Source organism: Carya illinoinensis, chromosome 12, assembly GCF_018687715.1.
Source record: "Carya illinoinensis cultivar Pawnee chromosome 12, C.illinoinensisPawnee_v1, whole genome shotgun sequence".
Classification (NCBI taxonomy): Eukaryota; Viridiplantae; Streptophyta; class Magnoliopsida; order Fagales; family Juglandaceae; genus Carya; species Carya illinoinensis.
This window is the reverse complement of record NC_056763.1, coordinates 25,222,419-25,364,715: the sequence shown is the minus strand read 5'-3', so window position 1 is coordinate 25,364,715 and position 142,297 is coordinate 25,222,419. Positions and strand designations below refer to the sequence as shown.

Genomic DNA, 142,297 nt, shown 5'->3' with positions numbered 1-142,297 from the left:
ATAGTATATTATATAGTAATTTTATATATCCAATACTGTATTATATAGTTATTTATATATCCAATACTATAGTGCTAAGTATTACACTATATTTGTAGTATATATACTATATTATATACAAGTAGTATATATAACATAGTACTAGTACTATATTATATCTATAATATATTTACTATATAATATATTATACGATATTATATAGTTATTATATATAGATAACATACTATATAATACTTATACTATATTATAGACTATAATATAGATAATATAGTATATAATACTTATACTATATTATAGACTATAATATAGATAATATATTATATAATATTTATACTACATTAGTATATAACTATATTACTTTAATATAGTTATTAGATATACTATATTAAAGTATACTATACTAGGATAATATACAATTTTTCCAATATAATATATTAAAACTATACTTGTTATAACTATAATATATAATATACTTATTATATATTATAGTTATAATATAATATATATTTTATATATATTATATTTATATAAAGTTATAATATATATATACGTTCTTATATAATATTAGACTTATATATTATATAATTGGTACAAATTATATATTAATTAATATTGTATAATTTATAATTTAATATATAAGTATATTATGAGGAATATACTAAATATATAATATGTAAATAATAATATTAACGTTCGAACTTAAATTCGGACGTTCGGACGTTATAATAAATTCGGAGGGAAATTTCCCGCTTAAACCAAATTTGCACAGTACGTTCTAACGTACTATATAAACGTTCGAACGTTGATGACGAATACGTTGGATGGACGTACATACGTGCGAACGTACTGTATAATTATGGGGCGGGATAAGTTTACGTTCGAACGTTAATGCTTAAACGTTCGCACGTAAAATTAAACGTCCGAACGTTTATTAATGAACGTCCGAACGTTAATCGCATAACAAGCAGAAAATAAAACTTTCACGCACGGGAAAGCAGATTCATTTCTGCTTTCCTCCGTGCGTGTTAGAGTGAGAGACAGAGAGAGTTTTAGAGAGACGGAGAGGGGAAGTGGAAAGCAGTGGGGAGAGAGAGAGAGTTTTAGAGAGAGGAAGAGAAGAAGTGGAGGGTATATAGTGAGTATATGTTTGCAAAGGTATTTTTTTAAGCATTAAGGTAAATGGTTTTTCTCATTTTTTATTTGTAATATACATGATAATTATCAATGTTTTATTTCATATATATTTAACTAACTAGTATTGTGTATTTTTTGAAGGATCATTTGTTGTGAATTGTTGAGAAGTTGTGATTTTTGAAGAAGAATTTATTTAAAGCACAAGGTATATATACTAAACTCTATTGTTATATTTTATTGTGGATATAGTTTGTGATTAAGTTTGTGTTGTTTGGATGAATTAAAAAGAAAAATTATTGTTATTGAATATGTTTATTCTTAATGTGATAATGTTTTAGTATAGTGTATGTTTTTGAATAATAATTATTTGTTAGTTTATGTGTCTATTTTAATAATTTGTTGTTATAAAAGAATATATATAACAATTTATTTAATAAATAAATAGTGTGATTATTTGTGTAAGAATAACAATTTTGGTATATAATTTATTGGATGATCATAATTATAAATTATAATATTACAATTATAACTATTATATATATATATAATTAGTTAAATAACTAATATAATAAATTATCACATGACCCTAAGTGTCAATTATAAGGCATAACCATATAGTATATATAAAAAATCGTATTACTAAAATGATAATATAAATAAGTATTATCAAATAATAATACTTATTTATCTAATAGCTCAATAATTTTTAAATATTTTATCTAATAATATATAGTATAGAGTATATATTAATATTAATCCATAATAATAATTATCATGTAATGTATAGTATTAAAAAATGATTAATAAGAAATAGATAAGTAATTATAATATGGATTACTTATTTAATAATAAAAATTATTATAATAATTATAATAATTTTGACAATAATAGTAATAATTATATAATAACTGATAACAATTAAGTGTTATCAATATATAGTGGCACTAGTAATTATAATCTAATTTACTTGCTATTATATTAAATACGAGATAAATAAGTAAAAATTGCCATTTTATGCTATATAATAACAAATAAAATATAAGTGTTATTAGTAACTTATAATAGTAATATATATTTTATTGTTATACTAGTGTTATATATTATATAGCTGATAAATGACATATAATATAATAAATTAGGAATTATATAAGTCTACAAATAATTCCTAAGTGTTATCAATCATTAATAATATAAATATTATTAGTACATCGGTATAATTCAAACAATGTGCGCTAATTTATTTGTAGACTTTTTTGTTAGATATTGTATAACATTGCATAAATAACCTTAGACCCGTTTGGGAATTAGTGTACATTTAGGTGTACATTAATTCCTGAATTGTCCAGTGTGGATAGTTTGAGATTATATTATCTGTATTGCACATAAACGTTATTCCTACTTTGAATGTTTAGTATGAAGTTTCGGTGTCTTCCTCATTTGTTCTTCGGGTATACTGTTCTTAGGGTCATAATCCCTATATGTGAACATGTATACTTGGAGAACTATGGGGAAGTGCTGCCGAAATTTTTACTAACGTTCAAAGTAGTAGAGTGACGAGACTTGTGCAATATGGAGAATATAATCTCGAATGGGATAGGACCAACTACCTTGAGAAAGAGTACTTTGAACATGATGTATCTTGACATGTATGTGTATTTAACTTTACCTTAATTACTAAAAAATATTATGTTTTTAGAAATGGATAAAAGTTGGATGCGTCTACGCGATAGACTTGGAAAAGATTACATACCCTATGCGCGTGGAGTAAGGGCCTTCATTGATTTTGCAAAGGCGTCTGCTGATAGTCGTGGTTACATTAAGTGTACATGTCGAGGTTGTAAAAATTTGTGTGCGATAGGATTGGATGATGCTGAAAGTCATATATTTGTGAATGGTATGGATTTGGGCTATACTCGATGGGTACTGCATGGTGAGCCGTATGCTGAATCAGCGGATGACTTATTCAGTCAGCGGGAAAATTTACACAACGTGGATGATGATTATGAGCGAGATGAGATGGAGGAGATGTTGAGTGACATTGGAGCTGGGATGTTTATGGATGAGGTTGACGACAATGGCTCAAGTGGGCGACGGAATGATTCAGATAATTTTCCAGAAATGTGGAAAAATGCAAAGCGTGAGATTTATCCAGGTTGTACAAAACATTCTAAAATGTCGTTTATTGTGCGGTTGCTTCACATAAAATCATTGTGTGGAATGTCAACCAAAGCAATTAACATGGTATTAGACTTATTTAACGAAGTGCTTCCCGAAGGATCTGCATTGCCGAAGAACTTTTATGAAGCGAAACAGTTGAGAAAGGGATTAGGATTTGAGTATAAGTCCATACATGCGTGCAAAAATGATTGTGTTTTATTTTGAAATGAGAACGAGGAGAAACAAGCATGTCCTGTATGCGGAGAGTCGAGGTGGAAGGATAAGAAAAGCGTTCCGGTTAAAGTATTGCGATATTTCCCATTGAAACCCCGGTTGCAAAGATTATACATGTGTAAGAAAATAGCTCACGATATGAAGTGGCACAAAGAGAAAAGAGTTTATATGTTACATGATGAAAGTTTTAACTCTAGAGCATATATAATAAATGACATTATTTATTTTGTTAGATATTGGAACAACGTGCTCGTGATCCCGAATCAGTCTCTTTTGAATTGTATGCATTGGCCCGTGGTCCATCAAACAGAGCACTTCGATACACTGCATGCACAGTTCAAGGTTATAGATTCCATACTCTGGACCGTGAACGTAATAGAAAAACTCAAAACTGTGGTGTCTTGGTTGAGGGGAGTTATGGAACAGATGATATTGATTATTATGGTGTCATTCGTGATATTATCGGATTGAAATATCTGGGTGGGTCTATAACATATGTCTTCAAATGTGATTGGTGGGATCTAGGCGGTGGTCGGGATTCGATATATAGGGATAATCATTTTACGAGTGTCAATATTGCATCTAAATGGTACGAAGATGATCCATTCGTACTGACTTGTCAAGCTACTCAAATCTATTACTTGATTGATCCAATGAAAAGTGCTGATGAAGATAGTGGAGAGATAACTTGGCGAGTTGTACAAAAATTTGTCCCTCGAAATATATATGAAGTAGGAATGAGTGCAGATTACGATAATAGTGGAAATGAAGATGACTTTTTCAATGTAGAGGCCTACCAGGAAGATGGAGGAGGGGGTATTAACTTATTTGTTGACCTCGGTGCACTCGAGTTGCTCCCCTTATGTAGAGATGACGTCCCACTCATCCATCTCGACCCGTCTTCATTAAATTATCACTCAATTGAAGAAAGTGAGAAAAGTACAGAAGAAGAGTCAGAAGAAGAAGACGAACAAGAATCCGGGGGGGAAGTGGATAAGGATGACGAACAAGAGCTTGATGATGATGACGAAGATGTTATACAGAGAGATTCTGAAACAAACATGGAAAATACATCCGAAGATGAAGACTAAAAGTACTAAAAGTTTATTCATATACAGCCATTATAGAATTTTATAATAAATATAAATTTATTCTAATAATATTTTTTTGTTATATATAATCATTTCCAAGTATGCCGCCAAAAAGACAAAGGAGAAATGTGCCTCCTCCACCGAGTCCAAGTCCTGAACCCATGAGGACTCCCCACCTGAGGAGTCTGTTCCCGAAGATGAAGTTAACATTACAGAGAACGATGCACAGTCGACACCTACCGGTAAGGAATGTTTACGTTAATACTATATATACTTGAAGATGTTTGTTTCAATAAATAATATATATAACCTTCAAAATTATATTATCATCTATTAGTTGATGAACAATTGGCTCGTCGCGGTCGTGGCTATACACGCGGCATCTCACTTGAGAAAAATCGAAGGCATGGTAAATTGAAAATCACAATTCCTGATAATTCCACTGGAGGAGTGAATGATAGTGCAGCAGCGCTTTCCTCCTATATTGGCACAGTAATTCGAGCTTACGCTCCATTTTATGTGCGCTCCTGGAGAGATGTGCCGAATGAGATTAAGGAACACATTCGGAGTCGTGTGCTGGTGAGTTAACTTATTATATCATTTTTTTCACCTACATTAGTTTATTATATTTTTAACGTAATTAATTTATAATTAGGATGAATTTGACCTCGACTTTGGTCGTAGCGAGGATTTGAGAACTGTGAATGAGTTAATGGCTACACTATTCTGACATCACAAGGGACGATGTCACGACCATTTCAAGAAATTTGAGTCGTTTGAAGAGGCTGCACAGTCCCCTTTCCAGCAGATGAAATTAGACGACTGGATAAAGTGTTGTGATCTTTTTGCCTCTCCAGAATATCAGGTATTCTAGATTTATTTTCTATAATTATTTACATTTATATTTGTTGTTTATATTATATGTATGTACATATATTACAATTAACGGTGAGAATTATTTTTGTAGCACTTAAGTTCTACAAATGCAAATAATAGATCTGCTCTGACTATTCACCATCGTGCTGGTTCAAGATCATTTCATCGTCTTGCTGAAAAAATGGTAATTAATAAACGCAATAATTCATATTTTTTCTTATTATTCTTTTATATAAGTACTAATATTGTCTTTTTCAAATTGCTAATGTCGTTTTCTTAGAAACGTGATGATCCTGAAAACTTTTCCCTCATTCATGTCTATGCTGCTGCTCACACTAATGAGCATAGTGAGTGGATGGATCCTGCAGCTGCAATTAATTATGTAAGCGGTGTTCCTTTTGTTGAATAAATTATGTAACACGTGATTAAATTATTTTTTATTTGTATTTCTTTTAATATGTTACTTATTGTGTGTTTTGATCTTTCAAACTGCAGGGAAAAATGATGGAGATGCAGTCAGCTTCTGGGGATTCCTCTCCTAGTGACTTGGACATTTTTTCACAGGTGCTTGGGCCCAACTCTAGTATGGCAAGAGGTTTGGGACGATCTTTCAAGCATTCCGGTTCATCTTCCTCAACCTCATCGACATCACAAATTAATAATCTTACCAAAGATTTAGAAGCTGCACGACGCGAGAATGAGTATATGAGGTTTAGACAGCAAGAGTTGGAGTCCCTCTTAGAGCGACAGTCTCATTTAGAGACGCGTTTGCAGGACCAACAAAGAGAACATGAGGAAAGAATCCGTAGTGAGGTCCAAGAGCAAGTGCAACGGGAGATGATGCTGCAAATGGAGCGTGTTATGTTATTGCAACAGAATCGTGCTGGGCGAGGAAAGAAAAAGAAATGAATCTTATTTCTGTATTACGTTTTTAACATCTAATTTGAAAACAGTTTCAAACAATATTGGTTGTGAAATATGTACTGTAATGTGAAACAATTGGTTTGTTTATTAAGTGGATGAGTTTAGCATTTCTGATATGTACGTTCGAATGTAAAAAAAATACGTTTCAACAATATTAAACGTTCGAAAATACGTTCGAACGTAACCATGCAAAATAGTAACAAAACGTTCGAACGTTTAAACCCAATTTAAAAAAACGTTCGAATGTCAAAAAAGTTTAACGTTACAAACATCCGAACGTACACTTTACGTTCGAACTCTACTCTCTTAACATTCGAATTAACGTCCGAACGTCATGATACAAACGTTCGGACATTATTTCATTTTCGTTGGATTCGAGATTCGAACGTAACGTTCGCACGTATAAACGTTCGAACGTTTACATTATACGTCCGAACTATAATCAACAAACGTTACCTTTTCTCGTTCGGATGTCAGCTTGTCTTTTTTACGTTCGAACGTATAATTTTAGGTTCGAACGTTATATTCTGTGACAGATTCTAACCGTCACAGAAAATAATACGTTCGAACGTTATTTCAAACGGCACATCTCCAACCGTCACTAAAAATATTTTTAGTGACGCTTGTACAGTAAACTGTCACCAAATGTAATCCGTGACGCACATTACGTGACAGTTGTGGTGACGGTCAGAAACCGTCACCAAATATATTTCGTGACGTTTTTTGCATTTCTTGTGACATGTTTCATCTGTCACTAAAACCTATTTTTGTTGTAGTGCGTCTTCACCTCGCGATTTTCCATCTTTAGATGATCATTAATTAAGATCAATCATCAATGCCGTGCGCGCGAGCATTGATGTGAAGCCGGCAACAGAAATTCTAGTTTTTTTATTTTTTTATTTTTTCAGCAAATATGAAATTTTATAGATAAACTATCAGATACAAAATATAAGTTCAGTGGGGTGGAAATTTTCTACAGTTTTTCCAAAGCCAACACACATTATAATACAAAATAAAAAGAAAAAAGAGGGTGATCAGAGCCAAACAATTGACTCCCACCCAAATCCCACAAAGGGAGACTGCTTGGTGACAGTTTTGAAATAGTCTGATGAACAGACTATAAGACTGCAGCTAAAAATCGCAGTAAGGGGTGTGTTGCAACGTGTTGGTTTAGACTGGCCAAAAGGAACTGCCACTACCACTTTCACTCGATCTTTGGTTAGGAAAAGCGGTAACATAGGAAAGCAAGGAACCCATACGAATCACGAGCGAGGGACCTCCATTGTCGGTGACAGCGAGTGGAGCACACGCGTTGTAACTGGAGAGAATGGGAATGTCAGACCATAAAGAAGCAATGCCACTGATCCCAACCGTGCCATGCGTGGCTGCAGAAAACGTCCCCAAGCGCAGCGGCGAGTGAAACTCGTGCATGGCATAAGGCGTTCGTGAGACGAACGCGCCGCTTGAAATGACAAACTCTTGCTATCGACTTGAAGATCGGCGCCCGCGTAGGCTAATGGTGGGGTGCGTGACGGACGAAGAACATCGGAAGTCAATAGATCACCCAGTTTCGAAGCTAATGGAAATAAACTAACAGAAAATTCAAAAAAAGAGGAAGAAAAGTGTCCTAAGTGGCGGTTGAGGCTAGCGGAAGAGGGAGGTTGATGGAGTTGAAGCTCTAGCCCCCTTCCCCCCGGCGAAGAGAGCGAGGCACTGGCGATGGGTTTCACATGGAGTTTTGCGTAGAGAGAGAATGGAGCAAGGCTTGTGTTGACTTCTTTTTTTCAACATAAATTCTAGTTGTTGTTGGGGGTTTTGATAATTAGCAATACTTAATTTTTTAATCTTTTTGATGTATTTTTTCGACAGAGTAAGAGTTCAACAATACACGGTTGAATGATCCACGATGATGACTTGGGCATTACTACAGTGCTTAATTGCTCATCCATTAAATAATAAATTATGTAAGCCGTAAATATATAGACACAGAAATTTATGTGTGATTTGGTACTATAGAAATATACGTCCACGGGTTGTTTGGGTGCGAAACCCACTATATTGAGTAATTATATAGTCTCTCATGACGAGGAAATAGGGTTCTCAAGAGGTTAAAGAAGATATTTCCCATCTAGAAAGAGTCTCTCGAGATGGTAGATAAGCTTTTCTTTGTAAAGTTGTATGATTTCCGCATTCGTAGTGTTTTATTCTTTTTATAGAGGTCTCTTTTGTTATTTAGAGTAGCTGATAGGCCTGTGCAAAATACCCGTTGGGTCGCACAACCTGCACAACCCGATTGGGTCGAATCCACTAAAGTTGGGTTGAGTAAATGTCAGTTTCGATAGCCATCCAATCTGACCAATATCGGACGACATTTGAACCTGACTCAAAATCCATTGCAGTGAAAAAGCGAAGCCCCTCTCTCGTTTCTCGCTTCCGTTACTCTCTCAGAAATCAAATCCCCTTGCTCCACTAGGTTTCCATTACTGTTTGGTCTAAATGCATCCTTCACCAAATCTAGATTTGAATGTGCCACGTCTTAGGCTAGAGTAGTTCTTCCCATAATGTAGATTCAATCACTGCTGGGTCTCGAGGTTCCCTTCGCCAAAGCTAGATCTATCTGGATTTTTCTTGTTTGATCGATCTAGAGGCCAGGTACATAGTAACAAAGACTCACATTGATGGTGCACCAAAAGAGACACTTCAAGCTGAAGACTGCATCTCTTGCTCTAACAATAGAGCCTAGGTCCAACGATGTCGTAGTGAAGAATCTCTATGTAGCTTAACCGCATGAAGAGTTACATCTCCTCTCAAAGTGTCATAAGTTTTTCTATTTACATAACCCTTGACGAGATTTTGGTTGTTTTTTTGTAAGTACTACAACTACTATAATTTTTGAGTTGTTTTGTGAATATATGGATTGATACATGGTGTTGCTAGAGTTGTGGCTTCTGGGAATTCCAAGTTCAAATGTGGAATCAATTACCAACCACCCATAGTAGTTTTTGGGTATAGAGGAAGGAGAGTTTTTAGAGGCGAGGGAGGATTTGGCTACGCTGGAGAAGGACTATGAGGAAGTTGGGATAGAGTATGTAGAAGGCGGTGCGGATTATGGTCCGACCGCACTATGACTTGACACAAATGGATCGGTTCGGATTGGGTCGGTGTGCCGCCCTTTAAATAAACGATCCGAGTCGGGTCGAGGCCAAACCCAACTTGTATATATTGGGTTGCAAGCCTAATAGCCGAGTCCTACTTATCTTATATCACTTTTGTCAAACAACTTTTTTGTATGATACTAGTAATTACTTTTTCATTCACGAGAAGATTACCAAATCCTAAATGCTTATCCGATTAGCTAGCGATATATATAGATCTCGCTTAACATAAATCAAAGAGTAAAACAATTATCACACGGGTAAATTAATGAAGTATATATATTAGAAATCAGCATGCATGATCCCCATGCACATCAAATGACCATATATAAAGAAGTTTAAGGTAATTTGAAAGATCATTATATAAATATTAATTAAATGATTTAAAAAATTAGAAAAAAAACCATAATTAAAAAAATTAATTTCCTTATACTAAAAAAGAATAAAAAATGAACAAGTGAATCACAAATATTATTTTGTTAATTAGCAATTAAAACACACACACACACACACACACATATCTTCTATATATAAAAAGTGTGTATGAAACGGAAAATCTTGTTTTAACGGTTTTTCTTGTTTTTCCGTTAAAGTTAACACCGTTTGTTTTAACGGTTTGACACATAAAATGAAGACATAAATGTTGAGAGAGATAGCATTCAATGTTGTTATATAATTTATTAATCTCAATAATTATAATACTTAATAGTTTATATAATAATAAATAATTAAAGATTAGTTATTATATTTTTCTCTTTCTCCTTAACATATACACGTGAATTAGGTGCATAAGACGTGAATCCCTAAGTATAATATACGTGTATTATACGTTTCATTAACTCAGATTATTGAGTATTCCAAATTTAAAAATCTCATATAATATATAATACAAGTATGTTTAATCAAAGTGTTTTTTTTTTCCCATGGTAGTAGGACGTAGCTTCCGCTAAGTCATATTTCATAAATGGGCTTGCTATGATAGGCTCGTGACAAAGGCCGTGATCCTTGAGCTAATCAAGAAAGAGTAAATTCGGTCAACAATTTCAAAATATATTTTATGATTTATATATATGCTATATATAGAAAATATTATACCACAAATTTTATAAAAAGATAATGTTTTAACTTTATGTTGTCCCTGATCGACTCAAACAACAGCAAAATAAGAATTTTAATGTTATCTCTATTGATTGTCTACAGGATGACATAAATTGATGAATTATAATACAAACATCAAACGACACATATTTTGAACTACCGTTTGTGTTAGACTTTTATTAAATTTTTCGTATACATCTTTGCTAAAATTATAGATGTTATAAACATGCATTGGATTATATGATACTTTGAACTAATTTTTTTATTTTCTCTAATATGCCTTAAATTATTAAGTGACATCAATAATTTTTATAAAATATATATTATTTTTTACAAATAATCATTTCATAAAATTAGACAAACGTGCTTTGCACGTTACTTCCACCTAGTATATATATATATATATATACTTATATAATTGCTCAACAGATCTTTCATTAATATTATGAAACATAAGAGAATAAGGTGTCATTTAGATATTGAGTTGAGATAAAAATTAAAAATTAAATAATATATTGTTAGATTATTATTTTTTAATATTATTATTATTTTAAGATTTAAAAAATTGAATTATTTACTATATTTTTTTTTATAAAATTTTAAAAAAATTATAATAATAAAATAAAATAGAGTCCAATATTTCCAGTCCCACAATGGATTTTTCAATTTAATTTCTCTTTGTCCAAAAGCTTGAGTACTGTTGGTAGCAAGCCCACCATATTAGCTATTCAGGATCCACAGCAATCTTCCGGCCCAAGACGCATGCGTTTTGGTAGCAAGCTCACCATACTAGTTATTCCTTCTCGGAGCACCACCAAGAAGTACGAAGCTCCTAAATATTGATCCCTACCAAAGAAAAATGGCCGGTTTTATTTTCGAATTAGTGTGGTGTAAAGCTGATGAGTAGAATTTTAAAAAAATATTTATATTTGTACAAAGTCTATTATTAGAAATAAAAGAAAAAGATAAGCGAATAAACGAAGAGATAAAATCAAAAGTGATTGACTTATAGTTACATACAAAAATGTAAAAGTGAGACAAAGCAAATAGGACTCTACTAAATGGATGACTCCAAAGTATAACAAAGACCTCTATAAAAGAAGGTATATTTACATGAAATGTAGATCATCTTCGATCTATACACTCTCTTTGGATCTGACCCTCTCTTTCTCCAAATTTATATAACGGCAATACTACATACAGTCGTAAAATTGTAAACGTCGCATAATTATTTTGAAAAAGAGTGAAGTCCACGATTAAAAAGTTAGTTTTTTTTTTTTTCATGTGGGTCTCATATTAATTCATTTTTTTCAAAATGACTGTACGCCGCTTGCACAACCATGACTGTAAATATCATTTCTCTTTATACAAGGACCACATATTCTTCAATCATTCGTTAAGCTTATTTTTTAATTTTATTAAGAGTTACACGAAGTCATGAAAAATTATAGAATCATCAAATATAATACTACTAGAGATCCTTTAAAAGGCCCATAAAAATAGGCATTTAGTAAATCGCTATATATCTCTTATTTATTTATATTTTGCATATTTTATTTATTAATTAATTTATAAATGAGCATCTAAATATCCTATCATCGTGGGCCATTCGACTATATTGAGTAATGCTACTCAACTTTTCCAACCTCCGCGGATCACTTTTTTTTTTATTGTTGAGCAGCCTAGATCATTCATTTATTGGGGTTGCCAATCCTTGAAATCATGTGAGAACTGGAAGAACGTCGACGCAGCTATTATAGACATTATTATCACTGAGTCAGCTGCTAGCTGAGATGAGTGAGCTGCAGATCATGGTTTCCTGCATGTAGGCTTTTATTTCCATTTACTGCATATACGCGTTGTTGGTCAAAGGATGATCAATTTGAATAGAATTTGAGCCATTTTAAGACCCATACAGATCAGAGGAAAATCATATATAATTCAGTAGCTAGCTTGGCCTTTTATTTATTTGCCTTTACTGTAGTATACGCGTTTTTGGTCAGAGAAACACTTCTTTGTACCGTTTCAGCGTATCGCTCATTATTTTAATTTTTTTTTTATTTTTTTAGTTAATAATTAAAAAAGTGACTTTAAATATATTTATGCATTTTTTTAATTTTTAGAAAATATTTAAATACATTAAAAAATGTAAAAAAAAAATTTTAAAAAAAATTTAAAATATACTAACGATAATAATGAACGGTGCTCCTTAGATTAATACTTTACCGAGTTTTCTCCCAGCTGGTTCATAATTTTGTCAGAAAAGGTACTACTCGATTCTCCTTCACTTTAATTTTTTTTATTTTTTATTTTGTTTTCCACTCCTTAACTTTAATTTGTCACAAAAAACTTTGAACCTAGTAGAGGGAAATTAGGAAAATGAGCCAAAATCCCAAGTGTTTTAACGTTGTTCTGCTTAATTTTTCTTTGATTTAGTTGTCATGGTCGTAAGCTTAACGATTAATGTTATATATAATCGTAAAATATGTAAGTGTCATATAGTTATTTTTAAAAAAAAAGTAGAGTTTATTATTAAATTTATATATATATATATAAATGTCATATTTTTTTTTCAAAATAATAATAAATCACTTATACGATTTCGAATACATTCAACCATCATTTGTCTTATAAATATTAATATTGCTGTGCACCTTCGTGTGAGGCTAATAAATTGATGTTGCAGTGCACTGTACATGACCAGAATTTATAGAGCAATTGGTACTTGTACGTAAGATGATGCTAGACTGGCCGGGTCCATTTAAATGGTCACTATCCGGGCGATTATGTTTAGCAAAATGGAGTAATTAGAAGCGACGTATCTCTTTCAAAAATTTTATATAAAGGTAGTCATTTTTACATATTTTTTTATATATTTTATTAATATAATTAATGATATTAATTTTTTTAATATAAAATAATTATTTTAACTAATCACATCAATAAAATATATAAAAAATACATAAAAATAACTGTAATAGACCTCTTATCTTTCCTGGTGGCATAGTGGATGCATGGGGAGACATTTATTATTCCCCAAATAACTTCTAAATGTGGAGTACACCTTTGACAAATGAGAATTAATAGGAGCAAGCTCATGTGTTGGTCAATTTGCTCTAGAATAATGTAACTTGCATTAGAAATACAACTTAATTCCTTAACACGCATTAGCATGAAGCTCATGTTTTTAGATCAGGTTGAGAAGATCATGATGGATAGCGATGGAGAAGTAATGGAAGATCATAGGCATGCACGTGAACTCTTCTATCACTAAATTAAGCTATAATCTAAATTAATAATAAACCACCGTTTAACAGTACAATATCTTTCTATTACAGTCAAATCAATTATGAGCTAGGAAATTAAGCACCAAGTTCGACAAGTGATGACATTTTTTTAATTAGTACAAATCAAATCAACAAGGAATCGACAAAGGAGTCCAAAGAATTTTCTGCCTTGAGAAGCTGCTGATATTCTTCGTATATCTTGTCCAGCATGTCATCTTTGGTGGGTTCAGAAATTTGGTATAGTGGATCACAGACGCCATAGTTACTAACAAAGTCCGCACTATCTCTGTCGCAAGCAGGCTGATCATCATGATTGGCCTCTCCACCTTCAAATATATCATCTCTGAGATCAGGCAAACACTTCAAAACCTCTTCATGATCATCAAGAACTCCTTTATTTCCATCTCCAAGACTAGTTGATGATCCACTTGCCATACCATCAGTACTGTTATTCCTTGTAATTGGAAGTGGTGAAACCCTCATGGCCTTTGGCAGATGAACTTTGGTTGTCATTATTTTTTCACCATAAGCTGTACTATCTTGGTTCTTGTAATTCTTTTGAGTACTGATCTTTGGACCTCTAACACATGCTGATCCTCCTTTTTGGTTGTTCTGATCGTTTCTCGTGTTAATCTTGAACCTTTTGCCTAGATGAGAGTTCCAGTAGTTCTTGATCTCATTGTCAGTTCGGCCAGGAAGTCTTCCAGCAATTAGAGACCAACGGTTACCAAGAAGGGAGTGAAGCCGGATAATGAGGTCCTCCTCATCAGGGGTGATGTTTCCTCGCTTGATATCGGGACGGAGATAATTCATCCATCTTAGCCGGCAGCTCTTCCCACACCTAAGTAGCCCTTCAAATCACAAGACAAGTATAGAATTACAATGTTGAAAGTTCAACTTCTATATTGAGAAAATGTGCTTTAGATGGCTAAGTTTTATTATGAATGTAACAAAAAACACATACAAAGTAAGAAACAGAAGCCCTTTGCTGTAGAATATTCAGGTCGTGAAAGAGAGGAACGAATATATACCTGCTTTTTTGGGCAAAGATCTCCAATGGCCTTCACCATGAGCCCGGATATAGTTAATGAGCAATGTGTCTTCTTTGGCAGTCCATGGTCCTTTTTGTAAACCAACGTTTGAACAACATGGAGCTCTTCCCATTTCTCCCCTTTCGCGCTTGGGATATCACAAAACCATATGCTTTGTTATTTGAGAGAAATGGGGGAAGAGAGAGAGATCAGAGAGAGAATAAGAAGAGGTCAAAACAGGCCTTTTCTGCCTACTATACCGTGAGGATATGAAGGTTCAAATATATATATTCTTGGAGATCAGCATGCAGTTTTTATTGTAGCCCCACGTTTTCCCTTTTATTTTTCTTGTTACTTGGGATATGGGGATATGGGCATGCTTTTAAAGAAAAATTTTAAAACGTAATAAGTGGATAATATATGGCGTGGGGTAATACCATGTTTGGCCAAAAATAAAAAATAAACTGGCCGGTTTGCCCCTCTAGCTAGTATATATGTCATAGTGCAGATTTTCTCGACTGTAGTACTGATCTTATGCTGATATATGTGCATGCAATTTTCACATCAATGACCAAAAGATAAAGAATCACATGATCTGGCAATCGAAGTATTCTTGATCGAGCTATTAATCCTTTTTCCAAAAGTGCTACGTACACACTATGGCGGACTGTAAAACATCCATTTGATTTAAGTATATATCAGATCAGACGTCTTTCCAAAATTGGATGCAATAATCGGTGAGAACCTCTCTCCAAAATGACACAGCCTAGAATTCACCCAACTCTGCCAGGCTTGTACTGTTTTTCCTTGCATTTGATAAGAACTATTCTTTGTTAATTACCATAATGAGAATCGAATCATTTTCACTAGTTATTAGCTGTTATGAATATGGGTCGATATTTCAAAATCAAACAATCAGAGCGGGCCGATATGTTTGGTTTGCCCTCAATTACAAGTAATAAAAGTCTTCATCTTCTTCTTCTTCTTCTTTTTCTTTTATTTAATTTTCTTCCCTCTTACCCATCTATTAAATAATACTGGAGGTTTGGTACGATAATTGAGCCTAACTTTATCATTTTTCTTTCACATTTCCTTTTTGGCATGACCCTCAAATTTCTATATTGAACCATTGCCATGCATTCACCAAGTTGGCATGCAAAACCTATTCCCTGCTGGTTCTGCAATCTGATAAAGAGAGTGGTTAAAGAAATCTAGTAATGGTCATGAAGAAAGAAAAAAGTAGTGCATCTAGATCTGGATTCAGTACTGCTTTTATGGGGACAACGTCACAATAGTCCAACGCAAGCTAGCTAGCTAGCTATTGATGATCTTCTACGTTCGTTGGTAAAAATTCAAAGCCTATATTGCTGGTTTTTCATGAGTGCTCTAATGTTCATCACCGGCCCATAAAGGCAGCTGCTATACTGGGGAGCTGCATGCATGAAAGCCATTATAATAGTCCAACAAAACACTGATCGTTAATGAAAAGCAGCATCATAATTCATGAACACAGGTCCATGGTACGTCTCGCATGGTAACTTGCACGATGAATAATTAAAGCATTTTCCTTATTGAGTATAGATCTTATATATACGTTTATAGTATATAAAGGCAGGCTTAGCCATAGGTGCTGAACTGCACCCTTTCTCTCCGGCCTTATATCTGACTTGGACGACTTACTAGACCTTATTTAATTCTTCGAAAATGCTTTATACAGTGAAAATGGAGGAAAAAACACAAACGAAGTACATACAGGTCGTGCAGTACTGTCACGGCTCTTAATTCTTTTCGGTCGCACATTATGAAAATTATTGTACTATTAGTTCAGATACTTCCATCAACAAATACTAGTTCGGCTTCCATTGCAGATACATGTATTTACCACAGGATCTCTACACTATGAAGATTCTAAACAGTGAGAGGAGTAATTTTAAACTTGTTAATTAAAATTAATGGAGATAGTAGCCGTGGTTTTGGATCCAATGGAGTTTATGGTACTTAATTGAAAGTAGTTTCCGATCTCCATGATAGAGTTGGTGGAAACTCAAAAGCGCAGACCCCTAGCTAGCCCCTTCACATCCTGTTTGCAGAAGAATCTCTCAAATATGTCATTCCTTTTACAACCATTATTGTCTCACTACAAGAAAAACTGTCTTTTGCAATCAATTTATTACAACAAAAAAACTATTAGCAACCAAAATTAGCAACCAAAATTGGTTGTTAATAGTCTTTTCGTTGCAATAAATTGGTCGCAAAAGGCAATTCTATTATTGAGCAAAAGAAAACTTCTAAAAAATAAAATAAAAATAGAAAGTAAATGCATTTGTATTTAGGGAGAGAAAGTGACATGCAGTTTGCCAGATTATTTAGCCACTCATATTATGGTTCCGGGGCCCTACCGCATTAAACACCCACAGAAAAATCACGTTAACTGATCTCCTAATCAAGGAAGGAGGGCTATGGATCTCACCAGCATCGTGAATACCTTCCACAGATATTCAGAATATTTGTTACAACAAATAAAACTGAAATAGCTTAAGAGTATATACATAGTTGCTCTCATCTCACACAAAAATCACTTTTTTCCTAAGCAAAATGGGGAAATTTAACAATGGTATGTGAGATTTAAGTCGAAATTGGACTAGCTAGAGACGACTCAGACGAGGTCGTGACAAGCAAAACAAAGCATGGTGTCCTTACATGGAAGGATCCAATTCCAGAATACTTTGCAAATTTCAGCCATTTTAAAATTTTCAGCAGCGTTAATCTAGAAATAGGAAACCCAAAGAAACTGGTGAGAACAGTAGTAGTCTAAAAGCACATCAAAGCGAACCATATACGCACATGGAACTCCATAATTTTGAGCTCACTCCTTGAACAAATCAAAGAATCATATAATTTTATGATCTGTATATTAGAATCCAATACAAAAGCAGTCCATAGCCTCCTTTTGACACGTAGCTGGACTGCAGTCAGATCGGAAAATCTTTGCCACATGGCATGCTCCGACTGGAGTATAATACATTTGTAATATGTGAAGGGTCCATAATAGATACCCCTTTACAAAAAAAATTAGTAGAAAAATAAAACTATAGTCTTCTATACTACACTGCACATGCAAGAATCAATTAGAGAATCCAAAACCCCTTGCAGCTCTGCAACAAGGAGAACCACTGTCTAGTGCCCAACAACTGAAAGTAAGATCTGATGGTCTTCCGAAACCAAAGAGGAACCCATTTAATTACATTACATCCTAATCTGTCCACTCGGGCCTGCAGTCACGACCAAAATGCCCCACATCTTGGGAAAGAAAACATACCCTGGCAAGAACTCTTCGAAGTCTTGTCCTAGGATCTGCAACAACAAAGTTGCGAATCTTGGATGTAAGGCATGACAATTTTGTCAAACCCGTTCTTCAAAGACGAACAGGTAACCCATAGTTGTGGTATGTTCGAATCCGCCCATCCCAGCTTGCAGTCACAACCACAAACCCCCACATGTGGGGAGAACTAAACATGCCCTGGCAAGCACTCTTCAAGATTTTGTACTCGGATTTGCACATTGCAGGTGAAATAGTTATTGGACTGGAATTGGAAAGTTTCTCCTCAGGCCAAGTGGCAGATCCCTTCGGCAAAGACTCCAATAAAAACCCACGGCTACGAGAGAGAGTCAAGTTTGGGCCTGCATTCTCATCCAAGTTGCGGTGTTTCCACCCATTTTTTGTACCACTTCCCCAAATATCTAAGCTCAATGTTGGGGATGGAAGTGCTCCTGACGTTGTTTGAAGGCCATTCCAAGGTATAGCAATGGATGCATCGTGGGATTGGAAACTCTCAGTAGACCAAATAGTCTTTACTCGAGAAGAAGTCCTGTCGTGGCTTGTAACGTTCCAGAGGTAGACATTTGAATCATCGCTTGCTGACACAATGTGTTTCCCATCTAAGGTAAAAGAGGCAGACATCTGGCTTCCAGCATTTCGAAGACCTAATATTAGAGGACAAGAAAAGTTAAGAATGAAAGATCGGAATCATTAAACAGTCACATTATTTGACAAATGGAGATTACATGTGCAAAATTATTGAAATTAAGAATTTTCCAAGCAACTAAAAGAACCTTTTTCAGACTTCAAGATAAATGAAAAACGCAAGTTATGATAAAGACCGAAAGCCAACCCTTGAATTTGCAAATGATATCAACTCCCGAAAGAATACGGACCACTGAATCAGCAGAAGTGACCATTACTTTGCTCGGTTCATTTGGGGAAAACTAAAAAGTCAAGCCATAATAGTTTAGTTATAATCAGTAAAAGAAAGGAGTAAGGATTGTAGAAATTATACAACAAAAATGTCAATCCAACAACCTGAAAGCCAGTTATCCTCTTTCCTGGAATCTTCTTCTTGCCCTGTAAGCATATTTGATCATTCAGTTGCAGATGAGCATCTGAAACCAAACAAATACATGACCAATTAGCACCAGATGATATCTTTTCCGAGATAATATATTCTCAAATGTAAGCTTTTGATAATGTCTCCATGCTCTGCAGTTCTAAATACAGCATCAGGCATTTTCAGCCGTTCTAATCTGATGCAGCCATGGAAGAAAAAGATTAGCGGGCATTGATAGCCACTCGTAACTTCAAACTGACTTGACTACATGTGAGGCTAAAATAAGGTATCTTCACCCATTCCATAAATGATTAGGACTACTGTAATCTGTTGACTGTTACGCTTGTCATGAATTGACTCAGTTTGCTCATCTACCAATATTTTTGAGTTTGGTCAATGAGCTCGATACCTTTTTCCCAAAGAGCATGGCTAACGAGAATAAATAGTCAAATTTGCACATCCAGGTTCTAATAATTTTGAGTTTTCTTTCCAGGGCAATAGCTCCAGATTTTAATGGGCTTAATGTTTATGATTTCCTTGAATCTATTTCTTCTTCCTAGCTAGGAGTTTTCTCTTCTATACACCCAGTCTACTTGACTACACCTATTAATATTAATAAAATTTGTACTCATCAGACAGAATAACCATACTTTTGGGCTTTAAAACTCATGGAAAGTTTTGTTATAAGGGAGAGATCTATAGTATTTTTGTGAGTGGAGCTAAAACTTTTAACTGTGTGTGAAGATAAACAAAACTTCAATAAGCTATTACCAGATGTGTAATATTTGCCCGTCCAAGACTTAAAAACAATAAGCAGAGCTTAACCCATATCGTTATACACTATCAAGATATAAGTTAGCTTTGCACAGAAAACAAGGGGAAAAATGGACCTGGCCTGAACTCATGCATACCTGTGATATCATAAAATAGACAGTTCCCGGTCAAGGTGCCCACAATTCCTCCCTGTAAAAGTTGATTATCTGAGTCTTTCATGTTGAATATTGAAAGTGAAAAGCTAAAAAACAAGAAATTTACCAGACCTTTCCATCAGGCCGATAACACACAGCAGTGACTATCTCCCTGGTATCAATATAATCAACAACCTTACAGCCAACAGTTTCCCAGATGCGAACTTTTCCATCAATTGAACCGCTGAAGAAGTACTTATCATCCACGGGATTAAAATCAACACACGTCACTGCATCAATCATAGCAATATAACAATCATATTGAAATGACTCAAACCAATATGGGAGAACAGACTGAGATCATACCAACTTACATTAACTAACACAAACCAGTTATATGGCAGCCCCAAATTGCACCAACGTGGAAAATGGTCCCTATTTGGCAAGTGTGTGGTATTTGGAGGGAAATGAATTCTAGACAGTTTAAGACTCGGGAGCGACGCTGAAGACTTTACTCCTTTGTGTAACTGCTATAGATTGTAATGGGCTGAGTTTTCATGATTTTCTCATCTCTTTTCCTGTTTCTAATCATAAGTTCCTGTTGTATGCTACTGATGTGCTTGGGCAATGCCTTTCGGGATTTTAATAGAATATCTGTTTGGTTATTTTTTTTTCATTTAAAGAAAAAAATTAACACAAAACAAAATATTGAACGAGTACACGTAAAAGATAAAAGCAAACAATCAGCAAGAGGCTCACCATAATTATTATGAGAAAAGATCCTTAGGCACCTGTCACATCCCACTTGCCATAGACGAACAGTCTTGTCAACAGAGGACGACAGGAGAAACTGTGGCAAAGACCGAAAAAAGAAAAGAAAAACAGCATTAATATTCATCGGGTTTGTTCCATCGAAAAAAAAAAAAATATTCATCGGGTTTGGGAAACCAATATGCTAGGAATATATAAACAGATGGGGAAGAAGGACTTGCATAACTCCAAATGATACTAACCCCTTTTGCAGACCATGAGAGATCCAAGACGTCACCGCAATGTCCTTGGAACTCATGTAGGGGCTTCTCTAATATCCGGAAAACCTTTGGTGGGAGAATGACACAAGTCGAATCTGATGATTTCCTCAGTTTCTCCATCTTCCCTAATTTCCCTCCATCCACGTCAAGAGGAGCCAATGCAGAAAGATGGTTCATTGTGAAGTATACACAAGAAGGATCCGTTCCTAGAGCATCGAAGTTGTCTGATCTCTCATCTTCAATGACCTTCCACACGCGAACAATTCTATCTTTCCCAGCACTCGCCAAGTACTGTCCGTCAAGACTGAACTTCATCGTTAATACTGACCCCTTATGTGCTAGAAATTCCTGTCCAGCATAAAGGGAAGACATTTCCTTGGACCGCTTTCTATAAGGATGAACCCGAACTCTTTGCATCCCCAACTCTAATGTTCGTTCCGCATCACCAGGTTTCAAAACAGCAGTATCAACAATGCAGGCTGCTGCACCTAATTTCCTAAGCCAACCCCTCTTCACTTTCTTCTTTGCATCAACCAAACACCTTGCCTCATCAACTTCTCTATGCACGTGATGCTGAACCAAGGGAGATGGCCCAAAGATTCTCGGAAAGTCTTCAAAACTCACCGATCGATTGGAACCCACTCCATGTAGACTGCTGAGCATCCCATCCCGATCCTGTTCATTCACAAGGAACTCAGTTCCATGGTCCAAGTTCTTGGTTTTACACACAAAACTATCTTCCAAAGCAATATTTTCTAAAGATTGTGCCACTTCATCTGACATGGTAGACTTACTCGATGGAAACACTTCCTCAAAACCCAAAGTTCTCAGGACGGCCCCGCTCTTTTCCATGATTCTATCAACATCCGTTTCAATTTGTTCATCTGATCCATCTCCCAAATCCTCTCTCATAACTGAATTCCAATATATACTTAACCCCATCCATTTTAAGAACCTATGTCGGCGCTCTCGTACACTCTCCGGGTTCTTAGTCCAAATCTCATCACAAAAACTACCCAAAACACCATCAAAGTACCCAGTACTGGAGCTACTGTTCTCGGAGCAATCCAACCCCCAATCCGACACAGAAGATAACTCCTCGCATGTATCATAAAATTGATCCTCTTCCTCTTCAGAGTAACTCCCCATATCTTGCTTTCAACCCATTATAACATCCTGATTACCACCCAAAACAAAAATAAATTAGACTCTCAATTATGTTCTACATTCTCTAAATGGAACAGATTTTCTCAAGATAAAACAAAAATAAAAAAATAAAACAACACACGAGACTCTCAAATCCGTTGAATAGAGAATAGAAACCCTCATCATAGATCTTGCAGCAATCTAATACATTCAGTCAAAAAAGATCACCAAACCATGGAGGCTGCAAACAATAACAACTACCCTCTTGACTCTCCTGCAAAGGTATTAACTTAAAAAACATTGTATTCAAATCAATCCCGCGATAGATTAGTTTCTAGAAAACACAGAAATCACGTGACAAACTTCAATTGCAACCAAAAAGGGGAAATTTAGCTCACCTGGGTAATGATGAAATTTCGGTCAAAACCCAGAAATCCACTAGGGATTTTCACTTTTGCTTTGCAAGACTCTCTCTTTCCCCTCTCTCGGTCTCATCCACAGGCGTTCCCAGTAGAGGAGGAAAAGAACAGTAGAAAATGAATACAATAATCTACACTAAAATCAAATAAAATATAAAATATATAAAATTAAATATGATAAGAATAAAAGAAGTGAACTTTGCCTCGGTTTGAGCGTTTGTACGAAGAAAACGCTCTGGAGTTAACGAAAGAATAAAAAAACCCTATGGTCCTCCTCTCTCTCTCTCTCTCTCTCTCTCTCTCTGTTTTATTTGTATGTCGGTGTTTGCTCTAGTAATTTTTTTTTTTTTTTTTTTGGGAGTCTTTGGCACTCTTTGTTCCTGTACTGGGTGCCGATGGCTCCGCAATTACGGCTGTAACAGTTGCTTTTGTTGGACCAACTGTGTGCAAACAATGAAAAGTAGCCGAAGTTCAGATTGCATTTCTTCACCATTTATTTTTTAATTCTTCATTGTTTTTTTTAAGAGAATAACGATATTTAACCTCCTTTTTTATTTTTTTAGAAAAACAGTGGATTCGTTGGGAATATTTAACTTCTTTTCAGAGAGATTATGGGAATCTGTTAGAGTTGTTGGAAAATAATGTGGTCGATAAAATTGGAGTTACAAGATGATGCTTATCTATAAACGTCAGACGACTTGGTTTTCGTCGTTAGCGAGTAGCTTTTCTTCTACGCGAACATGCATTATTAATTTATTGTAACATTAGTTCTAAATTCTACCTCATCGCTTGTTATTTTTTTTAAACTAAAAAATAGAAAAATAATATTTATAATTATAAAATATACAAACAACACACCATCTTTTTAAAAAATGAGTAAATACGAATTCATATGAAAAATTAAATAGTTTTTTAATAATAAATAATAATATTTTTAAATAATTACACAATATTTACACATTCGATAATTGTATATGGATTACTAAAAAAAATATTATAACCAAAAATAGGATGTTGTGAGTTATTTCTTAGAGTGGTTTCACAATATATTGGTTTAAAAAGAACTTTAGTGTTATTTTGTCAATTTAATTTAATATTTCAATAAGTGTTTCGTCTTATTTTATTATTATAATTTTATCAAATTTTTACATAAAATATAATAAATAATTTAATTTTTTTAAATTATAAAATAATAATAATAATAAATAATATTTTATTCAACTTTTAACTTTTATTTTAACTCATTATTCAAATGACATCATAATTTTAGATAGTCGATTGGTCATAATTCACAATCTCTTATTTAAAAATATAATAATAAAAATAATTCACAATCCCTTTTTGCGTCCAACAATATAAAAGTGTCCTTGATTTAAAACATGGTCTTCATAAAAATTTATTTAAAATAAATTTTATGTGCCATCAGATTATCAAGTTATTGAATATACATTATATATATATATATTATGATAAAAATAAATTTATAATCTAATATATTATGTCATTTATATAAAATTTTAATTTTGCAAAATTTATTTTGATAAAGTGCTCCTCCAAAATAATATATTACACGCCAACTCTTGTAAATATAACAGAAGCTGTAGACGTCCAGTCTTTTGTCTCTTTGGTTGACCGGAAAGGGCGACTTTTACGGGCGAAATCTAATGGGAAATACGTGTCGACCAACCAGTTTGACTTTGAACTTTTCTTTGTCATTTATGATCATTCTTTAGCCAATGGCCCAGACACGAGTGCACGACCAAGCAAAGGAAACCGATCGATGGTTTGAAATTTCAACATGGAATTATATATATAATATTATGAAAAGAAACCACATTAATCGTACACAAAATTACACATTTTCTTGCCCTCTTCATTTTGTCAATATTAATAACATTAGCTTCAACGTTCTCAGTTTGAAATATTTAGACCACTTTGTCTTTATTCAAATTTCAGGATCTAAAGTGAGATGTAAACGTATATTATCGTCGAAAGTTGAGATGAGATTACGGTCTAAAAAATAAAAGTTGAATAAAATATTATTATAATATTAATTTTTAATATTATTATTATTTTGACATTTTAAAAAAGTTAAATTATTTATTATATTTTATGTGAAAATTTAAAAAAATTATAATAATTAAGTAAAAATGTATGAAATATTTTTTGTATCCAAACGAGACATAGCTCTAATATACATTAATATAAGAGAACTTCTATTTGTAGTCTCTACTTGGAGATTGCGCGTGCAAACTTATTATTAAATGAAAAAAATCATCATTTTATGATAGATATTTTTATAATTTTAAAAATAAAATTGCCGAAACTGGCATTACAATCTCTAAATGAGGATTGTATGTAATATTACTCTATTAATAATTATAAAAAAACCCAACACGTACATAATTATTAAATGCATGTAGAAGTATTATTGGGTTAATAGAGTACTTTAACTCCTATATTATTAAGACTCTCAATTCCTTTGTCACGTCCACAGAAAAACCCTATTTCACATTTGATTTAATTCTTAAAGTTACAGGACCAATTACAATGTCTCCTTAGACATAAAATTTGAATAATCAATCCTTAAATTACTGTAAAGTTGTAGCATACATGACGTTGGAATGAATCTCATAGGCTTTCTCCTTAAACTTTAAAGTTGAATACTTAATCCTTAAAAGTAATATATAAGTTGTAACAATACTATAACTGATTTTATAGTTTAGCTAAAATTAACGTTTAAAGATAAGTGATACAGTTACAAAAATATTTCACAAAAATAAAATTATAAAATGATATAAAATTTACTTTATAATAAAAATAATTCTATAATCTAACGTATGGTTACATTAATTTATGAATTTATTTTTATAAAATTTTTTTTATAGTGTAAGCATTTTTAATGTTGAAATATATATATTAAAGAAAAGTGGGGTTCGCGCAGTGGATCAACTCTCCAATATTATATATATAATAATGAGCCATAAAAATGTTTAGTTTGCGTCACGAGCATGGCATGCATCATGTGTTGCTACGCACAACAATACAATATCTAGCATTTCCCAAAGTTTATTTTGGCTTTTCATTAAGAAAGGATAAGCTCAAATTCCGTGATCATCAATAAACCGACTTTTTCGAGACCTTCGCCAAGCGGCCATCACGAGCAATAGGGAGAGATTAAACAATGTGATGGTAATTAAAGATTTTGCTCATATTTTATTAGCATCCTCGTTGGTCAAAGATGGCCATTGACCCAAATACTACTGTATATAAATTCTTAAAAGACACATAATTCCTATAGAAAAAAATACTAATATAACGTAATTTTATATAATATGTTAGATTTAATTTATAATCAAAATAATTTTATAATTTAATGCACCATATTAAACTATACCACTTTATGAGATTAATGTTGTAAAATAGCAGTAAAATGATTTGAACCAAGATATTTTATAAGGTTTTTAAAAAGGAGATGAAAAAGTTGAATTATAAAATTAAAATATTATTAGAATATAATTTTTTTATATAATTTTTTTTTAATTTGAAAATGTTGAAATGTTTTTTATATTTTATTTAAAAGTTTGAAAAAAATATAATGATTAGATAATAATTAGATAAAAAACTTGAAATTGAAAAGAATTTGTCTTTATAGTATTTAAATATTAAGATAAGACGTGATGGAATGAGATGAGATGAGATGAAATCGAAGGGTATTGCTTTCAAAACCTCTTTTATTGGACGGTTGAAAGAAATATAAGTCGATAACGATTGGGGTAAGATGATTGGTATTTAAAATATTAAGATAAGATATGATGAGATAAAATCAGAGAGTATTGTTATCGAAACTTTTATTTTTAGACGGTTGAAAGAAATATAAATCGATGACATTTAGGGTAAGATGATTGGGTGGATGTAAATGATGACGGGGATGGGTGGGCGTGGAATGGGAGGTGGTGGTGTGTATTCAAAGTAGCACACTTTGAACTTAAAACTTAGAATATCCAGAAGGTGGTGCGCCGTAATTGACAGGTTCAAATGCAGACAATAACTTCGTGGAGAGGAAAGAACATATCATTTTCCTTGATGAAGACTATTACAACTAGACTCGTGTAATATGGGGTGTACACCAGTGCAAGAGCATGTGAGAGTGTTTTCCTTGAGAGCTTTGGGGGCCCATTAATTGGGGAGGGACCAGACTGGGACAGTAGCAATTGATTCATTATAATGCTCCGTAGAAAAATAGCAACATTGTATCTGTTCGAAAACTGTAGCACGCACATGATGCTGGTTGCCGTCAACTGCACTACCACAAGGGACACGAGATGATGCAAACCATGAACAAGACATCGACAGTCAGAGGGCCAGAGGTATATACAAACCATAAAGGCCCCGAGGTACTTGGTAACTTACACATAAATGTGCGGTTGCGGGCCATTGGGAAGTTTTGGACAAGGGCGTTAGGCCCAAGCAAGCAAGCCCGCTTGTGATATTTTACGGAGACGACAAACGCATAGTAACTGAGATTTTAGTGGGTCCCGCAATTAGAATTTAGAGGAACCTAATTAATTTCATAATTAGTTTATTTGTAAGTTTTATATAAATATAAAATTTGGATGATAAGATTTAAATTTATTTATTTTTAAATTAAATTGTATTATATGAGCGACTATTACTTTATTATATGAGCGACTATTACTTTATACACGCCGGCTGAAAAATATAATTTTATTAATCCCATCAATTCACACGATTTTGACTCCCGGGCTGATACAAGTAGTTTAGAGTTGTTATATTTATAAATAAATTAAAAAAAGTATTGTTACGTAAGAGTAAAGTGACGTATTAATTTATATATTAATATTAATTATTTATATTTTAAATTTAAATTAATATTATTTTTAATAAAAAAATTTCGATTAATTATATTATATTAATTCGTGGATATACTTGAAACTAGATTTTATTATTAAAAAATATCTGCTGACGTGTCACGCATTCACTAGCGAGAGAGATGGTAGAGAAAGCCAGGCCACGCGACGCCATCGGCTTAGGTATGGTATTTAAAATCCGTGCGATCTTTGATCTGACGGCTGAGGTCGGATTCCTTACTTGGTTGGGGGGCAAAGCATACGGAGCGCATGCTTTTGTTTTTGTTTTTTTTCATTGCGGCGGGGATCACGAGCCGACCCCACAAACCCCACCTCCCACCGCCCCACCTATTCGTATTCGCATGCATTTTTTTTCTTGGAGAAACCAATATGGAGGTAGGGGGGCTGCATTTTTGGTGGGTCCCACTAGGTGCCGGCTTCTCCTCGCCGGCGATTTCACATCTATTCATTCTGTACTGGTTGCGTTGTAATATTAGATTTATTTTATAATTAAAATAAATTTATAATATTAAATTACATTATTTTATAATTTTCTTTTAATATAAAAATTGTATGTAGATCTGTTTTCGGCCGAGGAGTGTGTTAAACTGAAACACTCGTTCTTCCACTTCCCGGCGGTTGCCAGAATTGATCAGAGAACTCCCCGGACGCTGGCCTGTTGATTCTTTTGTATTTACCTCAAGGGCTAATATCCTAGCTCCTTGCATTGGTTTAAATCTTTGCGGGATGGAGAATTGCTGGAAGATAAATTTTGCTGTTGCTGTAAGAAGAAGAGATCGAGGAGGGGAGGTGAGGGATCGAAGCATGGTCTTTAGGGATCACGTGGGAAAACTAATAAAAAAATGCTGGGGTAGCGAATGCAGTAGTGCTTCTCCTAGCTTTACAGGAAGCCGGCCAATGAAAAACGACTAGGAAATTAAGGTTCTGTTCGAAGAGGATTCGTTGACTGAAAGGCTGCGGTTGATCAAGGAGGAATCGAGGATAAGCTTTCAACTTGGTAGCCACAGGCCCACACACACGTTTAATTCTTTAACTCGGTGCTCGGTGCCGATAACACATCATTACATCACTTTAATTGATAATATATTTTATTTATAAATTTAAATTTTATTTTTTAAATTAAATAGATAAAAATTTTATTATATATATTACATTTTTATATTATTAAACTCTTATTACCATGCCAAGCAATTTTATTTTATTATGACAACTATAGATACTTACCAAACACACATTAATACTTACAAATATTACTCAAACGTCCTTGTGAAGCTTTTACAGCGTTTTTGTCGAGTTGGGAACATGATGATCGATCGGGTCAAGCCATTGGATGCTCTACACGTGTACAATTATAAATTATAGCGCCAACCAAAATTCTTGGAGGAGCAAGGTAGAAAGCATAATTAGGTATGATAATGATATCAGGGCATGCAGTTTGTGCAGAAAGATACCCCATGCACGAACATGGGACCGACAAGAATTCTAACAAACATATCACGACCGTTAAAAATCTTCTTTTTATAAAAATATATAAATTCAATTGAGATTTTAATCTTATTTTATAATACATAAAAATATATATATATATATATATTGACCGAAGCCCTTTAATTATTGACAAAGTTATGAAGTTTCGATTGTTTTAAGACCAAACAAGATTAATGCCTCCGAAGTTGATATTAGGGTTAATATTGTCGGGTTGGTGAGATAAAATAAAAATGAATTGATCTAAAACATTGCCGTACGTATGAGGAATTTGATCAAACAGCTAGCTGTATCAAGTAAACTCTTTTAACTTTAATCAATTAGTTTGAGAGAAAAGGCATTCCTTTTAAGTGATAATGAATTATTAATCAAATAGATCTATTTTGGTAGCTTAATTACTAAATGTGAGCATAAGTACTTATCGAAGTTGAAAGACTTGAGAAGGCATTCAATTCCCTTTTTTGAGTGTTAGAGCTTCATGAATTGATGTGCCATTAATTTGGTATATTATTTGAATAAAAGCTTTCGTGTTGTATTAATAAATATTGCTTTTTCCAAATCTTGACAATCATAAACATTATATATATATATCTTGCGTACCATGCTACCCTTCAACTCGATCATCATGTGATCCACGTACATTCCCTGGCTTCCAAGTATGATGACATGCACATTAATAATTTTTCTCACATGATAATATAAGTTAAAGTCATATATAGTGTATATACATTTAGTTTTTTGAGTGGTAACAATTTTATCATTATGTGTTTTGTAGTGAATACTTGATGATCAACTTGTCCATTGGTGTGGAGATAAATATATATCTACACTATTGATGTGACAAGATTTGGTCGATTTGTAAGATTTTGAATTCTAAATTTATCTTAAAAATCAAATTATGCAACAACGCTAATGTAGAAAGTGTGTCATCTATTTTCTTCCATGTTTTGGTGAACAATCTTAACAAAATTGGTATTTTGTATTTGTAACTCAAGATGGTCAAAATTCTATTTGCAATTAGTTATGGAATAATGCTATATACAGTTGTAAAATATCTAAATGTTGTGCAATCATTTTGAAAAAGAGTGAGATCTATTATTAAAAAATTAATTTTCTTTTTATACAGAATCCTGTATTTATTTATTTATTTTTAAAATGATTATATGACACTTGCACACTCACGATTATAAGTATAATTTCTCTTAATTACGAAAGGACACATCTCCTAAGTACATGGTATGATTTTATTTATTAGAAAATTTTAAAAATTTGAATTTTGTAAATAACTAAAAATACTCCTCTTACCATATACATGCACTTACGTACTTATATATCTTTTTCTGCTTTGGTGTTGGCCCATATATATGTACGAGGGTGCAGGCAACGACAGACGTACTCTCTGGTCTCTATTCCCTAAATTAGAAATTAGCAAACTGAGTTCAAAAGAGTTCGATAATGTTATAATTAGCAAACTGAGACATACTTGGCATGTGTAGAATAAAGTTAACTTTATCTCACATGATTTTCCGATTTTATGCAGCCAGACCCAGACTGGCCTGTTGCAGAATGCATGGCCACAAGTAGTAATACTGTACGTGGAGGTTGATTACTTGGCTGCCATTATGCTTTAATTCCAAGCAGATCATGTTAAGCAATAAGCAGTCACTTTAATTCCTGGCCTTGATGATAAGAAATATATAAGTTTGTCTATTCAGCTTTTGATGATGGGGATAAAACAGGTTGGTTGTCGGTGCAGTCGAGTCATGACCGTCATGATCATCTTCCGCGAGCACCGGTGACTGATTTGTACGATTTTGGTTTTGAATTTGTAAGATCACGATCATGTGCATGATATCTTTAATTTCCACAATACTGTCTTTTGGTTCATTTGGGTTATATATGCATCCATTATTTGCTAATTAATTCAAAGATTTGATGGAATGCAAGAAACCAAAGAGAGAGAGAGATCTGCAAATGGTTTGATGATCAATTTCCCTCCAATTGGCAGATGATCAGAAATTGATATATATATTATATATATAAATTCTATTCATCATATATACATATCACAAATCACATTGTTTTTCTTCTTTTTATCAAATGTATGATATGTAGTACTATCATGTCGGAATAATGAATAGCAAAACTCATACATACGTACGTGTGTGTATATATATATGTATTCTGCTGCATGCTATGATGATGAGGTACGTAGTTAGCTAGCACACATTATATATTCGACTGTAGATTCTGAGTCAGTCTTTTAGACGCTTCTTAATTGCATAATAAATAGTTTGTAGTGATAATAGAATTATAATTGGAGTCTGCAATATGGTTGTACGTCCCGATGGAGTAGTAGGCGATTTACATGTTTTAGCATCTACTCATGATCACGAAGATCGCGCTGCATCATAGCTATATATATATAGAGTCATGATCGATCGATAACCTTAGATATTTTCACCCAATAATTCCTAGCTAGTATAACGCGTGACGTCTCTGATAATCAAGGTCATGAAAAGAAATTAAAGCATGCAAATTTACAAATTAAATGGTTCGACCTTCGATTCCTAGCTCGCTAGCTAGCTCAGAATATTTATACATGTATTATAATATTTATTGAATATTAATTAATTAATATTGCTTTAAGAAAATTATATTAATTAATATATACTACTTTGTCTATTTTTCTTTCAATCTACGTTTTAGAACCCAAACCCACTTATAATATTGTTCATCATGCTGCATGTGCAGCAATTCATGACCCTATAGAACGAAAATGAAATGTTATTTCTTTTGTACGCCTAAATTGACGTATCTCATGATATATATATATATATAAATTTTATGTGCAGTTATTTTTATATATATTTTATATATTTTATTAATATAATTGATTATTTTTTTATATAAAATAATTATTTTGATCAATTATATCAATAAAATATATAAGATAGATACAAAAATGACTATTATATGTGAACGACTATTCTTTCTTTGGTTGCCCTTAATTTTCTTCTAAAAATTACCAATTAATCATCAATTTAGAAAGCTGGCTCATTAGTTAATCCATGTGGCATGTAGTGTCTAGATCTCAAACAAAATGGGACAAAACTAATTAATTACCTCGCAAGGATGAGAGAAATCTGACCGACCCAAAAAAATTATGAAAGAAATCTGAGTAGTTGATGTATATCTGGTCAGAAAGTTTTAAGCCAGCATCACAAGATATACGTATGCACCCACCCACAAAAGTTTCATATCATAATTACCAAACGCCATATATCATTATTAAATTTGCATACAGATATTCACCCGGAACTTCTCTGAGTTAAAATACGTACCCTCAAATAAGAATAATAATATTACTCTCTCTCTCTCTCTCTCTCTCTCTCTCTCTTCCCACTATGCACACAGCACATAAAGCAAGCAAAGGACAAGGGTGAAACATAGATAGAACGGCCAACCAAACCGTCATAAACATTCCTTTTCCTCCTTTTATTATAGCATAACCAGTTTCGAGAAAAAGAGTTCAGTTTACTCTCTCTGAAGACATCGTTTGCTTGTTCCTTATCTTCTTTCAGTTGCATCCATGGACACGGCTCAATGGCCACAGGTAGATGGATCCATCAGTACTAGGTCTTTTTGGTTCTGGATTCAATATGAGGCTATGATTTTCTTTCTGGGTCTGGCTTTTCATGAGTATAATTTAGACAACTTGTTTGTTTTTCTTGTTTATTGGAGCACTTTTTTGGTAAAAAGTATGATGATGTTCATGGCTAGTGCCTAGTGCAAGTCCCCACCTAATTGGATTTTGTTCTTATCAGTTCTTCAAAATATTTCACTTTATCTTTCTCTTTTGCTTATCTGATAAAGGAAAGAAACCTTTCTTTTTCTTTTTTAAGCGTGAAAGCAGCTAACTTGTTTTGCTTGTTTGTTATTCAATTCACCCTGATCTTCTCTGTTTGATCTTGAAATATATATGGTTTCTTTATGTCCATTCAATTTTCATTTCCTAGTTCTGTGTTTTTTTGGCTTCTTTAGGAGATTGTGGTGAAACCAATAGAAGAGATTGTCACCAACACATGTCCAAAGCCTGCAGTTTTAGAGAGGAAAGCAAGGCCTCAGAAAGAACAAGCCCTTAACTGTCCAAGGTGCAATTCAACTAACACCAAGTTCTGCTACTACAACAACTACAGCCTCACACAGCCAAGGTACTTCTGCAAGACTTGTAGAAGGTACTGGACAGAAGGTGGGTCCCTTAGAAACATTCCTGTTGGCGGGGTTTCAAGGAAAAACAAGAGGTCAGCCTCCTCCACTTCTTCGTCTTCTTCAAGAACGCTTCCTAATCTGGTCACACATCAAAGCTTGTCACAGTCTTCCTCTGAAAACCCTAAGACCGGTGAGGGCCAAGATCTTAATTTGGCTTTCCCATCCACTCAAGATTTTAGAACTATCTCTGAATTGATTCAAGTACCCAGCATTGAAAACGGCAACAAGAACCAAATTTCTACTAGTTCTACGACGAGTACCACAGCTCAGCTTTCTGCTTTGGAGCTTCTTACTGGACTCACTTCAAGGGGTTTCAATTCCTTCATGCCCATGCCTATTCCAGATCCAAACACAGCTCATACATCTGGGTTTCCCCTGCAGGATTTCAAGCCAAACCTGAATTTCTCTCTGGATGGGTTTGCAAGTGGATATGGGAGCTTCCCGGCCGTTCAGGAGACTAGTGGAAGGCTTTTATTTCCATTTGAGGATTTGAAACAGGTCTCACACACAAGTGGCATTGAGCAAAATAAAGAACAAGGAGATTCGACTGGATTTTGGACTGGGATGTTAGGAGGAGGATCATGGTAAAGAAGATGAAAGATCGTCTGGGTTTTCTGCTTTTTCCTTCTCTTTTTTATTGTGGGTTTTATTAATCTCTCATGGTGGGTTACGTGTTTGGGTTTCTTCGTAACTAACATGATATAGGATGCACCGGTTTCTCTCTCCTTCTGGTTCTCTATTTTCCTTCTAATCTTCTTGTTTACTCTTTGAGCATGGTAGGATTTTGAAGCTTATATTTTTAGGTCGGCTTCAGAAGAAGATGACATGGGATACTGTATAAGAATAGAAGGAGAGATCAAGACATGCCCAGATTCTTTTAGGGTTAACAAGTAGAGAAGGGCATGCATGCACCATGCTCTTTATTTTATGTAATTTCTTCTATCACAAGAAAAAAGAGCAGCAGGGCAACCCACTATATATCATGTGTCACATTGGCTTGGTACAAAAAAAGAATGTATAATGGCAAGTTTTTCATCAAAAAATTATGTACATGCGCAAGTTTGTAAGGAGTTTCATTGATGAAAAAGCCTTTTGTTTATAGTATTTGTCATTCTGGCTTTGATTTCTTCCATCGATCTTCATGATCTTCCTATATATTCTGCTCTATCTATGGCTGTTTGCAAACAGGTTTCAGAGTCTCTAGCTCTCATTAACAGTGCATAGATTCTTTTCCAGTCATCAAAGCAGATCTCCAAGAAGTAAGTGGGGGGGCCGATCGATGGGCTAGCTAGAGAAGAAGAGGAGAGAGCCAGGTGAGAAATCTGACCCCTTTCACATGACATTGTATTAAAAAACTCTTTTCAGAAAAAAAGCAACCTAACGTTGCGTTAATTAGAACCACTAAACCTGCCTCAACCAAAAGCTCACCTAATGATTTCTATATCAAAACAGTTTTGAAGACTCCCTCACATTGCCACCATTACGAAGATCGAATTGTCATTGCTTTCATGCCACACTTTGCTTTTTTCTTTTCTAATTGAAAGATTGAGAAAGATCTGGCAAACACAACCCCCCGGCCCTCCCCTCTTGGTCCTCGAGGGGACCCACAAACATTCTCCTTGGCAAATGTGCAGAAGAATAATACACCCCACTAAGGCACTAGGCTGACTGATCCATCTAGATCTAGGTACCATCCATATTTAATAAAATTATATTGTTGTGTTTGTTTCTTTCTTTGCTGTAAGCCACTTGGGGTGTGAATAATTAGTAGCAAATGTTAGATCTGCCACCGTCTATAATGGAAGTCTTTTTCCTGCAATATTTAGGGGTTTAGTTTTTATGCATATATGACATGTTGATTCTACTTTGCTTTGTCTATGGGCTGTTGGGGGAAAACCAGAATATCCAGCCACTCAAACAATATTTACTTTTGGTCCAAGTTGACAGACCATATTATTCCTTGAGCACCAAGGGACCGCACAGAGTTTCAAAGCCTTTTTTCTGACCACAAATAGCTATTGATGATGGGTAAAAATAGTAGAAAATGAAAGGGAATTAAATGGGAGGGAACTTGTGTATTTGTTGCCTGGATATAAGATAATCTAAAGGATCTTGATTTTGGAAATACGTATACCCATCTGTTTCTGCAATAATTGAATTGGCATAATGACGTTGATCAGGTACCATTATCTGATCTCGCTTCACGTAGCAGTACGCATTCTAAATCTAGTATTTATTAACAGGAAAAGAGTTTTATTACGTATAAATAAAGTCAAATATTAATTTTTTTATATTTAAAATTTAAATTAATATTATTTTTAATAAAATTTATTTTTTGACCAATCAAATTAAATTAATACGCAGATTAGTGCATAATTATGCTTGTAACTAGATTTTTCTATAAGTAAGGAAAACTTTACTCCCACCAATAATATCCAATCTTTATTTTTTATTTTTTATTTTTTTTATCAATTTGCATTTTATTTTTATTTTTATACTTAATAGTGTTAAGGAAATGTTTTTTAATGAGTTTATGATTTTTATTTATTTTTAAATGTTTAAGGGATTTAAAAAATATTTAAAAAAAATAAAACAACAAAAAATAAAAAAATAAAATTGAACATTGGGTGAGGAATTTGGTAGCTTCTATCGAGGTGTAGATCACCCTGTGAATACATCGACACGGGTAATGTCATGTATAAGTTTTAAATAGATAAATTTTTTATAAGTTATTTGTAAAAAATTAAGTCATTAATAAAGAATAATTTTTTTATATTTTTTACAATAAGGTCTATTTTTTTATAAAGATTTGTATAGAATTTATTTATTTAAAATTTATACAAATTATTTTTAAAAATATAAAGACAAAAAAAAGGGGTCTTATCAATATCGCCCAATAGGAGACTCAGGCCCGGATTGGTTACACAAAATTAAAAAATTCATCTCATCTTATCTCAATTTATCATTACAATTTTTTTAATTTTCTATACAAAATATAATAAATAACTTTACTTTTTCAAATCTTAATATAAAATTAATATTATAAAATTATATTATAATAATATTTTATTATTTACTATTTAAAACGACTCATCTCATCTATATAACCAAATAGTACCTCAGAGTACGTACCACTGCTTTAGATTTGAATTCCAGCCACTCCAGCAACGACAATTTTTTTTTTTTCTTTTCTATTTTTTCATCGAAGCTTTATAGATAATAAAAGTAAGACAACAAATCTTCAAGGAGGATCTTTTACATTATCAACCTTAACGATATTAAAATCATTGATCACAGGTTTTATGCGTTTTCAGTGAAAAGGTTAAAATTGTTAATATTGCATCTACGTACGTGGGTGTATATAATTAAGAAGTGCTCCATTCATTTACTGAGAAATTTTATAAAAATAAATTTAATAAAATGACATGATTTAAAATTTTTTTATAATTAAAATATTTTTATAATTTAAAATAATATATCAAATCATATTAATTTATAAATTTTTTTATAATTAAAACATTTTTTAATATAATTATCTCAGTCTACTTGACTGTAGTCAGCAGATAATCAGTTGTGCTGATCATAATCTGTAGAGCAATATTACATACAGTCGTGAAATTACAAATACCGCGCAATCGCTTTAAAAAAAAGTAGGGTTTATGATTACAAAGTTAATTTTTTTTTCATGTGAATTTCATATTAATTTATTTTTTTTAAAACGACTGCACGCCACTTGCACAATCACGACTGTAAATATAATTTCTCTGATATATAAATTTCTGACTCTTGAGGAAACTTTAAAATTATATCTTAAAAACTGCGAAGCATGGATGCAGATGACATCATACACACGGATCTCACTGTAAATAAAAGCGGCAATAATATTGTTCTGTTGGGTAGAACGTCTAGGTAAGACGAATTTATAATGCCACAGTACCTAATCTCAATTAGGTTAGGTAGGATGTGGAATAGTTCAGTTCTATTCATGTGTAAGCTTAACTTCCAGCTTCCTTGTATAAGACAAGAAGAAGCAAACTGTTGCAAGAATGAAAGGAAACTTGGTTATTCAAAGATTATTGTTTCAAGATCTGAAATGGCAGTAGGACTCGTTAAATTCACCAACCTTGGCATATAATATTAGCCCTATGGATCTCAAGTGCCATAAGTAGAGATCTCAGAGCAGATGAGTGATTTGGGACAATCAGATTTGGTACCAATAAAGTACTAGAAATTAAGCGACTCGTTGATGTCATGTCATCACATGAGCTATCCAAAATCAACATTAACACAACAGACTGAAAGAATTAACACCCTCCATAAAGACATCTCGTGGCTTCTCAAAGACATCGAATCGTCGGCATGCAACTGCCAAGATTCTAACCAATTTTGGTGCACATGACAACCTCAAAAGATAGGCTGTCTCCAACAACATTTGTGGAATGCGGAATCATTACCATACCATCTTATTACATTTTTCAACCACAAATCCATATTTGAACCGCCTTGATAAGCAGGCGCCCTCAATGTTTCTGTACCAGTTTGCCCGCTAAATAAAAGGACTATGACAAACGAGTTTAACGAAAGGAGACTCGGCTCAGCTCTGCAATCTCAGTACTTTGATTACACCTTCCACGAGCATCATTCCTTCAGGGCAATGAGCAGTAGACCATGCGTTCATTAGGAACCAAAAGCACACTTCGCATTTTTCTAATTTTTGAAACAAACTCAAAGGTATTTTTGCTAGCTAATGGATAAAAACAGCATAGCTCCAGTGTTCATTAATATTGGCTGGTACAAAGAGAGATTACAACGAACTACTTCTCCAGAATATTGGGAATACTAGCAGCTAAATATGTAAAATTTACTTTGCAAAAGAAGAATATTATACCCTTTCCAGTTTTAACATCGGTACAGGGATATCAATTCAAATGTCAAAATGATCAACCTAAAATCCGGAGGAAACCAAACTCGAATTTCTTCACAGTTTATTGATCAGCATTAATTCCAAATATACGAACTTTGTGCATGTGTGGGAACTTTGCAACCACCAGCACAAAAACTGCCACCGTGTTAAAGAAGAGCATTGGATGCTGGTAGTCCGTCGTGTGTGAAGCTATCAAGTACCTGCCAAATGAAACATACGGTAATAAAAAGGTCATTCTTAATAAGGTAGTAGTAATTGCAGCAGTATGTCCCCAAAATCCCCAGTAATTAGTCTAAAAAATTTGATATGTTTTTCAAAAAACTAATTGTTTGTTTTGTTGATGCAGGTTATCCATACATCAAAGTGTGACCAGTCTCGCACACAAAAACCAAAGTATGTTTTTTACAAGTAGAAAAACATTATTCAGAAGCACTGCCTCAAACACTAGTAGTACTGATCATGTGCATACAAATAAAGAATTTCTTACTAGAAATAGTTCTCTTTTGCAATCAAGAAAAGCAATGAGCACAACATGAAAAAGCAAGGAACTGGCTGTAGTCACAGATATCTCACCCATTCCTATGAATAAGGCATCCACACTACTATAACCAAACATTCCCACAAAAAATTCTTGAGGGAGGTGCTTTCTTTGCATAAAAAATCAAGTCAATATGTCTTCGAAAAGAAAGGAACAAAATAAACGAGTAATGGCATTAGACATGAACCACATGAATAAAAGAATTCATTGTATTGGACTTTACTCAATAATGCCTTACAGTGTCCCTGCAACACATATCAACCCCCAAAAATGATAGCCCCTGAAGAGAACTTCAGGTACCAACTCCGATATCATCTGCCAACCCATGCACCAATTTTTTTTTTTTTCCCCAACCAGAAGGATATAGGTGCTATAAAAATAAATATACTTATATTTTTCACTTAATGAAGAACGAGATGTGAAATACTTACAGAACAACAGGTACAACAGTCAAAAACTTTCTGTTGCGAGTGAGCTGTTTGCCATTATCTACTTGCTCCCACCAAGTCAACCTGTTGTATATACCTTGGTCATCAGAAAATGGTGTTCCCTTTTTCCAATGAAAGAAATGGTAAGTGACCTGAATGAAGATACAGAATCACAATGTGAAAACAATAAGTAACTTAAAGTGATAACTAGAAGATCAAGTATGCAAAGGGAACATGAACACAGCAATTCATGTCTAGATCATTAAAGGGAATCTCAACGTTATAAATAGTTAGACTATGAAATTTCTCCAAGTAGATGCTTGATTCTGAACAGCATAATCTGGAGAAAATGAAACTTCAATAAAATTCAAGTCCTGGCTAAAACAAGAGCAGTGAGACCATGTGGTGACCATCTATTTTTATTCCAGAAACCAGAATATTTTCCAATGAAAAGAAACATGGTTCTCAAAACTCAAGAACACGATGTTGGTTAAACCAAAAAGAAGAGAAGAAAGAATTTCATTCATCAGAAAAAAAATAAAAAAATTAACTAACTGATACTACGCTGGTAAGGACATTGTAGCACCTTCCTGCATCCCCTCCAGCTGGCACAAAAAAAGGACGGATGACCAGAGATTATTCATACAAAATGAAACAAAGTCAGATTGCACTAACTCATAATAGATTAATAGCCAAATAAGGATAAATTTGTATTTCCGATATAGGAAAAAAAAAACTCCACAATCAAAGTCAGACTATTCTATTAACATAATGATGTTGATGACGACAGTGTATTAGAAAGAGCATCGTCTACAATCTATATGTCACTGAAATGAAGGAAAGAGCATTGCTGGAGAGGTTAAACGGGACATGGTATTAGATTAAGTCAAGTGATGTAAATGGATCCCATGTAGCCAACTCTAATCGGTTTGGATTACGACAAAACTAAAGAGCCATAGCAGTCCAATTGAATTTTGAACTATGAAAAAATTCTTTTTGATGCCCACCTTGAAATTAATGAGGGTAATTCCTTGCTTATATAAGCTGTTGATGCTCTAACTATAATTTTTTAACGAAAAAACCTGATATATTATATTCCTAACCATTCTAGTCAGCCTAGAACATATCATTCACATGCAAGTCTCCAGATTCAAATTTGGTCACTTTGTCACCTAATTTCATAATATTTTCATCCCACCATTTAGATTAGTATACCTAATACCACCCTCTTCGAGATTCGATAAAGCTTATATGGATAATTCAGCAGAACTGCTGAAAACAGAGGTAAGATTCCATTAGTCTCGTTGCAATGAAGTAAATTAACAATCAATGAAGTTTGGGGGAAAAAAATCAATCAAACGGATGAAATCATGCTTTTCTATCAAAACCTAACTTTACTGAGTCCGAGCTTTTTAAATCATTTAATTACCTCAACCAATCCTCATAACTAACCAAACCAAATAACTAAATCGAAATCGATAGAAGAACATCTTCCTGCCGCGTTCAACACGGGATCGAAATCTAAATTCAGATCAAGCAGTCAACAATAAGAGAGAGACAGAGAGAGGGAGATAGAGAAAGGAGTTACAAGGAAGTGGGTCAGGTTGACGACGGTCCAGGCTATGCCTGGGGAGCAATTGAAAACGGAGAGGACGAGGATCCACGAGAAGAAGACTATGAGAATATAGGTTGTCCAGACCCCAGGGTATGTGAACCACTCCGTATTCCGGTTCAGATCCGTCGTTGGAACCGCCCTCACGTACATTCTTCGCCTGCGTGTCGCTGCCAATACTGCACAATGACCAATGTATCCCAAAACCAGGAATTTTATTACAATGCAACTCCACAAGTCGTCAGACGTATGGAGCAGTGCCTTTATTATTACCGGTTATTAATTAGGGGGGAGAGAGAGTTTCGGAGCGTCCAAGGGTAGTGTTGGAATTTCAGTCAGCAGAGCTGATGTGTATAATGTTTCTTTTTGGGAAATACTAACACCCATAGAAATTTTAAACGTGATTTTATATTATTTATTGGATTTATTTATAATAAAAATAATTTTATATTTTAACGTATGACATTAAAAAAAAGAGAAAAATGCTATTCTTCTTCCGTTGGAGTTACCACTAGAACTTTTTTTATTTATTATTTTTATTTAATAATTAAATAAGTATTTTTTAATAATATTATGAATTTATTTAAATATATATATTTAAAAATGTTAAAAAAATATGTACAAAAATAAGTAAAAAATAAAACAACACAAAATAATTAACAGGAGCTCCCAGCGGTGGGAGTAACACCGCCTTAAAAAATATTAAGATATAATTATATGATAAATAATGAGGGGCCGTTTTTTATACTAGAGGTTTTGATATTTACTTCATATAATTATATGAAGTAAAAAATGCCACCAAATATTATCTTAAAAAAGCTTAGAAATCATGAACTCACTGTCTCACCATACCGTGAATCCAAAAGGGGTGATGTTTTTTCCTTGGTCCTTGTAGCGGCGGTTTTGCTTGTTTCGTGGAACATGTATGTAACTTTTCGTGTTCAAACCGACTACGCAATGCAACGTGAATGGACTTAATGGGTCGAAGGACGTCTCAAGTGAAATAGGGCGAATGTATTAGGAGAATGGGCTTGGGCTTTCTGGGCTTAAGTCTGAGTTTAATTGTATCGGTGTTGTTTGGGAATTGAGCCCATCAGTGCATTGAGTGTATTGAAGTAACATAGACAAGTGTATAAAAAGAAAATAAGTCTTTAAGGAATAAATCATCCGAAGAATGACAATCAAATCAGATTCTCTCTCTCTAATTCTTTTTTCTTTCTTTTTTTCTTGGAGTACATTCTTTACGTTCTTGGAGAAGGCTTGTGACACAAATTGGAAAGAAGCAGCAGGAAGGGTTGGCTGATACCAAACTTGTCTTGGCTATGCAACATAAGACAGACACGTGTGGAAAATGGTCATTAGCAAAGGTTACTATAAACTTATCCGTCTATATCTATCCATAACTTCAATGATTGTATTTTATTTCAGCTGGTTGGTGCATTTAACCTGAGTGATGCTAGTTACAAGTCTTACATGTATAAGTCTTTTATAAAAATGTGGATTCCATAAAAAAAAAATGATTTTTCATGGTGAGATCTACTTTTTTATAAACACATTGAGCAAGAGACTCGTAAATTTAAAACTTAAATTATATAAAGAATTTCTTATTGAGAAAAGCTCGGGAGCGGTCCGGCTGCTCTCCCTCGTTAAGCAGCCCTCCAACTGTTGTACGCCACGTAAGCAGTGTAGTGTTTTTAAGCTACACTTACATACACTTGATCATAGACCCACAAATACTGTCCCCTTCCTCATTCCTTCGTCTTTCATACCATCCCAACTAAACGAAATCCCACCCCACACTCATCTCCTACGGCACTCGACCCAGACGGTGGCAAGGACGGAGCTTGACCACTATACGAGATGTAAAATCAAATCTTCAATCAACGTTATTTCATTCAGGACATTATAATGAAGCATATTTTGGAAGCCAATCTACAAATGCCAGCCGATTGTATCATCAACAAAATCAAAACTTCCATGCAAGTCCAGACACGATCCCATGGCATACAATCAACAAATTAATCTTATGAAAAAAAAAAAAAAAACCCAAAACCACAGAAAGACTCCGGAAGGTAGAGGAAATGGAGGAGATTCACTCGAAGCTCGGACTGACGGCATTTTCTAGAAGGTCCTTTTCAGTAGCTGATCAAAAACTCGGGGCTTTGTAAAGCTTAAATTCATAGTGCTTAAGCTCCGAAACGACGACGAAGACGCAAATGGCTGCCTCCTAAAGCTCTCTCATACTCTCTCTCTCTCTCTCTCTAAAGACTTGCAGAAGAGTGAGAAAGTTCAGATTTTTACTTAAAAGAGAAAACCTGTGGTGATTCTATGCGGTGAGTTCTACACAGTCTATTGTGTTTTTTCCTAGGTGTCATCGTGCCAATAGAGGGCTGTTTTTCTATCTATAACAGCCCAACCGTCCTGTAGCACTTCTGTTTCTTATTTAACATTCCCCCTTCGATGGTTTAAATTCCATGAGAACTATCCGGTTTTCAATGAAAAGAGTATTATTATAGTCACGTCGAGATAGGAAAACTACCTCCAAGCTCCAATTATCTCCTCCCTCCCTTAATATGCAGAAAAAGAAACACTATGTAATGGAACCTACTATTAAGGTTTTCCATGTTCCAGGCCAAAACATGTTCTGGGACCTACGGTTGAGGTTCTAATCCAAAACATGTAAAGCATTTTCCAACAGGTAAGTAAAGGTAAACAATGCTTGGTGTTTCCCTACTTATTCTTTTTGTTCAGGTAAAAAGTGCATGATATTTAGCTTTAGTTTTAGTAGAAGTAGGTGTATTCTCACACAACCACGAGATTGTATCATAAAATTATTTACATAACCATTAATTTGTATTCTTATGATGTCCATTAATCATGCGCTGGGTTTAATAACACGTGGGGAATTTGAGCTGCTTGGAAATGACATGGAAATGAAATTGAAAAAAAACAATCAGATTGAACTTAGTTCCTTCGAAATACATGAATAGGATTATCACGTTCATCAGATTTCATAAAATGATTATATTGCAACAGAGAGAATTCAAAGGCTGACAGTGGCATTGTTAACATTGTCTAATCCCTGCACTAACCTTCTCTTTGCAGACTTGGTTCTGTAACACCAGACCTCAAAAGCCTCACTCAAATCAGGAAACAGAGTTTCCTCGGTTCTACTCATCCAGTCTCCCAAAATATCAGCCTGATCATTTGATGGCAATGCCAGTATCAATGCCACCATTGCCCCCTCAATGCTCTGGCACAGGTCTTCGCTCATCTTGTAAGGAAAACCCATCTCCTTGTTGCCCTTTAAGTCCAAGAGAGGCTTTATCTTCCGTATATAAGGGAGCCATGTCTTTAGCAGTTGCACCCGGCATGGTGCTGGAAGAATCACACTGCCATAGCCAACTGCTTCCAAGACTTTACTGGTCACTTCTATCAACTTCACTTTCAAACCCCACATGGCACAATCGAGTTTCTTATCTTCAACCATCCCTAAAACACCAGCAGAGATTTCAATCCACTTAGACACAAAGTCCTTCATTAAATCCATCTTAGGAAGTATGTTACTCATCCATTCAATATCCGATAAAGTCTGCAAAATTTTATCCTCTGCTGTCTCACACGCAAGTTCAGATTCCAAAAGCAGAGAGGATAACTCACTTTCGAATGATGAACATATATTTGAAAGCCCAATTCTTACCACTGATTTCAACTCATGATCTGCTGTAACTAATGGTGTCTCTTCATCTTCCCCTAGCATGTATTCAACTTGTTCTCTAGCAGAAGTCTTTAGCTCATCTCCAAATGGAGTATGTGGTCCACCAATGGACATGGCAAAGCGAACTGCAGCAACAAAAACATTTTTTGTGGCAGTTAAATCCACGGGTTGGATTCTGGCTAATATAGGCATGGCTATTGGACCCAATTTAGTAACTGCTTTCAAAATTTGTTCCTCTTCCTTGTCCTCCCAAGGAACGGCCTCCAAGTACTGGATGCAACTGTGGGTGATCTCTTCACAATGTAAGGCAACAGCTGTTTGCAGAATACCAATAGCAGATTTGACAGAGCCCAAGGACTCCAGAACCAACTCTCCAGGAAGATACAGCAGCCTCAAAAGATTAACATGATCATCATAGTCAAACTCTGAGCAGAAAATCTCAATGCAAGTACTAGAATTTGGATGGGAGAGCTGACTGGCAAAGAATTTACTCCTATTTATGAGGATGGAGGAGTGAGAGTAGAAGCATTCAGGTCTTCCTTCTCTATTTTTGAAGCATATAACAATGTCACTGGTGCTCTGGTCACCAAGTTTGTAAGTCTTGGCTGCTATGGATTTGTCCATGTCTGAAGAGGAATACAGCCAAATTCATGCTTCATGCAATCTAAAGAATGAAGCTTGAATTGAAGTGCAACTGTAGAACAAATAAGAAAAGTAAATAGAAGTCAGTTCACATAAATTCCATATGTTTGAACAAAAGCTTTAGAAATGTCACAAACTGAATGAATTAAAACGTAATGGTTAATTCATGAACCTAAAAGACACCAAAACTAGTAGTCTAGTACAAACGTAGCCATCATTGCGCATATCTCCAAGACTCCAACAGCATAAGAACATGCCTGTCTAGTAAACTGACTCGAGGATTTTCTGGACACGATAAAAATTTACTCAATTTCCATGAAAAAAGGACAAGACTAAAATTTCTATGAAAACAGAAGTCATTATTTTCCAACGAATGCACGAAAGGAAAGAAAATTATCACTAATTATTCCAGTGCATTCCTATGATGTTCTGTCTCATCACAAACTAATATGCCACTTAGCTGATTCATTTCCCTGTCCACAACGGCACCATAACTTGATCATACCACTTCAAAGGAAAGACGGACATTAGCGAATTAAAAATCATCATGTGTTGAGCAAAACAGAGAAAGTCTAGCGAGAAAGTTCCTGACTCGAGGATTTTCTGGACCCGATACAAATTTACTCAATTTCCATGAAAAAAGGACAAGAAGACTAAAATTTCTATGAAAACAGAAGTCATTATTTTCCAACGAATGCACGAAAGGAAAGAAAATTATCACTAATTATTCCAGTGCATTCCTATGATGTTATGTCTCATCACAAACTAATATGCCACTTAGCTGATTCATTTCCCTGTCCACAACGGCACCATAACTTGATCATACCACTTCAAAGGAAAGACGGACATTAGCGAATTAAAAATCATCATGTTTTGAGCAAAACAGAGAAAGTCTAGCGAGAAAGTTCAACATTCCGATTATGGTGCAAGAATCTTTATTCACTTTTCCTATATCCTCCCCCAACCTGTTACTCATAAATCCTACACAAACTTTAGCATTATTATCAACGTAAAAATTTCAAATTTCCTCGCCACTCTCATGTAAACCAAACAAATCGTATACTAAAGCGAAAAGTGCTAACAAGTATTTTTTATTTATTTTTTAATGATATTCTTTTTTAAACAAGCAGAGAAGAACAAAACCCAACATTTTTTCCTCAAGCTCCTAACAAGAATTAAATCCTCCATTAAATGGGTATATACCTAGACCCCCAAAATATCCGGGAAAATAAATCAAAAACCCAGCTAGAATATGCGTTAAGAGCATGAATCAAAACGATTAGTGGGCGTAGATGAAGACGAAACTTTTTCCAAATGGATAATCTGTGAAAAAAGCTACTAACCCGTAAGAGCACAAAATCTCAGGTGAACCGGGCTTTAACCCCAGAGAACAATTCTACCGGTAATAGCTAATCTGCCTGTGATTCTGAAATTCCCAAGAACGCAATTGAAGGCCTTCGTTACATATTAGGGACTGGCTCTGACGCTCTGGTTCAGCTTCAGCTTGTGAGAAACATGAGAAGCCAAGAGTTCCAAATGACAGATGTGACCTTCTGGCTTCTTCTACGCACTAAAATAAATAGGGCACATTTGTACACTTTATAACAGATACTTGAAGGGCAAAGTTGGGCGACAGAACTTGGCAGTATAATTACCTTATATAGTGGGTGACAAATGATTGCTAGAGACAACTGTTCACGTGTTTGATTACAAAACTGACTTATAATTTTTCTTTATAATTATCTTACAATTTCAATAATTTTATAAAATTAATATTTTAATTTTAATGAAACAGTCTAATTGAATTGATCGATTATAAAATATTTATAAATTATTTATAGAAATAAAATTTTCTATTTTGATTATATCTTCAGCACTAATGTTCTTGAGTTTGCGTAGAAAATAATAATTTTATATATAATTGTAAAATGTACAAATATGACACATTTATTTTTAGAAATAGTGAAATTTATAATTAATTTTTTTTTTCATATAAATTATTTATTTATTTAATTTTTTTCAAAAAAAATTACACAATATTTATGCGTAAATATCATTTCTATGAAAAAAGAGTTTGGAAACTTTAAATGGGTATGCAACTTTTATAGCTCGAAATTCATTTGATTACTAACTTCAAGGATGAGAGGCTCAAAGTACCAAAAAAAAGTAGCAATTTCTTTGCTTTTGTTTTTCTTGCAATTTGCACAAGTTGGGCATGCACATGCAATTGTTTAATGCTCTCGAGGCCCAAAAAGAATAGATTGAATGAGATTATATTAATCATATGTTGTGATAATTAACCGAATCTTAAACCATTTTGCGACAAGATCCTTCTCTGTCATATTGGATAATATTTTATGCTAAATCAAACTATTTCATTTTCAAGTACTATAATAACAAGTGTAAAATAATATTTAAAGTAATAAAAATTTTGTGTATAGTCACTTTTGAGTACTCATCGCACACTTCACTAATGTGATTAACTGTGTTACTTTTTTTTAATATAAAATAACTAGAATAACCGTGTCACTTTTAATTATATTAATAAAGTGAATAAAAAATATGCAAAAGTAACTGTATATAACAAAATTACTCATCTTTAAACCATACTGCAGCGAATATTCAAGTAGTATAAACTAGCTGTCTATGATATCATAGGTGATTAAGCAACTTTTCAAGATTTACAAAATAGTAAATATCATGATCTTCTTCATGTTTCATTGTTTAGTAATGTTAGATACTTAGATATAATTACAAAATGTATAAATATCGTAAGTTTCTTTTGAAAAAAATGGGATTTATTATTAAAAAATAATTTTTTCATTTAAATCTCATATTTATCCATTTGTTTCAATGAGTATGCAAGATTTATTCAGTTTATAATTATAAATATCATTTATCTTCATTACTATATACTATAAACCAAGAATGATTGAATTAGAAGTCCAATACAGGATCAGTGTGAAGAGAAATAGATACAATCTATGTCTGTCTCTCAAACAACATAAAACGCTTAAGAGATGCTGTAAGACTGAACTATCTCGATCTATTTAAATCGACTATGTTTGGTTAATTAGTAAGATGATCTGATATCATTTCAGACAATTTTATTATTATTTATAAATTATTTAATAATATAAATAAACTATTCATTATTTTTTATTATTTTATTATTTATTAATTATCTAAGATCACCTTGATATTCAAACGTAATCTAAGTTTTATAAAGAATAATTCTAAATAAGGCAGAAATCCTAAAGATCCGTGTGATTTATCAACAGAGTTAAAAAAAAAAAACTGAAGGATCTGAAGTGGCCCATGTAAGCCCCCTGTAGGCAGAAGCCCAAACCTTCCCGAGCCCAAAAGCTAATAAATGGATATCTGGAGAGTTCAAAATCACATATTCCAGCTGCAGCCCATTAAAACACATACAAAACCAAGTTCGTTCTTGGATGTCAAGCATCGATTTTAAATGATCTATTTTAAAGAGTACTGCTATTTTAAGGCTTATATACTATACATCATTTACATGATATTTATATTATTTAAATGATAATATTTAATTTATAAAATTTAAATTTTATAATTTATCTTTTAAATCAAATTATGTCGTATGAATGATACGTGATGTAAATATCTTAATTAGTATTTTTTATTTTAAAAGAAATAGTATCCAATTCTCCCTGTTTTGAGATTATATTTTTAGATCAGAATATCACAGGTAATGAATTAACAAATAGAAGTGTTAGATTAGGATCACAGAAGTAACTAACACGCTGATGTTATTTGATGTGATATATTAAATTTATTTTATAATAAAAAATACTTTATGAGCCGACATCCTATATCAACTATATTATTACTCTATATAATTATTGTTATGTTTCTTATATAACTTAGATTTGCACATAAGTACATATGTTTGACATCGATGAAGAGACTAACAAGAACAAAAATCCATACACTATAATTATCTTTCTCATATAGGTCATAGAATTGAAGTATAAAGTTTTAAAAATCACGAATACTTTATTATTATTTATTATTTTATTATAATTTTTTAGATATTTTTTTATTTTATATTATTATTAATTATTATTTAATATTTTTTTATTACTATTCATAAAATATATGAAATAACCTGCCTATACAAACACAATCCTAAGCTATTAATCTTAATATATCAATTTTATAAAATTTTTAGATATTTGATTTTATAAATTTTAAAAATAAATAGAAAAATATAATTATAAGTATAATTATATATTAATCTATACATCAATATAATGTGATTAATTAAAAAATAAATTTTATTAAAAATAATATTAATTTAAATTTTAAATATAAATAAATTAATATTAAGATGCGCGGCTATTTTTATATATAACAAAATTTAAAATAAATATCAAACTAGGAAAACCTAAGCAACAAAGGAACAAAAATTGAGACTGGACAGTGATGACGTGGTCCCTGACACAATTATCGTTCCACCCAAAAATGAGGACGACGTGGCAGCACCAGACCCAATAACAATCCATATCGCCTCAGGTGGTCCCCCACAACTCGGTCGTAGACAGAGAGTGAAGTGAGAAGACAAAGAAACAAAAGCATTTGAACCGTCCGGCTTTGCTGCCACCTCTATCACCAGCAATTAGCCCTCAAAATCACCGCCATCGTCTGATTGACTTACAAGTCAATCAACGTCGAGGATTAGCCACGTTTCGTACCTCAAACAAACGAGCCGGTTTCTTGGTTCTCGCGCAACCATCGCACCCTATGGTCCACACGTTTGTACATCTTACCTTTAACGTTGTACTTGTCAAAAATAAATAAATCAATAAATAACGTGGTCTACAAAGATTGACGAGGCGATATTAGTTACTAATTTTTGAAATTAAATTTTAAAAAATAAAAGATAATCTAAGAGTAATAAAAAAGATTATATTTGTATAATGCGATGAAAATAAAATTAAAAAAATATTTTTAAAAAAATAACAATATTTTAATTTTATTGATAATTTTTATTTATAAATAATAAGGTTACACGGAGAGCATGAAGTTACAATAAAATCTCAAAACCAAACTCCTAAGGAAAAATGAAATAAGAAAATTAATAATAGAAGAATATAAATGGTCCGTAAAGGAATAAAGAACTAGAGTCAATGTTGAAAGCTAAAACGTGCAAATCAAGCATATGCTTAGGCAATTGAACTAGAGAATAGAAACTTACCATGTTGCCCAGGGCTCCAGATGAGATGAGGCTATCTGCGAAAACATTACCCTCTCTATAAACATGCTTGAGACTAAAAGGAATATGATGCTTGAACCGTAAAATAACATCCTGAATATCAAAATATTTCAAGAGGTTGGTTTCGATATTAAACCAATTTACAACAAGGAGAGAATACGATTCGATAATGAGTTCAAAAATACTTAATTGATAGCATATAGTAAGACTAAATTTTAAAGCTGATAATTCTGCAAGAGTATTAGAACTAAAGCCCAAAAAATAAGAAAAACCAACAATAATGAAACAATTAGAGGACATAAAGATACTACCATAGCCAGAAGGATTATGGTTGCCTTTGGAAACACCATCAATATTTAATTTGAAGGTCCCTAAAGGAGGTGGAATCCATTGCACCAAAATTGGCGTCTTAATGAACTCATAAAAGTAATCTCAAACTGATGTAATTTTATATGACTGTATCCGTTAGATTGTAAAATTATTTTTATTATATAATAGATCTAATATAATCTAATGCATTATATAAAATCATGTCAATTTATGTATTTATTTTTATGAGATCTTTTTTTTTTATAGTTATAGTACTCATCAAAATAAAAAAATACAAATAGGTGCCCCTTGGCTGTTCCTCTTATTTCAATACCGATTAGGGGTGCTACCCGCACCATACGGTGCGGGGTAGGCACCCCCCCGCCCCCCGCCCCCGCATGGGGCGGATGGGGAAAATCCCCCCCGTCCCCCGCCTCCGGTGTGCGGGGGCGGGGTACCCCGTCCCGCATGACGGGGTACGGGGTAGGGGGGCAGTCCGTCCGGCCCCCCGCACCCCCCTTCTGGGCGTGCGTCGGGCGTGGCAGAGGGAGGAGGGACGGCGTGGCAGAGGGAGGAGGGACAGCGTGCGTCCGGCGTGGCAGAGGGAGGAGGGGAGGGGAGGGACTCGGGAGAAACTTTCTGGGTATGGGTTTCGGGGTCGCAAAGCACGGCGAGTTTGCGAGTTCCACGTCGCAGAGCACGGCGAGTTCGCGAACCTTCTTCATCAGCCCGCCCTTCCGCTTCGAGAACGTCACTTGCCACACCGTTGCTCACGACGTCGAATGAAGCCACCGGTAAGTCCTCTCTACCCGCCTCTCTTTCTGTCCGTTTCCCTCTCTGTTTCTCACCCACTGCTTTGATCTTGCCATCAAGCCGAGCCGCTACTTGCCTTCCATTCAAACCACTGTGATCCAACAAGTTTCACCGCATGGTGCCACTACTCACCACTCACCCCTTTCTGCCGTAGCCTACTTGGACTGATTCAACCCAAGGTAAGTGATGTTTTTCGCAACATTATGGTTTCTAGATTGTTAGGATTATGTTGTTTGGGTTACGGATTTGGTTTATCTAAGATGGTTATATATTATATATATTATATATGATACGTAACGGGGCGGGGGAAAAACGGACCGGGGGGGTCCGTCCCCGTCCCCCGCCCCCGCTGGGGTTACAGCTTACGGGCCGGGGGGCCCCGCCCCGGCCCTGACGGTGCGGATGCCCCGCCCCGCACTATGCGGGGACGGGGCGAACGGTGCGGGGCAGCGGGTAACGGGGCCCCGCTGCCCACCCCTCATACGATTGCTTCTAGCGGCGAATATCAAAATAAAGAATTATGATACCTAACATTATTTATAATATATACGCTATTTTTTATTTTTATTTTTAAATACTGTTATGTTCAAGAAGTACCTAAGATGTAGAACTTAGCTAATGTTGGTTAATGGCTAGTATAACCCCATTGTTAAAGTAGCATGGAGCCGATGAAACTTGGAAAGTAGCCCGCATCCTAACTCCAATTTTTGATGAGTCTAGAATATAAAGCTGCGCATAGAGTTTTGGGAGGGAGTGATCGCATAGATCGAGAATCAATATTGCTTATTATATATGCATGCAGGTGTCGACACAAGACATAGAGGGAAGACATTCTCTGGATGGGACAGTACGCCGAGGTCGGAAAATCATTGTCGGAGGTGTAGTAGTGTAGGATAAAGGCTTTTTTGTTGGGGGGGTATGTTTCCGAGGTGGTGGTGCCCACATGCATTGGTGAGGGAGCCGAGAAAGGTTGGGTGGGGGCCGGGCCTGCCTGCGTCCCTTCTTGCGGAGTAGATCACCTTCTGGAATACAACGGAGATGGAAATAGCATGATTATTGGATCATTAGCCGTTTATAGAACCGAATTTAACGTCTTTTTCTTTTTCCTGATGAAGATCGACGTTCACTTCTATTCTTCGGTCCCCAGTAAGAAATGTATTTGTGCACAGCGGCCATTTAACATGCACATTGTGTGGATTTCCGGTTGTAATCATATAAAGTGAAACATGCAATCTATAACAATTAACCAGAGCCATAAATTACGTGCCAATCCTTCAAAAATTGCCAATCTTCTATTGGGTATGATCAGAGGCTATATGTAAATATGTTAATTCTGATCACGCTTCCTTTTTTTTTCTAGGGTACTGATGGCCGGCCGGTATAACGTGCATGGGAAAGGTCCGTGAGATCAGCATTTATGCTACTCTTTTATTGGGCAATATAAAGCTTATGTGGCAGCTCAATTGCATTGTCAGCTTTTTCATGCTCTCCATAAAAGTGAGAGATTCCTTGCAAACTTTTCCCAACAGAAATAAGCCCAAGATATAATTTATTAATTCTACTTGCTAGCAGGAACCCATTTCATTTTTCATTGGATTAATGATAAAGATTAATAAAGAGAGAGTTTTCGGCTGTAAAGGTTGAAGCAAAGAGACCAACATGTCAAATTAATACTACATTATAATTATGATGGCTAAGTCATTTGAGGAAATCTTTTGTCAAATGCCACAATTCAACCTGACAGCAATAATATACAGGCTGATCTCCTTTGATCATTCTTTTAAAGGTATCCTCATATTAATTCAAATCTAGCTAGGTCATTTGGTTTGGACCGAGACCCTTTAAATTTTTTCAAAGTCTTGTTGCTGTGATAGCCTTGACAACTTTAAACTTCCTGCATGATGTGCTTGCAGAACATGTTCTTTCAAGTAATAAGAAAAGATGTCATGACATGTTAACTCGAAGTTGTGATGACATTTTATTCAACGTTTACAGGTTCTAAAAAGTGAAGGAAGAAGAAAAGTACTGGACTTAACTAAAGGAAGTCGACAACAAGCTACAACGTTATAGCCTGTGTTTGGGTTGAAAGAAAGCTAGTTCCTTGTAAAAAGAAAAAGAGAACAACTTTTCCGAATTGCTACATTATATTCAATAATATTATTATTGTTATTATTATTATGATTCCCGAGGTGGGAAAAGAGATCTGAAATTCCCTTTATCACTAGTCAAAAACTTGCAAAGTTGAATTATAATCACATGCGCCACTGATAGTAGTAGAAAGAGAACATGTCATGATAGTTTTCATTGATAGTTTCTGTCCGATATCCATTAAATTGGTCCCGTTGCCCTTTGTTCAAAGGGCAAAGCATGTTTTCTGCCAGAGAGTAAAGCTTGTTTATCTGTATTTCACTATGTCACGACTATAATTAATATGCATGTTTGAGCGGATCTTTCTTGTTCATTCAATCATCATATATTGGTAGGACCTCCTATTACTTGATTGATATTGTCACTAAGTTTCAGCAGTTGATGATCAGATTCATTTCAGCTGCAGGCTTCTTCCTTAAAATACAAAAAGTTTGTGAAAACAGCAGAGAGACATTAATGAGCAGCCTAAATCTTACATTGGATTTAATCCTCCACACTTTTTAGCAGAAAAAGAGATTGGAAAAGTTTTTAAGCGATTTTGCCGTTGACTTTGTTCTCAACGGCTATGATGAAGCGTGTGCTGCCCATAGGAGACAGAATTATAAGCTTTGCGACTGAAAATGAAAGGGTTTGTGATGCTGAGAATAATGGGGTTTAACTTTGCGTCTTAAATGATCGCTTGTGGGTCTTTTCGATCACCCCCTTTGTCTGACATATACCCACAAAGAGAAAATGGAATGCTAAGCAGTTAAGAGCCCACAGATAGACCTTCTAATCCTCAATGTTGACTAACAAATGAACATCAAGATAATGTGTTAAAAAAAGCACACATATTGGACTGGCTTTTAATCATTTTTTATGCATTAGTATGATCAGTTTTCGAAATATTAATCATTAGATAACGAAACATCCAATGGTCCTTTTGGTAGAGAAGTTCTATAACTACAAAAAAAAATTTACAAAAATAAACTCGTAAATTGCTATATTTTTATTTCATATGTTATATCTATTTTATAATAAAAGTAATTTTATAATCTAATATAACACATCGAGTTATGTCAATTTGAATAATTATTTTTATAAAATTACTTTGTAACCAAAACATTTCTCTATGAGCAATTAACCTCACTATAAATCACAACCCCTAGTAAACATAAGGATCGTTGGTATTGGAGAGTGTGTTGAAATCTATTTACTTACCTAGCTAGTTCTAAAACAGACAATGTGAAAGATCCAAAAATATAGCATGAGGTACTGCGAAGTCAAGATTCTTAGAACAGGAGCCAGATAATTATTGTGCCATATAAATGGCCGGGAGTTGCATGGCCGGGACCCATATAGTGTAGATCATGTTGTTAGTGGATCGAAATGGACGGACATTCCTTTTGTTCTATTATGAATAATAATGGATGTCTCTCAGCTTTTAGGTTATTGGACCTCGGATACCCTACACATGAATGCATGCATGAGAGAAAGAGGGTTAGCTTTGCAAGTGAAGATGACACTCTGGTTTAGCTGTGTTAGCAACTTGGCTAGCTAGCCTCAGACAACTAATGAAAAGCAAGTTGTAAACTTGTAAGCAGCAGGTTGACAAGACATGACATGCCAGGCCAGGGGCGATCGATGCATCGATCAAATACTCTAAAGAACATTACCATGTACGTACGTATATGAAGAAAATCGCATTGGCCACCTCTTTATCAGGAGTGTGGGAGGTAAGGTTAAGATTAGTATGTTAGGATGAATTGAGTTGAATAATTTGAGATGGGTTTAACTTTGTTAGGTTGAGATGAATTTAAATTTTTAGGTTAAAATGTATGAAAGAGGATGAGATGAGTTTAACCATTTTTTTTATAGGAAGTTGAAAAAGTAATGGATTCTATCAATAATTAGTTTGAGATGAGTTGAGTCGAGTCGAATTTGGTTCAACAACCAAACACAACCTAATTTTTCATGACTTAGCTGTAAGCTTCTCTTTTATCCACATGAATGTAAAGGTATCAGGCATACCTGCAAATTAGGGTTAGGTTCCTTGTAAAATTAAGAAAAACTTTATTCATTATTCTTACACCACACATAACTTTTTATTTTTTTCTCTTATCAAATGTGTGGTGTATAGATGATGAATAGAAAATTCAATTAGTTTAGGAAGAATAAAACAAAAAAAAAAAATCTAAAAAAAATTTAAAAAATAAAAATAAGTTTGGTGTATGGGGATGGGTAACAAAATTTTAAAATTAATCCAATATGTTTGATAGGCACCACTTCAGGATTCTAATTTATATATATATATATATACATACATATATATATATATATATATATATATATATACATACATATATATATATATATATATATATATATATATATATATATAACTAGAGGTATTATCAATAAATAAGAATTAACCAAGATAAATAATTCTATATAATTTATTTGTTTAGGTATATTGGATTGGAAAACACTACTTTGCCTTCTAAAAGTGACCGCTCCATTTAACCGCTCGCCCAATTTTTTTATTTTTTAATGTATTGTTGTATTTTTTTATTTTTTAAAAATATTTAAAAAAATATGAACAGAAAAATGAAAAAAAAAAGATTGAAAAGTGAACTAGCTGTAAAATAGAGCGGTGTTATTGGATCAGATATTTACAAATTACACGACGTGCATGCAGGACTAATAGAGTGAAAACCCCAATAGTATCCCTTGCCACAAAAAATAGCAAAAAAAAAAAAATAAAAAAGAAGAAGAAAATACAACAAGAAAAATCTTTATTAGTGTCCAATTATTTTTTTAAGAAAAATAAGTATTAATTTCTATTAAAATGATCAGTCTATTTTTGTCATAAATAATTATTCTTATCGTGAATAATTTATCATAAATGCTATATATATATATATATATATTTATAATTAAAGGAAAGAATAAAAATAAAACAGGAAATGATAAAATTTTTAGTTGCATGTCATGATCATTAGATATTGGATACTGATCGACATACTCGATCTGCTAATTAAATTACTGGCCGTTAATTCCAAATTAACATTCAATAGCTGATCTTATAATTCATCAGATCAGAAATGGGTAGTTAACTTTTGTTGCCAACCAGATCAAACAACAGCTGATCATCGATCTTATGACGTAAAAGGGTCGATGTTGGAACCAAAAGTAGTAATCATTTACTTTGGAGATCAGTAATAATTGATGTTTAAAAGATGTTATAAAATATCTTAAAAACTCTGGAAAATTCTGATCAAAAATCATGACGAAGGATGGAGATGTATATATATATATATATATATATATAAATATACACCTAGCTAGAATTATGACATATCCTAAATAATTAAAACATACACGAGTTAATTATACTCCATTTTTTCACTAATTTATAAGAATTATCTTTTACTAATTAATTCATTACTAAAACAAATTTATGAACGTATATATCTCGCGGTGAGAATCAATCAAGCTAGTGGCCGGGAGAATATTAATGGCAGAAATCAGGACGTTGCATCAGAAAATGAGCCCCAGCTATATATCTTTCTGTCAACCCCACATTGCTTTTAGTATGGAACCTGCACTAGTACCGGACCTGCACCCACCTACACCATGCCTTTTTTTACATACATGCAGACAGTACTCGATCCCCTAGCTATCTAGCTAGGTTTTTGACCCGGCGGACATGCTATCAGACTCGGTCGCACCTCCGGCGGCCCCCTTCCCGGAATATTCTCCGCCAACCGACGGCATCCATAGTTGACACCTTAACTGAAGAACATAATCTCCTTAAAGATCATCTTATAAAATTCTTTTATATATATATATATATAATGTTATAATGTTATAATTACAAAACATTTTATAAAAATAAATTTATAAATCGACGTGATTTTTTATAATTCATTAAATTTAGTTTATAATAAAAATAAGTTTACAATATAATATATCGCATTAAAATACGTCAATTTATAAATTTATTTTTATAAAATTCGTTTGTGGCTAAATCGTTCTCTTATCTCCTAGAATTTATATGTATATCTATGTGCTATGTACTTTATTAAAATGCATGGTGTAGGGGGTTTTTTTAGGCCAAAAGTCTAAAGTCTGAGTCCAATATCACGAGGGGTTCAGGTTAACCGAACGATCCACCGGCCTAATCAAAAGGCCCCAACTGCTGTAATGAGTTGGTCTATGATCTTGAACGTGTGGAAAACTAACCATAATACAAATAAGGAAGGGACACGTCACCTCAACGAAGCTTAATCCCATATAGTCTTGAGTAGACAATTGAGCTAAAATCGCAGGGAGCCCTCAATCCTTTGATAAATGAGGAGGGATGAGCTTGACAGTATGCATCCCCTAACAGAAGAGGGCAAGGAGTCACGCTGCATTAAAAGCATTATCCCATACGTCACGTCACATTAAAAGAGCATAACGGAAGAAACTACGAATGGGACACATTCTCTAACATATGGCATGGGCATCTAACCTAAGGAATCGAGTATAAAATGCGATTTTCAAGTATCAGAGATTCTCTCTTAACTTTCTACTTACTTACATTCTGCTTTAAGACAATACTGATTTTGACATTGGAGGCACCCTGTCCATCACCATGACTCTCATCTCGCGGTATTTTTTTGTATTCACAAATCCAAGTTGAAGATAAGAGCCGCTAAGAGTCCATTTCAAAAGCGTGTGAAACATGATATTAACAAATGGAATTGCACAACAACCGCTTGGATGAAATCAATTGGGCGGATTGGGACCGAGCCTATGACGCATGTTAACAATATATATATACACACACATACATGTGTGTGTTTGTAACGTAGAAATGAAGTATGTCCATTAATGAAACAAAAAAAGTAGAGACTAAGTCATGTATATATAGTATATAAGACCATGAGTACTGAAAGAGATATATATGCATAACATAATTATCACGCCATTATGTATATAGCTAGCTAGCTAGCCAGCCTTGGACTCTTGGAGCTAAGATAGGGACGTCGGACGTGATTTGTTATTATTATTTTTCATTTTCCTGATCCGTGGACGTTGCTTGCTTCGAAAAACTAATTATATCCATGCAACATCATTGAACTTATTATATGTATAATTTTTTTTTCGTAATCAATATTGTCACCACATGAATTATCGTGATGATCTCATGAGCCTATATCCCTCGATCTATATTGTCATAATTATTTATTCTCTTACGCATAAAAAATCCATGCATGCATATTTAATTTATACTGTACGTAGAATATAAATTAAATAATTAAATTAATGTTTTTATGATTAGTTTAACTAACTCATTATTATTGTTTTTGATACTTTTTATCTATCGATATAATATTAATGCTTAATTGGAAGTTTCTCTTGAAAGCTCAAAGAAAATATAGAGAACTATTATATATATAAAAAGATTTTATAAGATAAATCTACAAACTGATACGATTTCATGTAATCTGTTAGATTTATTTTATAATGAAAATTACTTTATAATCTGACATGTCACATAAAATAATATCAATTTGTGAGTTTACTTTTATGTAATCTATTTGTGATTAAAATATTTTTTAATAAATAATTAACTCCAATACTCCCCACCAATTTTTATTTAAATATTATTAATTAATTAACTTGATCTCTGTATAAACAAAAGCCAATCATCCCTTTATATTTGTACGTACGTACCATGCATGCAAGGACGGCATACATGCATGAACCAGCTTATAATAATTGATCATATAATATTCTACCTAAAACTCCTTACCAAATTAAAAAAAGAAAACAACCCTACTGAAAAAATTAAAAAACATGCATGATCATATATATATAAATAAACACCATATTATATATATATATATATATATATCTTGCCGAGTGACGTTCGTACGTGTTCATGAGTGGCGGTCTTCTTCAGTACTGGCTCTCAAGATAGATAAAATATTAGCAGAAATTTTTAGGGGTTTTTTTCATGAACTTATAATAATTAGAAGAATATTCCTAACCAAGCATGTATATAAATATATATATATATATATATATATATATAAAACAATTGTATACGAACAATAGATATAGATAGCATGCATGCTGCATGAATCATCTCGATCCACATATTATATTAGATAATTAACTAAGGAGATCGAGGAGAAAGAGGTAGGAAAGCTGCATGAATCATGATCACCATGCAGAGCAAAGTCATTATTATCATGGATGCCATTGATTAGGTATAGTACTACGTAGCTCCTTTTATATTTTTGTGCTTTTTCTCAGTTCGTTTGCAGGGTGGTTGATTAATTAATGTGATCTGAGAACTTAAAAATATCATAAAGTCATGTGGAAAATAAAATTTTAATTGGACATTTTGATGATCAATCTTGCAAGGACCACAGTTCTATATATATATATATATATATATAAAGCTGCAGATTCCAGCTGATGGCCGGCATCAAGATATATTATTTAGCATTTTCTGAGAATTAGTACTTGGCATTATACAGCTTATTAATTTCCTACCAAAAGATACGAGTTTAATTGTAAATAATAATTAGGCAGTTTAATACCATAAAATAAAGGTAATGGTTTATATATATTATATATAATTTTTAAAGAGAAATGATAATTGCAGTTGTAAGTGTGTAAATACCATATAAATATTTAGAAAAAAGTAAATAAATATGAAACTCATATAAAACATAAAATTAATCTTTTAATAGTAAATCTCATTTTTTTTAAGGACTATACGGCACTTACATATTTTATATATACATACATATATATATATATATATGTAGCATTATCCAATTTTAAATAAGTCAGGAAAAATGAGTTGGAATATAAATAAAAAAGTACCAAGTTTTGAAGAAATTTTGCTCCTTCATATTTAATTAAGAACGTACGATATTGTTATAGGTAAACGGGATAAATCATTTTCAAATATTCAAGTGTGTGTGTGTATATATATATATATATATATATAAATTATTTTATTTTAGAATGATGATCATGATTAGTACGTAGTGGCATTGAATCGAATCAAGTTCAGTTGGGTCGTCATCATGATTGGTTTGGTTATTTGAATATAAATATATAGCAATATAAATGGATGCAACGTTTAGCATTGGGCAGTGAAAAAACTAAAAAACTCAATTAATTAATTAAAACAGGGCAGGAAGGTTTTATTTATTTTTTAAAATCACTGCATCATGGAACATTAGTGTGATTCATAATTGGGTCATGTTATGTACGTAACACGTTGCACACGCAACCTCAAATCCACCAAAATTTTGAAATTTTATAGTTGTGAGGGAAAATTGCTCTCTCGTAAATCATAACTTTTTTCCTTGGACTTACCTTATGAAAAAAAACATAATATTAAAGTCTGTTAAATCAAATTATGCTATATAAATGATATGTGGTATAAAAACCTTCGACTACAATTATTCTAATATCAAAATCTACATTATCGTGATTAATATTTATAAATGCTATTGTTGATGCGTGTTTAATTTGTAGCCACCTGCATGTAACAACGACTCTCTTAAACCTACGAGGGTGGAAGAAAGGGATGTTTGCGCTGCCTCTAATGTCAAAGTAAGAATTCTCCCATGAGAGATAAGGAAGATAGAAACTATTAGAGATCATAGATTCCAAATATGTGTGTAACCTATCTTATTTTGTCTTAAGTTCTCTCTTTTAGGGTCTGGTTTCCTCAATCTATCATACTGTCGTATTTATGGGACAACCACTTGCTAGTAAATGAATCTCTTGTCGAGATTTCCGCTCGCATACCATGTTGACACATTTAATGCGATAGTCCCCTCTCACGCGTGGTTCAGGTTGGGGGCTCGCTCGCATCTGTCGTGATTAGATTTTTCTTTGTAGGAGTAGGTTGGGTTGGGCTGGGCTCACTAAGGTTGTGTTTAGATTTTGAGGTAATCTTAGATAAACTAAGCTTATTTGTAAATTGTAATATTTTATGAATTCAATTAGGATGTATTTGAATATATAAAGTGGGTTGATATATGTTTAACTTTTTATAAAAAATTGAAAAAATAATAAATCTCATCAATGATTAGTTTAAGATAGATTAAGATAGATTTGACACCCAAACATAAGCTAAGACCTCGGCCCTGGCACTTTTCGAGAATAGGCCAGAGGAAGAAATATTCCTTCCAACCATAAATTAATTATCAAACTGTATCTATCTCTTTTTAAACTGTAATAATGATCTATCATAATCATCATATACAACATTCGTACCCACAATATACGCAACATTTGGGCATTCAATTGTAATTATATTATTAAAAAAACTGTAATTATACAATAATTTTAGACTCTTCCCTAAGTAAAGATATACATCTTTTAAATTGATTTGGAGAAAAATATCCGAATCAGTTAATTAAATTATTAGATATTTATAGAGCAAATGAGTGAGAGATTCGTTAATAATTAAAAATTCTATATTAAGATAAAAGGCAAATTTTAAATATTGAAAGAAAAGAGTACTAATCATGAAATAACAAAGCAAATAAATAAAAAAAAAAAAAGAGAGAGAGAAGAAATAACATAGCAAATGTCATTAAAAAAATACATGCTTGTTTTTATATCTAGTAAATACATAATAATTTAATGGCTAGATATAATCTTTGTACAAATTCTGCATATTTTTTATTTTTTTTATAAAAAATAAAATCTATAGTTAAAAATAATTTTTTTATGTAAATTTTTTTCAATCTATCTGTACGAAGACTTGAATATCATAAGATTATTTATCTAATTTAATTAATTAATTATTCCAATCTTTCCAATATAATAACCCATATTCAATGTATATTACTCAAAATTAATTTCCCAATCAATGCCGTAATATTCTCCAACAATCCTGCATTTAACACGAGATCAATTTAAAAATAAAAAAAAAATTCCCTTTTCATTTTTCTGACAAAATATTTAAAGGATAATAATTTATTAATCATCTTCGTATCATACATTATATATTATTTTTTAATTTTTAATTTTTTTATCTTATCAAATATGTGATATATGAATAAAAAATTAAAAATTAAATTAATTTAAAAAGAATAAAATCAATTTAAAAAAAAATCATATAAGTTAATTGTGTGGGGTCCGATTTCTATCCCCACAATATAGCTCGCGACATTTTGAGAGGACTTTCACGAGAAATTCAACTAGAAAATGTGGAAAGAGACACAGATATTTGGACTGTAAATGCTGGAGATCTCACTGTTGTCCTTCAAGCTTGAGTGTGTATGATCTTTCGTCCATAAAGACAACACTACCAATACATAGTACTGTGTTACAGAGAGACAGAGAGAGACAGAGAGGAGCTAAACAAGAACCATATACGCAAAACTACGACCTTTGCTGTCGACATATATATAAAAATAGGCCCTGCTTTTAATCCTCTCATCCACTCTCTCCCCGACCACTTGCTGTTTTTCTCTCACAAGCCTCTGCAGACTCTGTTTTATATAAAACAAATCCTTTCTCGCCTTGCTCTCCTGCCCACTTCCGACTCTTCCATAACCCTGCTTCTGGTCCCAAGCCAAACGTTTTCCTCCGTTTTTGCTTCTCACAGAAAACCAGTGGCATTTGACGCGACTGAGTTCGGCTTGTTGACTCCGACCTGCCCGAGTCTGAGTGATGAGCTTGGGATCGTCAAGTTAGATATATATATATTTTTATTTTTGTGAGAGTTTGTGAAATGGGTGAAGCAGACGCTGGTTCGGTGTTGAAGAAAACGCTCAAGAGTCTGTGTTGCAGGGATGGGTGGTCTTATGGGGTTTTCTGGCGCTTTGTCCAGCGTGATTCCTTGTAAGCTAACCGTTTCTTTCTTTCTCTCTTTTTCGTTTATTTTATTTTTGAAAGAAATTTCTGACTTTGTTATCTTCTGGAGCTGGTAGTATCATGGTTATACTTTCTTTCAGTTCTTTGTTTAAGAAATTTATAAATTTTTCTTTCCCTTTTCAATTCGTATCTTTTTCTATTAACTAACTAATAGATTTTGATCAGTTAGCATTTTGATTGGTCCTGGAAATCCTGAAGTAGTTAACTTTTTCATATTTGGATTTAGCATGGATGTCTAACTTGTGCTTTTGATAAGCTGGCAGATTGTTGACTTTTGATGATGCCTATTATGAAGAGCAAGTAGGGGCAGTGGTTGAAACGTTTCCGCTGGTCCACATGTTGGGCGAAGGGTATGCTTAATTTACTATAGCTCCTTTGTTCTGTCATAAAATCTGTTGATTTTGAACATAATTTTTCATGTTTAACAAGATTTTTGTGGCAAGATTAAGATTATTTTTTACCAGTGGGTAAGTTTAAGCATTAGAGAAAGTGACCGTTGTAATCTCATTGTTATTGTGTATTTTAGAGTAATCGGCCAAGCTGCCTTTACTGGAAGGCATAGATGGATGTTCTCAGATGCTCATGGTGGAGAATGGGGCTCTTTTCGAAGGCAAGATATATTCCAGGTATTTCAGTGGTTCTTCTCCTCCAGTTGTTGACTACTTACTTGTCCAGGAGGATTCTTGCTTTCATCCTCTTATATAAAATTTTCCTTTCATTCTGCAGGATGATTCTGAGTTTCATAACCAATTTTCCTCCGGAATTAAGGTACTGCTATTTTATGCACTCGCATGTAATAGAAAGCAAATTTTATGATCTATTCCTCTGCCTGTTACTGAAATTTGATATCATTTGGGATGTTTGTTTTCCATGGCCATACGAAGCTAACCATGTTCATTGACAATACAATTCCAATTTGCAGACAATTGCGGTGATCTCTGTGGCACCATTAGGAGTGGTACAGTTTGGATCCACCCAGAAGGTTAGTTTAAGGAGATGAAATACTTTTCAGCTTTATGCATAAACTTGAAAAGGCTATTTTATAATGTGCTAATGAGTCAAACAACTTACTAGCGATGGAAACTTCTATCAAGCTCCACATAAATTAGAAGAAAACTGAGACATATATCTCCATTTAGAATGAATTTGACATAAAAGCACTTGACCTTTAGAGATCCTTTTACAAATAAACTAACATATAATTCAAGATATGAGGGGTTTCTACTAGGAATATTTTGATGTTTTTATTATATTCCCACTAACTAATTTAAACGTGATGGTTTGGAATTGAAGATCATGTCAATTACCATCATATGCTGGGGTATGATCGAACACCTCTAATTGAAAGTGCTGTTATTGCTGTTGCAGATACTGGAGAGGTCAGAATTTTTGGATCAAACAAAAAGATTGTTTCAGGAGATGGAAAATATTCATTCTCTCATTTCATTGGAAAAAAATGCATTGTCCTTGAACGATGAAACTAATATTCTAAATGGGACATTTGCTTCCTTATTTTCATCTGGAAATTCACGTGATGGGGATCTCAATGCCATACATTATGACTGCCGGAGGGAGCTGTTGGGAGAAGCTTGCTCAGCAACAATTTTGAATGAGCCGTCTGATTCCATGTTTGGGACTCATGATGAAATGATGGCTCCCACGCTCAGAGACTTGTCTGACTCTAATGACCAATTACAAACAGGCTGTACAAACACTCAAGTCTTGCTATCTGATAAGCTTAGTTTGCAGTTCCAGCGAGAGTCTTTACAGTCTACCCGTTCTGTTCGTAAAAGGAGTAGCGATGATTCTATCTTCAGTTCATTCATTCCACTGTTGGCTTCTGAATCAAAATTCCAGGATTCTTCGAATCTGTTTACTTCAAAAGCAAGCACTCTTGATTCTTGCCAAAATACAGCAAGCAATGTTCAGGGTGATGATTTGTCTCCGCATTTCTGTCCAACTTTTTTAACCAAAGGTGAACTTGTAGAAAAAGCAGCCAACATGCATAAATTTGCCGAGGATTTCAGGCCAGATGATTTTACAACAGAAGTCTCCGAATTCTGTCTGGTGGATGATCTGTCTCAGTGGTTTACTCCCTCACCAGAATATAGCATCAATAGACTGGAGAGTGCATTTTGTAATGAACTTTCACAACCAATAGGAGTTACTTCAGCATCATCTTGTCTGGTTGGAGATGATATTTTTCCAATCAAACATCCAGAAATTTCTATGCAAAGTTCCATCATTAATGCATGCAAGTCTAACGGACTAGAGAATTCACCAATTATGCATGCAGTTGAAAATGATCTGTTCAATGATTTAGGACTGGAGTTCGATCCAAATCAATCTGGGGAATGTTGGGAAGATCTCATAATGCCAATAATGAGTGCTGCCACTGGTATGGGTATGTCAGAATGCGTCTCAGAGTTGGATATTGGTTCCATGACTAGCCCCAGGAAGGGGTTATTCTCAGAATTAGGCCTTCAAGAACTTCTGGATGGCATAAATAATTCCAAGTCTTTTGCCAAATCCAGCTTTGAGGAAAAACTATCCACCACCAAAAGAAGAAGAGTGGATAGTTCATCTGTGAATAGCAACCAATCGCAGTTGGAGAGTCTTGCTTGCTCCAGTGGGAGCATGAACATGATGCAACCCGAATACAATGCGGAGAAGAAAAATGTTCCCAAGAAAGAGGTTCTCCCAAAATCACAAGTAGGTTTATGGATTGATGATAGCTATAGTGTCAATGTGGGGATTGCTGGTCTAGCACGATCTCTGAAGCCTGAGGAACCTACAAAGGCCGCCAGAAAAAGGGCTAGGCCAGGGGAGAGTACTCGGCCAAGGCCTAAAGACCGGCAGCAGATCCAAGATCGCATCAAAGAATTGAGAGGGATCATCCCTCATGGTGGAAAGGTATATTTTAGTTTTTTCTTTGAGGATGATAAAGAAGGAACAAAGTGTCTGATCATTCAGGAAAAAAAATTACTCCTTTTAACATTGGAGGATCATTCTTGTTTTTCTTATAATTTGGAGTTTTTGGAACCATTTGCCACTTTAAATTATCTAACATCTTGTGATATTTAATGTTGCATTTGATGGTGATGATTATTAAGGGATGTTATGATGTAACAGTGTAGCATTGATTCTCTGTTGGATCGAACCATCAAATACATGTTTTTCTTGCAAAGCGTTGCAAAATATGCGGACAGGCTTAAACATTCTGATGAGCCAAAGGTGAGTAGTTCTGAAGTTCCCTTTATCTGAGAAAAGATTTAATATGCTCAGGCTGGATGCTTGCTTATCATTGTCTAATGCAAAAAATTGATTGGTTCTGTAGCTGATTGGCCAGGAGACTGGAGTGGTTCTCAAAGAAAATGCCATGGATGTTGTAAGCGGTGGTACTACATGGGCATTTGAAGTTGGAAGTAAAACAATGGTTTGCCCCATTATAGTTGAAGACCTTAACCCACCCGGCCAAGGCCAAATGCTTATTGAGGTATAGGAGAGCAAATAAAAAAATCTCCTTCGAAACTATTTTCAGCTTTGGTAATTAGAACCCTCTCAATGTATTCCCTTTTCTCTGTTGCAGATGCTATGTGAAGAACAGGGACTCTTTCTTGAGATAGCAGATGCAATACGTGGCTTGCGGCTGAACATCTTGAAAGGAGTAATGGAAGCTAGAGATGACAAGATTTGGACACGCTTTATTGTTGAGGTAAACTGGATGTAGGATATAACAAAAAGGATAATCACATCACAGTCTCTCTAAAAAATTAAAAGGAAAAAAAAAAGGCAAATTAAAAACTGATTTTATCCTCAGATATTTTCTTATCACCTTATTATACTCAAATTGTGTGGCAGGCAAGCAGTCATGTAACGAGGATAGATGTATTTCTGTCCCTTGTCCAGCTTCTAAATCAAACAACGACCACCCGGAATGATACAACAGATCGATGCAGTAATGCAATTGATGGAGTTGGGATTTCTCCTTTGGAGAATTACCAGCAACAAGCCTTGCTGTGTCCCATAACCCTGGCTGAGACGCTCGGATGCTGATTGAACACATGAATGAGAGTTTCAGAAGTACCTTAAGCATTCACTTGCTCAAATGCCTGCCATGTTGGGTGTTCTGGATAGTTAAAAGCCACACCTGAACAAGGAAAAGGATTGTGGCCATCTCATTTCCACTAGCTTTGAAATGGGAATGTAATGTGCATAGGATGGATAGACTAGCTAGCTATATAGGATATACTGACAAAGAAAATTGCAATCGTTCTCCTCGAGTAGATCCAGATTAGAGAGCCGGGCAAGGAGCAAAATGATTCCCAAGACTTGATCATATTATTGCTGGAGTTTAGGTTGGGTTTCCATATGAATCTGATTACCTGGGGGATGATGCACTAGTGATTTGGGTTGCTCCTACAGCCATAACCTGTTTATAGTGTGAAGCTGATAAATCAATTAATGATAGGCTAACTGCTGATTTGTTTCTAGTCCTTTCTGTTGTTGATTTCATAAACATTATGTAGCCATATAAAATTGTTCTCTCTCTCTCTCTCTCTCTCTCTCTCTCTCTCACACGCGTGACATGTCGGTTTTAACCTGTATCTTTGTGGTTCTTCTGCCTGTGTATTTTCTAGCGGGAGGATCGGGCCGATGGCAATGATAAAAATACATGACCGCAAGATCGATAGACAAGTATCCCAAGTTATTTTGGGCTTTTCCCGGGCCCGCTAATCATTGTTTTACAAGCGAAGTCCATTTAATTAAGAATTACACTTTTTATGCATAGATTTATATTTATATGGTATGTTATATATATTTTACAATTAAAGTAGATTTACAATAAATATATAAAATTACGTCTGAGTTTACTTGATTGCTCATCACCATCCTAGGTCTATAGCCCATTCGAGTACGACAACTGGCCTCTCTCAAATTAACTAGACTTGTTCAAATTAGTAGTGGTTTCCCTCTCTCATATATCTCTCTCTATATATATATATTAAAGACGAATCATGATCGATCACCTTGGGAGGCATACATCTACTAATTAATTTGCACGATGAACAGTCATAAGGTACGTATTACTTTGTTTTTTCTTATAAAATAGAAGGCAAGCAAAGGTAAGCACGACTTGAACTATACACCTACATTTAGAGCACAGCTACTGCTACGTATTCTGCACTTCACTTTACACAAACTGCTCTTTACTCAAAACTTTTCTGACAAAAACAGGGGGAAGAAAGTGTTCAGACAAGATGCAAGGGGTCATTTTCAATCCTATTTATAATTTATCTTAATTCATCTTGTATTAACTCATTTAATTATTATAATTTTTTTAAATTTTTACATAAAATATAATAAATAATTTAATTTTTTCAAATTTTAAAATAAAAATAATATTAAAAAAATAATATTATAACTTATTAAATTTTTAACTTCCATCCCATTTCATCTCATATGTCTAAATAAATGAAGCCTAAGGCCCTAAACATTTCAACATCTATTATGTCTAATTTTTTAATTATAATATGCTTGGTCAATACTTAATATCAATGCCTATTTTATTGGCATGCACTATACTTGGTTAAATGCTTAATATATACCAACTCACCATGCACTACATTGTTATTAGGTTAATTAAGATAGTTATTAGGTACATATATGTTTTCTCAAATATAAAAAAAAAGCTAGAAAGTTGGGCAAGATTTTTATTTTCTTTTTTGTGGGAGCATGATGATCTGTTCACCTATGATATATTGATATCCTACATGACATGTGGTGGTGCTTTCTCCACTTTGAGGCCGACTTTGGGGATGATCAGCAACAATTTCTTCAGGGTCATGATACTGTAGTTTTATTTAAAATACTTGAAAAAAAAGGGTTTAAAATTGCATGCTTCAATGAAACAAAGAGGATGTGCTTCATGTCCATCAATGATATATTTCATTTAATTTAATCAAAACCCTTCAATTTAGAATTTGGATGAACTTTTCAAAAAGTTTTGAGTATATACGCTAGTGTATTGAGCATTTGATAATCATTATATTGTTAAGAGGGTGACGACAGAGAGAATGTGTAGCTTTTTGATAGGTGAGCTTGCCTTTCGACCTTATTGCTTAAGGAGATAAGTGCCTCTCCATTCAAGTGATCAGATTATTAGCGCCTAGCACAGCCTAAAACCTTATTGCAATATTTCTTTTGTTAAAGATATTGTTGCATGTGGACTTTGGTTGGTTCTGCTCACGACCTAATTTGCCACGAAAAGGAGAACCACCGATAGGCATTAAAGACAAAGGATATGCTGAAGTTTCAGAAGCTTTATTAGGTTCCCCACTTTAGTTGAAAACGACTGCATGGAGAGATCAAGGTTTGATATTGGTGGTGAGAATGTACGTCTGATATTGGATATAATGTTTATCAGATCACCATCTCACCGCCCCGGCCCCCGGGCTGCTCCTCTTCACCCTCTTTTGAGGCTTAAATGTGTTGGTGTTCTAGCTGGTGTGTATGAGATCGATGTTATATTGGATCGGATTTATGAAACAATTCCTAGCTTGTTGATTACTCATATCATGTAGACAGATGAAGAAAAGTTCCAAAGATGTTTACAAATAAGAAAATCGAATGCCCTTATAACAAGACAACTGCAAAGATAGTATCACTGAGGAGTGAGACCTATGTAATCAGTAGGGAACCATATGATTCCCCACCCTTTTTAGTGCAGGAGAGAGGCCATGCCAACATGACTGAATGACCACCTGAACAGCCACATGATCACCAGGCAAGATACTAGCATATATAGAAGAATGCCATACCTTACAGTTGTAATGTGCACAAATGTTCATATTGCTGGAAGAAAGATGAGAGAAGAATCTAAATCTAAGTTTTTTTTTTTTTTTTTTTTTTTTTTATTTATATATATTTTTTAAGAAAAATGATGGAACCCATAATTAGGCCTATTCATCCGGGTTCAAATCCAGGAATCCGGATAGATCCAAACCGAAACCCGGATTTCAAATCTGGGCTGGAAGCCGGATGAATCCGGATTTTGAAAAAACTGGATTCCAGGTTTTGGATTGAACTCGAGTCTCCTTTTTTTTTTTTAATGTATATCCAATATTTTATTTTTTTATAAAAAACAAAAGAATAAAAATCTGGGCGACAACCTTTGCCTATCTCCTAATTTTTCTCTCTCTAGAAAGAACCCACCCAGTGGACAGATTGGCCCTGCCATGCATTGGTGCCCTCGATCAGATGCCGAGAGACAGATTGACACCATGGCCATTCGCCCCACCCGGCCCACCCACCACATTGAAACACAACTGAAAAAGAACAACAAATCCAAATTAAACCAACCCAAGTTTTTTCACCAAATCCGTTGATCTATCTAGAAAAAATCGTAATCTTCTACTCCAATGAGACCACGATGAGACCATGGGTTTGAGCAAAAAACCACAACCATTCGTGGCCATGCTTGTCTCACAATCAGAATCTTCACGAAGAGAGTGAAGGAGAAGGAAAAGTGGATGAGGCGAGAGAGGTCATAGTCGGCAATATGGGCGTTTGTCTTCTCATCGAGTTGTATGTTGAACTGGGTGTGTAGATGGAGTAAATCGTCCAACTGGGTATGCAGATGCAATATGCAGCTAGCGTTTCGTCTATTGAGAGAGAGGAGACGGAGATGGGAGACGATCGAGACGGCTATGGTTTTTTCAGTCCCTTATATACACAAACCCGGTTAACCGGGTTTTGAATATGGAATCCGGGCATTAGACCCGGGGTCTAGACCGGATAAATCCGGTTTTCATAATCCAAGTTTCGGCCAAGATGAACAATCCTACCCATAATTTTATTATTAATAATCCTTTCTTGCAGTGGAGGAATACCATGGCTACAGTTAGGGTACCTTGAAACAGCCAACAGCCAAAGCTCGGCCACTTGAAAAAAAAGGATGATTAGATAACAAATGAACAGAATGCTTTGTGATCATCTGAGTCATAATTCGTTGATGCTTACTTTTGCATAATATTTTTGGACGTATTTGTCAGGTGCTCATCCAAAGTTATGTTTTAGGTCATCCAGGTGTTTCCATGACCAACATTCCTGTGGAATTTCTGTATAGTTATTATTGAAGTATATGCAATTTTACCTAATGAAATATTGCAATCGCTAGAATGTCCTTGAGAGGTGTAACAAGTGTAAGAGGTCAAACTGTTTAATTCGGGCAGGAAAGAGAGATAGTTGCAGTCTGCCTGTGTTAGTAAGACAAATGCGTATGCGAGCACACACAGGGAGACAGACTTCTATCCTTACCTACCCAGAAAATATAAAAAATTATCTTTTAGTGTGCATATATATATATATATAAGAAATTAAAAAAACAAAGCATCTTCGTGTCATTGGAAATAGTTTAATTTTCTTCAAAGTAGTATGAAATGTGTTAGTGCACCTTTTGTGTATATATATACTTCAATAGTCATCCAGCTTCATCATCCTAAACCTAATCGATCGTTCCATTAATTGCATGGCATTAGGGTCTTTGGCTACACCTTTTATCACTATCCCTGCAGGGCTTCTGTGTCCTCAACATATCTTGGAAGGCAATACATTTATCTCTTGGCTAACACATAAGCGATGGCTTCTGAGAAGGAAGTAACTAATAATGGAGTGGAGTGGAGGATAAAGATGGCCGATGGCGCATCAGAGATTTTGGTTCCGGAAGCAAAGCCTGCCAGCAATGTCTTTCTTGGTCTACAGCTGTTTATTGCAGGGTTGGCCTTGAAAGTGTGGAAGTTTTTGCAGAAAGCCTGGGATTTAGGTGTAGATGATCCCAGAAAAGTGATTCATTGTCTAAAAGTAGGAATGGCCCTCACTGTTGTCTCAATTTTTTACTATATGAGGCCTTTGTACGAAGAAGTTGGAGGGAATGCCATGTGGGCAATCATGACAGTTGTGGTTGTATTTGAAAACACTGTGGGTAAGTAGAATTTTCCCAATTCAGCTCCTCTTGATTATGCCACAGCCTAAAAGATACTTAAGTTGTTGCGTGCTTCAAATCCAAGTACAAAAGCACTTTGAGTTTGACTTCTGCCTTACTGAATTGCAGGTGCAACACTAAGCAAAAGTTTGAACAGAGTGTGCGGAACATGTCTTGCTGGATTTCTTGCAATTGGTGTTCATTGGATTGCTAGTCAATCGGGAGAAAGATTTGAACCTGTAATTATTGGAAGCTCAGTTTTCCTACTAGGTCTGCAAACTTCTTCATAACTAGTTTATTCTTAACTTGTTGTGTCTAAGGTAAGTGAAGTGATCCTAGTAATTCTATTCTGTGCAGCTTCTGCAGCGACCTTCACAAGATTCATTCCTTCTGTGAAAATCCGGTTTGATTATGGTGCCATGATATTCATCCTTACCTTTAGCCTGGTTTCGGTATCAGGTTATCGGGTGGATAAATTGTTTGATTTGGCACATCAAAGATTATCCACCATTATTATTGGCACCGCACTCTGCATTGTCGTGACCATGCTTGTTTGCCCCATTTGGGCTGGTCAAGAGCTCTATGCTTTGATAACTCGCAACATGGACAAGCTTGCAGATTCCTTAGATGGTGAGTAGGTTATTGAATACATATTTCATTGTTATAGTTATGCCACTTCTTGTTGAGAATCTAACATTTTTCCAACAATATATATTCAGGTTGTGTAGCAGAATACTTCCAAGATGGTGACGGCAGCCTTGTTGATAGTGGCAAAGAACGTCAGAAGAAACTGCGAGGCTACAAATGTGTATTGAGTTCTAAGGCAACAGAAGAAACTATGGTATGTGGCAGGACTGAGCAATTCATTCCTTAAAACTTCGTTGCATGATTTTTCACTGAAATTAGGAATGATCGACATTGGTTGTATATATATAGGCCAATTTTGCTAGATGGGAGCCAGCCCATGGCCGCTTCAACTTTCAGCACCCATGGAAACAATACATCAAAATTGGGGCATCCATGCGTAACTGTGCTTATTGCATAGAAGCTCTCAATGGCTGCATCAGTTCAGAAAATCAGGTAACTCAAGCTCCTAGAATCTTACTACGCCACATGGCGAGAGTTCTTGTTAGAATAGAATTGAAATTATTAAATTTACGTATTTCCATCATTTTAATCTTACTAGAGCAGAGGTCTTGAGTTCTAACCACTTTATATCAACAGGCACCTGAGTATATAAAGAAGCATATCAGCAACAGTTCTTTGAAAGTTAGCTCCAACTCTTCAAGTGTCATAAAAGAGCTAGCAGTGACAATCAAGACCATGAAGAAATCATCTGACATCCACAACTTGGTTAAAGAAATGAACAGTGCAGTTCAAGAGCTCCAAGCTGATTTAAATTCCTTTCCCAAGTTATTCACTTCCCCATCAAACTCAGAGTCTCAAATTCCTGAAAACAAGAAAATAGAGCCTGCAGCATCCAGAACAATGGTTACACTTCCTCCTCTCATGGAAATTATTCCACTAGTAACTTCAGCTTCTTTACTTACTGAAATTTCCTCAAGGATCAATGGCATTGTGGATGCTGTTGAAGAGCTGGCAGACTCGGCTAATTTTGTGCCTGCAAGCATCACTGACAAGTGCCAAAAAAATGGAGTTGAGTGACCATTTTTCACCCAGATAAACAAAAAGATAAAGGAAGGCATTTCAACTGATCTGAATTCCATATAATTTACTTTTTCTTTTCTTGCAACTGATTTTAAGAAGGAAAGAAAGGGAAAATGAGACCCCAAAGCAAAAAGGGGAAGGGAGGGAAAGAGGTGTGGTGTGGTGTGGTGTGTGTGTGGTGTTGGGGGGGGGTGGCGCTCTGTGTAACTGAATATCAGATACGAACATGTTCTGTAAAACTGTAGAGAATATGAAAAGGAATATTTGTGAGATGAAAAGTAAGCTTACATCTGTATAACCAGATATCAGTGTGCAGCAGTACTGCCTGGTGACGCCGCCGCCACCCACCAGCAATCCAGCATTTGTTTTCTATTATATATGCAAAGCATTTACGAAGCAAACAGCTTTACCTACTTTGGCTAATATTCAAATGCCAGGCATGCTATTAACGTCCAAGACGCATTTAAAAATAATATAAAAAAGGCTACCATCAACTTCTCCAGTTATGAACTCAATTCATGCACTATTGTTTCTCATTTCAATGCAATCTCTCCAAAACCAATTGATCTGGAGCTGATGATGCAGCTCATATTACTACTAAGAGGTGTCCAGTTTTCCTTCTTTTTTTCCTTTCTTTTTTATTTCTGTGTAAATCCCGAGCTGCACTTTGAATCAATATCATAAACATCGCCAAATATTCCCCACCTTTCACCAAACAAAGAACACAGAAATAACGCTATAACATTGAAGGGTAATGCTACAAACTATACTGATCTTATGATTAATCTTATTTTTATCTCACTACGTAAAATGTGGTATGTTTATTACCATTACATCTTAATCATATTTTTAAAAGAAAAATCAAAAGACCAATAGACTATGCCATCTTATCACAGTGAGATAGTTGTAAGACGAGAGCCTACTCGAGGAAATGAGATAAAAAATAAAAAATAAAAAAAAAGAATGTTTAGAAATTAGGAGGAAGCTGAAGCTTGCTCAGATGAAATAAAATTAATTTTTTAATAATAAATCTTACTCTTTTTTAAAGTGATTGCATGATATTTACACACTTTATAATTATATGTTGCATTATTCATCTTAATTCTTATATATATATATATTTTTAAAAATTATTATTATTATTTTTAACCACGATTATTTAAAAAATTAGAAATAGGCGTTATTTAAATAGTTAATGGAAAAAGATGAATTAAAATATGAGATGTCATTAGTTAATTTGAAAATGACAAAATTAGTCTTTGTACAAGCGTAGGAGAATGGAGATCATACACATTGGTTGGCAAATCCTCTCCTTTAAGTGGCAATTACGTTATTTTGAGAAACAATGACGGTTATTTTCGGTATTGCGACCCCGAAAACTATATGATCCGCTCCGTCCGTGTACGTAAAGCCTCATTGATCCATGCGCCGTAGGAAAATTCCAGTCCCATCGGTTTTGTCTCTGAGAGAGAGATACTTGTCTCCATATTTATCCGATTGGCAACAATTTTCGTCAACGATTTTTAGGGGACAAAACCCTAGCCTTTCAACTTCAGTCTGTTGCGGTGATTTTCGTCCAGATATGGTTGATGTAGCCGACAAATTGACGTATTTCCGAGCAATCACGGGCCTTGAAGATCCCGATTTGTGCACTGAGATCCTCGCCGCCCATGGCTGGGACCTCGAGCTCGCGATCTCCTCCTTCACCGGCACGAACGTCGCATCTACGGATAATTCCACTAGAGAAACCACAACCGCCTCCGTAGACGGGGGCGGCAGTGGCACGCTGTCTTCCGATTTAGAGCCGCACGGAGGAGTCTCAGAACGTTCGGAACCGTCTGCGAATGGGGTCCCCGGTCCCGGTTTGGCGTGGAAGCTTGTTACGTTGCCGATTTCTGTAATTTCCGGCAGTCTAGGCTTGATTTCCAGTGCGATTGGGCTCGGATTTTGGGCCGCGGGTGGTGTGCTCTCGTACTCGATGGGAATGATCGGCCTGGGTTCTGGTTCGGTCCGGGCAGGAGAGGCTTCGGCCCGGTTGGTTCCAATTTCGGCCGCGGCGTCGGAGGCTACGAACTTTGTGTTGGCGTTCGAGAGGGCTTACGGGTCCAGGGGGCCGAATTTCGTGAGCGAGGGGTTCATGGACGCGTTGCAGAGGTCGAGGAACGAGTTCAAGCTCATGTTCGTGTACTTGCACTCACCGGATCATCCGGACACGCCTTTGTTCTGCGAGCGGACTCTGTGCTCAGAGTTACTGGCGGACTTCGTCAACGAGAACTTCGTGCCGTGGGGAGGGAGTATTAGGGCTAGCGAGGGGTTCAAGATGTGTAACAGTTTAAAGGCTTCGCGGTTTCCATTCTGTGCCGTGGTTATGGCGGCTACGAATCAGAGGATTGCGCTGCTCCAGCAGGTACTGCTGTGTCATGCATATTTCTCTTCTGGGTTTGAGGTTTTGAAGTTCAAATGGAATTTTTTGGTATCTGAATGTAGCGAATTTTCTTAGAAGTAATTACTCTTTGTTACTCTTCTTACTTTAATTATTAGACGCGTAGGCCATATATAGAAATTGAAATTGAGGACCCCACTGAATCTAATGGCTGCATTAGCCTGCATACAGTCTATATGTCTAAATGTATAAGGATAGCTTGGACTTTCAAATTCAGCATAGAATTATTTGGCCTACTCTATATCATTAATAAAACTCTTGTTTACTGATAAAACAAAAAATCTAGAATTGTTTGGATGATAACAAACAATTGTACTGAAAAAGAGTTCCCCCGGAGTGAAGAATAAAGCCTTTTTGTATGGTTGATGGTTGATCCAAATTGATAAATTTTCATGCCATCGAATAGGACACCTGAAATAAGGTTTCACCTAAGCTAGGGAGGCAGGGTTTTAATTAAGGGAAAGGGTTACCTGCTCAACAGACCCATGGGAATAAAGTATATTTGTTGTTAGAAAATATAATTATGTTATAGTTCTAGCAACCACTTTCTATTTGTTAAAGGGTTTTATTTTTTTACGTGTATCCGATGTCTAGTTCAAATCACTGCTGTTACCTATTTAACCATGCATGCCAGTCGTGATCAATTCTGGATTGTCAAATGCAATTTGAAAATACACAAAGAAGACATCTGGTTGACTTTGTCAGATTAGAAGAGCATGATATTGCAGTGATAAGGTGGAGAATTGATAGATGATGGGGGTGCATATGGTTTCATATGGTTTGAAAGGGGAAAAAGGAAAGAGAAAAAAAAATCAGGGAAAAATATCGGATAATTTTTAATCACCGTTCTAGTCAATTGAGCAAAAGCAATGTCTCCTTGCATGAATACATTATCATAGATTACAGGGTCTGCCTTTTGGAGTGAAATTAGTTCTGTTTTTGTATGGTATCTGGTGGAAGGGTATGAAGAGTTCAGTGACATGGTAGAGAGAATATTCTGCAAAAGTTAGAAACTTAACACAAATGAAGAGCTCTTCTCCGGCTGTTGACATACTTTATATTTTTCTTCATATATAGGAAATCTGATGGAGAAGTATGGCTGGTCTTTTCTGGCCTTGATGGTCCATTATTTCCTAATAAATGGATGTATGACAGTTGAACATATATAAAACGACAGTTGAACATATATAAAACTGTCTTTCACATTATCCATAGCTGGAAGCCAAACCTTTCTTATCTATTTTAAGGGGCCAATATATAATGGCAAATAAAAGCACGATTTTATGGTTGCATTAAATTTAATTGTTATTTGTTTTGGGTTGTCTTAGCCAACCATGCTGCCTTAAACTCCATGTTCATTAATATAATTACACTTACTGATAAAAAATAAAAATAAAAATAAAAATAAAAAAAGAATACATTATACTATGTTTAATTATTTCGTGTTGCACATATTATAATTTACTTGAAGGTGGTTATGAACGATTAACTGTGAATATGGACACCCAAATTAATAGATTTAGTCCGGAACAGACGGTTTTTCTGTGAATATCAACATCTTTTCAAGATTTGGCATATATTCAGAAATGATCTTCTGTTACATAATTGGTTGGATGACTGGGCTTTTCTGGTATCATCAAACTCTATATTTGATATCGGCCTTCACATCATGTTCCTTTCATTACACTCTCATTTCCCTTCACTGCCTCTGAAGAGGGCAATTTTTTTTTGCCTATTGTGGACTTATCGTTATATGTTTATCATGAAGGTTGAGGGACCAAAATCACCTGAAGAAATGCTCGTGATGTTACAGAAAGTGCTTGAAGAAAGTGCCCCTGTTCTTGTTACAGCAAGGCTTGATGCAGAAGAAAGAAGAAACAACACGAGATTAAGGGAGGAGCAAGATGCTGCTTACAGAGCAGCACTTGAAGCTGATCAAGTATGCAACATTTTTAACTTGAGTTTTTTCTTGTCTTCTTGGGTTGTTTGCTGTGAGCCAGATGGCATGCTCATGCTCCCTTCCCTGTCTCCACAATGGCAAAGAGTTGGGTTTTGGGGAGAACTAGGTCCCTTTTTTGTTTTTAAATGTGCTTTATTGCTATTCTATGATAGGCTAGGGAGCGCCAGAGGAGGGAAGAGCAAGAACGTATTGAAAGAGAAGCTGCTGAAGCTGAGAGGAAACGTAAGGAGGAAGAAGAGGCTCGTGAAAGAGCGGCACGTGAAGCTGCAGAGAAAGAAGCTGCATTAGTGAAAATGCGGCAGGAGAAAGCTTTGTCACTTGGTGCTGAACCTGAAAAGGGACCTAATGTTACGCAGGTAAATTCCTGGAGCTTGAACTAAAACTATCTTATGTATCATGATTTTCTTGTACCGTTATATGGTTATTAACTTCATTTTGCAAATTTAAACAACTTTTCATTATGTAGCCTCTTTGCTACAGTTTTTTTCCCTGTTTTGAATTGGTATTATGGAGGCATTATGATCAAAGTTCTGTGCATTTGCACTTTGTATGTCATTATTTAATCACCTTTTGTAGGTAGTTTGGACATAAAAACTAGAATCTTTATCGAACCTGAAGTACCTTTGTGCTTTATGTATCTTGGCCAGGTTTTAGTACGGTTTCCTACTGGAGAACGCAAGGAGAGGAGGTTTCATAGTGATGCAACAATTCAATCTCTTTATGACTATGTTGATTCCTTGGGCTGTTTAGAAGTTGATAATTATAGTCTTGTCTCTAACTTTCCCCGGGTTATTTACGGACCAGAGAAACTGTCTTTGACATTGAAAGAAGCAGGATTGCATCCTCAGGCCGGCCTTTTTGTGGAGCTGAACTCATAGAGGAACTACTTCTTCAGAAGTAATATATTTATCAGTACCGCGAGATGAGGCCTGCAAGTAGAAATGATTGTTGTAATTTTCTTTCCTATTTCAACTCGATTAGCAACGCTGCAATCAGATAGATAGGTTGCCATGTCTCGACGTGGATATTTGTTTTTCCTCGATGCTGAATCTCTGATGCAGATGGCCCTAAGTGTGAAAATGCGTTTGAAATATTAAGACGTTGATTTTGCACATATAACAATCAAATTTAAAAATCAAATAAACTTAGAGATGATTATTGACCTTTGTTTGAGTGGGTTGAAAGTAGCAATCTCCTGGTGTTTCCAGTCGACTGGCTTTTGGTTGGTAACTTGGGCAAGGATGTAGGATTCATACTTCAATGGTGATTGACGGCAGCTGTGCTCTGCATCATGTCGAACAACAATGCATAAGCACCCATTTTCAAATTGGAAAAATATAGTTTCAAGTATAATTGTGTACTAATCTGTACATTAATGTAATGTGATTGATTAAAAAGTAGATTTTATTAAAAACAGTATTAATTTAAATTTTAAGTATGAATAAATCAATATTAGTACACAGATTAGTGCGCGACTGTGTTTGTATGTAGTAAAATTTTTTCAAATTTCTCCATATTCTTTCTTTAGGGCAGGCTTTTGAAAACTTATTTGGGTGCTGCTTTTTATTTGGTTATATAGATGAGATAAGATAAAAGATGAAAATTAAATAAAATATTATTAAAATATTATTTTTTTTAATATTATTTTTATTTTAAAATTTAAAAAAATTTAAATTTATTATTATATTTTGTATGAAAATTTATAAAATTGTAATGATTATATAATAAGAGATGAAATGACTTGTAACCACACTAGGCGTAAAGCATCTAAGCGATTATGGACTACTTGGTTCTAATGGCAGTATAAATCCAGTTTGGATGCAAAAAACTTTAACTTATTTTATTTAATGATTATAATTTTTTTAAATTTTTACATTAAATATAATAAATAATTTAATTTTTTAAAAATTTAAAATAATAATTATATTAAAAAATAATATTTTTTTTAACTTTTAATTTTTATTCTAACTCATCTTATCTCATTTCAATTTATTATTTAAATATTTCCGAAAAATGGGTAAAATGAGGTAGGTGAAAGCTTTGTTGTCGTTTTAAAGGGGTAAAGGTAATGCTTATCCATTATGATATGGTTAGAATGGCATGGGCATAGGGAACAAAGTCTGAATTCATAAAACACTTCAACTTATATTATCTTATTATTAAAAATAAAAATTATTTTTTAATAATATTTTATTTAACTTTTAATTATTATTTTATCTCAATTTAATTTATTATTTAAATCATTTCTGCTAGAGGTGATGGTGCGTTTTGTCTTCTCTTTGACAAAAGGGGCCTAAGATGTGATCAAAGGTTAAATGCTTACGTGGAATTCGTTTACTCCGAATCATCCATTCAAAGAATCACATATTGAGTTGGTCTTGGAGGGGAAGAAGATGCTTAAAATATGGGTGGTTATGTTTTGACCGTGAGTAAGTGGGGTTGATAAGGTGAGAGGCGTGGTTATTGGTGGAGGGGAGGGGAGAGGGATGCAACCATAGGAAGGGAGTAGGTGGTTGGATAACGATTGCCAAAGGTATGTTTGGATAGTAAAATTGTTTAATTTTATTATTATAATATTTTTAAATTTTTATATAAAATATAATAAAAAATTTAATTTTTTTAAATTTTAAATTAATAATAATATTTAAAAAATAATATTATAATATTTTATTTAATTTTTATTTTATATTATCTTATTTTATTATCTAAATCTCACCTTAGTTGAGAATGGGGAGCCATTGCTTACAGTACCAATAAATATTTTGGAGATGCTTGGCAAACATATCATTTTCAAGATTTTTGATAATATCATCCACACGTATTATTAAAATATTAAATATTTTTAATTAATTATTATTTAGTAATTATTTAAATATAAAAATTAATATTTTTACAGACTTGAAAATAATAATAATAATAATAATAATAATAAAATATTATATTTTAATAATTTTTAATCAATTTTTTTATTCAAATTTGGAGATAAATCTTGTTGAACTATAAATTATTTTAAAGAATTAAAAAAAGATAAAGATAAAGATGTTTTCCTTTTAAAGGGGGAATTCATCCTGGAGGCGAATCTTCGTACTGTTTCACATGGTTCTCACCGTCAACCCCGCTCCACGCTCTCAATGCTCGAGTGAAATCAACACCACTCCAATTCCACCGCCTAGCTAATTTTTTGGTAAATTATTTATATTGTATTATCTTAATTTACGACAAATATTCACAACTTTTTATTCTGAATTTAACTGTATACTATTAAGGGGTTTCTATAAAATTCTAGAAATATATTTAAAAACAATAAATACATAATTAATAAAAGATTTTTTTTCTGCAATTCATTAGGGAAGTCTTAGGCCTTATTTGGTTGTTAGATTCAATTGAAATAAATTTAATTCAGTCTAATTTTAAGTTGAGTCTAACATCTAAATACCTAACTCTCAAATTATTAAATTCATCTCAATTTAAAACTCATTTACATGTAGACTCTACAACTATTTCTAACTCAATAGCTCTTATACGTAAGATTCACAATCTTTTTTAACTTTTTATAAATATCTTTAAAATCATCTTAACATTTAAATATATTTAAATTCATATTAGATAAGTTTCATAAAACTCATTCCACCCTCTTAATTCATTATTATTTATAAAAAATTCAATCAATCTCAACTCAATTTAACATCTAAATAAAATCTTAATTGAGAAGATTTTCATAAATATTTTTTTAAATGTATTTTCCCTCATATTTGTTGGAAGAAGTTTTTATTATTATTACACAGCGAAAAATGAGAAAGACGTGAAAGTTTGTTAAGGAATATTTTTTTACAGGTACAACAAAAGTTTGTTAAGGAATATGCTATCAAATTGACATTTGGTCATGCTTATCGTGTTGTCGAGGCACACGTCAATAAATTAATTTATTTTTGCCGTTTGTCAACCTTTGAAAATTTTAAGAATATTCTCGTCGTGGATAATAAAATGTACGTAACATTATTGATTTAAGAGGTAAATTAATATTAAAAAATTGTAAAATATAGTAAAAAAATTAAATATTAATGAAGTAAAGCAATATTATTTTTTAAAAAAGGAAGTAAAGTAAGAAATAAAAATATTATTTTATGAAAAGTAAATTTAAAATATTATATTAAATTATGTTAATTTATAAATTTATTTTTAAGTAATTTTTTTATAAATAAATATTTCTCAATATTTAAAATATCATATCTCTATAATTTTTACGTCATGAATAAATATTTTGTTTTTTGTATTCAGGTCATTCCCACGCGCTTCGGTCATTACGACTGAACAAACATGCTAAGAAGTCCGTTGATGATTATGATTAGGAGTGTGAGCTCGAGGCTCCTTCCTTTTCGCTCTTTCCCTCAAGTTCCTAGACTGCGCGGTGCATCCGATTCCCACCATACCTATTACCCACATCTTTATGTCTCGACTCTCGCTGAGGTTTGATTGGCGTTGTTTGTTGCAGCAAAACATGCAGATAATAGAGATATGGACGAATCTGGGACTTGTATAAGGACGTCTGCAACTATCGCCAACCCACCTTGGGCCATGGAATCGAAGCTGTCGTCGCCATGTTTCGTCGGGTGCCGATTCCGTTTCCTAAAATCGGCATTCGATTCGTATTTGGTCGCCTGTGAAGCATTCTCGGAAGAGCCTCTCCTTCTTCTTCGTTTCAGAACCAAACTGTCTTCATAGCGTTTCACCGGTTTTCCTCTCGATTTTCCTTCCTTTTTTGTTCTCGTTGCAATTGGCCGTCGTTTTTTGGCAATGGATTTTGTTGCGGGTCCGAAATGTGAGGTTCGGGCTGGAGAAGTTGTGGAGAAAGATCCCACCGGACGATATGTACGGGTATGGATACTTTTAGGTTTTAAATTCAGCGTGTGTTTGTTTGGCGAGAAAATTAAAAGTCAAAGAAAAGTAATTTAATTATTATGGATTTTCTGATTTACGTTGTTTCAATTGTTGGTAGATAAGATTTTCCCTTATTATCTCACTAACTGAGCATTGCATTATGTTTCTAGTCATTGTTTTTTCGTTTGAAGATTCAGCCGAATTTGATTCGAGATTCATTAATTTGTATTTCAATCTTTTTATGTCAATTTTTTTCAATTCTTTGGTATATCAAATTGGTATTAATTGCCGGTAGTCTTTATCAAATAAACCTGAATAGATTGAATAAACTTAATTCTGGAAATCCAATTCATTTTGAAAATTCCACTTATCTCTTACCATTAATTATCATGTATCTTAAATAAGTAAGACGAAAATTTGAATGTCCAGCAAGAATATTGTTATTATTTATAACCGTATGGTATCAGACATTTTCAACATCATGCTTACTTGGTTGTTGAGGCAAATTGTTTATTTTGTTGGATTTAGTGAAATAGTCTTTATTTCTTTTGCGTTTATTCTTTCAGTATGATGAAGTCTTGGGGAGAGGAGCAGTTAAGAATGTGTATGGTTCTTTTACCTATCTTATTTAATTCTCTTATTTGTGGTTTTATTAGTTAGTTTGAAGGTTTTAAAATTAGAAAAATTTGTCTTGGTTTAAACTTCCCCTGTTTTGGCTCCCTTGTTAAATATAGATACAAGGCATTTGATGAAGTTGATGGAATAGAAGTTGCTTGGAACCAAGTGACCATTGATGATGTATTGCAGTCACCAGAACAGCTGGAGAGGTTATATTCCGAGGTTCATCTGCTGAAATCTTTGAAGCACAAAAACATCATCAAGTTCTATAATTCATGGGTAGATGATAAGAACAAGACCATCAACCTTATAACAGAGTTGTTCAGTTCTGGGAGTTTAAGACTGTAAGTTCTGTGGACCGTTTGCCATTTTGTTTTTGTCATTTTTTGTTGGATATAATTTTCCATTTCTTTTTTTCATTTTTTGTTGGATATAATGCTCATTTATCGCTTTCATGGTTTTATTGTGTTTTAGATATCGCAAGAAGCATAAGCATGTTGATATAAAAGCCATCAAGAATTGGGCAAGGCAGATTCTTCAAGGTTTAAGCTATCTCCATGGCCACAATCCTCCAATTATCCACAGAGACCTGAAATGCGACAATATATTTGTTAATGGAAACAATGGTGAAGTTAAAATTGGAGATCTTGGGTTAGCAACCGTCATGCAGCAGCCTACTGCCCGAAGTGTAATTGGTATTAACATCCCTTTCTCTATACGTGTTATGACTTTGACTAAACCATGTTAATTGAGGCGTGTCATCTTTTTTCTTTTTTGCACAGGCACTCCTGAATTCATGGCTCCAGAGCTTTACGAGGAGGAATACAATAATCTTGTTGATGTATATTCTTTTGGCATGTGCATGCTAGAGATGGTTACCTGTGAATACCCATATAGTGAGTGCAATAATCCAGCTCAAATATATAGGAAGGTTACCTCCGTAAGTTGGCGAACACCTGCAGTATATATGATTAATGTCCTTTTTTAAAATGGCCGTTATAATCTTTCTTGTATTCTTCCCTGTAGGGAATAAAGCCTGCTTCTCTCAGTAAAGTGAATGATCCCCAAGTTAAGCAGTTCATTGAGAAGTGTCTGGTTCCAGCATCTATTAGATTGCCAGCAATGGAGCTGTTGAAAGATCCATTCCTTGCAACTGGAAGCTCGAAGGATCTCATTTGTGATTCGCTGCAATTAACCAGTAATTTGGCCGTATTAGTGAGCCCACCACACCCAGAATCTCATGCCATGGACATAATAGACTCAAACTGCAAGAAGCTTTCTGTTGGCTGTAGTATGAATATATTCAATGGAACTTCTGACTGTTCAACTCCAGAATTTCAGAGGTTTACTGAGAATAATGACTTTAGGCTAAGAGGGGAGAAACTTGATGAGAATACAGCTTCATTAATTCTGCGCATTGCAGATCCACATGGTAAGCAAATGTGCTGTGGAATAACATTCTTCCGTTCCCTAACATGGCTAACCATATATTGCTTTGGTTTTAATAGGTCAGGTGAGAAACATCCATTTTGCATTTTATCTTGATTCTGATACTGCAATTGCAATAGCTGAGGAGATGGTTGAACAACTTGATCTGTCAAAAGATGATGTGGCTGTCATTTCTGAGTTAATTGACAACTTGATTACCAAGCTTGTACCCCGATGGAAATCTTCATTTGAGAACTGCTCATCTGAAGCACATGGTTCATTTGGCTTTTCTCATGTACTTCAAACTGGTGGAAATTCAGGGACAGCAGAGGATCCTGCCGAGGCACTTGTTGAGCACCATGTTCTCCCAATATTGGCTGACGTGGAATATGAAGACAATCAAGAATCTACTGTTTCGGATATATCGGTTGAGTATGGTGTCTCAATGGCCTTGGATGCCTGTAATGACAGTGCTTTAGAGTCCAAATACTTCAGTCTTGATGAATGCTATAAAGGTTTGAATGGGTATGGGTTCAATTCGGAGTACGGGGTTTATGGTGAGAAAAGCTATGAAGTTAACGTGGGGGAATCTGGCATGTTGAAAACCTTCGGCTTGTCAAGCATATGTTCTCTATCTCTGGCAGACAAGGATCAGGACAGTGAGCTAAAGCTGGAGCTGGCTACAATTGACACGCAGTATCACCAACGTTTAATTGAGCTGCTGAGGATGAGAGAGGAAGCAATAGAGAATGCCAAAAGGAGGTGGATGGCAAAGAAGGAAATCTCCGTAAATTGATTTACTAGTTTTTCTTGCTTCGATTCTTTTTCCTCAGTCTTAATAATTGCCTTTATATATATATATATTGGGAGATTTTGGGAGGGATTGAACCCAAACCTCTCTTATGAAGGTTGGGTCTCATGCCATCTAAACCAAGGCTCTTGGCTGTTAATTGCCTTATTGTTACTTCGGGGCAATATCTGCAGATTCTTTTTTTGTTTTAGTATCGATCAATTTGGTATCTGTTTATGTCCGTGGAGCTGATAGAAAAGTCTGTTCTAGTGATTCGGTGAACATCCTTGATGATTTTAATTTATTCCCTCTTCGATTATTTAACATCCTCGGTCATTATAAAAATGGTAATGTTATATACAGTTATGGAGTGTGTAATTTCTATATACTCTATTTAAAAAAAGTGGATAAATATAAAATTTACATAAAAAAATATAACTTGTTTGGAAGGGTGCACGACAAATGCTAATGCCGTTTGCAGCATAGTATATAACTCTGTTTGCACCATTCTTGATATTATGGTTCCCTTACTATCATGATTTCTCGCAGCATAAACACAAAAAACAAAAGCTTGAGTGATTGAACGGCATCATCCATTGATGACGTTCAATACCTGGACGACGATTGGTCTACGACTCTACAATGGGGCAGACGCAGAAATATGAAGAAGTTACCAAACATCAAACCCTCTGGAATAAAACACCAACTGAAAAGGCTACCACTTTCCTTTCTTCTCCCTGATTATGTTATTTTGAAAAATTCTATTTATTATTTTTTTGTAATGCTACGGTAAAGAGAAAATCATGCAGTTTAGGAATATGTATTTTAAGATGCAAAAAATTATATAATTTGATTTGTAAAATTTAAATTTTAAAAATTATTTTTTAAATTAAATTATGTTAAGTAGATATTGTATGGTGTAAAAGCCTTTACATATAATTATTCGAAATTACATGTAAATGATGTTATTTAATATTGCAATAAAATTAATGAGATCATGTCAAACTTTCTAGGGTAATTATAAGAAGGATTTAAAAAAAAAAAATCAAATTTAACATTCGTTATAATATCTGAATATAACTTAAAAATTATAGGGTTTTTTTTTTTTTTTTTACTTTTCTTTTCTAATTTATGATATTTCATTAACGTTTGGTTGCAAGACTCATATGGGATCAACTTAATTTTTAATTCAATTTTAAGTTGAATCTAACATCTAAATATCAAACTCTCAAATTACTAAAAGTATTAGTAGTGGGCTCAACAAAACTAAAATTTGGCCAAAATTTAGCTAAGGTATGCAATAAATCATTGTAATGGTCTCAACAAATGAACAGTAATTATAGCCTAAGGTTATTTAGCTAGCCAAAACTTGAGCTGGATAAATGTTATTTTTCAGATTAAAATATTTCATCTCCCACTACCTCTGCTCTCCCGAGCGAGAAGAAAAAAAAAAAAATTATGGGTTTGGGTTTCTAGATGTGCTTAAAAATTACAAAAGAAATAAATGTTTCATTGAGGCTACCAGGACCCATGTAGAGCTAAGTTGCCTCATTTCATTGCTTTTATTCCAATTATTGTATATATTATAAAAAAAATCTAACAACTGAAAAATCAACCTGAACCACTTGCCCAAATGTAAATAATGTGCAACTCTACCTTTCGTTAAATTAATTTCTTAGTAGTGCTTCAGAAACTAAATAAAAAAGAATAAATAATTTTGGTTGATAATGTTCAATAGAATTAAAACAATGAAAAGTTTAAAATTAATATTTTAATATAATAGTTATAGATTTATTGAGTTTATTATTTATTGAGTTCATGTTGTGAAAAGTAGCTAGTTAAAATTTGTAAAAGTGAATTTTTTAATCAAATTTTGGCCAAATTTTGTTAAGGCCACTACTAGTAGGGGTGACAATATGTTATACGACCCGTTAATCAAATACGAATACGACACGATAATAGCAAGTTAGAATTTAATCTTAACGGATTCGGGTCAAAACGGATTGACCCGTTATGACACATTAAGAAAGTTAAAATTACAATTATACCCTTCTACCCCAAAAGTAAAATTGTTAGAATTTTAATTTTGATATTTTTTTGTTTAAATTGTAATTTTGGACTTATAATTAGTTTTATAGTTTTTATAGATATAGTGATTTTAATATTTATAGAAAATTATATTTAATTTAATCAGGTCAAACAGTTTAATTTCAGACGTATTCAATCCATTTACATAAACAGTTTGAAAAGAGTCGTATTGTGTTGTGTCAACCTATTAGTAATATTCACTAATGGGTCAAAACGGGTTAACATGACACATTATGTTAATAGGTCATATTAGAATTTGAGATTTTGATACGATAAATTTAACGAGTCGGATTAGAATTGACCTATATAATATGATATACATGTTTTGACATGATACGAACACGATCCGTTAATACGATTTGACACCTCTAACTACTAGTACTCTAAACTCTTTTCAATTCAAAACTTTATTATACGTAAAATTTATAATATTTTTTAACTCAATATATTTTTATACATGAGACTTACAAACTTTTTAAATTTTTTATAAATAATACTAAACTTATTTTAATATTTAAATTCATTTAAACTTATTTTAAATAACTCCGCATACTCATTTTACTTATTTAACTCACTGTTATCTAAAAACCTCGCACAGCTCTGGTTAAAACCTAAAAGCAGCCTAAATTTTTTATAATTAAAATCCAAATAATCAATCCGAAATCTAGAGCAAAACGAAGAAGGAAAAGTTTGGTTGTAAATATATTTGTGTATTAATATGTTTATTAATTTATTAAAATTGATAAAAAAAATAAATTTTATTATAAATAATATTAATTTAAATTTTAAATATGAAAAAATTAATATTAATATATAGGTTAGTAAAACTCAAGGAATAAAACCTTCGCTACAGCTGCATTGTCCCTTGAAAAGAGTCATAAACCCACAGCCCTTAAAACCTCTCTTCAGCCGTAGAGGAAATTGAAAGAAATAGAAGAAAGAAAGGATCCGAAGAACAACGAAAGAGACTTCCTTGTTTGTTGGGTTAATCTGCAGAATTTTCTGTAGCAGTCATAGTGACAGAGAGAAAACGATGGAATCCCGATTGGACGGTAATGAAGACACCATAGCCAGAATCAAAGACATCCATCAACAACTCCGAGCTCGCATGGAGTCACAGCACCAGACCCAGCTGGACCTTCTGGCTTCTCTTCAATCCCTAGTCCCTAACATCGTGTCCTCCGTGGATCTCTCTCTCAAGGTCGTCTCTTCCTTCAACCACCGCCCCTTCACTCCCACCCCCACACCCACGCTCCCAAACCCCAACCCTAGCCTAGTCAAACCCACCAACAAACCAACGTTCCCAGCCATAACCCAGAACCCAGCTCCGGTTCCGGCACGCCAGCCAGAGAGCGAACCCAGTGGTGTTGACGAGAGCGGGAGTCCCCTCTCGGTGGTGCGGTCGATGGTGGCCGTGTGTTTGTTGGGTCGGGTCCCCTTCGCGCCAATCGATTCTTCGACTGTGTTGAGGAAGCTGGAGAACGACCAAACGGCGACGCCTGGCGAAAGGGCGGCGTTGAGAGAGTTGGGTGGGGAGTCCGGAGCGATACTGGCGGTGGAGATGGCGTTGAGGTCGATCGCTGAGGATAATGGTGGGGTTGAGTTGGAGGCCTTTGAAGTGAGTGGGAAATCCAGGGTCATGGTCTTGGGGATTGACCGAACTCGGCTTCTGAGGGAATTGCCCGAGAGTAAGCACTCGATTTTGGGTAGCGACGGTAATGTGAATCAGTATCAGAGTCAACAGCAGCCATTGCTAGATGTGAATGGTGGGGTTGGACTGTTTGGAATGGGAGGAGGTGGACCTGCTCAGAGGCCAATGCCGGATATGTGGATGGGACCCGGCGAGCCACTTATGCCGGGATTGCCACCCCTGGGTCCGAGGGGTGCGAGGGGAGTTATGGGAATGGCTGGAATGGGCAGAGGGGTAGGTGTTCATCCCATGCATAGGCCAATTGGTGTGATGCAAAAGCTTAGGACTGAAGAAGATGATATGAAGGATCTCGAAGCATTGTTGAAAAAGAAATCTTTTATGGAGATGCAGAAATCAAAGACTGGTGAGGAGCTTCTGGACCTCATTCACCGACCTACTGCAAGGGAAACTGCTGTCGCCGAAAAGGTTTTTTCAAACTTTTGAAAAGCCTCTTATACGATTGTTTACGTTTTGATATATACTGCTATCTGGAAGGTCATATTTGTTTTCGTCCGTTAAAAATCCTTGTTTACTTGTATCTGCAGGCATTAGTTGCATCTCAGGAAACTGATACTTTTGCTGGTGCAATAATGTCTACCCTATTTACTTTTTCCTCTTCTTTTTTTTTTTTTTTTTCAGTTCAAAACTATAGGTGGGCCGAACCTGAAGGAATACTGTTCTTCCCTTACAAAAGAGGATTGCCGGCGTCAATCTGGTTCCTTTATGGCATGCGAGAAGGTTAGTAGAGTTGTTTCTATTTTAAAGAAAATAGAATACAGTGTAACCAAAGAGGATTATCAGCTTCAAATTTTATTCTGGATAGAGTTGATTCAATCCGAAAAGAAAAGAAAATTTCTTGATAAAGTTATTACTCAAATCAATATCAAAAAACCTCAATCATCTGGTCTTTTGAAGTGCTGGAGCTCACACTAAGCATGTCACTAGTCAATACAGTACAAGTCATTGGATTTCATCGGACAGTTGGGAATTCACTCGTCACCTAAGTACATTCTTGACACTAGGGTGTCAACTAGATATCTTAGGTGGTTGAAAACATCTGACTGTTTTCCTTTCTAGTTTATCATTTTTCACATTTTCACTGCGTGCTGTCTACATTGTCTGCTTCGGCTCTCAGAAATTCTTCATGGAACCTTTTTGACTAGTTTCACATTTTGGTTCTTTTGGTGGTACCAATAATTTGTTCAATCCATATGATATGGCCAGACATAACCTTGATCTTAATACTTATGAATACTTAAACTTGTTTTGTATTGAAATTTCTTCTCTTTCCAGGTTCATTTTCGGCGAATTATTGCTCCACATACTGACATTGATTTAGGAGATTGTTCTTTTCTAGATACTTGCCGGCACATGAAGGTGAGTTTTTCTCACATGAAACAACATTGTGATTGGGGTTCTTAGTACACTCTATTTCTTTTTAACTTCTTTGTCATTTACATGGAGTTATATATCTTTGCCAGACATGCAAGTATGTCCATTATGAGATAGACCAAATGCCAGACATGCTTCCTCCTCCCAAACCACTAAAGCGTGCTGAATATTGTTCAGAAGTAGAACTTGGTGAACCGCAATGGATTAACTGTGATATCCGCTCATTTAGAATGGACATTTTAGGGCAATTTGGAGTTATAATGGCAGATCCACCATGGGACATTCATATGGAGTTGCCTTATGGGACGATGGCTGATGACGAAATGCGCAATCTCAATGTTCCTGCATTGCAGACTGATGGTCTAATTTTTCTATGGGTCACTGGTCGTGCAATGGAGCTTGGACGTGAATGGTATGGTCTCACTTTTGGCCATCTGCCTACCGTAATGTTCATTGCCCCCTTGAATGGATGGTTATTGGTATTTGGCTGAGAAGCTTAAAACGTGCTGCATATGATTATTCCTTTGTCTTATCTCACAAGCTTATCTATATCCTTTTTTCAGTTTAGAACTTTGGGGGTACAAGCGTGTTGAGGAGATCATTTGGGTGAAGACCAATCAACTTCAACGAATAATCAGAACTGGGCGGACAGGCCATTGGCTCAATCACAGTAAGGAGCATTGTCTTGTTGGAATAAAAGGCAATCCAGAAGTAAACAGGAACATTGATACTGATGTCATCGTTGCTGAGGTTCGAGAGACAAGCCGTAAGCCGGATGAGGTGAGTAGAAGATTATCTTTATATTTTTTTTTAGTGTGCTCTCCCTTGTACCTTTAATAGTAGACTTAAATTAACCATAGTTGATTGAGTTGCAAACTTTAATTAATAAAAATGCATTGCTGCAGATGTACCCTATGCTGGAGAGAATAAGTCCAAGGACAAGAAAGCTTGAATTGTTTGCCCGCATGCACAACACTCATGCAGGGTAGTTTATTTTCCTTGACTCATAGTTGTGCTGATTATAATTTTCTTTGCATCATTCTTGTTTATCACCACCTTAAAGATTTTTGTCAATAAATTATTATTATTATTATTATTATTTTTTTTTATGTCGGGGAACCTCTCCAAGGCAGGGCCCTTCGGATCCACTCTTGTAGAGTAAACTTCGGTCTTGTGCACCGAACCCTCGGAAGTTTCCCTACATAGAACTGGTTAAATCGTTGGCTTTTCACCAGGGAGTGTGGCTCCAAAAGATTGTTTGCACCCATGATGTGTTGAACCTTGGAACTTGAGGGGAGTGATATCCCAAGACCAAGGCCTTTACCGCTTGGGCCCTTGTGGTTTTTTGTCAATAAATTGATGAGATGGAGGTGCTAGAGGGCTTTTTGTGATGGATCTATCATGCCCTTAAGGCTAGATAATCTTGAATAAATTAGAGTTGCCTGGCCGGGGATCCAGGGTTATCTTGGTTTCCTATTTGTGATAGAGAAATATGCTATACAGTTTTTGGCATATTTGGTATATGGGGTTTATTTTGCTCCATGTTTGGTTTCCTGATTACTCCTGAAATGTCATGTACCAGGTGGATGTCGCTCGGTAATCAATTGAATGGAGTAAGATTAGTTGACGAAGGTCTGCGAGCAAGGTTCAAGGCTGCTTACCCAGATGTGGAGGTGCAACCCAGTTCCCCTCCTAGAGCATCTGCCATGGAAGTAGACTCCGGTCTGGAGCTCAAATGAGGAGTCCCTTTCCAGCAAATGCATCTAAGTCCTCAGCCATGCAGTTTACAGAGTCTGCAGCTCAATAACCACTACATGCCACTTCTGTAGAGAAGCCAATGACCGTAGCTGGTGACATGGTCAGGTGAGTAACAGCCAGTAACTTTCCGCATGCGTGTATGGCTAGCTCTAAGAGATTTTTAGGAATGCACCCTTGTCCACCTGATAATTTAAATTGTTACGTGCTCTGGGTATACAATCCTTAGCAATTTTTTTCTTGTTGTGATCCTTAGCATTTTTGTTTAAGTGTTTGTTCCTATTTATTGTTCTAGAAGAACGTATAACAAAATCCTCCCTCCATCAGATATTTTTGTTAGGGCAAACTAAATATTATTATTATTATTATTTTTTGATATGTAAGCTACATGTAAATTAAATGATAGAACATGTAAAACTAACATTTGATCTGAGGAAAGTATCTCATAGCCGTTGATTTCTTGTTGCAATGTTTTGTTCCTTTTCCTTTTCCTTTTCCTTTTCCTAAGTAGGATAGATGGGGGTATCGTCGGAGTTTTTATGAAAGAAAATGCTCATCTCCAATAGGCAGCCCAGTTTTACTGAGATTCCTTGAGACGATCTAGTAGTAGTAAAACTAGTTGCCTTGGACGGTTTTCATAAAGCCTTTGGAAATTTGTTTTCCAAACAGTTTCATCAAGTCGATCTGGGTGATGCCGACTTTAGTACTTGTGGGAATTAAGATGCTTTTAAATAGCCTCTCAAAAGTATCAAGTCCAGCAATCTATAAATGTATTCTGTTTTGACGTTAGGAACAAGCGACTTGGTACCTTTACAAATCAATTCATGCGCTATATTTGTTCTTAACAATATTAATTCTATTTGCAAGCTTGTGTAAAGGACATATTTCCCATACTACTAATGTGGCATAATTTGTGATTTGTAAGAAAATTTAAACTTTTAAAAGTTACAAATTAAATTGTGCCGCGTAAATAATGTGAATTGTGTGTTCTTTCCATTGACGTGCAAGTAAAATGATTAGATAAGAAAATACATGCCCTATAGTCCTTTTTCGTTCCATTTTGACACAGTCCAAGGAGAACCATTTTCTTGCTTCCTCCCTTTCAAGGGATAAATATCCTTTGTCTCTTCAAAATGCTGGGAATTTTATATTTTTCACTCGTATGAGGGGCTATTAGAGATGGCTTCTCTACTTGGGTGTGACCATTATGGCATCCTACAGCAAACTGTAAGCACTCCCTTAAGTCGGATTTGAACTATAGTTTAGACATCATCCCTACTAGAGAATTCAACGAGTCTTTAAGTGGCTAATACTAATAGTTTAAATTGAATCTATAATAGGATTCATGCCAAACCACCCCTAGTGTAGTACATACATGCACACAACACAAGATATTGTACCATGAACCAACTAGCACATAGTATAGGAAAACATCTTTCTACATTTTTTTTTTTGCCCCCGGGGGGGGGGGGGGGGGGGGGGGGGGGGGGGGGGGGGGGGGGGGGGGGGGGGGGGGGGGGGGGGGGGAATTATGTACAAACGATTAAACAATTAAATGTCGTATCATCGCAGTTCATGTGTAAACTTGAATTATTTCTAGGGGTGACAAATCGTGTTATGGGTCAAACTTTTAAACCCCAACACAACTCATTTTGACATATTAATAATCAATTTGAAATGAATCGTCACGACACGACCCGATCTGTTTTGACCCATTTCAACCTATTTTAACCCATTAATAATTAATTAGAAATAAGTCGATACAGCCCATTTTGATCAAGTTCAACCTGTTAAACAAATATTATAAACCAAACAATAATAAATGAGATCCAAAATTAATATAAAGAAACTGACATAAAATCAGGTTTAATATGAAACGCCTGTAGATATTAGAACATCTTTGAAGATTCAAGAATAAAACTTCTACCATTATTCCTTAAAGAAGCATAAAACTCATTTTTATCATTTGTCAAACAAGCCTCCAACATTTTGGTGAACCATTTCACCATGAGCATCCCAGAACCATCCCCATGATCTGCAAGCTCCATAGCGTTCAAAAACTTCTTCACATGTATCTACTTTGATAGATCAACAAGACCACAAAATGACACAGTGTTCCTCCTTTAGATCTACTTGATAAAAAAGACTAGATCTTCAAATGGAGTTCCGAGATCACAAAAGCATGTAAATGCAAGATTTGTTAGGGAAAGCACAAATCCCTAATTCGGGTAATAGGTTTCGTCGATGTATTTGCTTTGGCACCATTGACAGGAAACAAGCGACACCTCTTCTATGCTTGTAGCTGAGGAGAAAAGATCTAGTGGTGAGCCTCTATGTGAAGGTGGCCAGACTTAAAGCTCCTTGGGTTTCAACTAGATCTGGTTTTGTATGTGGAGGTTTAGATTAGGTTTGGATATTGAGTTGAGACAAGATAAGTTGAGATGAAAATTGAATAAAATATATATATTTTTTGGATAAGTAATATGATATTTCATTGATAAAAAGATAAGCATAACCCAAGTACACTAAAGGTATACAAAAGCACACACTTTTTTAAGAACTAGAAACTGTTACAAAGAAATCATGAAAGCTAAGCCCATTTAAACCCAACGCAATAGCCCACAAAAACGAAGTCTTCCAAAAAAAACTCATAAACTCTTTCAAGGAATGTTCATGATCCTAAAATAGTCTTTCATTACGTTCACTCCAAATACACCAAAGAATACAAATAGGGACCATTTTCCAAACAGTTGCAATCTGTAGTGTCCCAGTGATACCTCTCCAGCATGCCAGAAGATCAACCATCCGGCCTGGCATAACCCATACTATTCCCATCCTGCTGAAAAAATAGTTCCATATGTCTCTAGCAAACTCATAGTGTAAGAGTAGATGATCCGCCGTGTCCCCACTCTTTTAACACAAACAACACCAGTCCATTATAACAAGGCCCCATCTTCTCAAAATATCATTAGTTAGTATCTTGTCTAAGGCTACTGTCCAAACAAAAAAGGCGGCCTTTGTAGGTGCTTTAGTCCTCCAAATGTTCTTCCAAGGGAAAGAATGTCCTTGTTTCCCAATAATAGAGTCATAAAATGAGCGTACCTTGAATTTTCCTTTCCTAGAGGGTTTCCAAATCATCACATCTTCAGTTGTGGCAGCAACATGAATGTTATACAACAAGTTAAAAAAATCCACCAACATATTCACTTCATAGTCATGTACATCCTGATTAAGGCTGATATTCCACTCTTGTGAACCTTGTATAGTTACCCCGCAAATTAGCCACCATTGCGTCTGGATCCTTGCAATACTGAAAATAGCGGGATAAGCATCCAGCAACGCTGTGTCACCCACCCAATTATCCTTCCAAAAGCGAATCCTTCTTCCATCCCCCAGGCTCAATCGAGTATTATTTGCAAAAGAATCTCATCCTTTTTATATGAACTTCCACAACCCCACTCCATAGGACCCCCTTCCCTCTTTTGAACACCAACCCCCTATTTCACAACCATATTTCAAGTCTATCACCCATTTCCATAGAGCTCCCCTCTCATTGTTATATCGCCATAGCCATTTACCTAGTAAAGACCTATTAAGAATTCTCACATTCCCGGCCCTCAGTCTGCCGTCTCTCATGGAATTGCACACCTTATCCCAGCCCACTAAATGAAACTTAAACTCTTCTCCTATTCCACTCCATAAAAAGTCACGTTGAAGTTTTTCCATTCTACATGCAATGCTAGCAGGGAGAGGGAACATAGACAAATAGTAGGTGGGAAGATTTGAAAGAGTGCTCTTAATAAGAGTGAGTCGCCCCCCTTTGGATAAGTATAACATTTTCCAACTGGCCAACCTACGTTCAAATTTTTCCAAAACCCCATCCCAAATGGAATTAGCTTTGAAAGAAGCCCCGTTGACACACAATGCCTTATCTACTTCCTCCATCTTTCCCCAAACCCACATCTACTCAACATGTATGTCAGAAAATTCCAGTTAATGTGATCGTATGCCTTCTCCATATCTAGTTTACAAAGAATACCTGGAATTCCGAATCTGATTCTGCTGTCCAAACATTCATTAGCAATGAGAACCGAATCTAGTATTTGTTCCCCCTTATAAAGGCATTTTGCAATTTAGAGATAATATTTTCCATTACCGTGCTCATTCTATTTGCCAGCACCTTCAACAATAACTTATAAACACTGCCTACAAGACTGATCGATCTGAAATCTTGTACCTCTATTGTACCAGCCTTTTTAGGGACTAAGGCGATAAAGGTAGCATTTAGGCTTTTTTCAAATTTGTCATGAGTGAAAAATTCATGAAAAACCAGTATAGCATCTTCTCTCACCACCTCCCAACAAGTTTGAAAAAAAGTCATATTGAAACCATCCGGGTCTAGAACTTTATCTTTATTCATTTTCCTAAGAACGTTATGTACTTTTTCCTATTCAAAAGGTCTCTCCAACCACACCATACTAACTTGGTCAATACTCTCAAAAGTTAAACCAACACCTTAGGTCTCCATGCAAGAGGTTCGGACAATAAGTTTTCAAAATGGCCAGCTACATATTCCTTCATTTCTGCTTGATTTGACGAAGCAATACCATCAATATTCAGAGACTCAATGGTATTGAACCTTCTATGTGCATTAGCTTTGCAGTGGAAAAACTTAGTACATTTATCCCCCTCCCAAAGCCATAAAGCCCTTGACTTTTGCCTCCATGAAATCTCCTCCATTAAGGTCAATCTTTCGAATTCAGTTATTACTTGCTCTTTTCGGTTGTTCTTATCTTCTACGCCCTCTAAACTTTGTAATTCTTGAAATAAGCAATTTTTCTGTTTAGTTATCTCACCAAACTCCTGCTCATTCCAAGTCTTTAAATCCTTCTTCAAAACTTTCAATTTTCCAGCCAACACCTTACTCAGATTACCCTCAAATACATAAGAATTCCACCAATTTCTAACCAAATCCACAAACCCCTCCTTTTTTAACCACATATTCAAACTTGAAAGGCCTCCTACCCCCTTGCACACCACCCCCTTCTAGTAAAACAGGAAAATGATCAGAACATAACCTCTGGAGCCTCTTCTGGGTCAGATCTAGAAATTGCAGCTCCCACGAAGGAGAAATAAGAAACCTGTCCAGTCTTGACCAAGTATGATTATTAGATCAAGTGTACTCCCCTCCCATTAGGGGAATGTCCATAAGGCCTAACTCAAATATAAAGTCCAAGAACTCCACCATTGCTGTATTTTGACGTCCCCCCTGATCTTTCGATAGGAAATTTTGTTACATTAAAATCCCCGCCAATGCACCATGGGACCTCCCACCAAGAACAAAGTCCAGCCAGCTCATTCCACAACCTTCTCCTCTCCCTATCCAAATTAGGCCCATAAACCCCAGCAAAGGCCCATAAAAACCCATCTTCTAAATTTTTAAAGGAACACCCCACCGAGTACTCTCCCATAAACTCATCGGTGCACTCCACAACCCTCTTATCCCACATAACCAATATACCCCCCAAGGCCCCTTTCTATGGTAAGTATATCCAGCCTATAAATTGACAACTCCAAATGCTTCTAATAATTCTTCTACTCATAATTTTCAACTTTGTTTCCTGCAAACAAATGACGTCCACCTTTCATTGCCTTAACAAAGCTTTTATACGAAGACGTTTATTCGACTCGTTCAACCCCTAACATTCCAACTTAGAATTTTTGGCTTCATTAACAAACTGCTCTAGCCCTTCCCTTATTTCTTCCCCTACTCACATTCCCCTCCTTTCCATCGTAATTTATGGACCACGTCAAATGCTTCAGCTCCCTATCTCTTTTTGACCCTACACCCTAATGTCTTGCTGCAATGGCTATAATCAAAGCTTTAAACTGCTCTTCGTACCCCTGACATGAGATCCCCAAACAGCTTTGAAGATCCTTAACCTTTTTTAATAACCAATCAATGGAAATACTAGGGGGAACCACGTTTAAAGGTGTGGGGTCCTCTCCTACAACCTCCTCCTCCTCTGTTGGAAAATTAGTAGAATCATACAACATCAACATACCTTCCTCCTTATCCAAAGAACACCCTCCATCCACCTCAGCCATTGTTTTGTCTTGTATCCCTTCACACGACATCCCAAAGACCTCTTGTTTCTCCTTAGGCTGATCTAATGGTATAGCCACATGCTCTAGTGGCTCAGAACAGGTCACCGGAGTGTTCTGTGAAGACCCACTAGGAGAAGACCCTCCCTGAGCAACTCCCGATCCATCGCTAAAAGGATTAGGCTCAATCCCGTTGCTTAGAACCTCCACCTCCCTTTCCAGCGAATGTACGACCATCAGCGAGACCTCGCCTGAGCCGTTGCTCATGGTCGACCGATTCTGTGCCGGACCCACCCCAAGACTCGGGCCCGTAGGTGCTGTATCGGGCTCCCCAAGCAAACCCGAAACACACTGTTTCGAGCCTTTCTCACGCCACTTCAAGCCTGGGTTTTTGCTCAGGCCCAGCCCAAGATCCACCCCCTTGCCCTTTGGATTCACCTCTCCTCCCTGGCCCACGCCTCTGTTTTCCAGCCCCTAGCCCACTCTGGCCTTGCTTTCCAACCCGTGAGCCACAGCCCACTATCTGGCCTGAATCCCACTTCCATCACTTTATTCTCCTCAGCACACCGTAACAGCCAACATATATTGACTTTCAATGTATCCACCTGACACTTCATCTCCTGCAAAGCACTCAACACGCTTTCCTCATTCAGACCAGCAATAGCTCTACTAGCTTCCCCCTCAGCCTGCAACCCATCCCTTTGCATACCTACACCTCCTCTTGCGCCTGCCAATGTCTCAGAGTGATGGATACCCCTGACATTACTTATAGGTTGGAGCACCTCCCTGTAAGACCTGTAAGAAGAGCTTTTGTAGTGGCTGTGAAACTGCACCGCCAGTACAGCCAGCGTCCCTCAGTGCCTCCGCCACTTTCCTCCACCCCTTCCTTCCCTATCATCTGGAATAAACAAGAAGTTCTGGTATCCACCCCCCCTCCCCATACTCCATCAACTCTAAGAAACACCCTCTAGAGTTAGATCGTTTTTGTGCAACATACCCCCTATCACCTTCTCTATGCCCAAAAAAAAACTCCTTCCTACCAACCTTCAAACAATCCTCTAAAGCTTTTAGGAACCACCTTGCCGTGCCTAACCTTAGACTAACATCTTTCACCACCTTCCACCCTTTCTCAATAAGATGTACCAAACTTCCCTCCCTTACTACCTCAAAAATCTTAGATTCAATCACCACCCACTTCCTCATAAGTCACCTAATATTAACTAACTCACCTCTACAATCACCAAAGCTTCACCAGAATGAAAGAATAAGACTTTTCATCATCAGAGTTTTGGTTGTACTGAGAGAAAATATTTTGGAGAGAGAAAGTCTAGATTATCATTTATTTGAATAAAATATTATTAGAATATTATTTTTTTAATATTATTATTTTTTGAGATTTGAAAAAGTTGAATTGTTTATTATATTTTGTGTGAGAATTTAAGAAAGTTGTAATAATGAGTTGAGATTGGTTGAGAGCTCTCTCAATCCAAATTGAGCTTTGTTTGGGTAATTGTGTTTAAGAGAGAGGGTTCCAAGGAGCATTTGGGAAACAAGTATGGAGATAGAGAAGAAGTAGAAACTTGGAGGAGAGAGGACTCTCAGGGACTTAATGCGGTGAAGCAAAGAGGAAAGCATTGATGTGAGGAGGGGGCAGCGTGAGGTGAGAGGTGAGAGTGAGAGTTAAAGATAAGTTAAATTGTTCGATTTGGATTGAGAAAGATTCTTTAAACTATCTCATATTATCTCATTATTACAACTTTCACAAAAAATACAATAAATAATTTAATTTTTTCAAATTCTAAAATAATAATAATATTAAAAAATAAAATTCTAATAATATTTTATTTAACTTTCAACTTTTATTTCAACTCATCTTATCTCAAGTCACTATCCAAACCTAATCTAAACCTCCACATACAAGACAAGATCTGGTTGAAACCCAAGTAGTTTCAAGTCTAGCCACCTTCAAATCGAGGCTCACCATTAGATCTTTGCTCTTCAGCTACAAGCATAGAAGAGGTGCCACTTGTTTCCAAAGTGTTAGTGGTGCCAAAGCGAATACATTGACAACACCTGTTAGCCAAATTGGGGATTTGTGCTTGCCCTGACAGGTCTTGCATTTACATGCTTTTTGTGATCTTGAAAAAGCAAAATAATAATATTCTAATAATATTTTATTCAATATTCATTTCATTTCAACTCATTATCCAAACCTAATCTGGTTTTTTTCTTAGGGTGATAAGTGTAATTTGAAGTAAAAATCTAAACGGATCAAAATGAGTTGATTTTGTATCAAGCGAGTTGACCCATTTATAAATCGTGTTTTAACTGGTCAACTCGTTTTGACCCGAACTCGTTAATATCAAATTAAAATTTACTAATTTCGTATTATGTTTATGTTGGTTTCACAGGTTGTCACATATTGCCATCTCTCCATTAGATGTTAATACAATCTCAAAATTCAAACCTTGATCATTCCTCTCCTTTTCCTTTCTTTTTAAATTTCACAACTCTCACTAGAAATATTTTCATTTGAATACCTGTCTAAAACTAACCAAACTACTTATCAAACACTACCAGATGCTACCATATAAAAGCACCCACCAAATCACTTTTCAAGAAAACACTCCCCAGAGTCGTCCCTGACACCAAAACAAAACAAAGATTTCCTTTTGTTTCAAAATATCGTTTAATTTTTTTGCTAAAAATGGATGCAACAATTGGCAGATTTTTTAACAGAAGATTTGGATTATAATTGACTGTGTCACGGGAATGATATGAGGTGGTTATTATATAAGCAGTGTAATTTTGCAAGTGCCAATGCAATTATAATTGCCGACTGCCCTGTAGAACTACTTTCCTATTCATATATTCTGTGACCCACAGAGATGAACTGTCAGGAGATAACGTCCACGTCCAGCTGGCAAATACATAACTTAAGACAAGTTTAATGGAACAGGGTACACTCCCGAAAACATCGGGTGGCGTTGTCTTGGACCTGTACAGATTGATTTCTTTCTTTTTGTTCTTTTACATGGAAAGATGAACCCGGTGTCTTATCTTTTCTTGCAAAAGAGCTAAAGAGGGTTTGTTCTCTGTACAGTTCATTGATACATTTCTAACTTGTTTGGAAGAACCACCAAATGCCAAAATCTTCATATTAACCAATATGGAAATAGATCACCGATCTCTGAACCAATAATAAAAGGGAAAAAAATATATCAATTTCAAGAGGAACAAAAGAGAATCTCTCACACTTGGGTTCAAACTACAAAATAATGATGTTCCTCACATGATGCCACCGACCAGTGCAGATACAGCAAATAAAGAAAGGGCTGCCATGAATACCGGAAAGCTTGCTGGAGGAGGAGAAGAAGAAGGTGGTTGTGGGATCGTACCAAAAACAGTGGGGTAAGAGGGTGAGATTTCTGGCAATGCACTCGGACCATATGAAGGAGAATCTGCAGAAGACCCATTTCCAGAAAGCACAGAAATGTGGAGCTTTTGCTTCTTCTCGCAGTGGCCCTGCTCTCCACTGGTGAAGTAGAATTCCCTATATTTGGTGATGTTGAAAAGAGAGTTTCCATTGTTCATGTACAAGATTGGATCTTTAATGTTGCAGCTGTTGTAGGATTGTTCCGTTACTTGTATCACTGAATCCTGACTTGGTGGGTATAAAAACACTGAATAAACAGAAAGAGAAGAACATGAGGATGATTCTGAAGCCATGAAAGATCGAAAAAATAAAACAATATGATGAACTCTTTTTTCTAGCTTTTTTTTTTTTTAAATAACAAACCATGGATGCTGAAAGGAAGAGAGAGAGATGATTATTAGAAACTTACAGATAGAATCTCCAATCTTGAAGGTATGGTACTTGGACCATTGTGTGTAGACTAGTGGTTTTGCTGAAGTGGGTATTCCCCAACCATCTAAATCTCCAACCTTGTATTTGTAACAAGAGACTCTGGTTTGCAGCAAAACAAGGAACTGGAAAGCCAACAAGAAGTGATAATACATATTACTTGTTCTAAGATTGGCGGCCATATTAGCTTTTCTTACTCCCTCTCTTTCTCAAATCTGAGAGTCAGAGACTCAGTCAGGACACTAGAGGGCTGAATTTTATTGGCTCGAGGATCTGCAGACTGATTGGTTTAGCAAAAGGCGACGAATTGAAGAAGATTTACCGATTGCCCCTCTTCCTAGTTGACAATGGATGTTCACACCCATGTAGGTAAGAAGTCCAAAGGTGAACGAAATTTATGGTGAAGAATAAAGATCTATAGACTTTAGAATCTAGATAGATGCGGAGATTGAGCTAATCTTAAAGAAGGTAAAAATTGGGAAATAAATCAATCATGTTGCTAATAATGGCACATGGGCCAGTTGGCTGGTCAGCATCCCTGAGTGCAGTTCAGAATAAGTTTGGACCGAAGGAGGGAACTGGGAAGGAGAGAGTTGGGGAAGTCTCGTTAGGTGCATTATTCCTTTTTTTTTTTTTTTTTTTATAATCTTGTAATCATGTGGAGAAGGCTAGATATAGCTGTGCAGCCTCTCCCTTCCCATGGTTGGTCGTCTGGGGCTCAAGCTTTTCTGTCAATTTGAATCAAAAACTAGTGCGAAGCCGACAAAGTGTCTCAGCTTGATGTTCTTTTTTTCATTTTTTGATTAAATAATTTCCGCATAACATTTTCATAATGCCATAAAAAAAAATGGAAAAGAAACAGAAATGGATACAAAATTTAAGCCAGAATAGAAGAGAATGGTCACCTTGAAATGTGGTTTGTGAGAATCCTAGAGATGGGTAGCATGGAAGATGTATCTATATGGAAAAAAACAGAACAAAATGATTCCTAATCCTTTTGGATAATCAACATATATTATTATATTGTTTCGAAAACTCTTATCAATAATTAATTGCAAATTGGAGCCATGACATTACACCGTTGTGATGGTAGTACCATCATACTGGATATAATTTCATTTGACATCCTCAACAGCAGCAGTCCTAACCAAAGCCCCCTTCAACAGCACCACACACATACAATCCAAGCTTCTTCAGCTCATCAGGCCCATCTGGTGTCATTGCAAACCCAGCCTAGCAATCAACTTTTCCTCCTCCCAACTCCACTTTTTACCCGTCTATTCATTCCTTTGCAACTGGAATCATTGGACGCAAAGCATTGTGTTCAAAATTTATGAGTTTTAAGAATAATTTTTTTTTAAGTCTGACGTTTCTCAGATTACAATTGCACATTTTGGTTTGGTTAAACTTTCAAATTCAATTAAAATCATAATTTTTCTGTTTTGCTAAGATTTTTGAAGAAAAATAAAGCCTAAGCCAAAATTATTGTGTGTTAGCAAAAGACCCAGGAGAAAAAAGTGCGAGAATCAGAACAATCCCATTACATTTACGATCAAAGATGAAAATGAGAGAATTCAGAGTTGCAGAAAAGTAATGCCGAAATCTCCAAAAAGGCATTTTTTTTTTTGTTCTTTTTTGGTTTTTCATTCGCTCCAGTACTTGTCATCTGCGTCTCCGCCATCCTGCTGCTCATCTTCATCATCGTTAGAGCCGTCCATCAAACCCATCTTAAACCTCTTGACGTCCTCCACGGCAGCGCTCCGGAAAAGCCCAATGTCGACGGCGCCTGATACCATGTGATATCCGCGCTTCCTCATATCATCAGGGCCATCGTATGGCATCGCAAAACCTGACAAGTATGCCCCACCTTTCCCGCCGGTAGGTTTGGGCCCCACCGCCAGCACGGCCTTCTCCGCCGTCCTCATCATATCCTTCACCTTCTTGTTCCCCGGATCCCAGAGGTATCCCATGCTCGCGCTCAGATCCATCGGCCCCATTTGAATGCAGTCGACCCCGTCCACGGCCGCGATCTCCTCGATTCGTTTTACCCCCTCCTCGGACTCCACCTGGCACATGATCAGCAGCTCATCTTCGTAATTAGCCAGATACCCTTCGTCGATCCCGTAGCTCGACGCCCTCACCACCGTGTGGGCCGTCCCCCGCACTCCTTTGGGCGGAAACCGACAGTACGAGACAGCCTTTTTGGCGGCCTTTTGGCCTTCGATCATCGGAAACATGATCCCCTGTGGACCGATATCGAGCGCTTTCTTGGCCCATATGGGGCAGCTGTCCGGTAATCGGAGAATCGCCGGGGTACCGGTGGCGGCGAGGGCGCGGATGCAGGAGAGTGCGTCGGAGACACCACCGGGGCCGTGTTCCATGTCGACCACAACGAAGTCATAGCCAGCGAGGCCGGCGATCTCGGCGAAGGTTGGGGAAAAGCTGAGGAGGAAGAGGCCGTAGAGGGTTTCACCGCTATGGAGACGGGATTTGAGGCTTTGGGGAGTGGTGGAGGAGGCGATGGGAGAGAGATCTGGGGTGGCGGCGGGGGGGTTTGTAGAGGATTTAAGAGGCGTTAAGCTTCTCAAGGTGGTGGAGGGGTTTTGGGTTTGGGAAGAGAAGGATAAAAACTTGGAGGGATTGAAAGCAAAGGGCTTTCTTCTGAGGGTTGAGAGCGACGAAGTGGCGGTGGTGGCGGGATAGGTGAGAGCAGCCATTGCTGTTACAGTTTGTTCGCGACTTCGGAATTACAGAAGAAGACAGGGAGTGAGAGAGATGGTTTCAGAGGAAGACCTAAACCCACTGTTTACTAGGAAGGGAGAGATTAAAAAATTAAAAAAAAAATAATAATAATAATAAAAGGATTTTTACATCATTTGTCACGTGGACTTTAGCGCCCATTGAAAAGCTTCCACATTTCTTGAAGGGAATTTAATTCAACCGATTGCTAGCAAACTTGGAGATGGTTATTTAGCAGCATCGTCAAATTGTGAATTCCGGAAGAGCTTAGGTTAACATAGTGCACATAAAAGAACATTCTGTCGGTAAAAGTTCATCAAAATAACCACAAAAATCACGTGTTTAGATGAATGAATAAAAAACAACAATTAAAATCTTACAATGCAATCCAAAACAAGTTCTGAGAAAACATTTGGGACGATACAATTTCTGCCCAGATCACATAAAATGGATAGGGTCATAAGCAAATTAGTAGAGATCCTGCTTAAATGCCACAAAAGTCTTATCTTCTCCATCCAAACTAATAATGATGCTGATGTAAATCGCTATTCTTCAATTAGAGCTTTAAAGCAGCTTTTGCCATGGCCAGAGCACCCTCATAACTCTGATTCCCACCAATAAACCCGCTCATATGGACAAATACGCAACCCGGAATACCTGCCTCCTTTGAGAGTTCATCATCCCTCAAACCTCGCCATTTAGAAGGTAGAGGCTTTCTGCTCTCAAACCTATCTGGAGACACTGCCATTGCCTGAACTCTCCAGGTTTTGCTCCTGTCATCCTGAGGATTGAATTGCAATAAAAATTTTCAGAACTCCCCATGAAAAATATGCAGTTAGGAGATAGACAGGCAAACTGCAAACCTAAATAAAATAAGCTTGGTATTTAGAAAAATGGTCAATGACATCTATTTGATATCAGCGAGGACAAGCAGAGATTTTTCATTTTTAGTAGGACAAGAGGCAAAAAAAGGCCCAGACCAAGGAAAAAAAGGCTTCTGATATAACTGAAAAGTCATTGACTCTCTCTGGGATTCGGAACTAACACCACATTCAACCGGGTATGCTTGAAAGTTAAAACTCGTCATAGAAACCTTTCCTTTAAAGTTAATTGTAACAGGAGGCCTACAAAAGGTTGCCACATGTGGAAAAGAGCTTGACAGCTACATGCAAACAAATTCCCTAAATCCTATTCACATGATTGAAAATTTATTTCTTACCCAAATTCCCCACACTTTACATGGAGAAGAAGAAATGGTATGAAGAAATACCATGCCACCCAACTCTAAACCACCACATCATTGAAGGAACCAAAAAAAGGATAACAAGTGCAGAAGATAGATATAAGTACCTGATACAGAACATATATGATAGGAGGGTCAAGCTTCATCTCCTCCTCCAGCTCAAATAAGTGAAGCTTCCACTACAGGGCAAAAAACCACGTTAAGGTCTTCTGAACATCAAGTAGACCACTTGTGTATATGCTACTGTTTGACATGATATGGTACTTGATATTCTCTGCAGCTTGAATTTTCAAATTCTGAACATGAATTACATAATTGATGTAGTCATGTAGATACCATTGTTTAACATAGAAGCTGCTATCTTAAGCAACATGTTTTTATTTAAGAAAAATCCATGGCAAGTCAATTGCAGTAATTATTGATTCTCTCTACCCATTACAAGATAAAGAACTGAAGAAGGCATAGAATCAAATAATGAGAAGTTTTTACAATACAGAAAAGAAAAGAACAGAAAGGAGTATAAGAAATATAAAAGGAATGAAACATTCCACAACATGGATATGAAGCAGCTTTAGACTAAAAACATTGTCCAGGCAAAGAGGTAGATAAGCAATGCAGCTTACAGGACAGAATCTAGTCAAAACCATAATTTCTCCACTGGGATCAATATCCTGTCTTGCTGCAAGACACCCTGCTACAATTGACCTTGCTGGTAACCATGATGTTGCATGATACCGAACACTCTGAAAAGTTGAAAAAAGTTGTTATATTACATGGGTACCACACGAAACAAAAAAAGAAATACAATAGCTATGACCCATTTTTAAAATCTCTATCCTTTCGCTGGTATCTGGTAATTAAAAAAAAAAAGAAAAAAGAAAAAGCTTGTCCATTAACCATGTCAAAGCCTCACATCTAAAAACTCACTGCCAACCAGAGCCATTGCTCTTTGAAAGGCTTCATTCTCCTTCTCAGGTGATTGATCAGGTTCAATCCAATCCAAATTTAATCTTCCAACTCTGGAAGATAAGTGTGTATTATTCACATATCTTGGAGGTTTATCCGTATCAAACTGATTTATCCCATTGTCAGTAGCATCAATTGCCTGCAAGAATAAATAAAATTCAATGAATACTTCACTGACCACCAGTTAGGAACGACAAAGCTATGAGGCTGATTTTGTAGTTATGCAACCAACAAACATCTACATTCAAAAGACCTCAGGAAGTACTAAAAACTTCATTGAATATAAGCCGCTCATAGATGCATGGCCATACCAAAATGTATAAACTAGTAACTAGTACCTCCATGAAGCTCTTGTATATAGCCAGAAATAACCGGTGCACATCTGGGTGCCCTTCATCAACTTGAAGCTCCTTGGCTATTATCTCCTTTCCAAAATGCTAGACGCCAACAATGTAACGGAGAGGCAAATTAGATTCGAATCAAGAAAATGCAAATTCTGAATCATTGGTCAAATAAAACTAAACCAAACTGCATCAGATACACCCATTTCCCACGTATAAACTACCAATGTGCGCTTTTGAACAGAGGATTACCTTGTAGACAAGACCAGCACTACTGAGCTTAGTGTAGAAGCCGTGCCCAAAAACCTCATCAAAGCCTTTCTGGTGATGATCATACCGATCCCGATTTGGATCATATACACCCCCAACATCAAGAACTGCATCGAGACCCTCCAATACCTGCAACTCTCAGAACCGATTGGAATAAAGATATCGCCTTCACGTAGAACACTTAAAACAAAATCTCCCTACAGCCCCCACTGAAAGAAGCCTCAACAAGAGATTATATTATGTACTTAATGTCGAAACTTCTAATTTTGCATTAATCAATTCAACAATTCCTCGGCAAGAGCCAAAAAAATGGTCCATTTAGCCACCGAAAACACATCAAGGCAAGTAAATATACGAAATCCTAAGAACAGCAGATTCAAACCACTGGCTCCTACAAAAGGATTCCAACTTCTCTTTCTACTTGCTTTTCTTTTCCTCCGTTCTCTTGCAAACCAAAAAAACTCCCTATTTAGCTACTGAGAATTTCTGAAGATCATAGGAACAACGTCTTCAAACAATAGCATTTAGAAGGGGGGGTAAAAAAGATACCAACTTTTTCTTCCTACTTGATTATCTATTTCCACCAATATCTTTTTGGTGGCTGCAAATAATAAATCGTTTCGGGGGACGAACCTGGGCATCACGGGTACGAATGATTTCGGCGTTGGTGAACCTATTGGTGAGGCGAATCATGAAGCAGCCTAGCGCCTCGTCGCAGTGGAAGCTTCCATTGTGAGTGCCGACGCGCTTAAGGGGGGCGTTGGTGGCCATGAGACGACGAGTGAGATGTCTGGGAAAGGGGAAGAGCTTCTGGTTAAACCCTCTGGTGAGTGCAAGCATGCCTTGGATGAAAACCGTCGATTGCGTCTTCTGCCTCCCTTGGATTATTTATTGACAATAAAGAAACTTTAATCGGAGATTTTTAATTGATATAAAAATAATGTAATTGTGATATTTAATATTTAGATAACTTTATTAATCATCTCAATTATTATTATTATTTTATCATAATATAATATTAGATAATTAAAAATTATTTATTATATTTTATTTATGAATTAACTATCAAATATTATATCTTAAAATAATGAGAATATGATAAGAAAATAGATACTAAATAAATTTATTGTTAATATTTATTCACAGTTTAGAACTTAAGTATACTATTCATTTTCACAAAAAAATTTCTGCGTCTTTTTTCATGTTGTTAGATATTTCGATAATGTAGAGCTAAATCCTATTTAACAAAATTCTTTATCTATTTATTGACAATTAAGATACGTTAAATCAGTAGTTACATGTGTATTATGATTGAAATAGATTCTTAATTGTCTTAAAAAAATATTCTAGTAAAAAAAATTACATAAAAATAATATTATAAGTTGACGTGATATAATGTAATTCGTTAAATTATAAATTATTTTTATTATAAAATAAATCTAACGAATCATATGAAACAACATCAATTTATAAGATTATTTTTATACTATTCATTTGTTAATATAATAGTATTCATTGTTATCATTCTTTTGTAACTTCAAGACGTTTACTTGATTCCACGATATTCTTATGCCATAAGTAAAGTTATTAATAAAATTAAAGTATTATCATCTTCTTACAAAAAATATCAAATTTGAAGTTTTTAATTGATATAAAAATACATATACATATAGATAAATATTATAATAAATGCATGGATATTATGCGTCTTTTCATATTGTTAGATATTTTGATAATATTTCTTTAAAAAAAGAGAATAAGATATTTTGATAATATAAAACTTTTATACTATTTCACAAAATTCTTTGCTTATTTATTGACAATTAAGAGACGTTAAATCAGTAACTACATCATACTAATATTGTGGTTGAAATAGATTCTTAATTGTCTTGAAAAGAAGTATTCTAGTAAAAAAAAATTCCATAAAAATAATATTACAAGTTGAAGTGATATAATATAGTTCGTTAAATTATAAAGTTATTTTTATTATATAATATATTTAACGAATTATATGAAACCACATCAATTTATAAGATTATTTTTATATTATTCATTTGTGGATGTAACTGTATTCATTATTATCATTCTTTTGTAAGTTCAAGATGTTAGCTTGATTCCACGATATTTCTATGTCATAAGTGAAGATATTAATAAAATTAAAGTCTTATCATCTTCTTATAAAAGATGTCAAATTTGAAGTTTTTAATTGATATAGAAATACATGTACATATAGATGAATATTGTAATACTAGGTGGGACTAACGTGCAAAGCACGTTTATCTAATTTTATGAAATGATTATTTGTAAAAAATAATATATATTTTATAAAAATTATTGATGTCACTTAATAATTTAAGGCATATTGGAGAAAATAAAAAAATTAATTCAAAATATCATATAATCTAATACATGCTTATAACATCTATAATTTTAGCAAAGATGTATACGAAAAATTTAATAAAAGTCTAACACAAACGGTAGTTCAAAATATGTGTCGTTTGATGTTTGTATTATAATTCATCAATTTATGTCATCCTGTAGACAATCAATAGAGACAACATTGAAATTCTTATTTTGCTGTTGGTTGAGTCGAGCAGGGACAACATAAAGTTAAAACATAATCTTTTTATAAAATTTGTGGTATAATATTTTCTATATATAACATATATATAAATCATAAAATATATTTTGAAATTGTTGGCCGAATTTACTCTTTCTTGATTAGCTCAAGGATCACGACCTTTGTCATGTGCCTATCATAGCAAGGCCACGTATGGAATATGACTTAGCGGAAGCTACGTCCTACTACCATGGGAAAAAAAAACGCTTTGATTAAACACACTTGTATTATATATTATATGAGATTTTTAAATTTGGAATACTCAATAATCTGAGTTAATGAAACGTATAATATACGTATATTATACTTAGGGATTCACGTCTTATGCACCTAATACACGTGTATATGTTAAAGAGAGAGAGAAAAATATAATAACTAATCTTTAATTACTTATTATTATATAAACTATTAAGTATTATAATTATTGAGATTAATAAATCATATAACAACATTGAATGCTATCTCTCTTAACATTTATGTCTTCATTTTATGTGTCAACCTTTAAAACAAACGGTGTTAATTTTAACGGAAAAACAAGAAAAACCGTTAAAACAAGATTTTCCGTTTCATATACACTTTTTATATATAGAAGAAATGCATGGATGTTATGTGTTTTTTCATATTGTTAGATATTTTGATGATATTTCTTTAAAAAAAAGAGAAGAATATATTTTGATAATATAAAGCTTTTATACTATTTCACAAAATTCTTTGCTTATTTATTGACAATTAAGAGATGTTAAATCAGTAGCTACATCATACTAATATTGTGATTGAAATAGATTTCTAATTGTCTTGAAAAGAAATATTCTAGTAAAAAAAATTACATAAAAATAATATTACAAGTTGACGTGATATAATGTAGTTTGTTAAATTGTAAAGTTACTTTTATTATAAAGTAGATCTAACGGATCATATGAAACCACATCAATTTATAAGATTGTTTTTGTATTATTCATTTGTGGATGTAACAATATTCATTGTTATCATTCTTTTGTAACTTCAAGATGTTTTCTTGATTCCATGATATTCTTATGCCATAAGTGAAGTTATTAAAAAAATTAAAGTCTTATCATTTTCTTACAAAAAAAGTCAAATTTAAAGTTTTTAATTGATATAAAAATACATGTACATATAGATGAATATTGTAATAAATGCATAGATGTTATGCATCTTTTCATATTGTTAGGTATTTTGATAATATTTCATTAAAAAAAGAGAAGAAAATATTTTGATAATATAAAGTTTTTATACTATTTCACAAAATTCTTTGCTTATTTATTGACAATTAAGAGACGTTAAATCAATAGCTACATCATACTAATATTGTGGTTGAAATAGATTTCTAATTGTCTTGAAAAGAAATATTCTAGAAAAAAAAAATTACATAAAAATAATATTACAAGTTGACGTGATATAATGTAGTTCGTTAAATTGTAAAGTTACTTTTATTATAAAGTAGATCTAACGAATCATATGAAACCACATCAATTTATAAGATTGTTTTTATATTATTCATTTGTGGATGTAACAATATTCATTGTTATCATTTTTTTGTAACTTCAAGATGTTTGCTTGATTCCATGATATTCTTATGCTATAAGTGAAGTTATTAATAAAATTAAAGTCTTATCATCTTCTTACAAAAAAAAAGTCAAATTTAAAGTTTTTAATTGATATAAAAATACATGTATATATAGATGAATATTGTAATAAATGCATAGATGTTATGCATCTTTTCATACTGTTAGGTATTTTGATAATATTTCATTAAAAAAAGAGAAGAAGATATTTTGATAATATAAAGTTTTTATACTATTCACAAAATTCTTTGCTTATTTATTGACAATTAAGAGACATTAAATCAGTAGCTACATCATACTAATATTGTGGTTGAAATAGATTTCTAATTGTCTTGAAAAGAAATATTCTAATAAAAAAATTACATAAAAATAATATTACAAGTTGACGTGATATAATGTAGTTCATTAAATTATAAAGTTATTTTTATTATAAAATAAATCTAACGGATCATATGATCTCACATCAATTTATAAGATTGTTTTTATATTATTCATTTGTGGATATAACAGTATTCATTGTTATCATTCTTTTATAACTTCAAGATGTTTGTTTGATTTCACGATATTCTTATGTCATAAGTGAAGTTATTAATAAAATTAAAGTCTTATCATCTTCTTACAAAAGATGTCAAATTTGAAGTTTTTAAATGATATAAAAATACATGTATATATAGATGAATATTGTAATAAATATATGGATGTTATGCATCTTTTCATATTGTTAGATATTTTGATAATATTTCTTAAAAAAAACAGAAGAAGATATTTTGATAATATAAAGCTTTTATACTATTTCACAAAATTCTTTACTTATTTATTGACAATTAAGAAATGTTAAATCAGTAGCTACATCATATTAATATTGTGATTGAAATAGATTCCTAATTGTCTTGAAAATAAATATTCTAGTAAAAAAATTACATAAAAATAATATTACAAGTTTACGTGATATAATATAGTTCATTAAATTCTAAATTTATTTTTATTATAAAATAGATCTAACAGATCATATGAAATCACATCAATTTATAAGATGGTTTTTATATTATTCATTTGTAGATGTAACAGTATTCATTATTATCATTCTTTTGTAACTTTAAGATGTTTGCTTGATTCCACAATATTCTTATGCCATAAGTGAAGTTATTAATAAAATTAAAGTCTTATCATCTTCTTACAAAAGATGTCAAATTTGAAGTTTTTAATCGATATAAAAATACATGTACATATAGATGAATATTGTAATAAATGCATGGATGTTATGCGTCTTTTCATATTCTTAGATATTTTGATAATATTTATTTAAAAAAAAAGAGAGAAGAAGATATTTTGATAATATAAAACTTTTATACTATTTCATAAAATTCTTTACTTATTTATTGACAATTAAGAGACGTTAAATCAATAGCTACATCATACTAATATTGTGGTTGAAATAGATTCTTAATTGTCTTGAAAAGAAATATTCTAGAAAAAAAAAATTACATAAAAATAATATTTTAAGTTGACGTGATATAATGTAGTTCGTTAAATTCTAAAATTATTTTTATTATAAAATAGATCTAACGAATCATATGAAATCATATCAATTTATAAGATTATTTTTATATTATTCATTTGTGGATATAACAGTATTAATTGGTATCATTCTTTTGTAACTTTAAGATGTTTGCTTGATTCCACGATATTCTTATGACATAAGTGAAGTTATTAATAAAATTAAAGTTTTATCATCTTCTTACCAAAAAATGTCAAATTTGAAGTTTTTAATCGATATTAAAATACATGTACATATAGATGAATATTGTAATAAATGCATGGATGTTATGCGTCTTTTCATAGTGATAGATATTTTGATAATATTGTTTTTTAAAAAAGAAGAATATATTTTGATAATATAAAGCTTTTATACTATTTCACAAAATTCTTCACTTATTTATTGACAATTAAGAAATGTTAAATCAGTAGTTACATCATATTAATATTATGGTTGAAATACATTCCTAATTGTCTTGAAAAGAAATATTCTAGTAAAAAAAAAATTACATAAAAATAATATTACAAATTGACGTGATATAATGTAGTTCGTTAAATTGTAAAGTTATTTTTATTATAAAATAAATTTAACAAATCATATGAAATCACATCAATTTATAATATTATTTTTATATTATTCATTTGTGGATGTAACGGTATTCTTTGTTATCATTCTTTTGTAACTTCAAGATGTTTGATTGATTCCACGATATTCTTATGCCATAAGTGAAGTTATTAATAAAATTAAAGTCTTATCATCTTCTTACAAAAAATGTCAAATTTGAAGTTTTTAATTGATATAGAAATACATTTACATATAGATGAATATTGTTATAAATGCATGGATGTTATGCGTCTTTTCATATTGTTAGATATTTTGATAATATTTCTTTAAAAAAGAGAAGAATATATTTTGATAATATAAAACTTTTATACTATTTCACAAAATTCTTTGCTTATTTATTGACAATTAAGAGACGTTAAATCATTAGCTACATCATACTAATATTGTAGTTGAAATAGATTCCTAATTGTCTTAAAAAGAAATATTCTAGTAAAAAAAATTACATAAAAATAATATTACAAGTTGACGTAATATAATGTAATTTGTTAAATTATAAAGTTATTTTTATTATAAAGTAGATCTAACGGATCATTTGAAACCACTTTAATTTATAAGATTGTTTTTGTATTATTTATTTGTAGATGTAACGGTATTCATTGTTATCATTGTTTTGTAACTTCAAGATGTTTGCCTGATTCCACAATATTCTTATAAGATAAGTGAAGTTATTAATAAAATTAAAATCTTATCATCTTCTTACAAAAAATGTCAAATTTGAAGTTTTTAATTGATATAAAAATACATGTACATATAGATGAATATTGTAATAAATGCATGGATGTTATGCGTCTTTTCATATTATTAGATATTTTGATAATATTTCTTTAAAAAAAAGAGAAGAAGATATTTTGATAATATAAAACTTTTATACTATTTCACAAAATTCTTTGCTTATTATTGACAATTAAAAAATATTGTTGGGTCTAGGTATTGAGAAATATTGAGGTATGTTGTGAATAATTATAAAAAAAATATGTAAAAAATAATAATATAATATTAAATAATAGTAAAAAGTAATTAATAGTAATAAATAATATGTAAAGAATAATAATAAAATAATAAATAATAATGAAGTATATTAAGAAGTATTAAAATATTCTCAACACCAAAATACAAAAGACTAGTGTTGAGGCATTCTCACCTTAGAAGACTAGTGTTGTGATCGAGATGGATTCCTAATTAGCGAGTAACGGATGGAATGGAAAGGATGAAGCACACTGGTCTAATCACGAGGTCGGGGAGAGAATTTATGATTATGCAAAGGACTTGAATTTATGATTATACATATAGATGAATATTGTGATATTTAATATATATTCACGATGACCTTGGTTCTGTACTTAAAAATACTATCTATTTTGACAAAATATTGTAATAAATGCATGGATGTTTTTTGTCTTTTTTATATTGTTTAGATATTTCGATAATATAAATTTTTTATATTGTTTCACAAAATTTTTTGCTTATTTATTGGCAATTAAGAGACATTAAATCACTAATATTGTGGTTGAAATGGATTCCTAATTGTTAAATAATTGATGGTGGCGGTGATAAAATATCCCAGCTCAATACGATTATTAAATCCAGCCTCAAGGAAAGATTTTATCTAGGGCTGTAATCGAACCGAGCCGAGCCGAGTTTTAAACTGCCAAGCTTGACTCGATTCAAAAAGCTCAAGCTCGAGCTTGAGATTTTTAATTTTTATTTTTTTGCTCGAGCTCAGCTCGATAAATCAAGCTTCCAGATCTAGCTCGAGCTCGAGATCTTCAAGAGCAAAACGAGCTCGAGCCGAGTTGACTCGACTCGAATAGTATTTTTTTAATTTTTATTTATATAAATTAATAAAATAAAATATTAGAGAAATAAAAAATGCATGTAAAGTAACTTTATTTTTTTTTCATTGTATCCATTTGCAATTTAAATAATCAATAAACAAATTAATGGTAGTAATTTAAAAATATACAAAAGGGCCTTCAAAGAAAACCATAAAAGAAAAACAGTTATTTACATTTAGAGAGAAAAAAAAAAAAAAAGAGAAAATATTGACATAGGAAATCCAATTAAATTAGGAATAAGAGTGCATGTCGAATAAAATATTTAGAATTATTATTTTATAGTATCTCTATAAGCATCAATGATTAAAAAGATTATTTCAAATAAACAAAATACATGTAAAGAGACTTCAAAGTCTAAACTACATCAAATTTTGAAATCTCACATAATTCTAAATACATAAACTAATAGAAGTTGTCATATATTCTTATCAAAATGGAAGAGACATATTAAGGATAGGGAAAAATCTTCTTGCAAGTACATTTTGTGTACTGATTCGCTTTGGTTGGATCTGAAGGATCCAAGATTGCTGACCTCGACAATATCGCGCGTGGCAGCAACAAACACTCCTCATTGCAGTAGTGCATTTATCCTTCTTATTTAATAATGTCTTTTGATGTATCTAACTTGTCATTAGAGCTTTTATTGTAGGAAGTATTTTATGAAAAAAAAAAATAGGAGTGATCCGTAAAAAGAAAATAAAGATTAAATTGAGTTGAATAAAAGCTGAGTAGAAAATTATTTTATTCCTATATTGAAAGAATATCACCGTTAAAAAATTATATTTCTTAGAAAAATAAGTCTGTTAAAATAATATAATCGTTTCGAATAAAAAGAACAAAACATATTTAAATAAATAAAAAATAACTTATTTACTACTTATACTATGATCTAAAGGCTACACAAGAATACGCTCAATAAGAAACCGTTCTATCCTGTTCAGTTTTCTTTTTTATTTTGAAAAATCTTGTTTAGTTTTCTACTCCACAAGACATTAATTTTACCTAAAGAATAATGTTACGAATAATCATTAATATATAAATATCGTATAATTATTTTGAAAAAGAGTAAAATTTATTATTAAAAAATTATTATTTTTTCATATAAATCATATATTTATTTACTTTTACTTTTAAAATAATGCGTACTTACTCGTTCAATACTGCAACTATTATTTATATTTTTAATTAGACATATATAATCGTTTCGACTTTGGTGGGGTTGCTTGCCGACCTCAAACGATACCCCCAGTGTTTTCCTCGAACCAAAAACGACAGGAAACATAAATTGGGGTTACATGTATGTAATGCCACGATCCTCCAGAAGATATTATTTCTATTGATTCTATCTTCGAAACGTTTCGAAAGAAGGAATAAGGGATAAGCGAGGATTTCTGAAGAACGCCATGCCCACCACCACAATCAACCCCACTTTGGTTCCTTCTCCAAACGCCAACACTCTTCTTCTATCTTCAAGAAAGGTTTCCATCGCTACGCTAATCTCCCGCAGAGCTGCTTCTTCGAGGCCTTGGCTCCTAACCGTAAAATGCGGCAACAGCTCGGACCAGAGTGGCAATCTGAAGGATGCACTTTCGGGCATGGTGGACAAGCGAGTAGAGGAGCTTCTGAACAGAGAAGAGAACAAGAATTTGCTTGATGGGTTGGAGAAGGCGTCGCAGAGGGTAGAGATGGCCAAGAGAGAGCTTGCAGAGATTGAAAGACAAGAAATTGAGGCGAAGCAGATGAGGAATTACGTTAACCAGCTTGAGAGCAGAGCTTCCGAGGTCTGTTACATAATCCAATAATGCGGATGCTTTCTCGTTTAAGTTATGGAGTTCATTTTATTATTTCGGTAAGAAGAGAAAATTGAACGTTTTGGATGGTTTTCATTATCTGGGCAATTACACGATTTATTGTATAAATATTGTGTTATGTTTTACCGCAAATGGCAAAGATTTGAATAGCCTCGTCGTGGTTGGGGAATTGTCTCTTTCAGCACCCGAAGAAGGTGTAGAGAATGTGGCAAATTTCAATCCAACAAAAATCTTGTTTCTTTAGCAGCTTTTTGTTTGAATCCTTAATTTGGGTTCTCGATATGCTTGTCGCTAATGTTCAATGCTTGTAAACATTAAGATTGAAGAATGTCAGAGGGAAATATTAGAAGCAAGAGAAATGGTTGAAGAAGCAGAGCGCTCTCTAACGCCAAATGAGGAGGGGATTGAAGGTGGAGATGCTTCTGTGGAGAAAGAACGCGAGGAAATCGACAGAAATGAGGAGAGATTGGAGTCAATAAAAGCAGCTTTTATTTCAGCAATTGTTGGCACCTTCGCAGGGTTGCCCATATCCTTCACTCAGGCGACAAGCAGTTCTCAGCTCATACTTCCTATAGCAATCAACTTTGTCAGCTGCGCCCTGTTCGGAGTTACATTTCGTTATACAATAAGGAGAGACTTGGACAATGCTCAGCTCAAGACTGGGACGTCTGCAGCTTTTGGCTTGGTTAAAGGTATGAAATTTACTACTTCAGTGTTGTGTGAAAGGAATTTATGGTGCAAGAACTCAAGTATATCCCCACAATGCAGGCCTTGCTATGCTGGGAAGCGGACCACCTCTGGAACTCAATACAGGAAGCTTCTTGTCCCACGCTTTTGATGGAGCTGTTTATGTGTCTGAGAATCTTCTTCTCTTTCTTTTTGCTGGTGTTGGTCTAGACTATTGTTTTAAGGCGAGGCTACTTAGTCCTTTTCCTAAGAAAATATCAGTTTCAAGTACCAATTCAAGGTAATATGTATATATGATAAATGTCAAATATATAAATATTTATGTCTTTGGAAATGTGATTCTCATTCAGAATTATCTGCAATTCATGTCTTTCTGGAAATGCGACGCTCTTTGCAAATACCTGATCCATGTTTAATCCGAACCTTGAATCTCAAGTTCTCAAATCGCAAGGGCCAGTCTCTGATTTTGCCCGTCGCCCAACTGTTGGTGTGGTATACGCTACAGCTTGGATAAAGGATGAGAATGATTCTTGGGTAGGAATCCACTTCAAACGTTCGGCTACGTACTGTCCTGGATTCTTAAATTAAACTGGTAATTGACCTCCACGTTCCCTGGCAGCATCAGTTGAACAATGCTTTCCCCAAACCCCATGAATCTGTGCCTGTAATAGGCTACTTTCCAGTTTCCAAATCCGCCATGATTTAAAAAAAGAACAATGTTTTCCATTATCTGCTACCATAATTTGATTACACATCTGACATCTTAGATGGGCTGCGGGAGCAAGTACTTCTGGATGGCAAAATAGGATCCATCGTTTTAACTACAAGGGAGGCCTAAACCATACACGGATCCGGGCTCTCTGCCCCGAGTACAGCAGCTCCCAACAGATTCATACAGAGTCAACCAGAAGCTGCCTACCAACAATTAGCAGTACGCCGCCATAGACCAGCTCACATCCAGTAAAATGTTACTGCAGCATCTTATCGACGTATATAAATCATTTCACATAATAAACAATGAAGACAGTACACAAAAAACAAGACATGGGTGGACCAAGCGCTTCAACCCTAAGTCTACATTATGGTCAATCCAAACCCGTACGTAATGCTTTGTTACTGACTTGCTAGTCTTTCCTCTCATCATCAAGCCAATCTCCATTCGAGCGTTCGGGATCTCCTGGTGACTTTTTGGGAACTCCCCACCTTGGGATGTCATTTCTTGATTGCTCTTCAGCAGATAGCAGATTGGTCTTCTCTGTTTTTCTCCCCTTAATATTAGAAGTTAAAGCCCGTGTCAGACAAGAATAGAAAATTTATCCACCATATTTTACATGTGGCTCAGTGGTCAATACCTCCTCCTCAGAAATTCCTTCTTGCCCATGTGAATGATCCTTCTTTCTAGCCATTGATGAAAGGTGCTTTTCAGCCATGCTAAATAATTGAAAGCCCTGAATATCTCCATCCTTTATGCTTGCTTCCAGCTGAAAATGCAGAGAAGGGTCGAAATGATAAAATATAGATATGAGAGCAAAAATGGGCTTTTTCAGGAGTTTGCCCGATCACCTAGCCAAAAACCAAATATATGAATGATCTATGGTCTCTCCACATAGTGGGTTATAACTTACCTTAATAGTAAGTATGTGGTTCAAACCTTTCTAGAAGACAAGGGGAACGAAAAAGTGACCATTTATTTATGAATCCCTAACGAACAAAGCACCCAACATTTCAAAAATTTGTACCTGAATGTGAATGATGCAGAATACAATGCTGGCAATAGGCAGCCAACTCTCCTCAGGGGACAGTGATAAGTTTGACCTAATACATCAGGGGAGAAAAAATCATCTGCTTAAGTATATGCAACCACAATTTCCTTTTCAGATCACATGCCCTCCAAAATGGACAAAACACCACAAATTAGGCACATCGAATATTCCAAATTATTGAATTCCATACCCTCATAATTTTTCTTTTTCTTATAGGTACATACCCACTTCACTTAAAAGTGTGAAGGAATCATATTCAAGAAAAATATGCATGTTGCCCCCAAACCATTTTTAGAGTAGAAACCCCCAAATTATTTCATAGCTGATTAGAAGAAAACTCAGTGACTCGTTTCAAAGATTTCACACACAATGAATGAAGGAACAAGAACCATTGACAAATTGAAACGATCTATCTCAATACAGTTCTGCAAGAAGATATGAGTGGCTGTATATAGTTTTGCTGCCATTTACCTATCTACATAGTATAGCAGAGTGGGACAGCGAATGCAGCAAGAGGCAAACATAGTGATCGCTCTCAATTATGATCTGGAACGTGAAAGACACTATTTCTATATGCGGACTGTCAGGTCTATCAGGTCCATCAACAAAGAATCACTCCACTATTTAGCATTTAAGCTTTCTGAAGGGCATGAGAGCGGCAAACCAAACAAGTACCCACTTAATTCAGCGGAGAACAACATATTGGAATATGACAATGATGATAACATTGGATGGTGATTGTAAAGCACATTAAGTGGTAGAAATGAGTAGTTTATGTTTTTGGTTAAAATGTTATTACATCCATTCACATTGAGGACTCACAAGGAGATTTATTCGCCATGTTTATCTCCACATGAAATCATATGCATTTTACTTGCAAGCATACAAGTTGGGAAAAAACGTATAAAACAAACTTTTTAAGGCATTAGAAGTTAGAATAAACCTTAGGTATGGAGCCAAGTATACAATCGCATATACTGCATAACGCCTCTCTCCACTATCAAGCCACGCAAACACCCAACTCTAATAACCAAAGAAGAAAAAACCCGAATTGTAAATAAATTTTAAAAATTAAAAAATCAAAGTGTCGAGAGAGAGAGAGAGAGCTTTACCAGCCAATTGAAGTAGGGGATAAAGCTGATGATCCCCATGATCGAGAACCTCGTGTCGGACAAATCAAACACCGAATCACTGTCATTATCTGCACCTTTACCGGTGACCGGAAAAACAAGAGAGTTGAGCATACAAGCGCCGATGGCAACAACGAACGGCGCATCGTGAGAGAACTCCGCTCTACACGACCCATAGTGGATCCTCTTCTTCTGTAAAGAAACAAATATATATATAAAAAAGGAGCAATCAACAACTAGCATATCGTAGTTTAGAGAATAGAAGTGGGGGATTAGGGTTTTACCTGTTTGGTGGGGGGAGAAGGATGTTTAAGGGTCGACAGGGAAGGTAGGAAGGGAGTAAGTGGAGGGAAGAGAGTAGGCTTGAGATTGGAACGTGTGCTGGAACAGAATGGAGTGACTGTGAGACTGAGGGGGGTCATTGCTTGAAGCGGCACGGGGAAACATCTAAAAAATTTTGGAAAGAGAGAGCTGATCTAGAGAGTAGAGAGCTTTTCTCGCTCACTCGCTCGGATACAAAGCCCGCCTCGAGTCTCTCACGCTTCGGGAAACTGATCAATCCTCTTTCTTTTAGGTCTTTTTTCACCCGTTATCTCCAGCTTAACCCTCTACATGCTGGAAGAAAACGATCGGCGTCCAGTTTGACGACTCTGGGAGCCAGCTCCCACCCTTTGAATTTGTCCACTCAATTTCACCGTTAGGTCCGTTAATATATTTTATTTTATTTTTTAATATTTTTGTATTTAAAAAAGTGACTATTACTATTTTTTTTTTTTAAATACAATATTTAAACACATGTTTGAAAAAATATTTGAAATAAAAAACTAAAAAAAACGCAACTTGTATTAGAGGAACAGCAAGTGAGCAAACTTGGGTGGCACGGTAGCACTACCCATAATTGATTGCTCAATGCTTGCAACCAAACAAATACACGAAGCAGCAACAAGATAAAAAAGAACATACAAATACTATATTTATCGCCAAATTTACAAGCTCGTAAATCTATTTTACACAATAAGATTTGAATATTATAATTGAACATTGTAACTACGAAAACTTTAAATTATAAATAAGCACCCATGACTAGGGAGGAAGAAATGAAAAGGAAAAAGAATCAACTGCCAAATTCCAAACTACGACATGACATTGCCTTGCCGGAGAGGAGCTTGTGTCAATTTGAACAAGAGAAGAAGTTGTGCTCATCATATTTGGTGGCTGAAATCTTCAAAGAAGCTTATTAAACATGGTGGCAAAAGAGATCCAAACACATTGATTGCCACACTCGCTTCTACCATGGCCGTCAACAGCGAAGACAGTCCCTTTCTCGCACATCCAAAGAAGGTAGGCAAACACTTTTTGCATATGATTTACAGCTCTTGACTGGATATACTTGATTATTTTAGCTTACACTGACCAGAGATTTTGACTTTCAAAGATCCCCTTCCCTCCTGTCCCCATTTTCTTCCTGACCGGATACAGCACTTAGCTGTTGTTGCAACTGTTTGAGCAATAAAACCAGTAACGTAAGCTTAAACCGATTATAATAATTAATTCCTACATATACGCCGGAACACACCCTCCTCGTATGATTGTATCCACCTATGGGTAAAAACATAATAAAGGAGGGATACATGTAGAGCAAGCCCGAGAGGTAACATATCCATGTGTTATGTTAATCTACTAGCAATCCCAAGTCAACCATTCCTTTTTTATAAGTCCGCCAAACCATTCTTACCAAAGCCAACTAGTAAAATTTGTATTGATTTTTGTGTTTAAATAATGATTAGATGAAAAAGTTGAAAGTTTGAAATTGTAAATTGTTTTGTGTTTGAGTGATGTTTGAGAATGAAGTTATGAAAAATTTTGAATATTCTCATGTTTGCCAAACATGTTGTGAGAACTCCTTACTTGGCCCAACCCAAAGTCATAATAAATAACAGGTAATTCAAAAAAAAATAAGAGAACTACGTATAAAACCCCCTTGAGCTACTCACTTGCGTGTGTTTTAACTTTTCAGCGGTGAGCTCATCAGTCAAATTGATCATCCTGCACAAGTAAAAAATGAAAAGGAAGGGAAAAACATATATATATATATATATATTTCAGAAGTAATTATGATGACCAACCTAGCTTGAAGCTCTGAGATCTTGAAAAGTAGTAAACGCTCCCTCTCAGAAGCTGCTGCTTCAATCTGTCGTACAGATCAGAGAAAATGGAGAAGAATAACCAGGAAACGATTAATCATGACAGGACAGTCAAATTATCCTCAGTGACGAGCAAAGAAATCAAGCTATCTTTCTGGTATACATATATAACTCTATTTTTTCTAGAATTCAAAAGATAATGGAAGCTAGGTTCCATCTCTGCCTTCACATTGATAATTTTTGGCATCTACTACCACGCCTAACAAGTAATCAAATTTATCATCTTAAAGGGACCGACATGCAAAATAATCAGCAGAATGTTAATCCAGATATGATTACAAGCTCTGGTTACATTTGATGTAATTATGTCAGTCAACACAAAATCAAAAGATAAAAAGTGCCAGCTTTGATCCGCTCATGTCCTCATCTCCTTTTCAAACTTGGCCATGGGATTCTCATACAATAAATAATGGTTAGGTTGATTTTCAGCCTAAAAATTGAATTAGCAAACAAGTTTGATTTTCATGCTAAATTGTATGGAGATACTTTATGGAAGATCTTCTGAAGAAAACTCATACCATTGCTCTCCATTTAAATAATCAATTACCACTTATCACAACATATAAAAATAATCAATAATCACCCTATGGAATTTCAATTCGGTGAAGTCAGTCTCAGAACCTACACAATTATTTTTTCCTGTGTATAAAACTAAAAAGATGAAGACAAATAAGAATGGAACTTCCACATCTTAAATCTAATCACACAATTCTGGCCTGTACTAGTAGCTTAAAATCTACTAACAGCCAAAGCTAATAAAACCCAAGACCTTAGTACATTCAAAATAACCAGTTCTCTGCAAATTTCATTGATTCTTTTATAGTATGAAAATGGGTTCAGAGCAGTCTCCAACTAGACAGGAATATACTCACAATTCCATTGTTCTCTGAACTGCGTGGTAGGGGGGGCAACTTTCCGTTTTGAGAAGCTGAAATAAAATAAGAGTTCCTTAAAAAAAAGTTTGGTACTGCTTTTCCCATAACCACATATAATATGAAGTATCATACAAACCATCTGCTATCTCAGGAGGTTGCAAGCTATTCAACAAGTTCATAATAAGCTCCTGGCACACAATTAAAAATTCTAATCAACGCATTTGTGGACCAGAGATTAAAGTTCATCAAGGAAAAGAATCTTTTCGTAGTCAAAATCAAACATAAAATTCTGAACTCATTTTTAGATTGTTTTTACCTGTTGAATTGCAGTCTGCTGAGATAGATTCTGAAGGTGAGGCATAAGAAGTGATGCAGGTAAACTGCTGTTGCTAAACTCCTTTGGTGACTGATTAGCAGGCTGAAACAAAAGAGAATCACAATGTACCAATTTAAAGGGATAAATACTATCGAAGTGACATTATATGCGACTCAACATTCCAGGTATTCTACTTCTTGAAAGTTGGGAACAATTTCTCAACATAAAATCTGAACAGCTCAAAAGATAAAAACATGTGACAAAAAGTGATTAATTGTATCCACTTGTCTGTGCGTGCACATATATGGACATTATAATTTGGAAATTACACCACAATAAATCCAAAAATCTACAAACAGAAACATTTCTAAGGGTAGTTTAAGAAAATGTCTCGAGTATGTTTTTTCACTTTGGGACTCTCAAAATGGGAAATAAGACATAAATTGGCAGAGTGAAGAACTTATTAGTTGCCTAGTGTTGCATGCACCCATAGACATCAAACTTGTCTTTTTTCCTCTCAAAAAGAACAAAAGGAAATTAAAAAAATAGTGACTATTTTATCAGATTGATTGTGTTTTTAAGAAGTTGTACCAACAGAATCTTGCTTGTGATAAACAAAATAATTGTTAAATGAGTAATCAAACCATTTAAGATTGATAGGTCAGAATACAAACCATTTGTTTAGATTCAAACGTCCAATCACCAACACTAGCAGACTTTTTTAGTGGAGAACCCTAAAAACAACACAAACACAACATCAGGTGAGAAGTCAAAAACTGAAAAAAGTTCGATGAATTTTTTCAATCAAAATTGCCCACCTACCTGAGAAGAGTCAGAAGACCGACGTACAACTGTACTTAATGGAATATCCTAGGGCACATTTTTAAGTTAGTGACAGTCACATAATTAGGAGGGAGAGATGAAAATAGGGGAGAGAAAGGAAGTGGGTGAGGATAACAGAATGCCATCATTAGAAATGTTACCTTTACAAGATCTAAATTCTCTGATGTTACTGAAAATCGTCCCTTAATTTGCACCAGACTAGCCTTTGACTTGTCATCCAAAGAATCTCTAAATCCTATAAGAGAAAACAATTAATGCCACAAAATCTTTAAGCCTGTAGCAGTAGGAGCAGCAGTGACAACAGCAATGAAGATCTTTGATATATATTTCATAACTGATTACCTCCAGAAGGCTTTATTGGAGCTGATAAACTGTTTGCTGAAGCTCGGTTTGGAAGCATCAAAGGACCGCTAAAGCTTGGTGCCCGACGTACTTCACGGTAAGCTTTCTCAGTACGTGGTTGAATTTCATTCTCACTCCTGGTAATTGACTAACCATGAGCCACTTATCCAAACCACTAAATATATATCCGAATGACTAAACCAACAAGCAAATGAAGAAACAGAAGCTAATGATTTGTCTTCATGGAATAAATCACAATGGATCATTACAAACCTTTCCAAGCTTCGCCCTCTTTCTGATAATGAATGACTAAGCACAGTACTATGCATGAGGGGGCCACTCTGAGTTTGACGACTATTTGCCATTTGAGTTTTAGTCTTGGCCAGTAACAAGTCCTTTTCTGCCATAGATGATGATGCCTCAGTGCTTGAACCATTTTTCTTCGAACCGACTTTCTCTTCGCATCCAGATTCCAGTAAATCACTTCCCAAATTTTTTCCTTTACCGTTCAAGTGGTCAACATGCGGTAATTCTGCACCACTGTTTTGTCCTCTGTGCTCAGGCTGTGCCAATTCATTGTTTAAATTCAATTTTGCAAAATTGGGATGGCTATCAGTTGAATCCTGCCCATAAAGACAATAAAACACAAGTTCACTTAGGATAAAAATATTCAAAAGAAAAATTTGAATGATATGTATTTTGTGATTTAGAAAACTTCATACCTTCTTGCGAACCAAATATTTTATGCTTTCATCTTCTTCCCTCATCTCCGGTATATCATCATCATCATCATCATCTCGCACCTATCAAAATATATTTCATGTTACTAAGAAGATACCATCTCAATACTGAATATCAAGATAAATACTAAAAACCTGTTTCTTACCAATGATGCTTGTGCTTTTAAATCCTCAACATCAAAGTTCCAGGCACTAACTCCTCGCTGGTACTCACTCTGGTGGGAACAAGAAATTATCACTAAAGATAAGAAATAATCAAATTACTCATACATAAGTGAGAAAGTTTAGATATCTCCGACAGCGGAATGTAAGATCTTACCACATTATCTATATTGAAAAGCACCATTTTCCCAACTCATTAAGTTAATTCTAGCTTGAGGAAGAAATACACGTTATAACAGATATTAGCCTCTAGGATTTGAATTATAAAACTCCACAAAGAAAGAAACGAAGAAAAAAATTAGTTCTATTGTTAATAAGGTGCTAATAAGCAAAGTGCCAATAAGGTGCTAATATGCATCACCACAGGAAACATCTTCTATGAAAACCCCACCCTCTAATAGATGGTTTTCTTCATTTCAATTATTGGTACTCTCTTTCAGGAACAAGATTGCAATTTTACATTCCTCTACTATAATAAAGCAGCATCAATACTTCCGAAAAAATAGGAGGCGCTTGTCACTGATAGCTACTGAATCATGTTAATTGTCGTTCTTACCAATGGACAGATAATGGACAGATTATGAAAGAAACAAGAAAAATGTATCAAATGACCTGTGATATTGCCTCCTGTTCTGCAGAAGGCATTTTCTTTAGAGCTAGTTGTGCTGCATCTTTAAGCTGCAAACTTTTAACAAGTCCATCAGACAAGTGTGCCACAAAAAGCATGAAAGTTTCATCACAGCAGCATAACAGCAAACCTGGAGGGCTTTTACACGGTTCCAAAGGGGTGGCAAGTCAGCAAATAATTTCTTCACAGAAATTTCTGGAGGCTTTGCTTGCTTGAAAAATGAGTGTTTCAATAATTTCTCCACCGTTGGCCTCTTTGTTTGATCTTTCACCAGACACATTGCAACCATTTCTTTAAATAACTGATCACAACTGGAAATCCTCCAATTAGAATATTATTCAATAACAAAAAGGGAGTGAATGAGTGCAACCACCTAAGTGCAAAGCACATATTTATGTATTTTACCACTTTAGCCAGAAAGAACATCAGTACCTTAGAGAACTTTTTATCACGATCATAATCAAGACCAGGAGGGGCATTCTGTATGGTCATCAGGAGAACCTGTCGGAACAAAAATGGGTTGGATATATTTCAGATGTTTTGATAAAAACACTTCCAAGGAAGCCCTCAAAAGCTCATGCCTTATCTACTAATACAATCTTATTGAACCGTCATAATTCAGTACCTTCATTGGAGGATATTTAGAAAATGGTGCATGACCATGGGCCAACTCAAGTGCTGTTATACCAAACGACCAAATATCAGCCCTGCACAAGATTGATAAAAGCAGACAATGAAGTGTTAAGACAATATCTAAAACTGAAAATAGATCTAATTTTCTCAACCAATCATTTGGCACTTTATGCAAACAAATTTTCAACAACTATAGAAGAAAGAGATCCTATTTTCAAAAAAGATTAAAAGAAGAAGAAGAAGAAGAAGAAGAAGAAGAAGAAATTGTGATATACATCGAACCCCAATTCCGATCACAGAGGAACCAAGTTCAATGAACTGTCTATTACAAGGGCTACACATATGCATATGTACATATACTAGCAGCCTGCCTCAAGTCCCATGCCAAATGCAACCCTATCTGTGCCCAAGTGCAGTTGACCTAGAAAATACTATTCCCAATTTCCATACATAGCCCCCTCAAAGTCCTTCAATGTTTCTTTGGAGTTACAAGATAGAATAAGACTCACTTGGAATTGTATCCACTTCCTGGCTGCAGCACCTCTGGTGCCATCCTGGAAAGAAAAGATAAGTCGAAATCTCAAAACTGATGGATAAAACAAAAAAACTAGCATAACATACAGTAACTCCAATATATGTGTGTGTGTGTGTGTGTGCACGCGCATGCGCATGTGTAAAAGTAACTCCATTGACAAGATATCTTACCAGCATGGAGTCCCTACAAAAGTATTTCTTGAACGTTGTCTATCACCTGTATCAAACATGCAAGCTGATACACCAAAGTCGGCAAGCTTTACCATCCCATTACTATCAAGTAATATGTTTCCAGCCTGCAATCACCAATATCAAAACCAACACGCTTGAAACCGTCCAAACATAAATTTAAAAATAAGAAGACAGAAAATAACAGTAAATTAAGTTGAAGTTCCAGATCAACTGACCTTAACATCCCTATGAATATGTCCTTGTCGATGAAGGTACTCCAAAGCCTTCAAAGTTTCCTTAAGTATAGAACCAATAGCAGCTTCTTCAAACCCATCTGGATATGCTATCTTCATGAGGTGCAAACAAGAACCTTCTGCCATGAATGGCATGACCACCCAAAGGTTCCGTTCGACAACAAATGAACAATATGATCTAACAACATTTGGATGATCTATCAAACTCATTGTTTGAGCCTCCCTGCGTATGTCATCCTGCAAAATAAAACAACCCATTAACAAGTACAACGCCATTTAGAACAATCAGAAATTGACCCAAAAAGGAACTGACTAATTTCTAATAGATTACAAGGACTTAAAGTGACATAGAGAGACAGCCAAGTAAAATGATGAACGTCAGAAAGATTGGGAAAATTATGAAAAAGACGAGTTTTAGAACGAATATATATGCTTGCACTCCTGAAGATAAATAGATGTTTGCAATTGTCCTAAGAACTAATTACACAGCCCCTGAACAACCATAAGTTTCTCCCCCTACAATCACAATCTTCACGAAACTCAGCCACCACCTCTAAAAATCATACACACTCTCTAATTGCAATTTCACAGATCCAATTTTTCTCTATACTAGTATCCAATCTCGACATCCAGAAATTCACTTAGCCAAGAGTGAAATCGTTTTTTTTCCCCTAGCATGGCATTACTTCGCATCAGGCACGAACTGATTAAGTTCCAAAGCGCATACATCATTGGAAAATTTAAAGGTGAAGGTTGCTTTTGCCAAGTAAAAGAAAGATTCAAAAAAAAAAAAAAATAGCAAGGAGAGAGAGAGAGAGAGAGGAAGCTAACCAGATTGCTATTGCAGCGATCGAGATCCAAGCACTTGACGGCCACGACTTCGTTGAGCGGAAGATAGATTGCTCTGTAAACCGTAGCGGTCGCACCGTACCCAACCTCTTCAAGAAGCTTGTAGTCACTAGGATTCGCTGAATAAGCCCTCTGATTATCCCCCATCCTCCCCATGCCTCAACCAAAGCCGCTCGTGAAACCGCCTAAACTGATCGAAAACCGCTCTTGACCACCCTCGGAAAACCAGTCTCTCAATCTCTATGGCCCTGAGGATTCAGTAGTATTCACGGGATGTTTTGGTGCAGTACGGAGTCGTTGACCGCCATGAGAGGGAGGTAAATAGATAGAGAAAGATTGGACTCCTTGCTTGGGATGGGAGATGGAGCGAGCGAGCGAGCGAGCGAGAGAGGTGCGTTTGCTGACGTGTCGGAGTCTTGCTGAGTTGCTGGGTTATTTGTGATGTTGACACGAGGGTACGCCGTCACAAGGGACGGCTGGGACCCCCCTTTGCCGCGCCCTCTTATAACAACAATTGCAACGGAGTTCGGACCAAGAGCATTGACCATGACCATCGTAAGTTCCAAAAGGGGCTCAAAGTTGAGATTTTGTCTAAAGATAAAATTAATGAAGATATTAATTTATATTAAATTATTTATTTTAAAGTTAAAATAATAATATAATATTTTATATTTTAATAATTTTATCTTTAAATAATTTTATTTTAATATTTTGATTCTTTATATTAATTAATAATTTAATTTTTACTTAAAATTATTTTTTATATCAACCAAATTATCTAATATAATATAGTCTTATTTGTAAAAAATATTATAATATAACCTTGTTTATTAATGAAAGTTTTAAAAAGAATTTAATAAAACCTTAATAATTATTTGTGAATAAAATATAAATTTGATGGGTGAACCTTGACTCTCGAATTTTAGAAACTCTTTTAAAGTTATTGTGATTCAAAATCTAAACTAAATATTCTTAACTAATCCAATGCAAGTCATTTATACAAAATTTAGTTATATTTTAGATTTCACTGATTTTTGATTAATCTAATGTCAGTGCTCTAACAGAATGACCAATATTGAAATAAGTGATAAATGACTTGGGATATTTTAGACATGAGATATTTTTTTATTTTTAAGAAAAATGATAAAACAAGTTGCTTTTCGCAACAAATTATATAACACTAATTATAATTATATACGCCGCATTTTCATGTCATTTTCATTTTATTATATAACATATGATATATTTATCATTATTAAATAATAAAAAATTATCTAATGATGATAAATATGACATATCTTACACTGTAGAATGAAAATGAAATAATAGTATTCTCCATAAAAGAATTTTTATTATATAATTATGTTTTAAAATAAATGGTATTTTATAAAACATTTTATAAAAATAATATCACTAAAATATCTCCATTTTAAAATATTTGTTGTAAAATGTGTTATGAAATGTGTTGTAAAATGTGTTGTGAAATATATTATATGGGTATCATTAATTTTTTTAAAAAGATAATTTGGAAGTTCTTTTATTTAATATTTAGATTGCTTACATTTTTTTTTCTAAAGTGTGTGTACATATATATGTACGTATGTATATAAGATTTATCAGTTTGTAAGTTTCTTTCTTCAATTCTTTTTTAAGTCAAGTATTTATTTTTATTATTATTATGTATATAAAAATTAGAAATTTATCACGCGCTGTCTTATTGGAAATTTTAGTTTTCTATAACTTGGCATTAAAATTAGTCACCTAATGATCTCATTATAATTAATTACCTGTTAATCTATAACTTGGCATTGTTCATGCCATTCCAGTCAATAAAATGCTTATTCATTAGGTGACTAATTTTTGTGGACAATGCTAGGCCGCCCATGATCCCATCGTGTACAGATTTTTTTGGAAAATTGACCTCTTTATTTACCAGAGAAAAATTATATTGATCAGATATGTATAGAAAAAATTTTAGATGACAAGTCAATTATTGCATTTGAAATTCTACTAATATATAAAATTTATTTGTGACTGATATGGTCTTAATTACCGTTGTAGTTATTTACATATAAATAATCTAAAAGATAACACTGTTTAAAATAGAGAAAAAAAGAAGACTTAACCTCTAGAGTTTTATTATATACAAGTAAAATTGTGTACTAATCTACGTATCGATACTATTTTTGTGATACCCCGTTTTTACGTGTATTTTTACTGAAGGGTTGTTTTTAATTTGAATAATATATTGGTTTATTTATTTTAAATTAATGTGTTTTAATTGGTTTTTAATTTATTTGAGGTGGTGTTTAATTTATTTTAGTCGTTTTACGGTTTTTAATATCGTTTTCGGTGGATCTGTTTTTGGTTTCCGGAGTGAGGATTGGACCTCATTTATTTTCTTTTCTCTTTTTCTTTTTCTCTTTTCCTTTTTCTTTTTTTTTTCTTTTCTTCTTTTCTTCTTTTTTTTCTTCCTCTTTCCTTCCCGGTTTCTCTCTCCCCGCGCAGCACTCCTCTCTTTTCTCCTTCCCGTTGCCTCCACTTTGACCGGCCAGTTCTCCGCCATCCGGCCACCGTTTAGTGCACCGCCACCACCATTCTCTTCGCCTTCCACCAGAGATCATCCCCACCAATTTTCAGAGCTATCGGACCAGCCGTTAGCCTTCGAGAGCCGCCGGAAGTCGCTGCACCTACTCTGTTTTTGCCCCTGTCGCCGGTTGCTTTCGTAGCCCAGAACTGCCGCTCTCCGGCGGCGTGGCCTACACCACCCACCCAGTTTTCTTCCCCTCTCACCGGTGAACATCCCCACCAAGTTTCACCTTCATCCGAGCCACCGTTAGCCGCCACGAGCTCCTCCAAGCCATACGGTTTTTCACCGTTTCCGGTGCCGTCGCACCACCTCCGGCCACCATCTTTTCACAGCTTCTTCCCCTACCTCTTGCCGACCTAAACCACCCATTTTCGGCCTTGATCCGTTGCCGGAGCAGCTCCCACGAGCTCAACTCCGTTCAGCCCCTTTTTGGCCTTCGACCGCCATTTCCACCACCACCCACGGCCAAAACTCATTTCCCTTAGCTTCATAAATATCTCAAGGCCATTCCCTATCAATCCCGAGCTTTGGTTTGTCCCCGTTCAAAAATGGGTAATTTATTACCCACGACAACAGTGTAAATTACACTGTTACGTTACTTTTTCTCTGCCGTTTGCAACGCCGGGTGTTTTCTAAAATTACCGTATAGCGCTGTAAGTATTTTCCAAACCCTATTTTCAGATTTTAATATATATTGCTCATTCAATTATTTACTGCTGTTGGTTGTTGATTCCGGACTGAGTCCGAGGAGTTTCGGGGGTCGGATGGATGGAGGACGGAGTTGCCTGTTTATTTGATTTATGATTGTTGGATTATTTTATTATGCATTGTTATGGCATTACATGGTGCATGCACGTGTGTTTGTGGATTTATGTGAAAAGCCTGTGTATTGGCATAAGTGTATTGCGGGTGCGTGTGTATCACGAGCCCAAGTCGGGATGGGTTATTATCTCGGTGGAGCTCATCTGGTCACTCGGGAGCGGAATAAACTGAGTGATGTCCCCTGAGTTGTCGAGAGCGATGACGGGAGCGGGGCTAGGGGATGCTTGGCTACGAACGCGCCGGGCGCGGAACCGGGCATCGCCCTACTCACCGACTCCGTGGCTCTTTGCTGGCGAGGGCTAGAGGATGCTTGGCTACGAACGCGCTGGGCGCGGAACTGGGCATCGCTCGTTAGGTGTCACATGCGTGGTGGTACTCTACGGTGTGACACTGGAGCCAGGGTGTGCAGATGACCCCTAGGGGAGGTCATGGTGTATACGGTTAAAATTGGATAATGGTCTTTGAGGCCAAATGGGACTTTTGGCGTGGGCCAGATGGACTTCTGGCGAGATATTGGGCCAAATGGACTTCTGGGATGGGTTATTATCTCGGTGGAGCTCCTCTGGTCACTCGGGAGCGGAATAAACTGAGTGATGTCCCCTGAGTTGTCGAGAGCGATGACGGGAGCGGGGCTAGGGGATGCTTGGCTACGAACGCGCCGGGCGCTGAACCGGGCATCGCCCTACTCACCGACTCCGTGGCTTTTTGCTGGCGAGGGCTAGAGGATGCTTGGCTACGAACGCGCGGGGCGCGGAACTGGGCATCGCTCGTTAGGTGTCACATGCGTGGTGGTACTCTACGGTGTGACACTGGAGCCAGGGTGTGCAGATGACCCCTAGGGGAGGTCATGGTGTATACGATTAAAATTGGATAATGGTCTTTGAGGCCAAATGGGACTTTTGGCGTGGGCCAGATGGACTTCTGGCGAGATATTGGGCCGGATGAACTTCTGGCGAGATATTGGGCCAAATGGACTTTTGGCGGCCAAATGTGACTTTTGGCGTGTTTTTCGGAAAGGATATGTTTTTGGGCCAAATGGGATTTTTGGCGTGTGTAGAAAAAAATTATGTTTTATGGGCTTTGTGCATTGGGCATGTTTCATGCATATTGTTTGAGTCCTATGTGTTTTTATCTGGTAGCGTTTGGGTTTACTTACCTGCGAAACCAATGGTTCCGTAGCTTTTGGTGCAGGTGATGAGGATGAGGAGGAGGAGGCTGAGCTCGAGGATGCGGCTCCGCCGGGTTGCTGATGATATGTTTTATATTTGTTTAAAACTGTATTTGGGTTTTTGTAATATTTTAGTTACGTATGTTTTAAACAAATTGTATTACATTAAGAAAAAAAATTTTGGTACTTAGTTATATGACTTTCGTTATCCGCTGCGTTTCCTTTTGCACATTTGTTGCCTTTGCACACACTTGGCACCCGTCGATGGGATGGTGACCCGGGTTGTCACCATCCGGACGTTTCGTTTTCCCCGTGTTCGGGCGTGAGGATTTGGGGGCGTCACAATTTTTTTATACTTAAAATTTAAATTAGTATTTTTTTCAATAAAATCTATTTTTTGACCAATCATATTAGATTAATGTACATATTAGTATATAATTATACTTGCAATTGAATTTTTCCTGACTTCTATAGGCAAATTGTATAAGATATTATATTTTTTTATTATTATTTAACTAAACAAAAAAACAATAATAAAAGCAAAACTATAAATATAAAAAGATAAATTACAGTTTAGATCTACTCATGAGTCATATTCCACCCATCATGTATAGTCGATTGTGCTTTTAGTGTATTTTTAGGTACTGTTTGACCATTAAGAATTCTCATTTCAAATATAAAATTCTCATATCATCATTACAACTTTTTTAAATATTTATATAAAATATAATAAATAATTTAATTTTTTTAAATTTTAAAATTCAAAATTGTTATATGAGAAATATCAATAGTCAGGCAGAATATTTTTATATATATTTTTAAAAAATATACACATTTATTAATAATTATTTTCTTTATTATTATAGAAATAAAAATTAAAACATGAACGGTAAAACTGAGTGGATGCAATCTCACGTACTACTTTAGATTTTTTATTTTTATTTAAAATAATCTTTCAGAAGAAAATTAAGGACAGGTTGACAGTCGATCAAAAATGAAAGGCAGGTTGACCAACCGGCAAGAATTGTCCATCTTGGGAAGAGCGAGCGCGTCGATGATTACCGTCTGCTGCATTTGAATGTTGAGGCAAACTGAAATAAATTAAATTTTTCTACGAATAATAATGAATTAATATGATAAAAGTGAGTTTTATATAATTTATATAAGATAAATTTAGATGTATTTAGGTATTAATATGATTTAAATTTATTTATAAAAAATTATAAATCTCGCGTATAAAAAAATGTTGAGTTGAAAAAAGTCGTAAGTCTCACAAGTAAGAAAGTGTTGAATTAAGATGATTTAATAATTTGAGAGTTGTGTATTTAATTGTTAAACTCAATTTAAAATTAGATTTAATTGAATTGATTTCAGTACACTCTAACAATCAAACGGTGCCTTAGTTTCATTAAGTTCTTGTTTGGATTCATCATATGGTTTTAAATGAAAATTTAAAATTGAATAAAATATTATTAAAATATTATTGTTATAGAATTTGAAAAAATTGAATTGAGATTTAAAAAAATTGAACTGTTTATTATATTTTATATAAAAATTAAAAAAATTTATAATGATCAGAGGAGATGAAATGAAACACTCTTTGAATGCAAACTAGTCCTAAAAAAAATGAAAAAAGATTGAGAAAGTTGCAGGCTGGTTCATTGACAACTTTGATTGATTAAGTATGTGGATGTAGAAAGTATTTAATTTGATTTGGGGGAGACGAATGCAATCACCAAAATCTGGATACAATTTATTGAACATTCACCATGCGAAAATGGGATTTGGAGGAGACGAACTGATGGACAAAATCCGGTTACAATTTCTTTCCTCCCGTCGTTCGTGTTTTTCCTTTTTCTGTTTTTTTAATATAATATAAATGCTGATGTGGTGGGAAACGGGGTGGGCAAGGGTGCACCAATTTGTCTGTAGGAAGAAGAATTGTCATAGGTTTGTTTGTTTGTGAATTTTGTAACTCATAATTTTTATACATTATATATATATATATTTAAAACAAAGTATTTTATATATATATAGTGTGCAGTAGGCCTGTGCAATGACCTGCCCAAGCACTATTTCGGCCCGATCTGAGGTGACCCACAACCTAGAGGCATCAGAAACACTTCGAGCTGACCCAAACCAATTCAGGTCGGCCAAAACTAGCGGTTTTTTATTTTTTTTTCCTCCCTGCTTCTTGCCTTTCTCACATTGCTAATCCATCCACTGGACCACTACATGAAATCCTGCCATCCAAAACAATAAACATTTTTTTTTCATCCACAACATTATATTCAATAATTTATTGCTCATACTCAACCCAAATCCCAAGCTTCAAAGCTCTTGGGGTTTCCCTATTTTGCCGTATCTTTGTTTTCATAAAGTAAAAAGAGTTTCATTCAAACGACCATAATCACTAGATGGTTATTGCGGCTTATTTCTACATTATGCTCATCAAGTGTTTTAAAAAAATGAGAAATCAAGACCGAGTGCTTAAATTAGTTCAAAATACAAACCTTTGTCATTCATACGATCTATTGGAGAAACATAACAAAATGAATAAAAACAAGGCTCAAAATCGTCTGAGTTCAACAAAGAAAGAATCAAACCTAGATTACTAAGCAAACATGAAATAAAACTAACAGTCCAATGAATCAAAACCCTAAATAAAACTAATACAACGGAAGATTAGCAACAATGAAATATTGGAAGGGCAGAGAAGGTGAAGATAGAGAATTTTGGAGCATGAGAAACATAACATACCTCACCAAATCAACTTGATCTTGGAGTTGCAGCCAAACGTTAATGGCAAACAGCAACAAAGAACGACAATAGAGAACACCACTGGCAAGGATTTCTGCAGGCAGCTGAAGTGTTTGCTTGGAGTACTCGGTTGCTTGGAGGTGCGATGGAGGAGAGAGAAAGATTATGTTGCTTGGAGGCACGATCAGAGAGAGAGAGAAAGAGAGAGAGACTCGATTTATGCAGACGTGATTGAGGAGGGAGAGAGAAAGAGAAAGAGGTTTACGTTTGGATGTTTGGTATGGACGATAGAGTCTCGGGCTGCTGTTTCGGCCATTAAACAGCGGGTTAGATGGTTTCCAACCTGTTGTCCAGTTCACCAACATTTAACAGGTGGGGTCGAATGGATTTATCGAGTGAGTGTGGGTTGTTAATTTTTTTTAACAGACATTGTGTGTAGTATGAAAATGATAAGTAAAATTATTTATAGTGAAAATAAGGCAAGGATATGACTGGTCGCCTAATCATTTTTCATAGATAAATAGTAGGACTCTTATGTCCCATTTGAACGTTGAACTGAATTAAATTCTTTATGAATGGTAATTAGTTGAGATGGTAAAATAAGTTTTGTGGAGTCTACCTAAAATGCGTTTAGATATATTTGGAAGTTAAGATGTATTTAGATGTATTTATGAGAAGTTAAAAAATGTTATAAGTTTTGCATGTAAAAAGATGTTGTGTTAAAAAAGTTGTAGATCCATGTGTAAATAAATTTTGAATTGAGATGAATTTAATAATTTGAGAGTTAATATTTGAATGTTAAACTCAAATTAAAATTAAACTGAATTGAGTTTATATCAGTCGAGTCTAAATTACAAACAAAGCCTTAAATAATGTTTTCCTTGATTCAATGAATGATGAATCTAAGCACCATATTAGTTTGGATGGCGTAGATCGTCGATCTCTTAATGTATTTTTTAGAAAAAAAATAATCCATGCAAGATAATATCGGATAAGTAATCCTAGAGACAAATCTTAAATATATAAATTTTGTACAAATCTTCTATAAAAAAAAGAGTTTTATTATAAGTACAATTACGCACTAATCTGTATACCAATACTAATTTATTCATACTTAAAATTTAAATTAACACTATTTTTAATAAAATTTACTTTTTGACTAATCACATCATATTGGTACACAGATTAATGCACAATTGTGCTTGCAATTAAATTTTTTTAAAAAAAATTAGGGTCCATCATACAAAAGTAATTTTTTTAATAGTAAAATCTACAATTTTATATAAAAATAAAACATGTATTACCCCAATAGTTATGCCAATTTGGATTATCTAGGCTAAGTTGGCAAACTATGTGATAAGAAAAAGCGAGCTGATTTAAGTATCAAGATGGATCATTATCCTATACAGTGACAAGTTTATCCTTATCGTAGTTCTCATAAATGTGATAGCAAGTCATACAAAATAATTTGTTAAAAAAAAAAAAAAAAAAAGGCAGACTCTGCTGCAACCGTGCAACGGTTAAGAATTTATGAACGTGTTCATGTTTCTCTAAATTTTGCAAAATAAACTCATGATTTTTTACATTACCGATCAGAGAGACTTGAAAAAAAAAAAAAAAAAATGAAAAACTTCGATTAAAAGAGCCTCAAAGTATTTTCCTGCGTCTGAAGTTGATGAGAGAAGCATTAGAAACCAAGAAGCCAACCCCCAAACACATTACCCAAATCCCCACATCAACCGCCCATCTCACTCCTTCCATTTCCATCTCCATCTCCATATCCGTACTATCTTCTTCATCTCGGTCCTCCCCTGCCCCAGTATCTCTACCGTCCGATCCACTCTCCATTTCTTCCCCACACGAACAACAGCAGCGGCCGTCCGATTCAGCAGTATCCTCCTCCTCCTCCTCCTCCTCCTCCTCTCTTCCCTCTGGAATCTCCTCCAACACTCCACAAACCCTGCTGTTATGCTTCCTCCTCCAGCTCCTTCTCCTCACCGCCATATCCACCCTCTCTTTCATCGCCACGTGCCCTTCCACTGCCACGCAAACCTCCGCCTCCGAAACTGAAACCTCGCTTTCCATCTTGCACTTGCACTCCAATGTCCACTCGTCGCCCTCGTCTTTTCTGAAAATCCCCTTTAAAACCTTCTCCTCTCTTAGGTAAACCTCGAACTGCACCCCTTCGCCAGCCCCAACTCTTTCCCTGCTCCCGAACACCACTTCCCCCTCCCTCGTCTTTGCTGCAACGACCCGGTGCAGAGTGACGAAGGCGGGTGAATCCGGCTTTATATTCGACCCGTCGACGTCGAGCGAGTTCTCGTTGATGCGTGGGAGGTAGAGTAGAGTGATTGATTCGGGCAACGGTTTCTGATCATTTAGACCCGAAAACCGGACGAAGAACGCTCTGATTCTCAGGCGAGAATCTCGACCGGCGGATCGATAACCGTGAAAGTCAGTCGACCTACACATCTTCTTGATGAGGAAGAGAGAAAACAAACGGTTAATATAGTGTGGGGATAGAGAGAGAGAGAGCACGCGGCTATGGCAAGTTGGAGCTCTTGGCTTTGGAATCGGGGTCTGAAATCTGAATCGAGGGGCGGGAGAGCACGCGGTTTCTCTATGCCGACGTGGACAAAATAACAAAACAACGATGTTTTGTTCAGGTCGTTTGGGAGTTTGACCTACACATCCTCTTTACCGTCACGCAAAATTCTGTGCGCCACGGACCGCGGCACACCGTGGATTTGGGAGTTTGACTGAATGCCGCGGATTATGGACCTTGCAAAATTCAATTTGAAAACCGGCGTTCAAAGAACGCATAGACATCTGATCCATGTGGATGGATGGGTCCCATAAAAGTGAACTTTTTCATTATGTTTTTTTTTTCCATCGAGTAGTATAGGTTATTAGGTCTGACGTATTTTTTAAAATTTTAAATATACAAATCTTATCGTAAAAGAATTAATTTTTTATAAAATAATATTTTAGCACAAAATAATTATATAAAAATAAATTTATAAATTAATGTAACTTGATACCGTATATAAGATTATAAAATTATTTTAAATATAAAATAAATATAACGCATCACGTGAAGTTACGTCAATTTTTTATTTTACTTTTATATAATCTCTATATCTCTATAATAATTCTTTTTTTTTTTAAATATAAGTCTCATTTTTTTCTATTTTTTCATATAAAATACGTAGAATTTGTATAGTCTAAAACTATATTAATTGTTTATTTATATATAATGAATCATAGTACTTCTTTTCTAAGGATCCAAAACTTATACCCTAGATATGTACAAATCAATTTCATTTTGTTATTATATTTGTTTTTCTTGTTTTAAGTCTGCTTTTCCTAAAAGAATTGACTGCTGTTTGGGCATGCAGTATGGAAAAGGAAATTCTCCAATGAGTTTCGAAGGGAAGAAACTTAAATACCAACTATTTTGAATAATGTATATAATCGTAGAATATATAAATATCGTACAATCGTTTTAAAAAATAATAAAATATATATTATTAAAAAATTAATTTTTTTGATATAAATTTTACTCATTTTTTTTTAAAGATTGCACGATATATATACATTTCACGATTGAAAATATCATTTATCATAATAAGTATAATTATCACGTTGCAATTCATTACACAAAAATAAACAGAATGCATAAATTTTTTGATATTTATTGAAATCGAAGAATCTAAATTGGAGAGAAATAATATTATAAGATTTACACACTGTATTTTTAATGTAGACCCTAAAACATTGACAATAAATTCTAAAACAACA

At 34.8% G+C, this 142,297-nt stretch overlaps 18 protein-coding genes across 21 annotated transcripts in view; 8 read left to right on the top strand and 10 right to left on the bottom strand.

Moving 5' to 3' along the window:
- The window catches only part of LOC122289690 (short-chain dehydrogenase TIC 32 B, chloroplastic-like), a 16,518-nt gene extending 7,020 nt beyond the window's left edge, over window positions 1-9,498 (top strand). The window contains exon 8 of the mRNA XM_043096898.1: window positions 9,354-9,498. Within this exon, the coding sequence (XP_042952832.1) occupies window positions 9,354-9,428 (75 nt within the window). The 3' untranslated portion in view covers window positions 9,429-9,498. The remainder of the gene's footprint in view (window positions 1-9,353) is intronic.
- A 4,433-nt stretch (window positions 9,499-13,931) lies between these two features.
- On the bottom strand, window positions 13,932-16,191 carry LOC122289691 (transcription repressor MYB6-like). The gene is made up of 2 exons (XM_043096899.1): window positions 14,988-16,191; window positions 13,932-14,807 (listed from the first exon to the last, which is right to left on the bottom strand). Exons 1-2 carry the CDS (start codon window positions 15,118-15,120, stop codon window positions 14,080-14,082), a joined length of 861 nt encoding a protein of 286 aa, XP_042952833.1. The 5' UTR covers window positions 15,121-16,191; the 3' UTR covers window positions 13,932-14,079.
- A 1,669-nt stretch (window positions 16,192-17,860) lies between these two features.
- Window positions 17,861-23,347, bottom strand: LOC122289769 (uncharacterized WD repeat-containing protein C3H5.08c-like). Of its 2 annotated transcripts, XM_043097039.1 has the most exons (9): window positions 22,856-23,344; window positions 22,161-22,487; window positions 21,294-22,121; window positions 21,040-21,130; window positions 20,413-20,570; window positions 20,284-20,335; window positions 19,348-19,427; window positions 19,160-19,253; window positions 17,861-18,971 (listed from the first exon to the last, which is right to left on the bottom strand). In XM_043097039.1, the coding sequence occupies exons 2-9, from the start codon at window positions 22,458-22,460 to the stop codon at window positions 18,403-18,405; spliced, it is 2,172 nt and encodes a 723-aa protein (XP_042952973.1). In that variant the 5' UTR covers window positions 22,461-22,487; window positions 22,856-23,344; the 3' UTR covers window positions 17,861-18,402. The 2 variants fall into 2 exon arrangements, with proteins under 2 accessions (XP_042952973.1, XP_042952972.1); XM_043097038.1 differs by having other exon boundaries at window positions 21,294-22,487; window positions 22,856-23,347.
- Window positions 23,348-32,675: 9,328 nt separating this feature from the next.
- Window positions 32,676-34,636, top strand: LOC122290308 (dof zinc finger protein DOF4.6-like). Its single transcript, XM_043097943.1, has 2 exons — window positions 32,676-32,869; window positions 33,298-34,636. The coding sequence occupies exons 1-2, from the start codon at window positions 32,846-32,848 to the stop codon at window positions 34,111-34,113; spliced, it is 840 nt and encodes a 279-aa protein (XP_042953877.1). The 5' UTR covers window positions 32,676-32,845; the 3' UTR covers window positions 34,114-34,636.
- Window positions 34,637-38,273: 3,637 nt separating this feature from the next.
- Window positions 38,274-41,286, bottom strand: LOC122289676 (ORM1-like protein 3). Its single transcript, XM_043096875.1, has 3 exons — window positions 41,004-41,286; window positions 39,419-39,567; window positions 38,274-38,649 (listed from the first exon to the last, which is right to left on the bottom strand). Exons 1-3 carry the CDS (start codon window positions 41,178-41,180, stop codon window positions 38,511-38,513), a joined length of 465 nt encoding a protein of 154 aa, XP_042952809.1. The 5' UTR covers window positions 41,181-41,286; the 3' UTR covers window positions 38,274-38,510.
- Window positions 41,287-43,961: 2,675 nt separating this feature from the next.
- LOC122289675 (BTB/POZ domain-containing protein At3g05675-like) lies at window positions 43,962-46,978 on the bottom strand. Its single transcript, XM_043096873.1, has 2 exons — window positions 46,731-46,978; window positions 43,962-45,439 (listed from the first exon to the last, which is right to left on the bottom strand). The coding sequence occupies exon 2, from the start codon at window positions 45,367-45,369 to the stop codon at window positions 44,071-44,073; it is 1,299 nt and encodes a 432-aa protein (XP_042952807.1). The 5' UTR covers window positions 45,370-45,439; window positions 46,731-46,978; the 3' UTR covers window positions 43,962-44,070.
- Window positions 46,979-63,151: 16,173 nt separating this feature from the next.
- LOC122290523 lies at window positions 63,152-68,360 on the top strand. 2 transcript variants are annotated; one of them, XM_043098283.1, is made up of 10 exons: window positions 63,152-63,760; window positions 64,057-64,143; window positions 64,320-64,419; window positions 64,520-64,561; window positions 64,716-64,775; window positions 65,162-66,706; window positions 66,926-67,027; window positions 67,131-67,289; window positions 67,383-67,508; window positions 67,655-68,360. In XM_043098283.1, the coding sequence occupies exons 1-10, from the start codon at window positions 63,651-63,653 to the stop codon at window positions 67,847-67,849; spliced, it is 2,526 nt and encodes an 841-aa protein (XP_042954217.1). In that variant the 5' UTR covers window positions 63,152-63,650; the 3' UTR covers window positions 67,850-68,360. The 2 variants fall into 2 exon arrangements, with proteins under 2 accessions (XP_042954217.1, XP_042954218.1); XM_043098284.1 differs by having other exon boundaries at window positions 64,050-64,143.
- A 4,073-nt stretch (window positions 68,361-72,433) lies between these two features.
- Window positions 72,434-74,559, top strand: LOC122288817 (aluminum-activated malate transporter 10-like). The gene is made up of 6 exons (XM_043095604.1): window positions 72,434-72,776; window positions 72,906-73,046; window positions 73,134-73,406; window positions 73,496-73,617; window positions 73,713-73,856; window positions 74,001-74,559. Exons 1-6 carry the CDS (start codon window positions 72,434-72,436, stop codon window positions 74,439-74,441), a joined length of 1,464 nt encoding a protein of 487 aa, XP_042951538.1. The 3' UTR covers window positions 74,442-74,559.
- A 1,299-nt stretch (window positions 74,560-75,858) lies between these two features.
- On the top strand, window positions 75,859-80,011 carry LOC122289471 (plant UBX domain-containing protein 10-like). The gene is made up of 4 exons (XM_043096478.1): window positions 75,859-76,851; window positions 78,656-78,826; window positions 79,000-79,203; window positions 79,495-80,011. Exons 1-4 carry the CDS (start codon window positions 75,868-75,870, stop codon window positions 79,723-79,725), a joined length of 1,590 nt encoding a protein of 529 aa, XP_042952412.1. The 5' UTR covers window positions 75,859-75,867; the 3' UTR covers window positions 79,726-80,011.
- Window positions 80,012-83,178: 3,167 nt separating this feature from the next.
- Window positions 83,179-86,885, top strand: LOC122289470 (probable serine/threonine-protein kinase WNK10). Of its 2 annotated transcripts, XM_043096476.1 has the most exons (7): window positions 83,179-83,722; window positions 84,292-84,329; window positions 84,460-84,687; window positions 84,818-85,038; window positions 85,126-85,283; window positions 85,370-85,775; window positions 85,852-86,885. In XM_043096476.1, the coding sequence occupies exons 1-7, from the start codon at window positions 83,642-83,644 to the stop codon at window positions 86,565-86,567; spliced, it is 1,848 nt and encodes a 615-aa protein (XP_042952410.1). In that variant the 5' UTR covers window positions 83,179-83,641; the 3' UTR covers window positions 86,568-86,885. The 2 variants fall into 2 exon arrangements, with proteins under 2 accessions (XP_042952410.1, XP_042952411.1); XM_043096477.1 differs by lacking the exon at window positions 84,292-84,329.
- A 2,620-nt stretch (window positions 86,886-89,505) lies between these two features.
- On the top strand, window positions 89,506-93,955 carry LOC122289940 (N6-adenosine-methyltransferase MT-A70-like). Its single transcript, XM_043097378.1, is given in 8 exon segments — window positions 89,506-90,765; window positions 90,979-91,077; window positions 91,633-91,716; window positions 91,821-92,143; window positions 92,295-92,511; window positions 92,637-92,716; window positions 93,314-93,455; window positions 93,458-93,955. Coding segments are annotated over 8 exon segments (2,109 nt in total). The 5' UTR covers window positions 89,506-89,682; the 3' UTR covers window positions 93,539-93,955.
- Window positions 93,956-102,417: 8,462 nt separating this feature from the next.
- Window positions 102,418-104,090, bottom strand: LOC122289776 (mavicyanin-like). The gene is made up of 2 exons (XM_043097050.1): window positions 103,437-104,090; window positions 102,418-103,274 (listed from the first exon to the last, which is right to left on the bottom strand). Exons 1-2 carry the CDS (start codon window positions 103,636-103,638, stop codon window positions 102,880-102,882), a joined length of 597 nt encoding a protein of 198 aa, XP_042952984.1. The 5' UTR covers window positions 103,639-104,090; the 3' UTR covers window positions 102,418-102,879.
- Window positions 104,091-104,974: 884 nt separating this feature from the next.
- Window positions 104,975-106,279, bottom strand: LOC122289774 (2-keto-3-deoxy-L-rhamnonate aldolase). The gene has a single exon (XM_043097047.1). The coding sequence runs from the start codon at window positions 106,171-106,173 to the stop codon at window positions 105,100-105,102; it is 1,074 nt and encodes a 357-aa protein (XP_042952981.1). The 5' UTR covers window positions 106,174-106,279; the 3' UTR covers window positions 104,975-105,099.
- A 216-nt stretch (window positions 106,280-106,495) lies between these two features.
- LOC122289775 (MYG1 protein) lies at window positions 106,496-109,895 on the bottom strand. Its single transcript, XM_043097049.1, has 7 exons — window positions 109,649-109,895; window positions 108,998-109,144; window positions 108,743-108,841; window positions 108,352-108,543; window positions 108,062-108,181; window positions 107,546-107,617; window positions 106,496-106,976 (listed from the first exon to the last, which is right to left on the bottom strand). The coding sequence occupies exons 1-7, from the start codon at window positions 109,853-109,855 to the stop codon at window positions 106,752-106,754; spliced, it is 1,062 nt and encodes a 353-aa protein (XP_042952983.1). The 5' UTR covers window positions 109,856-109,895; the 3' UTR covers window positions 106,496-106,751.
- Window positions 109,896-118,461: 8,566 nt separating this feature from the next.
- LOC122289075 lies at window positions 118,462-120,074 on the top strand. The gene is made up of 3 exons (XM_043095996.1): window positions 118,462-118,995; window positions 119,345-119,717; window positions 119,794-120,074. Exons 1-3 carry the CDS (start codon window positions 118,618-118,620, stop codon window positions 119,994-119,996), a joined length of 954 nt encoding a protein of 317 aa, XP_042951930.1. The 5' UTR covers window positions 118,462-118,617; the 3' UTR covers window positions 119,997-120,074.
- Window positions 120,075-120,413: 339 nt separating this feature from the next.
- Window positions 120,414-123,262, bottom strand: LOC122289076. The gene is made up of 6 exons (XM_043095997.1): window positions 122,890-123,262; window positions 122,588-122,797; window positions 122,419-122,498; window positions 121,452-121,527; window positions 121,065-121,193; window positions 120,414-120,980 (listed from the first exon to the last, which is right to left on the bottom strand). The coding sequence occupies exons 1-6, from the start codon at window positions 123,025-123,027 to the stop codon at window positions 120,837-120,839; spliced, it is 777 nt and encodes a 258-aa protein (XP_042951931.1). The 5' UTR covers window positions 123,028-123,262; the 3' UTR covers window positions 120,414-120,836.
- Window positions 123,263-123,553: 291 nt separating this feature from the next.
- Window positions 123,554-131,588, bottom strand: LOC122289074 (serine/threonine-protein kinase BLUS1-like). Its single transcript, XM_043095995.1, has 21 exons — window positions 131,139-131,588; window positions 130,290-130,544; window positions 130,054-130,178; window positions 129,858-129,902; window positions 129,341-129,422; window positions 129,148-129,216; window positions 128,846-129,016; window positions 128,700-128,765; window positions 128,072-128,140; window positions 127,908-127,988; window positions 127,459-127,808; window positions 127,186-127,322; window positions 126,984-127,078; window positions 126,823-126,870; window positions 126,675-126,734; window positions 126,001-126,102; window positions 125,821-125,872; window positions 125,682-125,737; window positions 124,732-124,796; window positions 124,600-124,651; window positions 123,554-124,103 (listed from the first exon to the last, which is right to left on the bottom strand). Exons 1-21 carry the CDS (start codon window positions 131,310-131,312, stop codon window positions 124,035-124,037), a joined length of 2,223 nt encoding a protein of 740 aa, XP_042951929.1. The 5' UTR covers window positions 131,313-131,588; the 3' UTR covers window positions 123,554-124,034.
- An 8,283-nt stretch (window positions 131,589-139,871) lies between these two features.
- On the bottom strand, window positions 139,872-141,047 carry LOC122289182. Its single transcript, XM_043096146.1, has one exon. It carries the CDS (start codon window positions 140,966-140,968, stop codon window positions 140,144-140,146), a length of 825 nt encoding a protein of 274 aa, XP_042952080.1. The 5' UTR covers window positions 140,969-141,047; the 3' UTR covers window positions 139,872-140,143.
- Between the last annotated feature and the right edge of the window lie 1,250 nt (window positions 141,048-142,297).

Coding starts and splice junctions, on each gene's coding strand:
- LOC122289691 (XM_043096899.1), bottom strand. CDS start 15,120: ATGGGAAGAGCTCCATGTTGTTCAAACGTTGGTTTACAAAAAGGACCA. Junction 14,808..14,987: donor ATCTTTGCCCAAAAAAGCAG/GTATATATTCGT, acceptor TGTGATTTGAAG/GGCTACTTAGGTGTGGGAAG.
- LOC122289769 (XM_043097038.1), bottom strand. CDS start 22,460: ATGGGGAGTTACTCTGAAGAGGAAGAGGATCAATTTTATGATACATGC. Junction 21,131..21,293: donor TCTCATGGTCTGCAAAAGGG/GTTAGTATCATT, acceptor TCTTTGCCACAG/TTTCTCCTGTCGTCCTCTGT. Junction 19,428..20,283: donor TCTATTTTATGATATCACAG/GTATGCATGAGT, acceptor GTTTGGTTTCAG/ATGCTCATCTGCAACTGAAT.
- LOC122290308 (XM_043097943.1), top strand. CDS start 32,846: ATGGACACGGCTCAATGGCCACAG. Junction 32,870..33,297: donor ACACGGCTCAATGGCCACAG/GTAGATGGATCC, acceptor TGGCTTCTTTAG/GAGATTGTGGTGAAACCAAT.
- LOC122289676 (XM_043096875.1), bottom strand. CDS start 41,180: ATGTACGTGAGGGCGGTTCCAACGACGGATCTGAACCGGAATACGGAG. Junction 39,568..41,003: donor TCAACCTGACCCACTTCCTT/GTAACTCCTTTC, acceptor ATCTTCATTCAG/GTCACTTACCATTTCTTTCA. Junction 38,650..39,418: donor ACTGTTGTACCTGTTGTTCT/GTAAGTATTTCA, acceptor TTCATTTGGCAG/GTACTTGATAGCTTCACACA.
- LOC122289675 (XM_043096873.1), bottom strand. CDS start 45,369: ATGGACAAATCCATAGCAGCCAAGACTTACAAACTTGGTGACCAGAGC.
- LOC122290523 (XM_043098283.1), top strand. CDS start 63,651: ATGGGTGAAGCAGACGCTGGTTCGGTGTTGAAGAAAACGCTCAAGAGT. Junction 63,761..64,056: donor TTTGTCCAGCGTGATTCCTT/GTAAGCTAACCG, acceptor ATAAGCTGGCAG/ATTGTTGACTTTTGATGATG. Junction 66,707..66,925: donor TCATCCCTCATGGTGGAAAG/GTATATTTTAGT, acceptor ATGATGTAACAG/TGTAGCATTGATTCTCTGTT.
- LOC122288817 (XM_043095604.1), top strand. CDS start 72,434: ATGGCTTCTGAGAAGGAAGTAACTAATAATGGAGTGGAGTGGAGGATA. Junction 73,407..73,495: donor GCTTGCAGATTCCTTAGATG/GTGAGTAGGTTA, acceptor ATATATATTCAG/GTTGTGTAGCAGAATACTTC. Junction 73,857..74,000: donor GCATCAGTTCAGAAAATCAG/GTAACTCAAGCT, acceptor TTATATCAACAG/GCACCTGAGTATATAAAGAA.
- LOC122289471 (XM_043096478.1), top strand. CDS start 75,868: ATGCGCCGTAGGAAAATTCCAGTCCCATCGGTTTTGTCTCTGAGAGAG. Junction 78,827..78,999: donor CAGCACTTGAAGCTGATCAA/GTATGCAACATT, acceptor ATTCTATGATAG/GCTAGGGAGCGCCAGAGGAG. Junction 79,204..79,494: donor AGGGACCTAATGTTACGCAG/GTAAATTCCTGG, acceptor TATCTTGGCCAG/GTTTTAGTACGGTTTCCTAC.
- LOC122289470 (XM_043096476.1), top strand. CDS start 83,642: ATGGATTTTGTTGCGGGTCCGAAATGTGAGGTTCGGGCTGGAGAAGTT. Junction 85,039..85,125: donor TACTGCCCGAAGTGTAATTG/GTATTAACATCC, acceptor TTTTTTGCACAG/GCACTCCTGAATTCATGGCT. Junction 85,776..85,851: donor GCGCATTGCAGATCCACATG/GTAAGCAAATGT, acceptor TGGTTTTAATAG/GTCAGGTGAGAAACATCCAT.
- LOC122289776 (XM_043097050.1), bottom strand. CDS start 103,638: ATGGCCGCCAATCTTAGAACAAGTAATATGTATTATCACTTCTTGTTG. Junction 103,275..103,436: donor CAAGATTGGAGATTCTATCT/GTAAGTTTCTAA, acceptor CTGTTTATTCAG/TGTTTTTATACCCACCAAGT.
- LOC122289774 (XM_043097047.1), bottom strand. CDS start 106,173: ATGGCTGCTCTCACCTATCCCGCCACCACCGCCACTTCGTCGCTCTCA.
- LOC122289775 (XM_043097049.1), bottom strand. CDS start 109,855: ATGCTTGCACTCACCAGAGGGTTTAACCAGAAGCTCTTCCCCTTTCCC. Junction 108,544..108,742: donor TATACAAGAGCTTCATGGAG/GTACTAGTTACT, acceptor TTATTCTTGCAG/GCAATTGATGCTACTGACAA. Junction 108,182..108,351: donor TTGGCAGTGAGTTTTTAGAT/GTGAGGCTTTGA, acceptor TCAACTTTTCAG/AGTGTTCGGTATCATGCAAC.
- LOC122289075 (XM_043095996.1), top strand. CDS start 118,618: ATGCCCACCACCACAATCAACCCCACTTTGGTTCCTTCTCCAAACGCC. Junction 118,996..119,344: donor TTGAGAGCAGAGCTTCCGAG/GTCTGTTACATA, acceptor GTAAACATTAAG/ATTGAAGAATGTCAGAGGGA. Junction 119,718..119,793: donor AGCTTTTGGCTTGGTTAAAG/GTATGAAATTTA, acceptor CCCACAATGCAG/GCCTTGCTATGCTGGGAAGC.
- LOC122289076 (XM_043095997.1), bottom strand. CDS start 123,027: ATGACCCCCCTCAGTCTCACAGTCACTCCATTCTGTTCCAGCACACGT. Junction 122,499..122,587: donor TCCCCTACTTCAATTGGCTG/GTAAAGCTCTCT, acceptor TTTGGTTATTAG/AGTTGGGTGTTTGCGTGGCT. Junction 121,528..122,418: donor TACTTGGCTCCATACCTAAG/GTTTATTCTAAC, acceptor CTGATGTATTAG/GTCAAACTTATCACTGTCCC.
- LOC122289074 (XM_043095995.1), bottom strand. CDS start 131,312: ATGGGGAGGATGGGGGATAATCAGAGGGCTTATTCAGCGAATCCTAGT. Junction 126,871..126,983: donor AGAATTTAGATCTTGTAAAG/GTAACATTTCTA, acceptor AATGTGCCCTAG/GATATTCCATTAAGTACAGT. Junction 126,103..126,674: donor CGTTTGAATCTAAACAAATG/GTTTGTATTCTG, acceptor CTTTTGTTTCAG/CCTGCTAATCAGTCACCAAA.
- LOC122289182 (XM_043096146.1), bottom strand. CDS start 140,968: ATGTGTAGGTCGACTGACTTTCACGGTTATCGATCCGCCGGTCGAGAT.